General features: G+C 37.8%; 15 protein-coding genes, 3 long non-coding RNA genes, 3 other non-coding genes and 5 pseudogenes across 30 annotated transcripts; 5 read left to right on the forward strand and 21 right to left on the reverse strand.

The window, feature by feature from the left end:
- Positions 1 to 3251: 3251 nt before the first annotated feature.
- Positions 3252 to 3358, reverse strand: LOC147938251 (small nucleolar RNA R71). The gene has a single exon (XR_015567632.1). It is a non-coding gene; the product is annotated as a small nucleolar RNA R71 (small nucleolar RNA).
- An 11052-nt stretch (positions 3359 to 14410) lies between these two features.
- On the forward strand, positions 14411 to 18838 carry LOC147938252 (uncharacterized). Its single transcript, XM_087464233.1, has 2 exons — positions 14411 to 17916; positions 18002 to 18838. The coding sequence occupies exons 1-2, from the start codon at positions 17245 to 17247 to the stop codon at positions 18074 to 18076; spliced, it is 747 nt and encodes a 248-aa protein (XP_087320359.1). The 5' UTR covers positions 14411 to 17244; the 3' UTR covers positions 18077 to 18838.
- A 298-nt stretch (positions 18839 to 19136) lies between these two features.
- On the reverse strand, positions 19137 to 22471 carry LOC147938253 (uncharacterized). The gene is made up of 5 exons (XM_087465546.1): positions 22318 to 22471; positions 21577 to 21929; positions 21152 to 21374; positions 19979 to 20413; positions 19137 to 19873 (listed from the first exon to the last, which is right to left on the reverse strand). Exons 1-5 carry the CDS (start codon positions 22469 to 22471, stop codon positions 19137 to 19139), a joined length of 1902 nt encoding a protein of 633 aa, XP_087321672.1.
- A 1477-nt stretch (positions 22472 to 23948) lies between these two features.
- Positions 23949 to 26691, reverse strand: LOC104710939 (splicing factor U2af small subunit B). 5 transcript variants are annotated; one of them, XR_755153.3, is made up of 6 exons: positions 26087 to 26691; positions 25771 to 25857; positions 25596 to 25677; positions 24922 to 25487; positions 24767 to 24828; positions 23949 to 24170 (listed from the first exon to the last, which is right to left on the reverse strand). XR_755153.3 is itself a non-coding variant. In XM_010427595.3 (5 exons), the coding sequence occupies exons 1-4, from the start codon at positions 26321 to 26323 to the stop codon at positions 24940 to 24942; spliced, it is 954 nt and encodes a 317-aa protein (XP_010425897.1). In that variant the 5' UTR covers positions 26324 to 26691; the 3' UTR covers positions 23949 to 24170; positions 24922 to 24939. The 5 variants fall into 5 exon arrangements, 3 of the variants coding, with proteins under 3 accessions (XP_010425897.1, XP_010425895.1, XP_010425894.1); XR_755152.3 differs by having other exon boundaries at positions 24767 to 25487; XM_010427595.3 differs by lacking the exon at positions 24767 to 24828.
- On the forward strand, positions 24843 to 31788 carry LOC104715248 (MATH domain and coiled-coil domain-containing protein At3g44790-like; annotated as a pseudogene).
- Positions 26481 to 27123, reverse strand: LOC147938254 (uncharacterized). The gene is made up of 2 exons (XM_087467308.1): positions 26806 to 27123; positions 26481 to 26696 (listed from the first exon to the last, which is right to left on the reverse strand). The coding sequence occupies exons 1-2, from the start codon at positions 27121 to 27123 to the stop codon at positions 26481 to 26483; spliced, it is 534 nt and encodes a 177-aa protein (XP_087323434.1).
- On the reverse strand, positions 27127 to 27759 carry LOC147938255 (uncharacterized; the record flags this gene model as incomplete). Its single annotated transcript, XM_087464045.1, has 1 exon — positions 27127 to 27759. A coding segment is annotated over exon 1 (633 nt), but the record flags the coding sequence as incomplete, so codon positions are not given.
- Positions 31789 to 34792: 3004 nt separating the features above from the next.
- LOC147938256 (putative LRR receptor-like serine/threonine-protein kinase At3g47570 pseudogene) lies at positions 34793 to 41552 on the reverse strand (annotated as a pseudogene).
- On the reverse strand, positions 35208 to 35780 carry LOC147938257 (putative LRR receptor-like serine/threonine-protein kinase At3g47570 pseudogene; annotated as a pseudogene).
- LOC147938258 (LRR receptor-like serine/threonine-protein kinase EFR) lies at positions 35786 to 41528 on the reverse strand. Its single transcript, XM_087465547.1, has 4 exons — positions 40901 to 41528; positions 36493 to 36744; positions 36251 to 36379; positions 35786 to 36123 (listed from the first exon to the last, which is right to left on the reverse strand). Exons 1-4 carry the CDS (start codon positions 41526 to 41528, stop codon positions 35786 to 35788), a joined length of 1347 nt encoding a protein of 448 aa, XP_087321673.1.
- A 1977-nt stretch (positions 41553 to 43529) lies between the features above and the next one.
- Positions 43530 to 45685, reverse strand: LOC109133435 (putative F-box/LRR-repeat protein At3g44810). The gene is made up of 4 exons (XM_087464631.1): positions 45548 to 45685; positions 44370 to 45294; positions 44137 to 44283; positions 43530 to 44050 (listed from the first exon to the last, which is right to left on the reverse strand). The coding sequence occupies exons 2-4, from the start codon at positions 45279 to 45281 to the stop codon at positions 43781 to 43783; spliced, it is 1329 nt and encodes a 442-aa protein (XP_087320757.1). The 5' UTR covers positions 45282 to 45294; positions 45548 to 45685; the 3' UTR covers positions 43530 to 43780.
- Positions 45686 to 46265: 580 nt separating this feature from the next.
- LOC109126553 (uncharacterized) lies at positions 46266 to 47641 on the reverse strand. The gene is made up of 3 exons (XR_015565894.1): positions 47407 to 47641; positions 47130 to 47263; positions 46266 to 46570 (listed from the first exon to the last, which is right to left on the reverse strand). It is a non-coding gene; the product is annotated as an uncharacterized LOC109126553 (long non-coding RNA).
- An 11059-nt stretch (positions 47642 to 58700) lies between these two features.
- Positions 58701 to 58807, forward strand: LOC147938259 (small nucleolar RNA R71). The gene has a single exon (XR_015567684.1). It is a non-coding gene; the product is annotated as a small nucleolar RNA R71 (small nucleolar RNA).
- Positions 58808 to 62637: 3830 nt separating this feature from the next.
- On the reverse strand, positions 62638 to 65237 carry LOC147938260 (uncharacterized). The gene is made up of 7 exons (XR_015567355.1): positions 65144 to 65237; positions 64228 to 64899; positions 63893 to 63933; positions 63669 to 63738; positions 63458 to 63533; positions 63112 to 63170; positions 62638 to 62984 (listed from the first exon to the last, which is right to left on the reverse strand). It is a non-coding gene; the product is annotated as an uncharacterized LOC147938260 (long non-coding RNA).
- A 3263-nt stretch (positions 65238 to 68500) lies between these two features.
- Positions 68501 to 72306, reverse strand: LOC109126412 (uncharacterized). Its single transcript, XM_087465549.1, has 8 exons — positions 71832 to 72306; positions 71126 to 71735; positions 70379 to 71046; positions 70219 to 70292; positions 69554 to 70066; positions 68878 to 69469; positions 68720 to 68799; positions 68501 to 68587 (listed from the first exon to the last, which is right to left on the reverse strand). Exons 1-8 carry the CDS (start codon positions 72304 to 72306, stop codon positions 68501 to 68503), a joined length of 3099 nt encoding a protein of 1032 aa, XP_087321675.1.
- A 2332-nt stretch (positions 72307 to 74638) lies between these two features.
- On the reverse strand, positions 74639 to 75862 carry LOC104710940 (uncharacterized). 3 transcript variants are annotated; one of them, XM_019230451.2, is made up of 5 exons: positions 75802 to 75862; positions 75487 to 75607; positions 75210 to 75386; positions 75057 to 75128; positions 74639 to 74991 (listed from the first exon to the last, which is right to left on the reverse strand). In XM_019230451.2, the coding sequence occupies exons 1-5, from the start codon at positions 75816 to 75818 to the stop codon at positions 74815 to 74817; spliced, it is 564 nt and encodes a 187-aa protein (XP_019085996.1). In that variant the 5' UTR covers positions 75819 to 75862; the 3' UTR covers positions 74639 to 74814. The 3 variants fall into 3 exon arrangements, with proteins under 3 accessions (XP_019085996.1, XP_087320915.1, XP_087320914.1); XM_087464789.1 differs by having other exon boundaries at positions 75718 to 75856; XM_087464788.1 differs by lacking the exon at positions 75802 to 75862 and having other exon boundaries at positions 75487 to 75774.
- A 107-nt stretch (positions 75863 to 75969) lies between these two features.
- On the reverse strand, positions 75970 to 77509 carry LOC147938261 (uncharacterized; annotated as a pseudogene). The gene is made up of 6 exons (XR_015566001.1): positions 77217 to 77509; positions 76766 to 77033; positions 76593 to 76689; positions 76369 to 76452; positions 76159 to 76243; positions 75970 to 76078 (listed from the first exon to the last, which is right to left on the reverse strand). The product of XR_015566001.1 is annotated as an uncharacterized LOC147938261 (transcript).
- Positions 77510 to 78819: 1310 nt separating this feature from the next.
- On the reverse strand, positions 78820 to 81019 carry LOC104710941 (putative F-box/LRR-repeat protein At3g44810). Of its 2 annotated transcripts, XM_010427602.2 has the most exons (4): positions 80914 to 81019; positions 79624 to 80540; positions 79389 to 79535; positions 78820 to 79307 (listed from the first exon to the last, which is right to left on the reverse strand). In XM_010427602.2, exons 2-4 carry the CDS (start codon positions 80536 to 80538, stop codon positions 79041 to 79043), a joined length of 1329 nt encoding a protein of 442 aa, XP_010425904.1. In that variant the 5' UTR covers positions 80539 to 80540; positions 80914 to 81019; the 3' UTR covers positions 78820 to 79040. The 2 variants fall into 2 exon arrangements, with proteins under 2 accessions (XP_010425904.1, XP_010425903.1); XM_010427601.2 differs by lacking the exon at positions 80914 to 81019 and having other exon boundaries at positions 79624 to 80700.
- A 4962-nt stretch (positions 81020 to 85981) lies between these two features.
- Positions 85982 to 86455, reverse strand: LOC147938262 (uncharacterized). Its single transcript, XM_087465550.1, has one exon. It carries the CDS (start codon positions 86453 to 86455, stop codon positions 85982 to 85984), a length of 474 nt encoding a protein of 157 aa, XP_087321676.1.
- A 93-nt stretch (positions 86456 to 86548) lies between these two features.
- On the reverse strand, positions 86549 to 87058 carry LOC109126413 (uncharacterized). Its single transcript, XM_087465551.1, has one exon. The coding sequence runs from the start codon at positions 87056 to 87058 to the stop codon at positions 86549 to 86551; it is 510 nt and encodes a 169-aa protein (XP_087321677.1).
- A 912-nt stretch (positions 87059 to 87970) lies between these two features.
- Positions 87971 to 88915, reverse strand: LOC109126414 (glutathione S-transferase T3-like). The gene has a single exon (XM_019229948.2). The coding sequence runs from the start codon at positions 88913 to 88915 to the stop codon at positions 87971 to 87973; it is 945 nt and encodes a 314-aa protein (XP_019085493.2).
- A 1034-nt stretch (positions 88916 to 89949) lies between these two features.
- On the reverse strand, positions 89950 to 90356 carry LOC147938263 (uncharacterized). Its single transcript, XR_015566038.1, has 3 exons — positions 90236 to 90356; positions 90080 to 90130; positions 89950 to 89997 (listed from the first exon to the last, which is right to left on the reverse strand). It is a non-coding gene; the product is annotated as an uncharacterized LOC147938263 (long non-coding RNA).
- Positions 90357 to 97348: 6992 nt separating this feature from the next.
- On the forward strand, positions 97349 to 100730 carry LOC104710943 (putative LRR receptor-like serine/threonine-protein kinase At3g47570; annotated as a pseudogene). The gene is made up of 2 exons (XR_015566933.1): positions 97349 to 100095; positions 100191 to 100730. The product of XR_015566933.1 is annotated as a putative LRR receptor-like serine/threonine-protein kinase At3g47570 (transcript).
- A 355-nt stretch (positions 100731 to 101085) lies between these two features.
- LOC104710944 (BTB/POZ domain-containing protein At3g44820) lies at positions 101086 to 105106 on the reverse strand. Its single transcript, XM_010427604.2, has 4 exons — positions 104335 to 105106; positions 103933 to 104002; positions 102279 to 103529; positions 101086 to 102192 (listed from the first exon to the last, which is right to left on the reverse strand). Exons 1-4 carry the CDS (start codon positions 104382 to 104384, stop codon positions 101611 to 101613), a joined length of 1953 nt encoding a protein of 650 aa, XP_010425906.1. The 5' UTR covers positions 104385 to 105106; the 3' UTR covers positions 101086 to 101610.
- A 985-nt stretch (positions 105107 to 106091) lies between these two features.
- LOC147938264 (uncharacterized) lies at positions 106092 to 106577 on the reverse strand. Its single transcript, XM_087465552.1, has one exon. The coding sequence runs from the start codon at positions 106575 to 106577 to the stop codon at positions 106092 to 106094; it is 486 nt and encodes a 161-aa protein (XP_087321678.1).
- A 7111-nt stretch (positions 106578 to 113688) lies between these two features.
- LOC147938265 (small nucleolar RNA R71) lies at positions 113689 to 113795 on the forward strand. Its single transcript, XR_015567662.1, has one exon. It is a non-coding gene; the product is annotated as a small nucleolar RNA R71 (small nucleolar RNA).
- Positions 113796 to 121896: the final 8101 nt, after the last annotated feature.

Genomic DNA, 121896 nt, shown 5'->3' on the forward strand with positions numbered 1-121896 from the left:
TCAGACACTTGTGGTCAAGAGTGGGTTACAGACTCTGGTTCCTCTGCTCACATCACTGCTGCAACTACTCAGTTATCAACCGCTACACCATATAATGGTTCTAAAACAGTGATGGTAGCTGATGGAGCCCATCTCCCGATTACGCATGTTGGTTCTACAACACTCACCACTTCTACAAGTAGTCTTCCTCTCTTAGATGTTCTTGTTTATCCATCAATGCAGAAGTCATTACTATCAGTGTCAAAGTTATGTGATGACTATCCTTGTGGTGTGTTTTTTGATGCTAATGCTGTGTATGTGATTGACCTACAAACTCAGAAAGTGGTGACAAAAGGACCTCGTCGTAAGAGTCTTTATATGTTGGAGAATAAGGAGTTTGTGGCATTATTTTCAAATCGACAGTGTGATGCTAGTGATATGATCTGGCACCAACGTCTAGGACATGCAAATCTTCAAGTTCTCCAACACCTCAAAAACAGCAAGGCAATATCATCTAATAAGAGCAGCACATCTCTCGTTTGTGGACCTTGCCAGATGGGAAAGAGTTGTCAATTACCGTTTTTTAGTTCTGATTTTAGTGCAAAGGAACCTATTGATCGAATTCATTGTGATCTTTGGGGACCATCTCCAGTTGTATCAGTTCAAGGGTTTAAATACTATGTTGTTTTCATTAATGCATTCTCTCGATATTCATGGTTAATTCCGTTGAAAACGAAGGCTGAGTTTTGTGATGTGTTCATAGTATTTCAAAAACAAGTTGAAAATCAATTTGGTAAGAAGATCAGGATTTTTCAGAGTGACGGAGGTGGAGAATTTATGAGCACAAGATTTTGAAAGCATTTGCAGGATCATGGTATAAAGCATCTTCTGTCCTGTCCATTCACACCACAGCAGAATGGTATTGCAGAAAGGAAGCATCAGCACCTGACAGAGCTCGGTCTCTCCATGTTGTTTCAGAGCAAGGTTCCCTTGCGTTTTTTTGGTTGAGGCTTTCTACTCTGCAAATTTTATCAATAATCTGATTCTTCGTCTGCTCTGAATCAGAAAAGTCCAGTAGAAGTGTTATCTAACAAGCAACCTGATTACTCTTTTCTACGAATCTTTGGTTCAGCTTGTTATCCATGTCTCCGATCCTATGCTCAACACAAACTGGAACCTCGATCCCTCCAGTGTGTTTTTCTTGGTTATCACCCACAATACAAGGGCTACCGATGTCTTTATCCACCTACTGGTCGTGTTTATATCTCAAGACATGTGATCTTTGATGAGGAACACTTCCCTTTCGATCACACCTACAAGCATTTAGCGACTCAGCCCAAAACAGGCTTGTTACATGCATGGCAATGATGTGTCTGCATTTTATAGGGTTTTAACTATAGTTTTTAGGATTGTTTTGAGTCTTTTCCTAGGTCCAAGTGTGCTTTTAGAGTCCTTTTAGTCTTTTGTGAGTCTTTACAGGTCCTAGGTGACTTTGGAAGGAATCTGAGCGTTTTGGGGATGAAAACATGCATCTGGAGCCAATTGGTTGAAGACTGATCGAGCTAGAAGGCAGATGAAATGAGAGCAGAAAAACGTTCCGGATCGACTGATCCTTTCGAGATCGACCATTCCCGTCCCCGACGCAACTTTTCCTTATTTGTTTTAAACCGACTTTTTAGGGATTTATTTTACTATTTAACCACGGGGCTCGACCCCTAGAGACATAACTTTTACTCTACGCCGTTTTTGAGCACTTGTAAGCTTGGGAGAAGATCTCTTATCCTTTTTAACCCTTTGGAGAAGAATTCTGAACCCTATTATCTCTTTTTGCAATTCAAACATGTTTCCTTCATATTTGATTTGTGATTGTCTCTGTTCGATGTTTGAGTAGTCTTACCGTTGGGTTTCGGGTTTCAAAGGGGGCTTTATGATTCATTGATTTAGGTTGTTAGATTTGGGATTGATCTGTTGTGTTCTTCATCTATAGTTGTTCTTACTGCTTAAACTAGATTAGCTACCTAGTTTATGATCTTAGGTTAAATTCATCGAGGCATCAAAAGTGTTGTTGAATTGCTTGAAAAGAACATAGGTGAGTAAGGTGATCCTTAGCCAACGACAGTTGAAGTTGGGGCACCTTGTGAACAAATCAAACTTGAACTTATTGCTTGCTAGGATTGTTTAGATTCAAACGACGGTTTAGGATTCATTCAATTCCTTGCATAGAAAACTAATGCTGCGACAGTAGGTTAGTTTTATATTTGAGATTTGAGTTCAAGAGCGGTTCCTAAAGCTATCCCAATCCATCACCCAATTTCGTGATCATAACCCTTGATTGATTCCCTGCGCCCAATACTTTCTCTTAAATTTACAAACTCTTATTTATTTTCTGTTTTAATTCTGTTACTTGCAAAACAAACTTCCTCTTTACTTTAGCTATACTCGGTCTATATAATTTCATAGTGTATCATTTGGTCTCTGTGGATTCGACCCTGAAGTGCTACGACGACACCACTAGATCGTGGTTGAGTGTGCTTTGGGTTATTGATTTAACTCTAGATCAATTTGGCGCCGTTGCCGGGGACCAAAACGTTGCCTTTGAAATTTTAGATTCACGTTTAGTCTAAGGTTTCTTTATTTTTAGTTACTAACGAGTTCTTGCAACTTTATTTCTTGGTTTAAGGTGTATGCATACAAGGAACAGCAAGAAAACTGATCTGCGCATACTAGGGAACAAGGAATTAGCACAGCTCGAACGCGAGAACCGGAAAGCGAAAGCACAGACCAATTCTATGGCTGACGGAGAGAACACAGGGGTTAATCCACCCAACCCTCAGCTTGGTATCATCCAACAACAGCAGAGACAGAACCAGCAAGAGCATGCTGTGCCAAACCCACCAGCGAGACCAGCCACCTTGAGGGATGAAGATGCCCAGAACAGGCTGTTTGCGAATCGATCAGCGATTCAACCTCCCACTCCTGCTAGGCAAGACTATGAGATTAAGCATAGTCTAATCAATCTGGTTCAGAACCGCGTTTTCCACGGGTTGCCATCGGAGAGCCCTCTTGATCACATTGAAGCTTTCGAAAGACTGACCAGTACGACAAGGTCCAATGGTGTACCATACGACTATCTGATGCTGACTCTGTTCCAGTTTTCCTTGGCGGATAAAGCACTTAGGTGGCTGAACCTTTTAGATGCTGGATCACTCACCACTTGGGCGCAATGTAGAGCAGCCTTCCTGAATCACTTCTACACCAAGTCACGATCAGCCAAACTGCGAAGCAAGATCACTACATTCTCGCAAGGAGGCATGGAGTCGTTCTGTGAAGCATGGGAAAGGTTCAAGGAGTATCTCCGAGACTGTCCCCATCATGGATACACCCAAGAGAATCTAATGAACATCTTCTATTGGGGAATTGAACAGAAGTACCAGATGGCTTTAGATACGTCCAGCAAGGGAGATTTCTCTACCAACACTGCAAACGAAGCCAATGCACTGATAGAAAACCTCGCAGCCAGCAACAGCAATCACGGCACAGACTATGACCGTACGGTTAGGGTAAATTCTATCGATACTGATGCCATTAAAGACCTCACAGCGAAGGTAAATCTCCTACTGAAAAGGGATCACCAAGGTGTTAACTCGTGTGAGGAACAAACTGGGGGTATGCAGACTTCGGAGCTGAGACATACCAAGAATGTGCGGAGGAGGTGAACTATATAGGAGGACAAGGAAACTTCCAAAATCGAGGTTTTAACCAAAATTTTAGGAACCACCCTAATCTGTCCTACAGGAGCAATAATGTCGAGAATCCTCAGGATCAGGTCTACCCACCGCGTCCTCAGCAGAGCAACGTTGCACAGGGCTTCCAGAACAAGGGGACAGGATTTGGAGGGTCGAATTTCCAACAAAAACCTCAAGTCAACAACTTCGCGCAAGGGTATCAACCAGTCGCACCGCAGGCAGCAGTCTCACAGGAGAGCAAACTGGAACAAATGATGCATGCTCTGATGGAGAACCAGAAGAAAAACGCTACTGACGTGACTGGCAAGATGGACAGTATGTACTTTGAGCTAAATGGGAGGATCGAGTCGTTGAATTCTCACATGAGAGTGTTGGAGAATCAGTGGCACAGTCCGCAGCAAGGGTCAAGGCGCCTCCAGGGACACTTCCAGGGAAGAACGAGGCTAATCCGAAGGAATATGTAAATGTCATCACCCTTCGAAGCGGAAAAGAGTTTCCTGAACCGCAACGGAGAGCAGGGAATGACCGATCCAATGTCGGGACCAGCCGATCCAAAATTCGAAATCAAGAAAACAACCCTGACACCGTTCTCAACAACACCCCCGAAGATGCTGCGATACATGATTCAACGATTACCGAAGAAGAGCAACCCAGCAGATCCCAACAACCCTATGCACCCAGGCTACCTTTCCCTACTCGCTGCAAGTCAAAAATTCAGGAGCGAGAATATGAGAAGCTGAAATCAGTGGTAGGAGAGCTTCAGGTTAGACTCCCTTTCATCGAAGCAGTAAGGATGGTTCCATCTCTTAAAAAGTATATGAAAGAAATTCTAACCGACAAGCTCAGTCTGGAGAAAGGAGTGATGTACCTCACACAAGAGTGTAGTTCTATGCTCCAAAATCGAATGCCTGAAAAGTGTGGGGATCCTGGACCATTTACCTTGCCTTGCACGATAGGAGACCTCAAGTTCAGCAAATGCCTCTGCGATCTAGGAGCAAGTGTGAGCCTGATGCCACTCAGCGTTGCGACGCGACTTGGGCTCTACACCTTCAAACCGACCCAAGTCACTCTTGTACTAGCTGATCGTTCCACTCGACGCCCAAAAGGAGTGCTGGAAAACCTACCAGTGCAAATTGGGAACTGCTACATTCCTACTGATTTCATAGTTCTTAAGCTTGACGAGGAATCCCAAGAACCGATCCTACTTGGAAGACCTTTCTTGGCCACGGCTGGTGCGATGATAAACGTCAAGGAAGGGAAGATTGATCTACACATGGATGATCTGATTTTGAGATTCAACTTGGAGAAAGCAGCTAAGAAACCTACGATTGACGGTCAAACCTTCTGGGTTGACACAATAGGCGAAATAGCTGATGAGATCTATGATGAAGTGTGTACAAGTGATCATCTGGCTGTAGCACTCACCAAGACGGCACCAGAGCTGGGATATCTCTCTGAGGAGACTGAGAGCTTGGCCAGAACACTCGATGCTGCAGCAATCCTAAAACATGAGGTTCTATTCATCAATCTGCAACCTGAACTGACTGATCCGGAAATTGGACTGACTGATCCGACTTCTCCTGTGGAAGCATCCGATAAAGACGACGGATTGACCATTCCGAGCGACAGATCAGCTGATCCCGAACTTTGCCCTGGGACAAAATCAAATCAGGAGGATTGGAGTGAACTCAAAGCTCCAAAGTTGGACTTAAAGCCACTCCCAGAAGGGCTAAGGTACGCGTATCTCGGACCTAATTCCACATATCCAGTTATCATTAACTCTAACCTAAACAATGTTGAAACCGCACTCTTGCTCTGCGAGTTAAGAAAATATAGGAAGGCTTTGAGCTATTCCTTAGATGACATTTCAGGTATATCACCGGAGTTGTGCTCACATCGGATTCACCTCGAAGATCCATCTAAATCTTCCATTGAACACCAAAGGAGGCTGAATCCGAACCTCAAGGAAGTGGTGAAGAAAGAGATCCTCAAACTGTTGGGAGCCAACGACAGTTGAAGTTGGGGCACCTTGTGAACAAATCAAACTTGAACTTATTGCTTGCTAGGATTGTTTAGATTCAAACGACGGTGAAGGATTCATTCAATTCCTTACATAGAAAACTAATGCTGCGACAGTAGGTTAGTTTTATATTTGAGATTTGAGTTCAAGAGCGGTTCCTAAAGTTATCCCAATCCATCACCCAATTTCGTGATCATAACCCTTGATTGATTCCCTGCGCCCAATACTTTCTCTTAAATTTACAAACTCTTATTTATTTTCTGTTTTAATTCTGTTACTTGCAAAACAAACTTCCTCTTTACTTTAGCTATACTCGGTCTATATAATTTCATAGTGTATCATTTGGTCTCTGTGGATTCGACCCTGAAGTGCTACGACGACACCACTAGATCGTGGTTGAGTGTGCTTTGGGTTATTGATTTAACTCTAGATCAGGCAACAAGCTGCAGATCCGACATCCATTCCACATTCTCTTCCAACAATTCCCTCTCAAATTGTCGAATTTCCTCAAGAGAGTACTATGAATCCTGGTGAAGCTCAACAACTGCAATCTGAGGTTGTTATTAGTGTTCCTCACACAGAGTCAGAGGTTCTTAGTGAACCACCGGTTGCTCCACTAAGTGATACATAGTCGGAGGTTATTAATGAATCACCGGTTGTTCAACCAAGTGATGCAGTTGCTTCACATCCCATGACTACACGGTCTCGGCATGGGATCCGAAAACCAAATCCTAGATATGCTCTTGTTGCGAGTAAGAAAATTCCTTCGTTGCCTCAAACTGTCGCTGAAGCTCTAGCACATCCAGGTTGGCGTCAAGCAATGTTAGAAGAACTGGAGTCTATCTATCAGAATCATACATGGACTCTAACTCCAGCAACTGCAGAAATGAACATTCTTGGCTGTTGTTGGGTATTTACTATGAAATTAAATACTGATGGATCTCTAAACAAACTAAAAGCAAGACTCGTTGCCAAGGGATTCAATCAGGAGGAAGGTGTGGACTTCAATGAGACTTACAATCCTGTTGTTAGAACATCAACTATCAGAATTGTTCTTGCAGTCGCTACTTCAAAGAACTGGAGTGTCACTCAACTTGATGTTAAGAACACTTTCCTCCTTAAAGATTTACAAGAACAAGTCTTCATGATTCAACCACCAGGTTTTGAGGATACTGCAAAGCCGAATCATGTTTGTTCTTTAAAGAAGGCTTTATACGGATTGAAACAAGCCCCACGTGCCTGGTTTGATAAGTTCAGCAGGTTTCTGATTGAGTATGGATTTTTGTGCAGTAAGGCAGATCCATCTCTCTTTGTCTATCATTACAATGGCAACACCATGGTCCTATTGTTATATGTGGATGATATACTACTAACTGGTTCTAATCCTAATCTTTTCAAGTCATTGCTTGCAGAACTCAACATACGGTTTGCAATGAAGGATTTGGGTAATCTTCACTACTTCTTGGGGATTCAAGCACAGACTTTCCCCAATGGGTTGTTTCTTAATCAAGCTAAATATGCAGAGGAAATCTTACATCACGCCAATATGTCATCATGCAATTCTTTTCATACTCCTCTGCCTATCCCCTTAGACAATGTTTTTAAGGACAAGCGATTGTTCTCTGAGCCGAGTTACTTTTGAAGCTTGGCTGGCAAACTTCAATATCTTATGATCACCCGTCCAGACATACAGTTTGCAGTAAACTTCATTTTTTAGCGTATGCATGCTCTGACAGAATCAGACTTCCACCTTCTGAAACGAATCCTGCGTTATATCAGAGGCACAACAACAATGGGCTTGCATATGGATCGGAACAGTGATCTCTCCTTGGTTGTTGATGGTGGAGACTTATCATTGGTCTCCTATAGTGACAGTGATTATGCTGGTTGCCAGGATACTCGACGTTCTACAACCGGGTTCTATGCACTACTCGGCTCAAACTTGATCTCGTGGTCTGCAAAAAGGCAACCTACTGTGTCACGATCCTCAACAGAGGCAGAGTATCGAGCTCTGACTACAGCGGCTTCCGAGTTAACCTGGATATCGTTTGTTCTCAGAGATTTAGGTGTTGTTCAGTCCAAGCCCGCAGTTCTTCGATGTGATAATCTCTCAGCAGTTCATCTCTCTGCAAATCCAGTGTTTCATAATCGCTCAAAGCATATTGAGGTTGACTATCATTACGTTCGAGAGAGAGTCACTCTTGGTCTCCTGGGAGTCCAACATGTTCCCGCAGCTCTGCAACTTGCGGATATCTTCACAAAATCTCTTCCTCGGCAAGCTTTTCAGCAGCTCCGGTACAAACTGAGTGTTGGAAGACCTCCCACCATCAGTTTGCGGGGGGATGAGAGTCCAGGTCCAATAACAAAGAGTCAAGCCCAATAATAGTTAAAAGTTCAGCCCAGCAAGTCACTTTCCCTCCTCTGCAGCAAAATGACAAAAGTACAAAACAGAGGAGAGTGATGACGAAGGTACAAGGAACACCAGCTGGAGAGAGCTATGCAGTGGTCCTATCGAGCCGTTGTGATGTTCTCTCATCAGTAGAGAGTGAGTAGATGTCATACACTTGTCACAAGATCTTTAAGCTATGGATTAGGTCTAGAATGTTCCCATTGATGTATAAATACTATCTTGATGTAAAGAAAAGACTATCAATAAGAAAAGCAAAAGTTCAATATCACAAATCTCTTATATTGTTTGTTCTCAGTTTTATGTTTACCTGTTTCTCCTCCGTTTCTCTTCTTGGTTCAACAATTCCTCAAGTTAAGAAGAAACGTAAAGGAATCTCAAGATTAGATTGCTTGGAGATGAAGCTACAAAGATTGGGGTTTAGGTTTTTTTTTTAGGGTTTGAATTGTTTAGTGGTGATTTTTAGTTTTCTGGTGTTGTAATTATTGCTATTGAGTATTCTCAAAATTATTTTGCTTGGATATGAAGGTTTAAGTCTGGATATTTGTGTTTTTTTTTTTCTTTCAATTAGGATATATAATCGTTTATTGGTGGATGAGTTATTTAGTTTTGGAGTTGTAATTATTGCTATGAGTTTGCCACTAAGTTTGGTTTTTGCGTTTCCAATTCAGAGTTTGTTTCAAAAATTCATGGAACCATATTTATTACTAGTCCCATCCACGTTGATTATAAGATAGTTTGATCAGTATAATTAGAGACCGCACGAACTTGATCCAGCCCGGTGGTCTCGAGTCTTGACTATATTTTAAGTCTAAATCGGATTATACTTATGAAAAGTGAGATTAGCTATGGTGAAAAAAACAAAGCACGTCTTTGCCTAAGTAAAACTAAAGCCTTTTATTTTTGAAATGGCAAACGAGTACATTAACTTTAAACCCTTTTACTGGTAGTAAGTTTTTGCAGTTCATGCAAATCTTGGTTGTGCCACTAATTTCGAGAATGTTATCTCATGTTTTCCCATCCCTTGTTCTACTTACTGTCGATATGTGGTCTCGACTCTTAGTACCATACTTCAAGCTTTTGACACAATTCTTTATCAGCTTCACAAGTTTCCACAATTATCTTCTTAAACTCCATATAAGCAAACATGAACATTTTACTGAAACCCTCAAACTCAATGGGTGATGAAGCAAAGCGGAAATACCGGCTTGAGATTGACAAGTCTAAGTGTTGAAAAGGAGATCCAATTATTTATTGAGAAGATGAGTTGTTGTTGTTAAGCAAGATTTGCTAAAGACCCGATGATAAGTTGTGTGATGTTGAGGTGGCCGAAGGAAAAGTGAAGAAAATCTATAGTACCATACCATCCTAATAAAGACTCAATTTGGTTCAGATCACACAAATTAAACCAGAACGCAAGAAGATTGGGGATTAACCGGTTGATCCGGGTCAAATCAGCTCATACAGGTGTTAAAAGCAAATGGGCTTAGAAAAGCCCTAACATTGCATGCCCTAAACCGACACCAAAAAGCAAGATTAAAACCACAAAACTTCGCCAGATTTTTGGATAAGGGTTTGTCAAAAAAGTGTTCTATCTCCAAAATCGATATCTTCTTCAAGATTTCTCATCTGTTGAACAACGTACAAGATCGAGATGAAGCAAGTGGGATTGACTCGCAGATGGATAGCTTCGGACGCAGCTTTCAACAAATTCTCGATCGTATTCAACGTTCTCGTTATTGCAACGCTGGTTTTTCTGAGGATGACTTGGAGAGAATCTGAGTTCATCGTATTGAATTTAACACACAATATCACAAGAAACAAACTTTCTTGGAAAACTTTTATTGCTTTAGAAAACTGACTCAAAAACTAAAGCTCTTCAAACTCTCTAATCTCTCATAAGTTGTGTCACAACCTTGACACCTCCTTATATATAGATAGATAAGTTTAACACCAAATCCTAACTCTATTTGGACTAGTTATTTAGATAACTCCTAAACAACCTAGAGCTAATCCTATTCCATAACTTGGTAGGATTAGCCTTATCTCTTAATTAACGTTTCTTGTCTTTCAAGCTTAAGCTAACAATCTCCCCCTTAAGCTTGATCTCTTCTTTAGCTGTGTCTTTAACACCAACAAGTTCTCTCATCTCCAAGAACTTGATCCTTCCCAGAGCTTTTGTGAGTATATCAGCCTTCTGCCTACTCCCAGGTACATGCTCCACCTCCACTAGTCCATTTTCAACACATTCACGGATGAAATGGTAACGACGGTGAATGTGTTTACTTCTACCGTGAAAACAGGGTTTTTAGAAAGAGCAATGGTATACTTGTTATCAATACTTATTAGCACCTTCTCATTCTTCCGTCCTGTTATCTCCCCAAGAAGTTCCTGAAGCCAAATGGCCTGCTTCGCCGCCTCTGTAGCTGCCATGAACTCCGCCTCGCAAGAAGACATCGCCACGGTTTCCTGCTTTTGTGAGCACCAAGTGATCGGACAATGGTTAAAGTAAAAAATGTGACCTGTGGTGCTCTTCCCATCGTCCTCATCAACGTTGTGGCTGCTATCACTGAAGCCAACCAAATCAGTGTCATCAAGCTGAGTACAACTGATCTCACTGTAACCAACTAACTTTGTTTTCTTCGAACGAGTATAGTTCAGGCCAAATGCAAGTGTTCCCCGCAAATATCTAAGTATCTGCTTCAGTGCTGCACCATGAGACACCTTAGGCTCACGCATATATCGAATCAACACTCCTACACAGAACGAGAGGTCTGGTCTCGTGTGTAACAGATATCTGAGACACCCGATATTCCTTCGGTACACTCTCTCTTCAACACTTTCTTCTTCTAGTGACTTAGACATTTTTAAGCCAGACTCCATAGGCGTGAGAACCGAATTGCACTCTCTCAAACATGCTTCCTCTAGTATCTTGAAAGCCTAAATTATGAACAAAAAAAGAGACAATTATATAAACAATTATGAATTGGTATTCAAAATCATAAACACAACTAAAATAAATATGAAACCAAAATTATTTGGTTTGAGCGGACAAACCCAAAATTTCCCACCATCCCACTAATTTATTTAGTTTTCCCGGTTCAAGTAAAATTATTTGGAATAAGGGTAGTGGGTTAAGTTAACCTAGAGTCTTTTCCTTCCTCGACATAGGGCTTGTTCGTTTGGTTGACGCTGGCGGCTGCGGCAGCGGCAGCGGCAGCGGCTGCGTTTATGTTTTTAACCGCTGAATTGAAACAACATTTAAAAATATTAGACGCAAGTCGCAGCGTTTGCCGCAGCGTCATGACGCAGATACCTGCGGCAAGCAAACGAACAACCATACCTGCGTCTGCCGCAGCCGCAGGTACCTGCGGCAGCCAAACGAACAAGCCCATAACCACACCAACACTTAGAAAAAAAAACCTAAACTCCGTCTATGCAGCTATGCCGCCTACACACTCAGATCTCTTCCTCTTCCTCTTCGATCTAGCTCTGATCTCTTCCTCCTTGACTCACCATGCGTTTCCCCGGCCGACACCCTGATCACCATCACGCTTAACCCTCTGATTCTAATCCAACAGGTACTCGTTCTGTCTTTTCGTTTCTCTTCTCCTTCTCGCGATTTACTGAGTTGAGATTAAGATTCATTCTTCGTTTCCACTGCTTCTCCCTTAGGTCATACAGATTGAAAGTGTTAAACCCAAACCACAACCGCCCTTCTTTCTCCGCCTCTGTTTTCTCTCCGTCTCTTAGATTCACAAGCTTTAGACAACCAAAGATTCTCATCGCCATTTGTTTTGTCGTTAAAGAACAGAAACAGATCTGATGCCACAAGACCACCAGAGAGACTTGGCGGAAGAAGCATAGCAAGCAACGGGAGATCGTCGACAAACGAAATCTGGTTGCGGCGGCTGAGAGCTCAGTTGGGTGATTAGGGTTTTTTTTGTTAATTTTTTTCGCATCCGGTTTAACCGAGATTCTGGCCCGGTTCAATTTTGTAACACTTATTCAATTCCCGGTTTGGGTGGGTTGTTAATATCAATATTTTAATTTAAAGAAAAACTGTCACAAAATAACATAAATACTGTATTATAATTTGTATAAATACTGTATAAATATAATAATGTATAAATACTTAAATGCAACTATAGTTGGTAATTAGTCGGCAATTAGTCACTAAATTTGGTGCTATGTTATGACTATTTTGCGTCGTCGTAAACTAGTCGTAGTGTAGTTGCAAAATTTAGTGACTACATTACGACTAAATTTGCGACTATGTAAAATAGTCGTAATGTAGTCGCTATTTGGCGACTAATCTTACGACTATTTATTTTAGCGACTCTCGATTTACGACTACTGATTTTAGTCGCAATTTAGTCGTAACACACCATTTAGCGACTAAATAGTGACTAATAGTGACTAATAGTGATCTTTTCTCGCACTTTATGACAATCTACCTCGATATGTTTGGTTCTTTCATGCAAGACCGAGTTGGTTGCTATGTGTATTGCCGCCTTATTGTCACAATGCATGGTGATTGGTTGCTCAGACTCCACTCCGAGATCTTTGAGGAGACCTTTGAGTCATGTGAGCTCGTTGGTGAGCTTCTTCATTGCCCGATATTCCGACTTGGCACTTGATTGAGATAGAACCTTTTGTTTCTTCGACTTCCAGGTTACTAGGTTTCCTCCAATGAACGTGCAATACCCTGTTGTGGATCTCCTGTCAATTGTATCACCCGCATAGTCCGCGTCACAGTAGCTGACAAGTTCCGTATTGTTGTTCTTTCCCATCCAAATGCTGCGCCCTGGACTACTCTTGAGATAACATAGAATCCTTTCATGTGTTTGCCAATCAAAGTTCATTGGAGCCTTCATGTGTTGACTGACTTGGTTTATTGCATAGCATATGTCCGGCCTCGTGATCGTGAGATAGATAAGCTTGCCCACCAGCCTACGGTAGCGTCCTACATCTGCATAAGGCTCGTGCAACTTGTTACCGGAGCGCCGGGTGTTGGCTTCTCCCCCTTTCGCTTGACATGATATCCTTCCTCAAGGGGCGTCGACACCGGTTGAGCTCCCATCTTACCTGTCTCATGTAAAAGGTCAAGTGTGTATTTCCGTTGAGATAGAAACAACCCCTCCGGAGAGCGAGAGATTTCTATCCCAAGGAAGTATTTAAGTTCCCCCAAATCTTTAATATCAAAAGTAGAGTTGAGGAGAGCCTTAGTGGCACAAATACCATCCTTATCATCACCAGTAATAATGATGTCATTGACATATATAAGGACGACGACCCGGCCACCGGTGGTGCGAAGGGTGACCAGCATGTGATCAGCCTCATAACGCTTGAAACCATTGGTGCGAAGTGTAAAACTGAGCTTGTGGTACCAAGCCCGCGGAGATTTCTTAAGGCCGTAGATCGCCTTATGGACCCGGAGAACTCTACCCGGAGCAACAATGTGTTCTAAACCCGGTGGAGGGTGCATGTAGACTTCCTCTGATGTGATCACGGGTTCGACCCCCTGATCAAGACGCCCGAGACGTCCCGGACGGCTCCGAGACGCATGACCGAGAAGCATCGGACATAGACAGAACGCCTATCTCGAACGCGGCCAAGGCACCGGCGACCCTCCCAGGAGCCTCAACGCGACCAAGGGAGCTCCAACAAGGCGACCAAAGAAGAATCAACTTGGAGGAACAAGACAAAGTTACCTCTTGAGTATTTCAAGGCCGAGCTTCAACCTACGCACAAAGGACCCAAGTTTAGCATCACCACTTTGGCACATTGAGCCGCGACCAGCTTTGGGAAGCTTGAATTGAGTGTCTTCACCATCACGCTAGTGTGAAGACATCCCTAAGCCATTAGAAGGAGCTGTACTCTTTTTCCTACTTTGGGTTTGTCCCAATGGGTTTACCAAAGAGGTTTTAACGAGGCAGCAAACTCTAGTGCATCTCCACTTCGATCCCACTTGGCTCATGACTTGGAAACACTTATTGACATGCTTGGGAGCCAAGGAAGTGAAGATCCTATCCACGTTCAGCCAATGACGTGGCCACCCTATCCCCTTCCCTTCCTTATTTTTGAATTTCTTCTAGATCCCTCTATGACCGTTAGATTGGTCTTTGTTTTACTTTAATTTTGCTTTTTGCTTTTGGCCATGTGTATGGTTTAGATCATGGCCACGTCCCTAGGGTTTTTAGAGTCTCCTTATGTAAGCCTCACTATATAAAGGTATCAACACTCATTGTAAAAATCAGACTTGAAAGAAATAGAAATTTTCACAAAGAGAGATTCTTTGTTCTTGTCTCACCTCTCTCCTTAGCCTAAGTCCGGGACTTGGCTCTTGAGAAACCCTAAGAGATTCACAAACCGGGTTTGTAATCTCTTAGTTGACCGTATCAAGAGGAGAGCCAACCCTCTTGTGTCGTCGCAACAAACCACCTCTATTCCATCGCCCATCTCTTTCGTCCCACCGTCCCAACCTCGAGTTCTCTCTCCGCCAGCTCTCGAGTCTATCATCGATTCCACTTCGCCAGCCTCAAGTTCTTTACCATCAGTCCTCGAGACTTCCCAGTACCATCTCGCGTCGTTTCCACCTCCGTTTCCCACCGAGTCCTGCCATTAGCCGTATCCGTTCAGCCGCGTCCGTACGTTCCGAGAAGGCTTCACGACCGCTTTCACAAACCGTTCGTTGGAACCTCCTCAACTCTCGTTTCTGTCGTTTGAATCCTCTCTGGATTCGAACCCTTGAAGCTTGGCCGAAGAAAGTCCCACCGATTCTGACTTGACCAAAGACACACTCCTCCATCGATCCATAGCCGCGTCCGCGGGTCACATCAGTTGGTATCAGAGCTCTAAAAGCTCCTGACTTCAAAGGTTGTGTCTTTCTAACCCACAAACTCATCTCTTTGGTCAAAGTTTGGATCTTGAGCTTTGTGTTAGCCTTGCTAGCTTTTTATTGTCTCGCTTGTGTAGTTTGTTCTTTTGGTTTAAATTGGTGTTGAGTTGTGTTGTTAGTTTCGTTTTTGTCTTTGTTTTAGGATGTTAGTTTTGTCTTGTGTTCTAGATTGTTAGATTCCATCTCGTTTTTAGTTTCTTGTTCGTTCTTGTAGCTCTTGTGTTCTTGCTGTTCTTGTTTTTATTCTTGAGTGTTCTTAGTTGTTCTTTTTCTTCTTGTTTTGTTCTTGAGTGTTCTTAGTTGCCTTGTCTAGATCTTTTAAAGGCTGTGTTGCTTTTTGTTTTGTTGTTTTAGGGTGCTAGATTCGTTTGTGCTTTGCTTTAGTTGTGTTTTGGTGTTTTTAACCTTGTCGCTTGGTAAATATAAAGGTGAAAGACATTTGGTTTCTACCACTTGCTTTTTCCTCTTTAAATTCTAGCCAAGTCTTTTGAAATTCAAAAGTTGGTCAAATCCGCGTTTGAATCCTTGTGTGGCCTAGGATTAGTTTCTTTTTGTATGGTGAGAGCTTAGCCACCTCTAAAGTGCTATTGGTCAAGACCACAAAAATGTGGACGTGGATAGCTCCCTATGCACCTTGTGGTCCATGGGTGAGTTGTCACCTTGGCTTTTAGTAACTTACTTTTGCTTTTTCTTTTGGCTTTAGTAGATAACTTTGTTTGTCTTGCATAATATTCCTTTCGTTTGCATCATCTTGTTAGTTTGTTCCATTTCGTCATTTGGTTTAATTTGTTGCATTTGTGGCATTGTTCTTCAATTATCTAGGTTGGTAGCTTGTATTTGCATCTTTGTTCATCCTTGTTTGCATCTAGATCGAATTTTGCTAGAGTTTTGTTTAGGATTTGTGTTTTTCCTTTAGTCATAAAGCATTTCTTGTCTTTTTGTGCTTTTTCTTTTCCTTTTTGCTTTCTCTTTTGCTTTTGTTTGGTCTTAGGTTTGAGGTTTCGTGAGCTGTCCTCAATCATTGCTTGGTGAGATAAATATCTCCTTGTGGTCCATTTGAATTTAAAGATACTCACGAATATTCTTTTGTTTTGACGAGGTACACAACTTGCTCGGCCAGCACATCACGTACGGACCAAGACGCGTCAACAACCGAGGATCAACCTTCGGTCGTGTAGCCGCGACAGCAAATCTTCAACCAACCACCATTGGTCGTTCGTCCTACTGCCGTGCCACTGTACCACCGACGACTTCCGACAGCCGTCCATCAAACGCACCTCGTTCCAAAGCCGTTTCCAAAACCGCGAACAATATGCCACACTTGATCGTACACTGATCAAGCATGGAGTTTGATGGAGACGAATCTGATATGGAATCGTGGTGTGATGAAGAACTTGGCCTGGAACCGGAGCAAGAGGCCACCGGCGAAGAATATTGGTCCGAAGAGGACTATGGCGAGGAGTTAGATCAAGGAGAGCTCGAACGTGGATCGCCAGCCTGTTATTGGCCGTACTTATCACGAGCTACCCGCGTTGAAGAACCAAGGGCGAGCCTATATGAAGACTTCGATAGTGATGACTGGGTTGCATACACTAAGAAGCCGAGGCACCGATCCGTAAGAAGAAAGAAGCCTATTCCCAAGCCACCCAGCACAGTAGACGCACTGATCTCACTCCAACACACGCTTCGCGACCTCAACGATAGACTCGACCGGATTGAATCAACGACAATTGGTCAACGGGTCGAGAGAAGCTCGAGTGATCACCGAGGACATAACCAAGACATCCCTACCTGGTCTCCAAGTGCCCCCACGCGAAAACAGACTCCACGGCGCCAGCACTATGAACCACTGCCTACACCGGTTCCGCGATCACGGCACCATTCGGCCTATGTTGAGCAGCCAAGCAGAACGTATGCGCGCTCAACTCAACTCCGAGCATTAGTTCCTATGCCGTCCCCGCGAATAAGCCGTAACTCGGCCCCTGCCGAGAGGTCAAGTACTTATGCGCCCCTAGTGCAGTTCCGCGAGCCGCTAGCACGATACAAGGAACCATTCCAGGAAGTGGTCAGCGCCGCGAGCTTACCAAGTCAAAGGAGTTTTGTGCCGCCAGTTCAGCACCGTGACCTGCCCACGCTGCACAAGGAACCGGTCCAATGAAGAGTTAGCGCCGAGGATAGAACAAGCCCGGAAATGTCAAGAACGGGTCTTAGGCCGTGCACCAAGCTAGCTGAGGACGTCTCCTCGACGAAGCAATCTGAGCATGAGACGGATAATAAGGAGCACGCCTATGGGGCAGGTGGGTTCGTAAAGGCGCCAGCCGAACCTCCTGACCGTGAAACTTACACATTCGGAGGAGCTAGTATTGATCATCACGCAGGCCAAGGCCAAGTCGTTACCGTCACCGACCAAGACCGACTTGACTTTCGGCCACCACCCTCAGAGCAGAACGTGTTGCAAGAGTCTCCTTTTAGAATGCGTAACGAAGCTTTAGGCGAGGTCAAAGAGGAGTCAGGCCGTGTGTGTAACGCCATAACCGACGATTGCTTGATAATGGAGAGTTTCAAGCAAGCTGAGCCACCGAAGATGGCCACTGAAAGGTCTGTCCATCCAGTGATATTATTGACTACTACAAGTAGTACGCTCCAGCTGGGAGTCGCCAAGACCGAGCCATCTCTCTCCACTTTTAGCGCCAAGACCTTTACCGCACAAGGTCATATGGCGATGCATTTGATCAACTTTGGTGCGGACCAAAACTATGTGTGGCATCCTGGAGAGCGTCTACAACCTACCGCGGCCTACGAAGGGATCAAAACACCATTCACCGCTAGCCTTATCAGGGGAGTCCTATCCTTTACCCTTAAGGTTCTACTATTTTCCTTTGATCCCGGTAATAAGCCGCGAATGAACTTGTGATGCTACTGATTTGGGCCTACTTATGTTGAATCAGGTGAAAAGCAAAGTTTTGAGGTCAAAACTTCTAGAAGAGGGAGGGAATGATGTGATCACGGGTTCGACCCCCTGATCAAGACGCCCGAGACGTCCCGGACGGCTTTGAGACGCATGACCGAGAAGCATCGGACATGGACAGAACGCCTATCTCGAACGCGGCCATGGCACCGGCGACCCTCCCAGGAGCCTCAACGCGACCAAGGGAGCTCCAACAAGGCGACCAAAGAAGAATCAACTTGGAGGAACAAGACAAAGTCACCTCTTGAGTATTTCAAGGCCGAGCTTCAACCTACGCACAAAGGACCCAAGTTTAGCATCACCACTTAGGCACATTGAGCCGCGACCAGCTTTGGGAAGCTTGAATTGAGTGTCTTCACCATCACGCTAGTGTGAAGACATCCCTAAGCCATTAGAAGGAGCTGTACTCTTTTTCCTACTTTGGGTTTGTCCCAATGGGTTTACCAAAGAGGTTTTAACGAGGCAGCAAACTCTAGTGCATCTCCACTTCGATCCCACTTGGCTCATGACTTGGAAACACTTATTGACATGCTTGGGAGCCAAGGAAGTGAAGATCCTATCCACGTTCAGCCAATGACGTGGCCACCCTATCCCCTTCCCTTCCTTATTTTTGAATTTCTTCTAGATCCCTCTATGACCGTTAGATTGGTCTTTGTTTTACTTTAATTTTGCTTTTTGCTTTTGGCCATGTGTATGGTTTAGATCATGGCCACGTCCCTAGAGTTTTTAGAGTCTCCTTATGTAAGCCTCACTATATAAAGGCATCAACCCTCATTGTAAAAATCAGACTTGAAAGAAATAGAAATTTTCACAAAGAGAGATTCTTTGTTCTTGTCTCACCTCTCTCCTTAGCCTAAGTCCGGGACTTGGCTCTTGAGAAACCCTAAGAGATTCACAAACCGGGTTTGTAATCTCTTAGTTGACCGTATCAAGAGGAGAGCCAACCCTCTTGTGTCGTCGCAACAAACCACCTCTATTCCATCGCCCATCTCTTTCGTCCCACCGTCCCAACCTCGAGTTCTCTTCCGCCAGCTCTCGAGTCTATCATCGATTCCACTTCGCCAGCCTCGAGTTCTTTACCATCAGTCCTCGAGACTTCCCAGTACCATCTCGCATCATTTCCACCTCCGTTTCCCACCGAGTCCTGCCATTAGCCGTATCCGTTCAGCCGCGTCCGTACGTTCCGAGAAGGCTTCACGACCGCTTTCACAAACCGTTCGTTGGAACCTCCTCAACTCTCGTTTCTGTCGTTTGAATCCTCTCTGGATTCGAACCCTTGAAGCTTGGCCGAAGAAAGTCCCACCGATTCTGACTTGACCGAAGACACACTCCTCCATCGATCCATAGCCGCGTCCGCGGGTCACATCATCCTCGGTCAGCTTCCCCTGAAGGAAGACGTTCTTGACGTCCATTTGACATAGCTCCCAAGAAAGATTAGTGGCCAAGGACAAGACTACACAGACTGTGTGAAGCTTGGCCACTGGAGCAAAGGTGTCCGTATAGTCGAGTCCATAGGTTTGAGTAAAGCCGCGTGCCACCAAGCGAGCTTTGTAACGCTCAACTTCTCCTGTGCTAAGATATTTAATAGTGAAAACCCACTTGGAGCTCACACCCTTCTTGCCTTTAGGGAGATCAGCCTCGTCCCACGTCCGACTCCGTATCATAGCCTTTGTTTCATCGTCCACCGCATCAAGCCATTCCTTATGTTCCTTAGCTTCCTCATAGGTTTGAGGAACAAAGTGCTCATCGAGCTTACCGAGGAAGGCAGCATGATCCGAGGAGATAAGGTCAAGCGAACACACGGCCTGAATCGGGTGAGCAACCGCCTGATTGTTGTAGTATACCCTCTTATCTTTCCATGTAGACGGATGAGACCTAATACGGGTGCTTCACCTGGGTAATAGTTGAGTAGTAGGCTGGTCTAATTGATCAGGAGAGTCTTCCCTATCCCCGCTACTTGTTAAGTCGTCTTGTGGAGCGGTTGTAGGTTCTATAGGAGCTACCGGTGATGTTTGTACTATGGGCGCAGGAACTTGAGCCGAAGGTGAACTTTCAGTCGGTTCTTCATCGGGTTGATTTGGTGAAGATGGTGAGGGGTCGACCCGTGTAGTATCCTGCTCGCCAAGAGAATTCGGCTTGGTGATTCCCAAATGGTCAAGGAGGAACCTTAAGTTGGCTGCACGGTCAGAGTGGGGCTGAGATAAGTCTTTTAAACCGTCCCAATCTTTCTTGTCGTAATAACCTTGTTGTTCAAGGAACTTCACATCTCTTGAGACCAGTGTACGGCCGGTGATTGGATCATAGCATTTGTACCCCTTTTGACTTGTTGAGTAGCCGATGAACATGCTTCTAGTGCTTTTGGCCTCAAGTTTATTCCTTTGCTCTCCCGGTACTAGAACAAAACAAACACACCCAAACACACGTAAGTGATCAAGAGAAGGTTTAATTTTGTTTAGTACCTCATAAGGTGATATGTCATTCAAGACTTTTGTTGGTGTTCGATTGATCAAGTAACACGCCGTCATGACCGCATCTCCCCAAAACCTCTTAGGCACATTCGAATGAAACATCATCGATCGAGCCACCTCCATTAAATGCCGATTTTTCCTTTCGGCCACTCCATTTTGTTGGGGTGTGTATGGGCAACTAGTTTGTTGAAGGATTCCATGCTTAGCTAGGTGCTCTTTAAGTTTGTGGCTTGTATATTCACCTCCATTATCCGATCTTAGTACCTTTATTTTAGCATTGAATTGATTAGTAACATAATTCTGAAAATTCACAAAGGCATCATATACTCTATCTTTAGAGGGTAACAAAGTAAGCCAAGTATATTTGGATTTCTCATCAATAAAAGTCACAAAATACTTGTTATTATCCCTAGATAGGCAAGGAGATGTCCACACATCAGAATGAACTAAATCAAAACAATGTTCATAAATAATACTTGATTTAGGGAAAATATACTTGCAATGTTTACCAAGGATACAAGACTCACAAGTCGAGTTATCAAAAGAGATATTAGGCAACATTAATTCAAATGCACGAGAGTGAGGGTGGCCTAATCTAGCATGCCAAACATCACTTAAACTACTATTGAGACTTGAAATAAAAGAAAACGATTTAGAAGGACTTGAAGTTTTCTCTAGGACATAGAGATCTCCTCTAGCATCTCCTTCTCCGAGGACCTTTCCACTTTCAATATCCTGAAAATGCACACTGTTAGGCCCAAAAATAGCATAACAATTCAAATCTGTAGTCGCTTTCTTCACCGATAATAGATTAGAGGTAAAGGAAGGCATAAAGAAGGCTTTAGAGCTCTTATCAAATAGTTTTAGTTCTCCTATCCCTTTAACCTGTACTGGGTCCCCATTAGCAATAATAACATTACCTAGAGCCGGTTTTATGTTGTGTATGAGACTAGGGTTACTAATCATATGGTGAGAAGCACCCGAGTCAACAACAAGTGATGTACTAGGTTTTGAAGCAAAGAAAGTGGTACCGGAGTCCTTTAGTGCGGCCCGACTTGATGAGGGCCTCTAGGTCTGACTTTCTCACCAGGTCTCCAAGGGAAGCCGCCATGGCCGTGGCTGCTGTGTCTCCTTGGTTCGCTGCTCCGGTGCCTTGGCCGCTTGGTCCTCCTAGTAATAGGTTAACCTTGAACTTCGCCGGCTTGAGATGTGGGTGAAGAATCCAGCATTTGTCCCTCAAATGGCCCCTTTTCATACAATGGTCGCACACCATTGTTTTCCGGTCCTCATGCTTGTACACTCCCTTGTTAGTCGTAGCCAAGTCCTCCTTTCCGCTAAACAAGCCTAGCGACCCTTGCTCCTTTTGAACTTGGGAACATACATCCTCAAGGGTCGGAAGCTTATCACCATGGAGAATGTGCTTGATAAGATCGTTGAACGCTGGATTCAGAGTGAGAAGAAGACCAAAGACCTTATCTTGTTCCTTTCTTTCATTGAGGATGGCCGGATCAATTGTGCTTGGCCGGAGCATCTCTAGTTCGGCCCAAAGAGACCTAAACTTGCCGAAGTGGTTTGTGAACTCCAAGTCTTCTTGGTGAAGACAGTTGATAGCCTTCTTGACTTCAAACACCCTGGTCAAGTTAGTCATGTTCCCATACACGTTCGCGAGTGTCTCCCATAGCTCCTTGGCCGTTTCGCAGTAAGAGTAGGCTTCAAGGATTGGTGCATCAAGCAAACTGGAGAATGGCAAGCACGGTCTGATCCTCTTGGAACCATTTGATTTCTTTCTCGAGTTCAGCCTCCTTGTCTTCTTCCTTTTCTTCTTTACCGTCGTTCTTGGTGGCTTTCTTGGGAAGCTGGTCCGTTTCAACATGGATCCATAGTCCGCGGCCACTCAACGCGGTCTTTGTGGTCCTTTTCCACAACAAATAGTTGGCCCCCTTTAAGACCACCGGAGTAAAAATCGGTTTGGTAGTGTCCATGAGCAATATTTGAGAGAAAAGAGCTAAGAATGTCGAGTAGCGAGTATAGAACAAGAGTATACCAAGAATGGAGAGAAAGATCAAAGAGAATAGAGTATAAGGAAGTGTAAGAGTATGTTTAGAGAATCAAAGATCGAAAAACCGCTCTGATACCATGTTGGGATTTAAGTGAAAGAGAGTGATGAAGAAAAGAGAAATGAGAAATAGAGAGAAGTCGGCAATGGGAATAAGAAAAGATATGATTCCATAAGTGTATATTTTACAACATGTGACTACAAGTTTAAATAGGAGGCCAACTAGGGCGACCTCCTTACCAAAATAGAAACAAATGAAAGAGACATTAAGAGAGAGAGGGAGAAGCGTTCCCAAGCTTGATAGTGACGTCTCCTAAGTCAACTTGCCCACACGTGATTGGTTCTCTCTTCTTCCTAACGGCTCTAATAGAAGCTTCTCGATCACATGATGGGCTTTGATGGACTTCGTTACTTCTCCTCTCCTTGTGTCCCTAAGAGGCTCGGCCTTATCACAAGATTGTACGGACGTCCGTACCGTACGGCCAAGCCTAGAATGGTTCATGGTCAATAAGAAATACCCATTTTGTTATATATATAGTTTTTTAAAATTATTACTTTAAATAATAATTAATATCGATATTTTATGAAACAACTTAAAAACAAAAAATAAAACTCAAAATATCGACAACTCCTCAAAGTTTCCTCAAGTATTTCTCATATTTATATGATGTAAAAAGAAAATGTACAACATTTCCTCAAGAATGCCTCGTATATTCCTCAAGAATTCCTCATATATTCCTCAAGTACTCCTCAAACTTCATGTTACCGTTTAGAGCTTTCGTTACATTGTTCTAACAAATCCACATATGTTCGAGATTTAAGAACAAAGATCTACCACATAAATCTCTCACTATGAAATTAAGAATCAGAGTCTCAGAGATAAAGCCCAACCAAGTCTTCTGATAAAAAATAAATCTTAATTATGTGTTCATATGGATTTTGAATATAACAAATTTTGCGTTCATATATATTTTTGAATGGTGTTGTTTGCGTTTCATTAGTCAGTTTTACAACATCTTCCCTCTTCTCTACATGGTTGATCGGTGGTTCATGATCACATCCCTTCACTCTCTCTCTCTCTCTTTCCTCCTCCCCAAGATGGACCTAGTTTCTTGACAAGTCCACACATATCAGAGATCTCCTAATGGGATTGCTCACCTAAAATCTATCATTAAGAAATTAATGTGCTTATCCACGAATTGGCAGCACACTATTCACAATTATATTACTCCCTCTGTTTTACAAAGAGTATCATGACAGTCTTTGTGAAAAAAAAGAAAATACTCCAGAATGACACTGAAACAAAGGGAGTAGTAATTATCTTATTTGTTAGTTAATTAATGGATAAAATGAAGAGACTGGTTTATGGATTCACAATCCATTGTTTAACAGAACCAAACAAATCGAGTTGAAAACACCTTAACCAAACCGTAAGATCCATTTAGACAAATCACACTAAACGTCCAAATCCAAAAGTATAAAATAATATCCATACAAAGCCAAGAAGAACTAAGTCAGAAAATTCAAAACACAAACGGAAAATAAATCTTCAAGCCACCATGAATCCAAGAGTCTTAGCATCTGCAAATCTTTTCAAACACAAATCTTCAAGCCACCATTAAAACCTGTAAAACAAAGTCCGCAGATTGTTAACAAACCTTTTTGCACCTATCTTTCCTACAAGGCCAAACCTGAACCTGCAAAAATCTTCACAAATCGTAAGCACACAAAAGCAAAACCAGAGATATGGGACAAAAAATAAGAGTTGGAGATAAGATGACCAGAACAGTACAGAGAGATATGGTTGTATTCGCTTTATTCCCAACTTGCACTTGTCATATTGCCCTGACTGTAACAAACAAAATTCTACATGCACTATAGATACGCACCCAAACAACGCAAAGACATACACAATGATACAACACTATGACTATGAGTAACAAACAAGGTTTCGAATTCATACCCAAACTAAGCATGAACAGAATGATTTATTAATTATTAGTGAAGTATGAACGAACCCACAAAAACACAGGGGAAAAAACGGACTACTAAGATAGTTGATCTGATGAAAACAATAAGGAAAACTGAGATTGGTTTCGCAAGAGCAAAACATAAATTTAGGGTGGTTCACATCGTTGCAGGGAAAGCAAGGAAGCATATGCAAGGACTACTACGACTACCAACATGCATGACTTCCACAGAAAAAGTTGTCAGCACTAACCCAATCAATTGAAACTAAGCAAACTATATAATTTTAATCACAGTTTCTGACCCTGCACAAACCTGCACAGCGGAAAATGGGCTGTGAGCTGGATACCTAACTGAATCTACCTCTAAGGATTGTCGAGACATATGGGAAAGAAATTTTGAACTGACCAGATATGATTGGTGGTATCAATAGCCTTCTTGTTGAAAGGACGGCTCCTGATGATAATCGTCCTTCTTCATGTACCCATCGCTGCAATTGTCATTTGCCCTGTTATTTGCACTTTCTTGCTCTCCTTTCTCCCTGTTCCATTGCTCAATCCTGGCACGTCTTTCCTCACTCCCATCCCTAACAGGACTCCTCTGTCTCCTTCCACCAGGACTTCTACTTGTGCTCCTACTCCTCCGTCCTCTTCTGTGGCGAGGACTCTTGCTCCTGTATCTTCTGCTCCTGCTACGGCTCTCACTATCATCATCTTCATCATGCCTTCTACTGCGGCTATGCCTTTCATGAGAGCGATCTTCATGACTACGATGCCTGTAAGGGCTCCTACTTCTGCTACGACTATGCCTGTTTTTGTATCTTCCATATAACTGCCTCCTCAATCCACTGCTAATTGTTTTCAGGTGCATAAAGTTGCAGTATCCACCACGTTTGCAAGTATCTTCCTCGTACTGTCGACAAGTAGCTTCACGGAAGTCGGTGACAGGGGAGAAGTCAACAATGATCGGACGACCTGCGTTTCCAAATATTTCAGTAAAGTAAGACTAACGTACAAGCCTGAAAAAATCAAGTAAACTTGTGAAACACAAGATAGATTAAAAAGAATGAAGCGGTAAACAACCTGCATAGAATCTTCCTTGAAGATTCCGAAGCGCCTTTCCTGCCTGCTCTTCTTCTCGAAACTGCACATACACATTACCAACCTACACAAGAAGATAGAAATATCGATATGATTAAAGTCCAAAAACATAAACAATGATAGAGTTCTTTGCTGGTAACCAAAATAAATGACTTACCAAGTGGTCAGAGATATTGTCACAGATGTTCAGACTCTCAATCTCACCATATTTGTTCAGCTCCTCAAACAGATCCTCATAAAATTCCTGCAAATTCACAAACCACACATACATACATCAAATTCATTCATCCACGTAACAAGATCGCTAATAAAATTCAAAGCATACTTCACAATCTTCAAGAACATATTCCAAAATCCGTAAAATAACAATCAATTTGCACAAAAAATCTCAAAAATTCAAAACCCCATAACATTACATTACATCAATTATTCCCAAAATTCAATCTCCTGGGAAAAAAATAAAAGTTACAAACCTCGAAGTGTTGCTGCATCTTACGCGGTTCAATATGGTTACCATAGACATCAACACCAGGAGTAATCATATCGGGACGCTGATACATGTTCGAAAGGAGAAGCGTAGGGCTGATGCTAGGCTTGGTGTGGAGACGCGAGCATCGATCTCCGTGACGGCAAGCGCCGATTTTGAAGTAGAAAGGACAATTCACTCGATCCTTCTCCGTTCCGAATATAGAAGCTAAGTGCTCCGCCATCTTTCAAATAGCTTTACTTTGTGAAGAACACGAAACCCTTCTTTTTCTTCTTCTTCCTCGAGTCTTTTATAATTAGGTTGCTTTCGCTAAAAGATGTTTCTGGAATACTAGATTTGAGTCATCACTACTTACTTTTCATACCCCTTCCTTTTTAATTTTAACTATTTCCAAACAACCACAAAACTTGTGTTAAATTGGGCCGGGAAGTCGGGAACATAAGTTTTGAAGGCAACGAACAATCACCACCACACCATGTTTGCTTCGTAAACTCATAACCTGCAGAGATGAGGCATTCCAATTGTCTCACTCGGGGATCTCCTTGTCTAGAATGAGAGAACTTAGGGTTAAATGGCCTCCAGAACAAAACTTGTACCTACAAGGTGACGGAGTAAGGTCAATAAGATTCTCCAGAAGGAAAGTCCGGAGTACAGTAGGGAAAGTTTGGACTACAGTAGAGTAGACTGAGAGAGTAGGCAACTTACAACTAGATCATTTTCAACTACCAATATCTTTGATGTATGGAATGACTTGCACTTATGGCAACGAGTTACAACTTGGTCAAGGAACGTTGAACGATCTTTTGCATAAGGCAGGAACTTGAGCAGCAATGGAATTGAGTGAAAAGCAAAAAACTGTAGTGCAAAAGGGAAACCATGGACTGCCAATGATGATTGCTTAAGCTTCTTGAGAAGAGAGATTTTATCCAGCATGTAATCCCCTATTGTTACCATCCGCAGCAGCCGTTTGAAAGAGTTGCGACCCCAAGGATAATTGAGGAAGAACTGAACATTTTTAACCATCTCTACAACTTCTTGCGATGGTTTCAGTGGTTGCGTCCGGCAAAACAATATGCCTTCTACAATAACTATGAGAAAAAGTCGAAACTTACGCCAAACTGGCATACCTGGCTCCGTCTTCAACATATTTACAATGTCCTTAACAGTCGTTGAACCAATTTTATTACCAATGAGTTGATACCAGTACGGAGCATTACCTGAAGCATGCGTAGTAGCTGTAACAATTTCGTTCACTGCTGGCAAAGGAGAACAACAAAGGCCTATAATTTCCTGAAACTCACTCAACGAGAATTTAAGAGGCTGACCTCCAAACACAAACCACATTTGTTCGCTATTATCACTACACAACTGCCGACATAACATCTGGTGAACCAATTGGCCAGATAATGAACATTGACGCACCGGAAAACGGAATAAAGAACCGAGCGGCGATGCCAATAACAATTTTAACTCAGGCAGGTCTTCTAAAACATGCAAAATATCAATACGATATTCAGGTTTAGAGTAAGAGTTGATACGGACTGCATGGCCAGGATAACAATCAACTTGAAAAAGCCTTTGTGGCAGCTGGCCTACGTAGAGAAAAGGGTACAAGGTTTGATACTGATGAGCAATAAAGCATATATGTAAGATAGACATAATGGTTTAAAGGAACATAAACATAAAGATTGATGGACTACAAATATAAGGCGATGAAAACTAAACCCTAGAAGACAGGTTCCGAGGAGAACCCAAGGCCATGACATATAACTAGTAGGATGATACATTACAAACTGAATAATAGAAAACCCTACAACACACATAAACATAAACACTAATAATTTACAGCTATAAGGCGATAAATAATAAACCCTACAATACATTATCCCAACAGAACCCTAACAAAGGAAATAAAACAACTACCATGAGACGTGAGTGGCTTAAACGCCTGAAAACCGCTTAACAATGTACATAATCTTCAGGAGTATGAATTGGCAGGATGAAAAGAAAACATACAAGGCAGCAAGGCAGGCATTAGCAAGGCAAACATACAAGGCTAACAATAGATAATGACGAAACTAAACCCTACAATAAAGTATCCTATGTGAACCCTAAACCCCTCAAACATGTATATGAGCAATGCTTAACATAAGCAGACAATGAAAACTAAACCCTAGAAGACAATTTCCTAGGAGAACCCAAGGGCATGATTAGTAACTAGTAGGATGAGACATCAGTGGTAGAACAACTATAAGGAGAATTGTAATAACCTGTTGATGTGAAATCTAGAGATGGAGTTACAAAAGGATTCATTGACAGAAGTAAATCATTGGAGAGTATAAAGAAACCTGTTATGAAGACAAAGGCGTGAATATTAATTTAACCTACACACAACCTATAATCATGGAAGCAGAGAACATAATATAAGCTGCAGAACATGTGACGGTTGGAAGATGCAGTCGAGAGGAACAACAATTTCAATTAACACATAAGAGAAGGAAGCTTACAATGGAAGGGTCGAAATGACTTTCAATCTGACCGATGATATTGTTTGCAAACTACAATTTACAACTCAACCGACCAAGATTAGAGTTTCGACAAATTTGGAAACACATAGTTGTAGTCGATGGTTGGGTTACCAATGGAAGGCAAATAGCGGTTGCTCTAGAGGCAGAAGGTTTGTCGGAGACGATGAAATTGTGAGGCCTCAGATATGAGACATCATCAAATTATTTTGTGGCTTGGCGAGAAAAAGAAAAATGCGAGAAAAATGGCGAGAAGAAGAAAAAATTATTTTGTGGCTTGGCGAGCAGAAGAAAAATGCGAGAAAAAAAATAATTAAAATATTATTGAATTTGAATTGCATTGCATTTAGGGAGAAGGTTACAAGCGTCTTTTCATGTGACAATAAATGCCTGAATCCGAGAGTACGGGCTAGAGTTCCTAAATTGATAAGATTTTTAAAAAATATATTTTATTCTGTAATTGTTCCAAGTTTTGAAACCCTTCTTCATCTAGTTACTCTTCTTCTTATTAGGATTGACGGTTGATGTTCCTCGAACAATCTGTTACGAAGGATAAATTTAGCCGAACTGGGAAATTATGTAAGAGAATCCAAATCTGGTAGGATTCAGGCTCAAATGAGCTTATTAAGCTAGAAAGAAATATAGAAAATGAAATTGAAAGGAAATAGCTTATCAAAGTTTTAAGTAAAAGTAAAGAAAAGAAGATCTTTAGATTGTCATCAAAAACACAAATAACTTGGATTTAATTTCATAAAAATAAAATAGAGACATCTCTATAGATTGATTCAAAAGAAAAATTTCATATAAATCTCTACTAATAGACTTTTTTGACTTTCATATAGAGACATCTCTCTAGATTGATTCAAAAGACAAATTCATATAAATCTCTCTACTAATAGACTTTTTTGAGACACTGGTAGACTATGAGCCATGGATTATATATGCTATCGAGCTTGCTTTGATAAATTGGGCCGAAGTCCACTTTAAGTCCATTTTCATAATCTATGAGTCAAGAAGACCAAGACAAAAGCGTCCAACCAAAAGTCCTTTCTTTCATAATACATGAGTCAAGAAGACCAAGGGACACAAGCGTGGTTCCATTTGCAAATTTGGGTGCGTGACAGTGCCACTCTATGGTTCCGTTTTCTCGTCTTCAAGTTTGGTTGCGTGGAGTCGTCATCTTCAATGGGGAATGAAGAAGCAGTAGATAAGAAATTCACTTGGGTGATTGAGAATTTCTCATCTCTGGAATCTGCGTGTTTGACCATTCATTCTGATGAATTTGTGATTGCTGGCTGCAAATGGTAAGAAGAAGACAACTTATGTTGTTGTTTTTCTCCTCCAGTATAGGTTTATGAGAACATCCTCCGTTGTTGTCTTATGGTTTTTTTTGTTTGTTAGCAGGCGTCTTATGGCCTATCCTAAGGGATTTCAGAATGCTAGTCATTTGTCTCTATATCTGATGGTTGCTACTCGTAAAACTTTGCCTTGTGAATGGAGAAGACACGTAAAATTTCGCCTAACTGTTGTCAATCAACTCTCCGGTCTACTCTCCCAACAACGAGGTGATAGTTCGTGTTGGGCTTTCCAAGCCCAAGCCAACTCCCCTATTAGTATGATATTGTCCGCTTTGGGCCCAGGTGGTAAAGCCCGCACGGATTTCTTATTGGGCTCCTTCCCAAAATGCCTCATACTAATTGGAGTTGGTCTTGGCTTATATATTAGAAACATATTTTCTAATCTTCAGATGTGGGATATTGTTTGTATCCCAACAAACCTCCCCTCAAACTATGTACCACGATACTTTGGCCTCCCCTTCAGCGAAACCCAAGTACCTAAGCTCTGGTATCCCTTTATTCCTAAAGTATTCTTGAGGCACCCTTCATCATGTCATCTTTTTGAGAGATCCTCCCACACCAAACACAGAGCCCACACCCACTCCCCTAGGTCCACTTTTTGACCTAGACTCTGATACCAATTGTTGGGCTTTCCAAGCCCAAGCCAACTCCCCTATTAGTATGATATTGTCCGCTTTGGGCCCAGGTGGTAAAGCCCGCACGGATTTCTTATTGGGCTCCTTCCCAAAAGGCCTCATACTAATTGGAGTTGGTCTTGGCTTATATATTAGAAACATATTTTCTAATATTCAGATGTGGGACATTGTTTGTATCCCAACAGTTCGTATTTTGTGGGTTCTATATATGTCTGCTTGTGTTTGTTTGTGTTCAGTTAGATCAGTTCTTTCTTCTTGTTGTCTATAGATAAAGAACAATGGTTTGATCAAAATGTTACTCTCTATGGGAATCATAAAATGCTTCTCCTTACCAAACTTTATGCCAAAAAAGTGAATTTCTTGTTAACGACGAAGTCAAGATTACTGCAGAGGTAGATGTTCTTGAAGTTATTGGCGAATTAGACGTTTCAGATGCATCTAAAGAGGTAATTCCACCTCCGAAAAGGATAAAGCTTAACGATCATGGTGCTTCCGTAAAGGAAAGCATTAATGTCTACGGGTTTCAAGTTTTTCCTTCACAGGTAAAAGTTTATTTTCTTACTTTTTAAGAATGTTTGGTTAGATAGGAACAGATTTGAACATTACTTACAGCTCTGAGGTTTCTAACTAATGAGACCATCCAGCCTTTGGATATGAGTATACATATGAGTTTATTATACTTTGTTTCAACTGTAGGCGGAATCTGTGAAACGTATATTGGAAAGACACCCAGATATGACACTAGAGTTCCGAGTAAAGAACCAACATATGAAGACATCATGCATAAATCTCCTACTCCACATAATCGAGACGTTGTGCCAGTCACTGCAAGACTTTTCCATTGATGACTTAAGCCAAGTAAAGAAAGCATTAACATAACTGAAGGATTCGGGGTTTAAGGTGGATTGGTTGGAACGTAAGGTGGAGGAAGTAAAGAAAAAGAAGATGGAAGAGCAGTTTGGTAAGACTCGGATGCAAGAGTTAGAGGAAGAGCTCAAGGTCTTTAAGAAGAAGTGCTCAGAAATAGAAGCTCTACTGGAGAAAGAGAAGGAACAACTGAACAACTTGAAGCTAAAGTGCTCAGAAACAGAAGCTCTGCTGGGAAAAGAGAAGACAAAGGTGTTGGCTGCTGCCAGAACTCCTCGTCTAACGTTGGATGATTTTGTCTGATGACTTGGGTTCTGCTAGGTGTTAATGTTCGTTTGAATCTAGGTTTCAAACTTCCTAACATAGGATGCTAGTATGCTACTTTTGCTAGAGAGACGTATGTTGGAACTGGAAGATCCTATATTTTGTAAAGAGCTAATGTTTTTTTGTAACGATGAATCTGCTTAGACTAAGATTTTGTTAGTTGTTCTCTTTCATGGCTATGTAAACGGATAATTGCCGGCAAAGGTTAAAACTATCTCCACTGTATATCTCTATTTTTTACTCTAATATAGATTAATTCTAAAATATAACATGATTTTTCTCCAATGTGTTACTCTATACTTGACTGTAAAATAGAGGTAGTGTAAAAAAATAGAATTCAAAATAGAGTTACTCTAAATATAGGGTAATCTCATCATTTTCTCTATTTTAAAGTAAAATATATAGTAGGGTTGAAGCAAATTTTACTTTATAATAGATTAATAGAGTTTTGACTCTAAAATAGAGTTGGTTGGAGATGCCCTAAGCTACCAAGTGTATTGCTCAATTTGACTTAAACCGAAGTTGTTTTATAAAACTAGAATTCATCAAGGGAAACAACAATCCCCTCTGCAAAAGAAAACCTTATCGAAGCCGTTTTTAATCTTGTCTTGTAGGGCAATTTTAGGTTTGCGAGTTGATTGACTTGCTTCTTGTATTTTCTCCACAAGCGAAAGCTTCTTCTTCTTTTTCTTTTTTCTTTTTCCAAAAAAAAAAAGGACATAACTACAAGCGTATGGAAACGGCCAATAGAGATTAATTTCGACCCGCGAACACATTGTGTGTAATGTATAACTTATAGTACTAAAACGAGTAGTGTTTAATAATCGGATTCTATTTTAATTCCAAACTAGATTGATGTATTTAAACTAAAATTATATTTTAAGGTATTTGTTTATTAATTTTGTTTATTATATTTAATGTTTAAAATTGTATAAGAGTATTTTGGTGGTTAATTTTAGGATTTAACCCACGAAATGATTTATTTTTACATAATAATTTAATCAAAATAATTAAATATATTTAATATTTTAATATTAATTAATACTTTTTGATAAATACTTTTATAGCACCAAAATAATGGTATTTCAAATTAATGTTAATACTAATCCAAACCCGTGAAGCTATAACCCGTAAAATTGAAGGGTCGACGAAAAACAAAATAAAAGGCATCGAACCTAGAGAAAAGTAAATAAAAAGAGGAGAAGAGTAAACAAAAAGAAGGGCTGAGGCATTTATAAGTTCATTAGTTCTCCCTCATAAAATATAAAAACTTTAAAAAGTCAGATACTGTGGTTTGTTCTCCATCAGTAGAAGAATATAAAAGTCACAACCTTATCATGGGAGGCATAAGGATTGGTTCGGTGATCCCTGCATGGCTTGAAGAAGTCTTAGACATCTCTACATACTTCATCACAATTTCCATATGTGCATCTGCCAAACGAGCATAACAAATAGGTATATTTTCTTATATCGTTGGTGATGCTAACTTGAGAACAGGGCTCAACACTATTTATAGGCGAGAAATTAAGTTGAATATGTCCACCTTTTAATGCAACTAATTAGAGATTTTATATTCGCATAATAAAGATATTGGGAATATGCCAAGTTTTTGTTGTTAAATTAATTTTGAGCCATTAATTTTTTTTTAATATAATTTTGTATATAGAAATTTGGGGAGAATTTTTATTTTAGAATTGAATATGGTAGTTAATTAGGATAACTAAAAAATCGAATGTAGCTGATTTATAGGCTCCTCATAAATTTATATTTTGAAATCGATTGTTCTAAATATTTTGGGAGGATAAAAATAGGAAATTTTATTTGGAATTTAATAGGGAGATAAATTAGGAAATATTTGTTTTTGTTAATGAAAAACGGTTGAATTTATATTTTTGTTTTATAATTTTATTAAAAAATCATTTAATTACAATAGCATAAAATATAAACATTTCTCAACTTCAAGCCTTATTTATTAAAACTGCTGTAAAAATGTTAATATAGATGTTTCAACTTTGAATTCTCGTTGGTCTCTTTTGTTTTCTAACGGTCGTTTTTTATATTTGCATAAATCATTTGGCGCTTCCGGGCATTTATTATTTCTGTCAAAGTGCTCTAAATGACTTGTTGTTTTGGTTGATAACTATTTACAGAGTAATTTTATTATAATATAAGTTGCTCCAATTTCATATTATGACCAACTCATATCACTATACGTTAGTGATCACACATGTTTACTGATCCATTACGTTTGTTATCTATATATATATATATATATATATTGTCAAACAGAGTTCTACAAATTTTGATAGTTTTTTTTTTGTCAACCAAATATATTACTTTTTGTCATTGTAATTTTATAATGGCAAAGATATGTTTTCGTTGTGAGCAAATTATAATTCGTCTTTTGTTATATCAATACATTAAATTTTGTATTTTTCAATGTTTTTAGATGGTTCACTGTGCATACTTATAAGAACCCAATTATGTGAATTTAATCAACTATTTGAACATAAGTGACATTTTCAATATTTGTGTTTAAGCTATTATGATATTTGGTTGTAACTTTGGTGCAAAATTAACATCCAAATGGAGTTGATGTAAATTTTGCAAGTTGGTCAAAGGACAACATGATCTTGTGCATTTGCATATTGATGTTCATCCAAGTGCTAAATATATGTTTAAATTCAAACTTAGTTTGATATTTTTTCGTTTTCTATATATGTTGGTTACTGGTTTATCAATATGTATTTGGTTCGTTTAAAAGATTTTGTCCGTTAGTTTAAGTCAACCGGAGCATAAGAAAGCTAACAATTTCTCAACATTCAAATTTTTGTCTGCAAATAACTCAAATCATTCATTAACAATATTCAGCAAGCATAGTACATAAAGCGAAAAACCACACATTAGAAGAACGATAAATTTTAAGGCCTCCCAATAAGCCTTTAGGTAGATTTCAAATTTTGTAGAGGAAACCATTAACACTTCAACATCTAGCTGTTCTTCCGGCTTTAAAGAATCTCTCTCTGATGGAGATTAACTCCTTAGCAGCTCCACTCATTGTCAAACGGTTCACCGAAGATTCTTCACAACACCTAAGTCCCACCTCCAAAACCAGTGTCAAGCACACATCAATAGGAAAACCGACTCTTAGACCGCTATGAAGAATCAATTCATCTACAATGTCCATGACTCTTTCCGGCAATGCGGATTTGGTGTAGCTGTGTAAGTTGAAGTTTCCCCCAAAGAACTCGTTAGTTGGTCGTTTTCCTGTAAACATTTCTAAAAGGAGAACTCCAAAGCTCTAAGGATGGTTGTCCTCCCATTCCATATTCTGCACCATAACCCATAAAACAAGATTGTATATGAAAAAATAATATATTTATTTTCTATCTAAAACATTATAGTTGTGTGATAGTTTTACCGGGTGCGGCATAGCCGATGGTTCCTCTAACGTCGGTGGAGCTGAGTTGGTTGAGGAAGGATTCTTGGTCGAATTTTAGGAGAAGCTGGGCCAGGCCAAAGTCGCTAACATGGGCCGTTAGATCATCGTCTAGAACGTTACTTGGCTTAAGATCGCAATGGGCTATTTGTTCATGACAATGAAAGTGAAGATAGTTCAAAACAGAAGCCACATCTATGGCAATGTTAAGCCTTTCAAGAAGTGTCAAGGTTCTTGAGGGCCTACGCATCTCTTCGACTTCCTCTTGGTGCAGCCACATATCCAAGCTTCCATTAGGCATGAAATCATAGATGAGAGCTCTGAATTCGTTTCCTTGGAAATCAATACTTGAACAAGCCGTCAATAGTTTTACAAGATTACGATGCCTTATGTCTTTGAGGGATTCACATTTTGCCATAAAGTTTCTCATTGCTCCACGTCTTTGCAAGTTTAGAACTTTTATTGCAACAACATTGTTCTGTGTAGGGAGCAAGGCTTTAAATACGATACCAAAACTTCCTAACCCAATCATATTGCTCAAAGAAAAGCCATCAGTCGCATTTCAGATCTCTCTATAACTGATCTTCTCATGGAAGACATCCATGGCTTTAGTTTCAACTCCTTGACGCCTCCACAGAGATTTATGTTTCCAAATACCGAAACTATAGTAGCATTCTGAAACCTTCCTTCCATTGTCACACTTCCGCTGAAGTTATTGATGGACAGATTTAGATACTCCAACGAGGAAAAATTTGCAAGATATGCATGTATATTCCCAGAGAGATTTTTAACGGAGAAATCAACTATTTTAACACCTTTTAACTCTCTTCTATCTGGAATGGCTCTATCAAAATAATTTCCTTGCAGCCAAATCACTTCAATCGAGAGACAATTACTCAAGGACTGTGGGAGTTGTCCAGATAATTTATTATGCAACAGATAGTTCAACAAGGTACTCAAGTCGTCCAACATCCTTTGGTAGAGAGCCGGTCAAGAAATTACCTGACATGCCTAGATTAATAAGGGAATGAATTTGCATAATTTCCCGAGGTAAAGCTCCATGAAACTTATTAGAATCAATGTACAACATTAGCAGAGAAGTACAGTTACTGAGACTTATAGGTATGGTTCCTTCAAAATTATTGTTGTACAAATACAGTTAGTGAGATTGCCTATAAAAGATGGTATATCTCCTGACACTTTATTTGAACTGAGATATAATCCCTTAAATCTGAAAAGCTTACTTAGAGATTTTGGGAGTGCGCCTGTCAACATATTTTCTTGCAACCCAAGTGTCTGCAGGCTTATAAGATTCCCAATGTCATGAGGAATGCTTCCAGAGATGAAATTTGTTGCTAAGTGCAAAGTGATGAAGTTCGTTGAGAGATTCACTGTTAAGGTAGGTAAATCACCCCCTAGCCTATTATCACCAACATTTAATTTCTCTAGTTTGGTGCAGTTCGTTAGAGCAACCAGAAATCCAAAAGAGTAACTTCCTAAAGAATTGCTATAAAGTAATAGCAATTGCAAATTGTGAAATTTTCCGAAGCTGGGAGGTATACTTCCTGTGAGGTGGAGGCAACGAAGGGTCACTTGACCTCATAAATTTTTAAAAATCTATTTTATATTTATAAGAGTAATTTAAATGACCCCAATGCAGTATAGTTTTCGACCCGTATACAAACTTTATTTAGCTCTACCAGATAAACAAATTTCCACATACATTGAAACAATTAAAAAATCCATAAATCAGTTGGGTAGATTAGAATTTTAAACTCAATTCTAATGTAACAAAATTAACAATCTATATAACTTAACTGAAAAACAAAAATCAGCTAATGATCTAATATTATATTTACTTATAAACAAACCTGCCATAAAATCTTAATTTTCTTCTACCTTTGACGTTAATTCCTTTCCTTTCTTCTACATCTTTTTTTTTTCTAGAGATAAATATTTTCTTTTCTTTTCTTATCTGTAGATTATTGGTAGACAGAATTCTTAATAGTATTTTATAGAATACATATTAGGTAACAACTCGCACTATATGCGGTATAAAATAATTATTTAATGTTTTTACTGTAATTTTTATTTACAAAATCTATAATATTTATCGGTAATTGGAATCTAAAATTCGATTGTGTAGTATATATAAAAATTTTGTATAATAATTAAAATTTAACTCGTGAGAATTATTATAATATCAATTTTGTATTATCATATCATATGAACAAAGAGTTCTAAAAATTCATTTTAAAGATTTTATGAAAATGTAACTAAAGGATATAATTAAGTTAAAAAAGAATAGAAGAATTTAATTTTGGGTGTTAATTATAGAGAAATACCCTAAAATGGCACACATTTGGGTTTTTGTTCCAAAACTAGCACACATGCTAGAATGTTCCAAAACTAGCATTTCTTAATATTGAATAATTAATAGAGAGAAATATTATTATTTCTGGTATATAATTATTATTATTTCTGGGCTTTTACTTCGCCTTCGTCCTCAACAATTTTAGAGTCATAGCTCCGACCAAGCTTGCGATGAAGATTCTGATCTGAGATCTTCATTTCTGATCTCATATCTTTTCAATTAAGTGCCAAAATAATCGACTAAAGCTTCAATTACTTGCCAAATCGATCGACAACTGAAGCTTCTCCAGCTCCAATAGATCCACGTTGAGATCTCATCTTCCGACCTCATCGTCAAACTTCCTCTTTTTTCCTCTGCCACCGCCACCGTTGTTTCAGCCCTGCGAATTCCCACCGCCATGACCGCGAAAATGGACTCAGCGAAGGTGAGCTTCATTGCTATAGTGGGACTGTACGGACCACTAAACCGTCTAATCTATGATTCTGGGATTCATAATTTATGTGTATTAAGCTCTCTGTTTTGTTGGATTGTTATATATATATATGTGTATTAAGCTCTCTGTTTTGTTGGAATTGTTATGGTTTAATGTTTCAGAATTGAGTGGGATAAATTTAATTATGTTTTCAATCTTTGTGACCCTTACGATGGAGCATCGAGGAACTGATTATTGGAAGTGATGCTCTGTTCCATTGCAAAACACAATCACGATTATTGAAAGTGACGCTTCATGAAGGCTTTCATGAAATTCATATTGGCTTTCCTGAAATTCATATTGGTAAATAATTCATATTCGTGAAGGCTTTCCTGAAAATCCTCGTGATTCTTGTGAACATCTAGGTGCAAGTATGGGTGTGTACACTAGTCGAAGCTTTTATGCTATTACATGAAAGCTCAGAGTCGAAGGGACCAGTGACATGTGTTCTTCTTGTACTAGTTGATTCTTCCTTGAAGAAGTTTCAGTCTTAGAACTGTCTCATCCATTTAAGCTAGACAAGACAGATTTGGAATGGTTATGTGAGAATGGTAACTGCTAGTGTTACTGTTAGAGGTCTGCTTTCTTAATATTTTGGAATTTCATTAATATATTAATGAATTTAGGAAGGGATCCGTAACTATTAGGAAGACCTTTAGATGATTTAGGAAGGGATCCATAAATATTAGGAAGAGATCCGTAAATATTAGGAAGACCTTCCTAAACGGATTTTATGAAGTATTTTAGTTTGATGTCTGTGATGTCTTTGAAATGTTTCTTAACAAGATAGAATTATCTTATGTCATGTGTTGGAAAAGTGTGTGATATCTTTGATGTGTTTCATTGTAATGTGTTTTTTTTTGTTTACATATTGATTTCAGCAAAAAAGAAAGAAATAGTGTAAGAAAGTTGAGTATGTTGTTCCAAAGAAGCAACATAGAGTTGATGATGAACAAGATGTTCTGGCAGAGCACCAAACATGTTTAAACCAACCTGAATTTAAGCAAGAACTCTCTAAAGATGTAATCTTTTTATTAACTATTATTTTATGAAGACCATCCTGAATTTCAATAAGACATTCCTAGATATTATTGAACTCTTCATAAATTCTAAACTTATGTGTTTCTAAAAATATTTTTTTGTATATTTTGGATCAATGTGTCAAAAATTAGTAGATTACTCCATTAGTGAGGGTAATGATTTCATTTTTGTGCATATTCTAATGTTTGGAAATCTAAACTTTCTTATGAAAGTCGTCATGAAGTTCAAAGAAATTCTTCATAAAGTTCAAGGAAATTCTTCATGAATTTCATAGAATCATTTCTGAATTTCATAGAATCATTCCTGAATTTCACACAATCATTCCCGAGTTTCATAAAGTTTAGTCACAGTTAAAGCAAAGTCCTAACATAAACATGTGAAAATGTTTTACATCATACAAGTACCAGAAAATCTAAAAAGGTTTATCAAACATCATATATGTCTAAACAACATACAGAGTAAAACTGAATAAAACAACACACTCTCATCTACAGATATCCAAAATATACATGCATCTTGTGTCATCTGCAACATGACATAGCTTAGAGAAATCTTTAACCCCATTTCCTGCGACAAAAATTGAAATCAATGAATAAATTTCAGGAAAGTTTTCATGAATTCTCAACAATGCTTCCTTAATTTTCAAATGTGACTGAGAAACACATCAATACATTAGCAACAAACAATAAACATGTAACAATCAAAATTACTACATCCTAAACCATCACAACTTTCCCTACTAACACAAAAAAAGAAGTGAAAAGGACTCTCCCTATTACATTCAATAGAATTCTACTTTGTTGAAAGAGGAAATTGAAGTGAAGCTAGTGATTAGTGTCTACAAGGGAGTACAATGTACACAACCTTGAACATGAAATTTCATATATGTATCCTATGAAATCATGTAATCACTACTACTAATGCTTTGGTTCTATTAGCAAGAAAAAAAAAACTCACCACTCTAACTTTCTTCAAAGCTACAGCCTTGTACACATTACTATATGTTCCTTGTCCAATCTATTTCATAATTAATATCAAAACTTTACATCATTTAATTAACCCAAAAAAGAAAAACTTTATAATTTAAAGAACTGAGCTTTTAAGGTACTTTCTCGAGCTTTTGATATGAGGTAGCACGACGAGGAGTTAAGTTTTTGATTTAATCGCCATAAGCAGCAATAAGCCACGAAGGCCATCCTTCTGAGTCGAACGGAGACTAATACCCAGACGGTGAGATGAGCCGACAGAGATTGGGATCTGCGAATCTTGGGCTATCTCGTCTTTCTGAACCAGAGCTCGAAGATCTCTCCGACTCTTAGATTCATGCTTTTCACTGACTTAGACTTGATGACTTACATATTTGATTGGGTTTGCCGGTGGAACGTCGTCTGCGATCGAATTTGGAATCGGCAGAGAGAGAGAAGTGAGAGAGAACAAGATTGTTGCAATCTCACGATTTTGATATTTTTATAATTTTATTAATATATTTGAATAATATATAAATTTGTGCTAGTTTTGGAACTTTTGAATATGTGTGCTAGTTTTGGAACAAAAACCTAAATTTGTGCTATTTTTGAGAATCTCCCTTAATTATATTTTTGGAAAACTGATATAAATATTATTAAAAACTAATAACACTATATATATATATATGACATCAATCCTGTGAAAAAATTACGTCCCATAATTAACACTATTAGGTCCTAGGCTACCCGAGAAATGGCTATCAAAGATGTTTAAATACTTAAGTGAGGACAAATTATACCTGAGAAATTGTTTTCTCCGAAAGAAAGTTCCACAATTTGAGTCAATCTAGCCATATCTTCCGGAATTTCTCCTTCCATAGTGTTATTTTCAATATATAGACTTGTGAGGGATGTCAAGTTTCCTAGAGATGCTGGGGTCTTCCCATTCAAGTTGTTTTCAGCAAGATATAAAACAACAAGCTTCGTCAATGACCCTAGTTCTGAAGGAACACTCCCTCCTAGAGGATTTGAATATAAATCAAGGTACAACAGTCTAGAGCAGTTAGCCAGATTGGCTGGAATCCCTCCTCTGAGAAAATTAACTCTCATATCCAAGTAATGAAGTCTAAACAAATTCCCAACACTGTGAGGAATAGTTCCACCAAAAGAGTTATGTAAGAGATTAAGCGATGTGAGAAACGAAAGATTACCAATAGATGGTGATATCACTCCACCTAGTTGCAATCCTCCGAGGTCCAGACCAATCACTCTTTTGTGTTTGTGGCCACATGTAACCCCCTTCCAGTTGCAGAGAGGGAAAGAGTGATTCCATGAGGACAAGATTTTTCTTTTGCCTACTTGAGACCTGAAGTCGAGCAACGCTTGCTTATCAGTTTCATCCGTAAAAACATATGCATCAAGTAACATGAGAGCACTGAAGAAACCAAGTAAAAGAAAAAAATCTCATATTTTGCAGGATAGTGAGTATAAGGGAGGAACCAAATTGTGGTTAGTAAGTGATATGCTCAAATTTACCCTAGAGCTACTCTCTCAAATTAAGAGGTCAATGCAGTACTTAGGGGTCGAATTCCACAAGGACTCAAGACTACACAATAAATTATAGAGTTTTATAATTAAGCTAAACAGATTAAATTGAATTAAAATAAAAGCAATGCAAAATATTAAATAAAAGCTGTTGTAAATTCAGAAGATCAAAAAGCTAGGCCTAGGGAATTTCTCAGGAAATTATGAAATATTAAATCAATCAATTAATTAGGATTCAATCAATTAAGAACAGATCTAGAACTCTAAACAGTTTTGTAAATTAAATCAGTTCTCACTGCAAATAATATCTAAATTTAAAACCAGAAAATTCAAATCTCTTTGTAAAATTCTAGGTTAAATCAGCAATAAAATCAGGTTTAGATTGTTCACAAAATTATTAAATCAAATCTCTTTGCAAGAAATAATTTTGCTCATCAAAAGGTTTTATCAGGAAAATCAATTATATTCTCATATCAATTTATTTTCCTAAAGTATTAATTCTAGATGGCCAATCAATGATTAATATGAAGAACAACCTAAGATGGAGATCTAGATAGATAATGAATCCTAAATAACAGATCTAATAATTCATAAAATCCCTGTGAAAAACCCTAAACCTAACAAGCAAACTACTCAGACATATTCAATGAAGAACAAGACATGATTCTGAATAATAAGCAATAGAGATTAAAAGAGTAAGAAAGGAGTTTAAGAATTCTTCTCTCAAAGCAGTTCAGATCTCTCTCTCCAATAGCTCTCAAAAATCTCTCAGGGTTGCAGGAAAATAAAACTTGCTAGAATAAAACTTAAGGGTTTGGAAAACCTAAAAACTATATATATATATATATATGTTCTAAAACACGCCAGGGACTAGTCTTGCAAATATGGAAAACTTCGGGCAATTTTGTAAAACTTCCAAATTTGGCTCTCTCGTCGGTTTGGACTGGGTGTCGACCGATGCTAAGGCAGTGTCGATCGACACCATCTCCTCTGATCGATTCCAAGTTGATTTCTTGCAGATTATTGCTCCAAACTGATCCAAATTGCTCCACTTTGCTCCTTTCATGCTAAAAACCTATAAAGACTCAAAAACAATCTAGAAACAAATGAAAAGACACTAAAAGACTCCTTATATCATGGTTAAAAACCACAAAACCATGATATATCAGTAAGTAATGCAACTCATAGAGGAAAAACATAGAAAAAGATGCAAATGATATTGTATTCTTAAAATGAAGTCAAGTCAAGTAGTCTACTATCTCAAAAGCAACACTATTTCACTAGAGTCTATAAGAAAAGCCAATCGACGACAAGTTTAGTGTTTTATCACCTCCAAATAGTTTATTTGCATTAACGTTGTAAAATTTCAAAGAGTAATCAGAGTTTCTTTTGACGTCTGTTTACCTCTGACTATTTGGGAAAGTAACTAATGCCTGAACTGGAGAAAAATCACTCAGATTAGAAAGAAGGTTATACTTGGAAAATTTGTTCTTGGATGTTGCAGTAACTATCATACCAAGCTCTAAGATATGTCAATCAGATAAACTAATATAAATAGAACAGAGAATCAAATCTGAATATATAATGATCCTCGTATATGAGAAAGCTGTTTAGGGAAAACAAAAGTAATTAGGAAACTAAAACGAATACCTATATGGTATATACAATGTTAGATATATCACTTTGACGAGACCTGTTTTGCAAAAACAGCAAATTATAAAATCCAGCTACCTACAAGATTTCCAAGAACAAATTTTCAGCTTGTGTACTTATCTATTCAATGTTTGAGATATGAGAGTATGCATTTATCTGGCAATATTCATTTGATTTCCAGGTAAATATATATATATAACCATCTTTAGAATGAGATGGCAAAGTGAGGTATTGCAAAAGCTGAATAATATCAAGGTCTCGGAGATACCATACCGGCATCATAAATACATATTATTCATGCAAATGACATAGATGAGTACGAAAGAAGCCAGCACCAAAAACAAAAATCAAGAACATCAGAGTTGTTAAATGTTATGTCGGAAAATATAATATTCTTAAAAAGAAAGACACTCATTCAAGTTCAAGAAGCCATAGTTTAATGACCAAAATGATGAATGACGATGATAAATTGATAATGATGATCAAATGATCTTCATCATCAGGAGACTGGATGAATCTGTGGGCAGCTTCATTAAATCCTCTATGAGTTGGACCTTTTTGGAGTCAGCCACTGTCTTTAAAATGTAGACTTCCACCACTTGGAGGTGCTCCATCTTCAGTAATAATTGGCTGACGTGCTTCAGCTCGTTTTCAGTGCCTCCATAACATGAGATGCGCAACATTGTTACTTTGTTGTTTGTGGGAATGCAAATCCCATCGAACTCATGTGCATATGTGCAACGATACAGATCCTAAGGTATTAACATGAGAGACTAGTTTAAATTAATTTCATGCCACATGCAGTCATATATATATAAAGTAGGATTTTGCTTCTTACCGAGAGGTACAAATTATTTAGGTTTGGAGAATGCTGGAGCAGAAGTGGCAGTAGCTCTTTCCAAACTCGCTCACTGTTACCTAAAAACACTAACCCAAGGAGGTTCTTGAACACGGGTAGTCCACCTTTGCAGCATCTCAAAATCACCTGAACACACACTCACACACACACAAAGAATGTTATCCTGATTTCTAACAGAAAGGTGATGAGAATGAGACCAAAATGAAACTGACCTCAGCAGCAGAACCTGTCAATTGAAGGAACTTGACGTTGCCTACCGAATTCATGAGATCCGTCACATTCGGTTCAAATGACACCTCACGATCGACATGTTCAACAAAATGATGATCCAGCGTAGCTATGACAAGTGAATCCAAATTACAACGAAGGTACCTACGCCGAGCATAATCAGAGTAGATGAGGTTGACAAGGTTTGGTGCATCAAGTGATACAAAGCTAAACCAATCAACTTCTTCATCGAATCTAGACATGATAGAGAGTCTCTTGATGGTTTTGCAGGAAATGACTTGTGGCATCCCTGGAAAATACTTGTGTTCTATGGTTAAGTCCTCAAGTGCAGGGAAACCAGCAAGAAGCAAATCAGAGAACTGTCTTCTATCAAACCAAACTGAATCAAGGAAGAGGATCTTAAGCACTGGCAGAAACGTATCAGGAGGTATACTGTCGATGCTAAGTTCTGTTCCCAATGTTAGCTTCACCATTGTTTTGTTGATGAATAGCTTGGATGGCAAAAAACTCCGCATATCATCGGTTAAGAGTAGATGAAGCTCAACGGCACCTTGTTCCAGGGCTTTATTTATCCAGCGATCAACATGATCCTCGCCATGTTTATCTCCACATTTAAGTGAGAACTTGTTGATAGGGACAACGCCTAGCAAATCCAATGTTCTATCCACAAAATACCTGAAACTCTCTTGAATGTTGTCCATGTCCTGTTCACCCTCTTCCAGGTGGACAAAGTCGGAGTCGTCAAAGTCGAGATTATCCCGGACAGCAAACAAAGTCCTCCACCTCTTGGCGAGAACTGAGGTTGACGCAGCTTCTTTCGTTGAGAAAAAGGACAAGATATGGGCCAAGAGTTCATTTGGAAGACTATTCAATGAAGCCATAGAGACAGAACCCATCCCCTAGTGGTACCTAAAACATGACATTTGGGCTCTATCACTAATTAACACATAGCAAGAACCAACAACATTCCACAAGTCTGTAAGTACAACACACTTTGAAGATTCCGACAACCAAGATAAAGTTCAAATAGAGAGAAAGGGTTTTAAGACGAAGTATATAAAGCTTTAACAATTCAAGGTTCTCGCTAAGAGACAAAAGACATGAAAATTATTTACAAAATTAAAAAGGTACTCAAGTAAAAGTAATAGACAAGAAGACTTACACGGAAAACAACTTCTTCTCAATTTCCCATTTCTCAAGGGACAGTTTGAGTGTGTTTTCTTTTGTGGTGTTGACTGGTCTTTAAGTTGTTTATGAGGTGGAGGATGGATAATGGAGCTTATGGGGGGGTGTATTGAATTTGATATTTTAGGGGATTTGCTGGGATTTTAATATTTCAGGATTTTGAAAGATTTGAGTGTAATTTTGGGTGATTTTGATATTTTGGCAGAATTTTGAGATTTGGGTTCTAGGATTTGGTGAGATTTGATTATTAAATTTTAGGTGATTTTTAGAATATAAAAAGGAAAGAAAAAAATCACATTTGGGTGATCAGAAATACATGGTGATCGAAGACTCGGAATGCAATACGTACGTAGACATTGTACGTAGACATTGTACATGGTGATCAGAAATTACATTTTACCTAAACTTCACTCATATTTTGGTTAATTTAAAACTTCACATATTGCTTTCATGTTCTAACCACTGGTTATATTGACCTTTAGCTTTCACAGCATGTGAATCTCCCATTATAGTGTGTAAGCTAACTAGCCATACCATACAAAAAAAAAAAAAAAACAATTCATGAGTAATGACATATCCCACATATCTCAAACAAGTATTATTTATAAACTAGCTGGCCATCAATTCGTTTCCAACTTAAGAAATTTCTTTCGTTGGTATATATAACTAACTAGCACCATGATACAAAACATGGAAATAATGCTACTTAAACAATCTTTGACCTTGCGATCTTCAATACAAGCATCATCTAGTTATAATCGCTCTGATAGAAACAAGTTGCTAGAGGTACCCAAAAAAAAAACAATCCCAAATTTTATGCAGAAGTAGTAAAGAACCTGTAAACACGCTTACAAAAATACATGTAGAACACAGAAAACAATAAAGAAAGAGAGGAGCTAAAAATCTTGTGGAGTACTCTGTCCAAATCTTGCAGCGGCTCAATTACGCAGGGGGCTCAAAGTATACTCTCGCAGAGCTTCCATATACTCTGCGTAATTGCCTTACATGGATAGAAACAAGTCCAAAAGACAGAGACAGAGAGAGAAAAGCATTCAGCTGAAGGTAGAAGAAACAACAAATAGAGATCTCTAGGTAGAAGAAAACTCAATGAATGGAGATCTCCAGATTGTTCAAGGTTTTGTTTCAATCATCAACATAATTACTCAGTACTTCTAATCAAGGTTTTGTTTTGGGAAGTATGTGTTCGGGAAGGTGATGTGTGGATTTGTTGAAAAAACACAATTTCTAGTTCTAAGAACTTGATGCAACAAAATATTTGTTTTCTGCAGGAAATGATCAACATCAGAAACAATCTATACTTGTAAATACTAGCTTAATAAATAAACAAAAAAAAAGATGTCTAAGGACATTACACGATCAGTAATTTCTATAGCTCCTTCCCATCCTTTTAACACGCTAATGAACATCAACAAAGTATACTTCTAAATGATAGCTAAATCAATGAACATATAATTTATCCAAGTACATTGTTACCAATCCTAAATCAATGTAGAACTCCAGAATGAACTAAACATAGATCAAGAGAGAGATATATGTACCGTGAGGTTGGGTTAGTAATTGGCTGGGGAAACTTTGAAAAGCATTGAGCTTCTTTTCAACAGACTCAGTCTCAGTTACTAAGCTATCGAAATTCCAGTTAGGTTCAGGATCAATATTAATCCCATCAACGTTTCTTGGACAAGGAGGAAGCATTCAACGTTTTTTTGTGCGAACCCAAGAAAAATTAAGGAAAATTCAAACAAAATCTCAGTAAAAATCACAAAAACTTTGAGAATAATGAGAAATTCGAAGAACCCATTAAAGAAGAGAGCTTACCAGCCAGCGAATTGAGATCTGATAGGATTGATTCCTGCAGAAGATGAACTCGATTACACAAATTGTTTTTAGGATTTTTCAAGAGTAAAGAGTAAAGAGTAAAGAGAGAAGAGAGAAGAGGGAAGAGAGAAGAGAGAAGAGAGTTGCACAAGTCGAAGAAAGTCTTTTTTTTCTTTTGTTTGGGTAGATGGAAGAAGATTTTTTAAACAAATATTATGAAATTTCAAAGGTGTGATTTTGTAAGACATATTTTAGAACTAAAAATGTTTTAAAAGTCTCCTAGAATCCCATTCAATAGGTTTTTTAGAAAAATTTATGATTTTTTGAATAACAGTAGATTTGAAGTGAGATTTATAAATGATTGATTGAATAACAACAGATTGTAAATGATTTTTATAAATTTCACATTCAATAACAATGGATTTCAGATGATTTTAAAAAATCACCAATTAAATAACAGGGGATTTAAGAATAACCCAAAATCTTCTAAAATATTAAATTCAATACACCCCCTATGAGTAACTGGATAGGTTAGCTTCACTAAACTAACCATCTATTGGTTATTGCTAGCTAAGAATCTGTGTAATTCCGCCATATGGGTAAATATTTTTTTTTCTGTTTTAGGTAATTTTTTAGTATTTTAATTTATATATAACTAGCAATCGACCCGCGCTACGCGCGGTAGTTAGATGAAGGTGTATTCTAAATTTTGTTGTGTATATTTTTTTTGGTTTTTGTAAATTCATCTTTACGTTTGTTTTTGTATTTAATTTTGGTTGCTTATGTTGTTTTGTTGGATATTTTAATAAAAATATGTTTTGGAGTATAGTATAATTTAGTTTGCTGTTTTTAAAAGAAAAATTGAGATCATTTTGTGTGTTTATAATGCTTTTAAAAAAAGTTATTATTAGAAGTTAACATTGTTTAGTTGAAGTTGTTGTTTTGTTATAGCTGTTAGTTGTCATTAATTTATTATTATTTTCTATTTTGTGGTTGGATTGTTATTTAATATTTTCATATGTATTTTGTAAACTGTTGGAGTAATTTTTTTGTCAATGTTTTAGTGTTTGGAGTGAAAAATATTGTGGATTTTATTAAGAAAAATAAATAAGTTATTTATTGTGGATTTTATTGTCAATTTCTTTTCTAGGCTATTTTTGTTTGTTTCATTCAGACCCAATTTCTCTGTAAGGCTTATAATTTGTGGGTTAATTGGACCATTATTTGTATGTTATTGAGTTGAAATTGATTTGTTCTTTTTCAAAATCCGATGTCCTCGTGAACGGATAGGAGAAGAGCAATTTTTCGATCTAGAGATCTGTTTGAGGATTGAACTTATGTCTTTGATGCTCATAATCGTTTTTTTCAGTCATTCCTATCGTAATTGTTTTCCTTTGATTTTTTTTTGGGGTTTGCGTATTTGGTTGATTCCTTGCTCGCTTCGCATCTATTGGGGATATTTGGTTATCCCTTGTTGATTTTGTTAAAGGTGAATGTCAATTGGGTTGCAAATTTGTTTATATGAAAATATGTTGGCTTCTTTAGGTTTCCTAATTAAGTTGTGAGTTGTTTTGTGTTATTTGTTGTAATTTTTTTCCCGTTTGTCCTGTGAGTGATTTTTTTTTATTCGATGTGAGTTGTGTTTTGGGGAAAATTAATTTTCTTGTTTATCTTGCTGTAATTTTATAAAGTCCGGGTTGTTTTTTTGTTTCTTCGGTTGTCTTTTTCATATAATTTTGTGTTACGGTTATCAGATTGTGACATTCATATATCTGAATCTTTTTAGTTTATTAAATGTGTGTTCATCTCTTTGCGTCTTTATCTTTGGTGATGGATTTGTGAAGTGCCGCCAAATAATTATTTTAACTGATTTCTAGTTGTGTTTCCTTGATTCTTTGAAAGTGCTGTTTGGGTTGCCTTGTTTTGATATTTGAAATTTTAAATTATAATCAGTTTAATAGAAATCTTTAACTATATTATTACCACTAATGAAAAATTATAGTATTTTTTTTTATTTTAACATTTAATTTATTTTACATAATTATTTTTACTTAAACTTTCGATTAATTATAATTAACAAAAAATATGCACTAATAAATTTAAAATAAAAAATTGAATTCATAGGATTTAAAAATAGTGATGGGTCTAGAGAATTTGAATGAAATAGTGTTGGGCCTACAGATTTTAGATGAAATTTAGTTGATCAGTTTGTCATTTGTATGATTGTTTAAAGGGCTTATTAAAATTTGTAAGGCGGTTGTTTTGTGTTATTTGTTGTAATTTTTTTTTCCGTTTGTCCTGTGAGTGATTTTTTTGATTCGATGTGAGTTGTGTTTTGGGGAAAATTAATTTTCTTGTTTATCTTGCTGTAATTTTATAAAGTCCGGGTTGTTTTTTTGTTTCTTCAGTTGTCTTTTTCATATAATTTTGTGTTACGGTTATATGATTGTGACGTTCATATATCTGAATCTTTTTAGTTTATTAAATGTGTGTTCATCTCTTTGCGTCTTTGTCTTTGGTGATGGATTTGTGAAGTGCTGCCAAATAAATATTTTAACTGATTTGTAGTTGTGTTTCCTTGATTCCTTGAAAGTGTTGCTTGGGTTGCCTTGTTTTGATATTTGAAGTTTTAAATTATGATCAGTTTAATAGAAATCTTTAACTATATTATTACCACTAATGAAAAATAATAGTATTGTTTTCTTATTTTAACATTTAATTCATTTTACATAATTATTTTTTATTTAAACATTTGATTAATTATAATTAACAAAAAATATGCACTAAATGAATATTTTAAATTTATTTTAAAATAAAAAATTGAATTCATAGGATTTAAGAATAGTGATGGGTCTAGAGAATTTGAATGAAATAGTGTTGGGCCTATAGATTTTAGATAAAATTTAGTTGATCAGTTTGTCATTTGTATGATTGTTTAAAGGGCTTATTAAAATCTGTAAGATCCATAAAATTTAAGAAGATGTGGCTGATGTGGCAGCTGAGGTGGCTGAACCAGGAATGAGAAAAGCTAACTTTATATATATAGATTAGATTGTATTAATCATAAGATTATATTTTACACTTGTAAAATATAGTTCAAATAACAGACTGCTAAAGATTGGTTCCTCGCCCAGACAGAGGCCGCAGGGTCTGTAGAGGATCACACTCTTCAGGGTGTAGCTCCTACTGGAGGATTCGGAGCCCCAAGGTTATCCAGGTTTCCTTTGAGTTTTCGCTGTTTTGTGGATGGTTCGTGGAAAGCGACGAATCAGTATGCTGGTAGAGGATGGTTCTGTATCTCGCCCACGGGGGATGAAACTACCATGGGAGCTTCAAATCTTCGTCGCAGTCTCTCCCCGCTTCATGCGGAGGTCGAAGCTCTTCTTTGGGCAATGCGTTGTATGATTGGAGCTGATAACCAATCCGTTGTTTTTCTTACTGATTGCTCTGACCTGGTGAAGATGGTGTCTTCGCCTTCCGAGTGGCCAGCTTTCACACCTTATCTGGAGGACATCCAGGCGGACAGAGAGGAGTTTACTTCGTTTTCTTTAGTCTATGTCCCTCGTACTCAGAATGGTAAAGCGGATAATTTGGCTCGACGTGTTCGAACGGTTCCGCATCTACTTACCTTTGTAAACAATTTTCCTTCGCATTGGCTCGTTTGAGCTAATCTTGTAAGTTGTTGTCAAAAAAAAAATAATAATAATAATAACAGACTGCTAGATAAAAAGTCTATAATGGCTTGCTTTTTTTTTTTTGGTTGTTGCTGTTGCTGATAGAAGCCTTTACATTTAACAATAGGTAGAGACATAAGCCTACACTCAACATTTCAAATACGTAGCATAACCCATTGTTTGCTGTTGCTGATAGAAGCCTTTAATTTTTCTTTGGCTGATACGGAAGAAATGTTGAGTGTAGTTTAATTTTGTCGATCTCATTGTCGACGGGTCAGGGAACCGGGTTAGCTGAGCCAAAAATTGGACCACTGGAGTCTGGAGAAATCAAGAGGTGGGTTAACATGCCAAAACCTGTTAGAGTGTTTCTTGTGAAAGAAGCAACATCATTCCAAGGGGGAAGAAAACTTCAATCTGATTCATACAAGGACTAGGGAGAGAGAATTTTCAGGTTGCTTCAACTTGGAAAATACAGTTATCTAGCTTCACCGTATCATTTGTCATTTCGAGATACTCCGCTGGAGAGTGTATGGAAACTAAGTTTTTTTTTTTTTGGGTGAAATCTACTTGAGTCCCACAGAATCTAGCAAACTGCCAGGAAATTTATTGTCCGTGCTTCTTATCCGAAAGTTCATTATATCCATGCTAGTATATCACATTCTGCCATTCTGGGCCTGGCACCATCAAAACTGCAAATACAAACCCTTGTAGTTCTTTTTATACAGTTCTTAGAATTTACTCTTAAACAGTTTCTTATTCTTCTCTTTTTCTCTTCTCTTTTTCTATATAATTTTCTATGTTTGATTTAAAAATCTAACACAAACACTCTATTTATATAGTTATGATTCTAACACTGTAAATTTTACATTTCCCTGCATTTCTTCATGGTTTCCATCTTTGCATTTATTTTCTTTGTAGTTTTTTTTTTTTTTTTCATTTCTTGAGTTTTCTTTATCTTGAACAGAAATCAAATATATTCCAACGGAGTAACATATATTTCAGTTAACATAACATTACTCGTCCGTACATCTTAATATAATTAGAGTAAGAACCACTAGCTGAATCTAGCATTGTACCTATAATGACAATTGACAATCTCTCCGGTTTTTCTCAAGAGATTAACAACAAATTTTATGAAAATCTCTCTAATGATCAAGCACATACTTATCAGAGACGACAGAGCGATACCAAATTCATGAAGAAAGCAAAACATCAAATAATAACAATAACTTAAAAAACTATATAAGTAACCTTGGTGGTATCACTTTAATTTGCCAATGTTTTACAAAACCTGAAAAATTAAAAGCCCGCCAGAAGGAACTTTATAATATCAACCATTATCAGTGGTTCCTAAAGAGTGATTGCAAGAGAAATTGTATCAATTTCTGTAGAGTTAGAGATGCTATAGCCCATGGGGATACATCGAACCCTTTTAAAGTTATCACTTACTATCGGTTTTTAATTTATTTCGACGTAGTAAACGGTTAACTTCACAAATATTTCTCAAAATTGATTTTATGTTTTTTTCTTTTATTTACAATATCTTTCGACTGCAAATAACACAATCATTCATTAGCAATACATGTTTACACTTCAAAGTCTAAAGTTAACATGTAAAGGCATTTTACTCCCTCTTAATCATGTATGCATTCTTCTCCGAGAAGTCTTTGCTTTCTCTTCCTCACACCAATAACAATCTCTTCCCAAGTTGATCTCTCCCCAAACTCAACGGCTACACATCACTTGAATAAAAAACTCTGTTTTCTGCCTTTTTTAAAGAACCACCTCCAACGCTCTTTTCCTGCAATGTCCGATCCCTTTCCGTATCTCAAAAAGGTAAGAGATCAAAGAGATTATCAAGACTTTCAAGAAACAATATATCAAATTTGCAATCAAGAAGAAACGTAATTATATCATTGTTCAATATACGATCCTTTACAATTATGGATTCTACAAAGAAAAATATATTGCCTCACAATTCACAACCACATGGAACACTGCAATAATTTACACTTAAATATATTATAAAGGTTAACATTACTATACTAATCTCCTATTGGTTATCACTTATCAGTTAGTAAGAAATTGCGCGAAGCTGCTTTGCGAGAAATTTTGTATTTTGATTTTTTTGAAAGGTAATTATTAGTATTTATATTAATATAATATTGGAATATAGTAATAATAAAGATTACAATTTACACTTGTAAAATATTAAAATAATTACACTTGTATTGACGTGAGCTATGAAATGTATTCTCTCTGGAAGCCTGAATTGCTAGAGCTTCGAGACAGATTGTGCGGAGCTAGTCACGATGGTGCAGATCCCTGAAGATTGATTGGCGTTCTCTAATCAGCGGAATGATTTCAGTTTGCTCAAGGCCTCTTTTCCATTCTTTTCTTTGTCTAGGATTCAACGCACGTCTCATTTGAATATAGATTGCATTCCTAGAACCTAGAGATCACTTATTTCTAGGCTGAAGGTTCTGCTGGTTGTTACCATCCAAGTTGGCTCCGTTCGCACCAGCCCCGATATTGCATCGACCGATGCCGTCGTTGCGTCGATCGACGCCATCTGCATCCTCATCAACGACGACAGGTTCTTCCTGAATGACCTGCCCTTCAACATCAAGTTTTTGGCCTAGTTCGTTGCGCACATGGCCCTCTTGATCTCTTAAAACTCCAGCCACATCTGGTCTCAATATGATTGGGCTGACCATCTTTGTTGATTTGGCTGCTTTGGTGTTCTCACGCTCTAGTTGTCCTAACTCTTGGTTTGAAGCTTAACAACTGGACCAGTAGAATTTATCCTGGTGCTAGGCTTAGGCATGAACCTGAAACACACAAGAGAAAAGAAACAAAAGCGTGTGAGTAAAACAGAAAAAGAAAAATTTAGACAAAATCAAAGATTTTAATCTAATGGTGAATCAAAAGAATCCCCGGCAACAGCGCCAAAATTTGATATGCTCAAATTTAACCCTGAGCTACTCTCTCAAATTAATAGATCAATTGTAGTACTTAGGGATCGAATCCACAAGAACTCTAGATTCACACCAATAGATTTAATAATCTTTTAATTATGCTAAACAGAAATTGTAATTAAAATAGCAATGCAGAACAGAAAATAAAAGAGTTGTAAAATTCAGAAGGATTAAACGCTAGGCCTAGGAAAATTCTCAGGATCATGGAAAATCAGATCAATTAATTAAACAAGCAGGATTCAACAATTAAGCACCGTTCTTGAACTCTAAACACAATTGTAAAATAAATCAGTTCTCACTGCAAATATTATCTAAGTTTAAAACCAGAAAATCCAAATCTCTTTGCAAAATTCAAGTTAAAAACCATCAATAAAATCAGGTTTAGATAAGTTCACAAAATCGCTAATTCAAATCTCTTTGCAAAAAGTAATTTTGCTCACCAAAGGTTTTATCAGGAAAATCAATTATATTCTCATATCAATCAATAATCCTAAGATCTAAATCCAGATGACTAATCAAAGATCTAGCATTAAAAACAACCTATGGTGAAGAACAAGAAAGATAATGAATCCTAAATTAACAGATCTAATAATCCATGAAATCCCTAATGAGAAACCCTAAACCTAACAAGCAGATCTACTCAGACATAATTGTAAGAACACAAATCATGAATAAAATAGATAGCATTAAGAGATTAAAGGGAGAAGAAAATGAGTTCTGAATCTTCTCTGAAGGAGTCTTGATTCTTCTCTCCAAAAGCTCTCTAAAAATCTCTCACAGGGTTTTGCTCTCAAAAGTTGCAGGGAAAAATAAAACTTAGGTCTAAACAATGACCTAAAAATCCTATTTATATTCCTAAAACACGGCCAGGGACTAATGATGCAAATAGGGAAAACTTTGGGGCAGCTTTGTAAATCTTCAAAACTTGTGAGGAAAACTTCTGATTTTGACTTTGGCCTAGCATCGATCGATGCATATACTGTGTCGATCGATGCACTCTCTAAATTTCGTCTCCCAACTTCGTAGCTCAGCTTCAATGCTTGATTAAGCTCCAAATCCTCCAATTTAGCTCCATTATGCTCCAATCCATGCTAAATCCTATAAATACTCAAAAATACTCTAAAACACCAAAAAGACTCTATAAATAAGACTTATATTATGGCTAAAAACACCTAAAAACCATGATATATCAACTCCCCCAGACTTAGCCTTTGCTTGCCCTCAAGCAAAACATAAACTTCATCTGTGAAAAAGGTTTGAAAACGCAGGAACTCATTTTCTTTTTAAAGTAATGCCATGATCATCCAAACCTTAATCCACATGCTTAGCAGATAAATCCAAATCGAACCACCATGTACTTCTCCGTTGACTTTCATAGCATCCCAAATTCAAACCAAATTCCACTACTTCCTCCATTAAACTTTCATCGGTGAGTCTCATCAATTTGATCAATATCAAGAACCTTCTAGACTCATTCCTGTACAATACCATAACAAGCAAGACATATCTTTTACCACATGTGGTACTCTTTCTCTCCCCCAGACTTATTCTATTTATTCTTCCTTAGAGCTTTGCTTTTTTATATTATCTTTTTCTTCAAAGGTGTAAGCGAATACCGGGATCATTGGTAATTTACCTACCCCTCGCTTCCTAGCTTTGTGTGATCATTTGACTCAAGAGTAGAATAATGGGATCACAGGTAATTTACCTAACCCTCTAAACTGATCAAAATCATCTCATCTTTTATTCTCATTTTTTTTACAAAGCTCTCAGGAAAAATATTTTAAACTTAAATAAGGGAGAAGAGTACCAAATTTTTTTCTGAAGTCTTACTTGTCACTTTGTCAGGTATGAACACGGAGTCAAGCTCTATGAACATCAATCTCCTTGATGAGGTAAAAAGAAAAGTACAGAAATTACCTCAAGCTTTTATGGATTCTGTTGGAAATTTAGATGTTTCTGGTTCACTGGTCAGTCATTGGATTTTTCATTAGTCGGATTTGTGGATTCAATCTGCAGCATTAATCAACCAAGGCAGTACACTAAAAAGAAAAGTCATAGTTCCCAACAAAATTTTGACTCAATAAAACCTTTTTTTTTTTTTTAATCAAAAACGTAGTTAGTAACTGCCTCCCCCAGACTTAAACAACACTGTCCCCAGTGCTATCAAGTAAGAGATTGGCGAATAAAATAAAAATAAATAAAAATCAAAAGAAAAATGAAAAAGATAAACTTACCAGTGGGTTGCCTCCCACTAAGCGCTTGTTTTCAGTCATTAGCTTGACTGTGTCGGATCTCAGGCATCCAGTGGATCGGAACATGGCAGTGAATGCTTCCGAGAGAATGTCCTCTTCATCCAAGGTGGTGTGTAGGCCTTATGTGCATGAGATCTGCCAAGGATGTGAGGAACAGGACCAGGGCGAGACTTAGGGACGGCTTTGCTTCTTTTATTTCCTGCAAAATCATCAACAGAAGAAACAAGCACTCCACGATAATCTCGTGGCTTGGTTAACTGCACAACAGTTTTTGTACCTTTGAAATTCTTATTGATGATAAGAGAAGGTTTGGGAGAAGGAGATGCATACCTTGGCCTTACATGTGGGTTCTGGATTGTGGAATGGTGAGATTTCAGCTTTACAACTGGTTTAGGACTTGCAGCTAAGGAATCAACTCGAGAATCTTCAGTTTTGGACAAGTCCGAACTGTCTCTGGAAGGAGTGTCGATCGATGCAACAGCTGCATCGATCGATGCTTGGTCTGCAACTCGTGTTTCTTCAACGTTTTTGCAGCTTTCCTCAGCAATCCGTGTTTCCATTACAAAAACGTCATCTTCCAGCGACTTGTCATGCATCAGAACCTCATCATGGTCTCTAGTACTGATTAGATGATCCCCACTCCAATCTTCAAGCTCAACAGCTTGCTTACTCACTTTCTCAACAGTGTCCAACTCTTTGACATACCCAGCAGTAATGTCTTCATGAAGCTCTATGATCAAATCATCATCAGAAGCAATCTCCATAGAAAATGTCTGACCATCAATGGTGGGAACCCTTCTCAGCTTGTCCATCTCAAAGTTCATGACCAAATCATCCACATTCAGAGATATGTGTCCCTTCTTCACATTAATGATGGCACCAGCTGTAGCCAAGAATGAGCGTCCTAAGATGAGAGGATCACTAGGCTCTTTGTCATATTCCAGCACCACAAAGTCAGTAGGAATCATGCAATCTCCAATCTTGATTGGAATATCCTCTAAGACACCTTCAAGAATCCTTCTGGACCGATCAGCTAAGATAAGAGATATCTTAGTCGGCTTGAAATCTGTCATCCCAAGTCTTACAGCAACAGAATGGGGCATCAAGTTAATACTAGAACCAAGATCACAAAGAGAGTGACGAAACCTTCCTGTGGAGATAGAGCAATCTAACACAAAACTTCCAGGATCTAGTAACTTCTCTGCAATCCTACTCTGAATCACTGCACTTACTTCTTTAGAGAAAACCACCTCCTGCTTCTTATCCTTCTTGCTCTGTGGAGGCTGCTTCAACAGAATTGAGCTGACATCCTTTGTAAGCAGTGCTCCTTCCTCAGGACTCAAACCATTGGTGAGCATTCTCTTCACATATCTCTTAATACCAAGAGAAAACTTGACAGTATCAATCAAAGGCATCTCAATCATTACCTTCTCCATCATAGCTTTGCATCTAGCTTCTTCAATCTCTTGTTTGGATCTCCTAGGCTTGGGAAAAGGAACTTTAGGCTTGTAGGCTTGTTGTGAATCGGATGGTTGAACTGGAACAGAAACCGTAGCTGTCTGTGGGGGTGTCGATCGATGCTAACATTGCGTTGATCGATGCTTGGTAATGATTGCATCGATCGATGCTCTTGTGTAGTGTCGATCGATGCTGGACTGACTGACGTATCTTCATCTTCTTCCTTCACCAAAATCGCACTACAAGCATGGTGGGGGTTCTCAGTTCTTCTAGAAAGAAGTTCCTCTTGTCTTTTAACAGACCCAGCAGTCTAAATCACTTGATTCTCCAGTTTCTTGACATGAGTGTTTAGAGCTTCAAATTTCCCAGTCAGCTCAGTGTAAACAGAATCAATCTTTCCATTGAAGTCCACTGTTAACTTCTGTTGACCTTGAAGAATCTGTTCAACCATTGATTCCATCCTGCTCTCTGAATTAGGTGGAGGGAGGGTTTGGTAAGAAGAAGATCCATAGTTCCTTGTGAATTTGTTGTTTGGATTTCTTGAGAATGAATTCTTCTGACCAAATCTCTGATTTTGATACCCAGCTCCATACACATAGTTGACATCTTCTTCTGTAATTTCTGGCTTTGGCTCAAAAGTCTCAACATCTTCAGCAAAATGGACAGACTTCTTTCCCACAAGAAGATTGTGCACTGTATCCAGCTTAGCATTCACTGTAGCAAACTTATTTGAACCATTGCCCTCATGTGCTCTTTTCTGCTCTAGATCTGCATTCTTAGTACTGTTGCTGGATGCTAGCCTTTCTATCAACTTTTCAGCGTCATCTGGATATCTTGTCTTGAAGTTCTCATCACTAGCAGCATCCAAAGCCATCTGATACCTCCAGTCAATCCTGCTGAAGAAAATACTAATCAATTGCACCTCTGAAAACCCATGATGCGGACAGTCTCTCTGGTATGCTTTGAATCTTACCCAAGCAGCTTTGTAAGATTCAGCTGGTCCTTGTCTAAAGGTGGAGAGCTTAATCCTCAGTTCATCAGACATGGCATCATCATAGAATTAGTTCAAGAATGCCACCTTGATGTCATGCCAGGTTGTCAGAGATCCTGGTTTCAGCTGCCTTAGCCAATGAGAAGCTTCCCCAGCAAGAGAGTAGGGGAAAAGCTTGCAGTAGAGGTAGTCTTCAGTGACTCCATTAGCCTTGATGCTTGTGACTATGTCCTCGAAGTGCTCAATGTGGTCTAGAGGCTTCTCATGTGGCAAGTTCTGGAATGGTCTTTGTCCAACAATAGCAAAGTAGGCAGGCTTCAGCTCAAAATCATTCCTTTGGAATGGAGGAAGGACAATTGCGGAACGGTTCTCATAGAACAAGTCTGGTCTGTTGAAGTCCGCAAGAGTCTTGACAAGCTCTCCATTGTTGTCCCGTCTAGGCTGAAGGTTCTGCTGGTTGTTTCCATCCAAGTTGGCTCCGTTCGCACCAGCCCCGACATTGCATCGACCGATGCCGTCGTTGCGTCGATCGACGCCATCTGCATTCTCATCAACGACGACAAGTTCTTCCTGAATGACCTGCCCTTCAGCATCAAGTTTATGGCCTAGTTCGTTGCGCACATGGCCCTCTTGATCTCTCAAAACTCCAGCTGCATCTGGTCTCAATATGATTGGGTTGACCATCTTTGTTGATTTGGCTGCTTTGATGTTCTCACACTCTAGTTGTCCTAACTCTTGGTTTGTAAGCTTAACAACTGGACCAGTAGGATTTTTCCTGGTGCTAGGCTTAGGCATGAACCAGAAACACACAAGAGAAAAGAAACAAAAGCGTGTGAGTAAAACAGAAAAAGAAAAATTTAGACAAAATCAAAGATTTTAATCTAATGGTGAATCAAAAGAATCCCCAGTAACGGCGCCAAAATTTGATATGCTCAAATTTAACCCTGAGCTACTCTCTCAAATTAAGAGATCAATTGTAGTACTTAGGGATCGAATCCACAAGAACTCTAGATTCACACCAATAGATTTAATAATCTTTTAATTATGCTAAACAGAAATTGTAATTAAAATAGCAATGCAGAACAGAAAATAAAAGAGTTGTAAAATTCAGAAGGATTAAACGCTAGGCCTAGGGAAATTCTCAGGAAATCATGGAAAATCAGATCAATTAATTAAACAAGCAGGATTCAACAATTAAGCACCGTTCTTGAACTCTAAACACAATTGTAAAATAAATCAGTTTTCATTGCAAATATTATCTAAGTTTAAAACCAGAAAATCCAAATCTCTTTGCAAAATTCAAGTTAAAAACCAACAATAAAATCAGGTTTAGATAAGTTTACAAAATCGCTAATTCAAATCTCTTTGCAAAAAGTAATTTTGCTCACCAAAGGTTTTATCAGGAAAATCAATTATATTCTCATATCAATCAATAATCCTAAGATCTCCAACCATTACTCAAACTAACGACGTCTAGGCTTTTCCTGAGAGATTTTACCAATTGAGCTTTTGACACTTGGTAACATTTGTAGTATCTTACAAATGTTAATTGTATCTATGTGGTTATAAAAATTCAATTAGTTTCTTCTAAGTGTAAATTATAATACTTATGAATAATACAATCAAATTATATATAAATTATAACACTGGTAATTTTTATTTTCTTAAAAAACAAAAACAAACCGCGTCATGGCATTGCATGAATTCTTACAAAGCGAGCTGATTAGTTTAATAAAGGCTATAAAGCTAACATTTATAGTATCTTACAAGTTTTTTTCCGTCAATACAATCTAACTAGGTGCGGACCCGCACATACGTGCTTTATTGATTTCAAAAATTATGTTTACTGTAAGGTTTGTAATATATTATATACACATAGTGTTACATTTATAAATATAATTATTTGTTAAATCATTTACAGTTCAAACTTATATTAGTTTGGTTTCATTCAGTGTGTGTTTTTTGAAATAATAAAAGTTTCAGCATAAAATTAAGATTCACAAAATAACATACCTGGATCTAACGTTTACCGAATTAGTGATTAATCAGAATTGTATAAAACTTGTAAATTATAAAACAGATAAAAACCATAAAAAAGATTAAAACTTCTCAAAACGAATGACCTAAATTCTTAAGCAGGTCAAACCCGTCCCGGTAGCCATACTCCATCAGGGGTATAATATTTTTTATCTATAATAACATGTCCCTCGAAATCTTTAAGAAATAATATATATATATATATGTTTTATTTTCTCATATGTTAATTTTGAAATTATGGAATTTTTAATATACTTTAGTCTTATATATCATAAATTTTCTATATGGAAAACTGAAAATTAGGATTGGCATAAATTTTAATATTTTTAGTTTAAAATAAATTTAAGATGCCGTCAAATTTTTTTTAAAAGATTTTCCAATATCTTTTATTCAAAATTAATTTTAATTTTTTTTGGTCAAAAACTTTTACACAGTAAGAAATAATATTATTTATATTTTTGAAAATATGATTTAAATATATATTTTTTACATCTCATGTGATAATTTTTTATTATATTATAATACATAGGTTTTGAAATAATTTCAAAAACATGTAGGAGATAATATTTATTAATATTTGAATAATATTTACCAATTTTAGAATTTATAGGAACAAAATATTGTGTTTTGTAGATAGATTGAATAGCAATGGCAGTTTTATGTAATATTATAGAATATTAAGGGCAAATAATAAATTGGACACAAAACTTTCTGGCGACGACACATAAGGTTTTTGTCAAGAATGCTTCTCTTTTAGTATATAGAGGATTATATATACCTTAAAAAAATTACCTTTTTTATTAAATACAAATGTTTTTGTGTGATGTCTTTCTTTACCCAAATCCTTACCAAGTGATAACCAATAGCTGATTAGTTAAGTGAAGCCAGCTTTTATTATATCTAACAAGTGTAAATTGGTTTGTATTAATATCTTACATAATATTATGTAAATTATAAAAAAAGAAAAAATATTTACACATAATTGAAATTTTGTAAATTATAATATACACTCATATGTAAATTAAATTTCTATGCTAAATGTATTAAAAAAAGAGCTTTTGATTACTTGATGAGTGTGTTAGTATATTTTTATTTATGTTTTCTTTTATTTTTATATTTTTATTCATTTAGAGTTAGTTTGACAAATGAAAAATTATTATGTATGAGACTACAACATATCAAAATTATATTTAAAACAAAATTAGTTTTCCAAAAATTTTGTTTATTTTTTTATACTATTTATGTTTTATTAATTTATTTTAATAATTTTCATACTAACAAAAACTAATTTTATATGATGAAAGTTCAGCTCTGATTCAATTAATTTTAGACAAACTGCACTTATATTATGATGAAATAGATAGTTAAATTGTATTGGAAAATGTAATGTTGGTAATGTATTTATTTAAACATCTGTGTATTTACGTGGATCCTTATCTAATTATTTAAAAGAGGATTACTAACAAATTTTAATTAGGTAGTGTATTAAATTTAAAATCAACAAATTTTGTATTCTAAATGGAAAATTTTTCAAATATTTTTTAAAGATTTTTCTCTAAAAGATAAATGGACTTACCACATAGATGCACAAAATTGAACAAAATTGAAAAAATGGGTTGAATAAAATTGGATTGAATAATATTCAACTCATTCATCTCCAAAATAGTGGTTGAACAAGTTGAAGATTTTTGCTGTAGGATTAGTTTATTTTTTCAACTTTTTGGGTTGAACGGGCTGAATAGTTTTTTTCAATCTCTTCAACCTTTACAATGCAAATGGTGAAAATTGGTTGAATAATTTTTTTCAACCTGTTCAATCTCTTCAACCGTGCAACCATATTTGCAGGGAAAGAGTTGCAAAAATAGCCAAAATTTGCAAACTTAATCTTATAAAATATGGAAAAAAATGAACCTTTAATCTTATAATTATAAGCCCACAAGCAAAATTTTCATGGACACAGGCATGATTGGATCAAAAACTATAACTTCATTTTTAGTCTGTCTCTACATGTCGCTCTCTCATACATCCTCTGATACTTCCCGTCTTTACACGTGCACAAGGCTGTTGGAAGATAACTCCATATCATCGAAAACTAAACAGTTTAAGGTTTGTGGTGCTAGTGGCAGAGTCTATGCGCAGCTCATGATGAGGTTGGTTATTCAATATGCCAGTCAAATAAAGTGACCTTGCATAATGAATTAATGATCAAATGAATTAAACGTGGAAGACACGTCAACATGTAAGAAAAAGTTTAATCAGCACTCAGCAAATTCAAGAATTTTAAAGAAGTTAAATGTAGTGTAGGAGGATACCCTGAGGCTACAGTTAACCGCAGTTAGGTCCTGCCTCCTGGGTCAGTTTCAATCCTTGCCTGAAAATAGAAAATACACAACATTTTGAGATGGCAATATTCTAGCTACCATTACTGCATACACGTCCACATGGCCATTTGGGAAAGTGACTAGTCACTAATGCGTGAACTGGAACAAAACAACACTAAGATTGGAATATCAGAAAAAAAGTTAGACCAAACGGAGCATGGTTCTTGTACTTCCAGATTAGAAAGGTTGTGTTTGTCACTAGATTCTTAGGGTTGGGATCCTTTAACAAAACTAAATTCAAAATCCGTGATGAAGTGATAATATATAGAATACTTACAATCAGGATCCCGGAAACCATCTAACAGATTCTCCGTTTCTGGAAGAGCAAGAGGTAGGTCTCTCACACCTTTAACCTGCAAGAGATTTAGATAAGAACAACAAGACATATATTGAATTGACTTGCATTGAATCCAAATCTAGCAGTAAACAGTAAGCAAAAAAAGAAGTTATATATCAACCGATAGTTTCCTGCAAAGGCAGTAACTGACCTATATCGAGAAGTCGACTAAGAATACCCTGCGGGTAAGTGTCCTCGCCATCCAGATTTCACACACCAATCTATACATTGCAATCATAACAAATGGTTAGTGACTAACTATGTGCAGTGTAAATTGTGATCCTCATTGTTTAAAGTAGCCTAAACAGATAGAGATCCTTGTCATCTGTCAATCAGATTAGCCAATATAAATAGAAGGGAAGAATATAATGAAACCTGAATATATAAGGATCCTCGTATAAGAAACCACTACGTACCTTCCAAACAAACAAAAGAAATTAATAAAACAATTAAGAAACTGAAATGAGTACCGAAATGGTATGCTTGAATGTAGAAAACGACTAGATGTACGTTATGGGTAATATACAATTTTACATATCACTTTGACCAGCTCTGTTTTGCAAAAATAACAAACTTTAAAATCCAGCTCCCAACAATATTAAGGTCACGGAGATACCTCAATCATAAAACTGTTAAGACTGAGTCAATGTTTTGGCAAAACCCTAATCATGAACAAACACACATTCATGCAAATGGAAAGACAGATTTACCAGTTGCTTCCTTTCGCTGTGAAAGTCAAGAGACTTTGGCAGCAGTGTGGTAACATAGAAGAGGACGAAGAAGCCAGAACCAAAACAAAATCAGGAACATCAGAGTTGTTAAATGTTCAAGAAGGAACAACAATTGCTCAAGATGCCATAGGTTAAGGACCACAATATATACCTAAACATGAACTTAAGAATTATGACCATAAATAATAAATCATCAAAAACTTAATTAAGACCTTATGAATTGGTTTTCGAAGAAAAAGAACAATAGATGGAAGATGATGATGAAGAAGACGATGATAAAACAACTTGCATCTTAAGCTTGGATGAAGCTTGGGAAGCTTCAACATATCCTCTTTTACTGGGCACCTTTTTGGCGTCAACCATTGTCTTTTGAATAGTAGACTTGCATCTCTTGAATACACTCCATCAAACTGATCGTCGTAAGTCATGTTATCATGGTCATCGTCATCATCATCATCCATCTAAGGATCTTGAAACTGACCTCAACAGCAGAAGAAGTCAATTGAAGGATCTTGATGTTGCCTATTCCGTTGATGAGATCTGTCACATTCGGGTCAAAAGGCTCATGAAAATCGTCGTATTCTAAGACCAACAAGATTTGGACCAGAAGTTCAAAGAAGCAATAGAGACAGAACCCATCCCTAGTGGTACCTGAAACATGACAAGTACAACACACTTTGAAGAACCAACAATATAACACTAATTAACACATAGCAAGAACCAACAATATACTTTGAACAAAATGGAACATTCCGAAAACCTAGACAAAACTCAAAAATTGCCACCACAAAGCCTCAGATGATTAGATGATAAAATCCCTAAAGGGACAGACAATACTTTATGAACAACAGCTTCTTCTCAATTATAAACAAAATCAAGGGCAGACAAGACTTACACGAACAACAGCCTCTTCTTAATTTCCCATTTTTCAAGGTTCAGTTTGAGATTTTTTTTTTTTTTTTTTTGGCTCTTGATATGTCTTTAGGTTTTCTTGTTTATAAGGTGGAGGATGGAGCTTATTAGTAACTGGATAGATTAGCTTCACTAAACTAGCCAGTTATTGGCTATTACAAAGTAAGACTTCACAAAAAGCCGCCACGTGGCAAGTTAGTATTTTTTTACTATAAAAGGTAATTTTAGTGTTTTAACTTATATATATATATATTTTTTGAATTTAATGTTTATATTCGAAGAAAAAAAAACACTTCTTAGAAAAATCCATAACCATTTAAATAAAAACATACTTAATACATAACACATGATACCCACAACAATTGTTCAAGAAGCCATAATTTAAGGACCAACATAAATCATTAAAACATAAGATATAAACATGAGATGGATGATGATGATGATGATGATGATGCTGACATGCTGACAATGATGATGATGATCAAACAACTTGCATCGAGAGTGGATGAGGCTCTTGGAAGCTTCAACAAATCTTCTGTGAGTTGCACCCTTTTGGATTCAACCATTGTCGTTCGAGAGTGGACTTGCAGGACTTGAAGCCGCTCCATTTTCAGTAGGAAGTGGCTGACATGCTTCAACTCGTTTTCAGTTCCTTGATAACACATGATACCCAAGAAGTTTACCTTGGTAGTCTGTGGAATGCGAATCCCATCAAACTCTTGTTCATAACGTGGAACGGTTCAGACCATGGAGAGAGAGAGAGAGAGAGAGAGAGAGAGAGAGAGAGAGAGAGAGAGAGAGAGAGAGAGAGAGAGAGAGAGAGAGAGAGAGAGAGAGAGAGAGAGAGAGAGAGAGAGAGAGAGAGAGAGACAATGCTTGTAACTCCGAATGAAACGGTGAAGGGCTTCGTGTAACACACCATTCTCCCAAAAGTAAGTCGTGTCCTCACCATTGCAATACCACCAACCCAAATCCATAAAACGATCCGAATCCTTCCAGGATTCATCGACTTGACAACGGAAAGAGGGTTCCGGGAATTCCAATAAATCCGGAGGAACCTGGACACCTGCGGAAAATGACTTGGCCTCTTCCCACAACAATTATCATTAGTAGCCTAATTAATAACATCGATTGGCTCTGCCTCCGTTCCCTCAACAACTTTTTAATTCTTGTCCTTCCAAATTGACCATAAAGTTCAAGGTAGACGGAAACAAATATCCGAAACTCCCGATTGTGAAGACTCCCGCCATAATATAAAATCGAAATTCGAATACACTGAGTCATAAAACCTGAGAAATCTCCCAGATCCTACGTAAATGAGGACACTCGAAAAGAGCATGATTTATAGTTTCCACCACAGAATCACATCTCTTACAAAGGGTATCACACCGCACACCCCGATGAGCAAGCCGTTCCATCACTGGAAGAGAACCGAAAGCTATATGCCAGAAGAAATGTTGAATCTTCGGAGGAACTTCAAGTTTCCAGGCTTGTGCCCTAAGGTCGGCACACGTCGATTCATACTCAACTTCCTTAATCAAATCTCGTGCAAGCCGATAGCCTGATTTAACTGAATATTTCCCTGTTTTTGTGAAATGCCAAATTAATCTATCCGGTTTAAAGGATTTACTAACCGTCAAACTAAGAATAATCGGGATTTCCTCCGGATCCATGAACTCCTCGAGAATAGGCAAATGGCATTCCCTAGTAATTGGGTTAATTAAATGGTTAACCATTAAATTAGGGTGTAACACTTTCCCACGACCAGTAGCTGGCCTCGGTGGGTTATCCGGTATCCAAGGATCTCTCCATACATAAGTATTACAACCAGAGCCTATCACCACCCTTTCCCCTTGTTCCACCAAACTTTTTGTTGAGTAGATACTTCGCCAAGCAAACGAGGGAGAGTATGTTTTTTGGCCATTAGGGGATGTTTATTCCTAAAATATCGACCTTGCATTACCCTAGCCATTAAGGACGATGGGTAGTTAATTAACCGCCAATACTGCTTAGCTAGCATCACATTATTAAACTTCTCCAGAGCACGAAAGCCCAAACCTCCTTCACATTTACCCTTACACATTTTATCCCAAGCTACCCAGTGCAAGCCCTGTGCCTTATCATTAGACTTCCACCAGAATCGTGCAATAGCACTTGTTAGTTTTGACGTCAGCTCCTGTGGCAATTTATAACATTACATAACATGAGTTGGGAGGGCCAGTGATTTAATCATAACTTCTTTGCCACCTTTCGATAAATATTTTGCAGACCAACCATTCACACGATCATCAAGACGGTCGTTAACATAGCTGAAAACCTTAGTTCTCGAGCCATGTAGATTCTCAGGAATACCCAAATAAGAACCCATACCGCCTTCTGTAGAAATGCCAATAACATATTTTAACTGAGTTCTTATGTCAGACAAGACACTCTTACCAAACATGATGGAAGACTTTGCTAGATTAACCTCTTGCCCCGAAGCTTTTCTATAATTTTCTATTATCTCCATAATTGGCTTGCATTCCGTCGCCTCAGCTTTACAAAAGAATTGACTATCATCCGCACACAGCAAATGCGAAATAGTTTGGGACAGTCCCGAGCTAGAGTGATACCTGTAATCTTATTCTCCCCTTCAGCCTTTTTAATATTAGCGATCAACACCTCTGTGCAAAGTATAAACAAATACGGGGATAGAGGGTCTCCCTGGCGCAAACCCCTCTTTGGTAAAATAGATCCACGAGCCTGACCATTAAGAAGGACTCTATATGAGACGGAAGATACACACCACATAATCCAAGAAATCCATTTTCTATCAAAACCTAACTAAACCATTACCGCTTCCAGAAATCCCATTCAACACGATCATATGCTTTACTCATATCTGTTTTGAAAAACAAATTGAGTTTATAAGTATGAATTTTTGATTATTTAATTTTTATTTTCAGTTGAGTTAATTACCTACCAAATATGTATTCAGCAGTATATTATGCAGGGGCTGAGGGGCGGATCTAGTAATTGATAACTTGATTTTTTGTTCTGTTTACTGCTTGATTTTGATACGCTCAGGGGTTTTATTAGTTGACTAGTGTCATGGCCTAATTAAAAATAGTGAATTTAAAGCAAGGTTAACAGCTATCACTGTGAAGATGACTCTGTTGCCATTCCTCATTGGTGGAAGGCATGGTTTCTTCTTATCTGTTCTACCTGCTTAAAATCATCTCTTAACATGGATAGTATTTTTTAAGAACAAAAGACACGAATAGAAAACATTGCATTGTAGTAAGCTGTCTGGTAAATTAAGGAAAAAAAAAACAGAAATGATTCAAGCTTGTTTGATTGACTAAACAACATAAGGGTTCTTGATAGTTGGAATTGAGATTTTAGAAAGGGAGAACTGCAACTCAAGCTTTAAAGCACTCATCTGCACCTTGAATAAGTGAAAAGAAAAAAAAACTTATTAGAAAATTTTCATTAAGTACTATATATATGGATAGAGGATACTTATAAGAACTAAGTAGTAAAATTAAGCCGTTTTCTATCTGAGTGATGTAGGATATACCTCATATGTTGTGTTTATCCTTTCACCATTTTCATCAACGATAAGAATCTTCAAGCCCTTTCTACTCTTGACTCTTGACACTGCAACATACAATTGACCATGTGTAAATACTGGTCTCGGCAAGTATATCCCAACATGGGAGAGACTTTATCCCTGACTCTTATTAATTGTCATCAGAAAGCAAGGAGCTATTGGGAACTGTCTTCGCTGAAGCCGGAAAGGCAATCTAGAATCTGTAGGCATTAAGAGCATTCTTGGAAGATAGACTTTGTTGCCGATGTTATTTCCAGTGAGAACTTTTCCTTCAATGACATGTTTTCCAAGTTGAGTTATTTGCAGCCTGGTTCCATTACATAACCCGTATTGCTGGTCGATGTTTCGTAGCAACATAACAGGAACGCCCTTCTTCAATTTCATAAGATGGTTTGGCAATCCAGAACACTTAATTGAATTAAGGTATTCTGTTGAGAGACCATCATCTCTCTTGCTGGAAGTATCTGAACTGCAGATCTTATCTGAACTATAATATTGATGTGATTCCCCTGGAAGAAGATCCATCATGTAATTGTTTACCTCATCAACAACATCATTTGTAGGACATAGTATCGCATGTTCCTTGAAATAATCTCCATCATCAAGATTGTGAAGCAAAGACGGATATGTGCTAAGTGCGATAGAATTAATTGGATCCAAAGAGTCTTTCAGAAGCATATCTTCAGGTATATCAATCACCGCTCCAAGTTTTAGTATCTACTCAGAAAACTCTTTGATGAGATCCACTTCTAATGGATCTGACTCCACAGTAAGTCTCATGTTTTTTGTTAATGTAAGAACTTGGCAAGAGTTCCACAAAGACGAAGAAGATAATGAAGCTTGAACAATCTGTTCTCGACTGCCCTTAGGTACCACTGGTAAAATCTGATGAAAATCACCTCCAAAGACAACAGCTTTACCTCCAAAAGGTTTTCCAGGGTTCAGAATATCTCTTAAAGATTGATCTAAAGCTTCAAAACAATGTTTATGCATCATTGGTGTCTCATCCCAGATGATCAACTTAGCTTCTTCAATCAAAGCAGCAATATCGCTATCAGCAGAAAAGGTGCAAGTGGAAGTCTCGTGTACCTGTATCGGTATTGAAAATCGAGAATGAGCTGTTCGACCACCTTCTAATAACAATGCAGCCATTGCACTAGATGCAACATTTAGGACTATCTCTCCTTTTGAACGAATGTATGTAGATAGGGTTTTCCATAGAAACGTTTTTCCTGTGCCTCCAAATCCGTAGACAAAGAAAAGACATCCTCCTTTTGAATCCACTGCACCAACTATACGATCAAATATATTCTTCTAATCAAGGTTCAACAAAGGTAGCAAACAAAGAAACTCCTTTTGACATGCATGCATGTCGTAACATAGTTCATCACTTATGAGTCTGTTGATTGTAGCTGGGATATTATTATTATCCGGAAATGGTAGTTCAGTGAAATTTCTTAGAGAACTTCCATTAGAGAGTAAAAGTCTTTCAGTCTCAAACAAATTTGATTCTTGATTTGCTCATCGGACATAAGATAATCTGCAAGTAAAAATATATAATATCAAATCCAGTTAAGCTTGTATAAAGTTGTGTATTATTATGCTTTAAAACTCATGAATATGTACCTGGTGTCCTATGGATTTTTCGCTGCATATATAAGATATCTTCAGAGAGTAAATGGCACGTTTCTAACCAAACATGGTATGGTCTTGACAAAATTTCTGAAAGAAGAAGCCTAACAAATAGTCTTCGCATATAGTGTGCTGATCCCCACTGACTTGCTTCAGTTATTGCACCAATATACTCTGAGTCATCATCAAGAAGATTCAGAGCAAAACATGCTTCCTTGTAGGAAGGATACATGATTCCATCAACAGTGCATAAATCATCATAATTTGTAGCTCCCTTTGCTTTGTTTAGAACCATCCTCATGTAGAACAATTTACCCGCAGCTGGAGTAAAATGATGTATTCTCCCGAATGAAACTTTTCTTTTTCTGATTGTCCATTCTTTGTTTCTCTTTTTCCACACAAACCAAGAAGGAAACTGAGCGTAAGTGAGTTCTTTTGCGAATGCTAATTCCTCATCTTCCGAGCTGTTAATTTTCATCCACTCTAACAATTGCGAGGTTTGATTTCCTTCTTTAGCTAGGACATCATCAACATCTTCATCCTCGTCATAACATACAGTATGCTCTCCTTCTAGATGAATATTCAGTCTTTGAATATGAACGCTACTATAATGTATTTCAAATCCAAAAATCCTCCAAGCAGCTTCACACGGTGCAATGTACCTATAAAGAAATTAGATAAATGTAAGAAAAACCTTCAAAAAACAAAAGACGTAGTATAAACTCTTTAAAAATACTTCACCTGAAATCATAGAAACGCTTAATTTCATCTATAACTGGTTCTACTACCGGGTCTGAAGATCCATCACTTTCTACTTGATTGTGCAACTCAGCATCATTTCTTTTTGGATTGTCCTTTGTTGTAGCTAAGACACGATCATTTCCCTTGTTGATGTATTTGAATAAATACTTTATTGCTTTTGTTTGGTTGCACCATTCAACATTGATGTGGCCTTGATACTTCAAGAGTAGATATGGGTTGTAAGGAACGACATATCGGTTGTCTAGCAAAGTTCCATTTTTCTCAACTGATCGACCATCATCTCTTCGCTTGTAAACTGGGAATCCATCTTTGTTGATGCAAGTGCTGCTGTTGAACTCTTTAGGAAACTTTTTCGTGCACTTTCCTTTATCCATGCATGGTGAATGTGGATTTTCAACCCCACATGGTCCATGTATCATAAATTCTTTGACAACATTGTAGAGTGTTGGATTTGTTGCTTCGTCTGGAATTTCAGCATAAATAACATTGTCAATGGCATCAGTTGTTGTCAGTTTTGATCCCTTCTGCAAAAATAGTAGAATATGGGCATTTGGCAGTCCTCTTTTCTGAAATTCTATAGTGTACAAAACTGCAAAAAGGATAGAAGGCAAAAAAATTCAATATGATATATCTAAACTTAAAGGCAATTATTCTAAAAAAAACAAAAAGTGTTAGATATTTTTACCTGCTGTTGCAGGACCAAAAACACTATTTCTTTTTATCTCAACAATCAAATTGTATAGCTTAATCTTGAAGATTCTAGACTTAATATCAGCTCTGTCTGTTGATTGGTGACCTCGAGCTTGTAGGTATCTTGTGATATCTGGCCATTTTGGATTGCAAGTGAAAGTAATAAATAGATATGGATATCTAAAGTGCTGACAAACTGCCATTGCATCCATATATCTTTCCTGCGTACATCGTGCGCTACCAATAAAAGCAGATGGTAGCACCATACGCCTACCAACCTTTGAGGTGTTCATGTTTCCTTTATTAGCAGCCGCCTCGACGTTTACGTATTTATCAACATGTAAAGCCTTTTGGTTGAGCTTCAAATATCCTATTCTTTCCGCCTCTATCATCGTCAATCCATCTACCAGAAACTGCTGAAATAACTTGCGGGAGCTCATTAAAGTTGTGGGATGGTTTGGACGTTCCATGATCTTGTATGCAAAAAATTCCCTCATACTAACCCTGGTACGTGGATTTGTGGATCATGTTGTAGTCCTCTTGAGTTCTAGATCAATATGGTAACCATCTTCTCCAAAAGGAAACAAAAGTGGATATTGTAATGGAAGATATCCAGCGTGAAGTTCAATGATTCTTTTTAATTTCCCTTCCATTATTTCCAAAACAATGTCTTTTGGCTCCATTTCTAGATCGAAATCCCCAACATATAAGGCAGCAACTTCTAATGTAGTAGGAAGATTGTATGTTTTACCACTTTGAGCACCTGCAAATCACCTTGAAATCAACTTTAGCTGAACATTTGACGAAGCTGTGTCTTGAAAACGATCTTTTGTTGTTCTCAGAATCTTCGAGTATGGATTAAACTTATTTAGCATGTTTTTGATATCTTCCACAATATCATCTCGTAGGATTTTTGATTTTGGTAATTTGCATGTTCTCTTTTCACTGCAAAAAATATATATGTGATTAATTTTTTGATTCTGAATGCGTCTATCTTGTTGAAAAGAGAAAGGTGATAATAAGAAAACCTGAATGCGTCAATCCTGTTCTGGTTCTCGTTCTCAGTGTCTTGTATATAGAGTTGATTGTATTTAGGAGATTTTCCTGGAGGAGGAAGTAAACTTCCAATCCGATGACAATTTTGACCATGAAGTCGGTAAACATTTGGTCCGCGTCCTTTGTTCACTGATGTGTCAATTGGTCCACCCATGGATGTGAATGCAAACATTGAATTATAGGGTATAATGTTCTCCATGAAATTTTTGCTTTTTTCATCACCTTTGAACATGAGATCTTTAAGTTTCTGGGGAGGTTCTGGTGATAGTGGCAGATCAATCTTTCCGTGCATACAACATAGTGAAAACTTTGGATTAGATTTTTTGCTTCTTTTGTCTATTCGCCCGTTGTACCACATTAAAGCTCCACAATGCTCACAACTGTAGGTTGCATCTCCATTGTCATCATATACTATTCCAGAGAGTATAACTTAAATAACTATTGTAGCATATTCATAAGTGATAGCTTCATAATAAAATAATGAGGTTTGAGCTTACCTTCTGGGTTATATAGTGAGTTAAGTGAGCGTGATGATGATGCATGGTCTGAAAAGAAGAAATAAAACAGAGTTTATTATTTACTGTCGATCTTTTATAATTTAGGATGTTGATGGATACTATGTACCTTTAGATGGAGCTACTTTGGGATTATCATTTCTGGATTCAAAATGAGGTGCCATATATGCTTCTTCAACGTTTTCATCCAAGTTATTACGTGAAGCAGAAGCTGAAAAGAATGTATGATAATTATGATCCTCATTGTAAAGAAAATTTTTACATGATTCTGCTTGTGAACAATATACTTACATGATTCTCCATTCTTTCTTTTAGCTTTTGTCTCTTTTATAATACGCATCTGTTTCATTCTTGGAGATTCATGTTCTATTAAAAGCATTAGAAATAAGTGTGTAATCATCATAATATTAGGTTCCAATAACATATAATCTTAGCAGTTGAGAATACCATTTGTTATATCGCTCAAGATATTAGGAGAAACTCTGTTTGGCTGTATTGGTGATGTTGACTTGCCTTCAGAATTAGGAATGTTTTCTGTAGATAGAAGATAGGAAAAAAGTTAAATGGAACGATTCTTTCAGAAAATAGATAGAATAATAGGTTTCACGATTTTGTACTACTTTGATCTTCTCTTGGTTTCTTTTTCTTCTGTGAACGAATTGCTATCCTCTCCAACCGTCTTTTCTTTGCTGTTGATACATTCATCTTTCTCTGTCCTTGATGATGGAAAGAGCTTTAATTTGAATCAGTTTCAGGTTGATGTGAACATCAGAGAATTGATAAATGGAACATAAGTGAGACAGTATTGGAAAACTATGAAGAAGGAAATGGTGGAGAAAGAGTAATAACTGTCGATTACTTTGTATTTATGTGGTTCATTAGAATAGATCAATATAGAGAGAAGAAGGGAACTAACTAACTGTCGATTACTTTGTATCTTAATGAAATATTAGTTTTATTGTATTCACGTCATAAAACTATAATAAGTTCACGTCATATAAGTTCTCTGTCCATCCTCTCTCTCTCTCTCTCTCTTAATGTATCAACAGGATATATTTATCTTAATGAAATATTAGTTTTATTGTATTCACGTCATAAAAAACATGTAAAAATTTTAAAAGAATTGTTGCATATATTATTTTTATATTATTTTCTTCCACCACTCATAATTTGGTTAAGCTTCAGTATATTGTATCATATAGTTTCTATTCATAGTTTATATAAATCCATATTAGTACATAAAGATATTCACTTGCATTAATATGTGAAAGTTGACATGGTTAAAACCCTAAAAAGAAAAGCGCAAATTGAAAAGTGAGAATCCTCCTAAATTTTAAGATTAAAAGTGATAATCCTAAGTCCCCTAACAAAGAAAAATAAGAAATACATAACAACTTTTTCCTACAATCACTTTTTTTCCTTCTTAATCTGACTCTTGGACATTAGCTTAGGCTTCGTTGTTGATTGTTGCACATCTTTAGATGCTGGGAAGGATCTTTTTCTTGTTGGAGTTGGGGTTGCTGTGTTAAAAACATTGTCGGCACCGTTGTCTATATTTATGATGGCAGAAGATATGTTTTCACACTGCAAGACAAAAAACTTAAGTAACAGTACAAAAATATGAATGAGTTATAAATTTAGTTTATAACCTGAATTGAGGTCCCAATTGAAGTTCCAGTTGAAGTTCCAGATACAGTGATTCTTTCTTGGTCATTAGCATTCTAAAAGCAACAATCAAAGCAAACAATAAGAAAAAAAATTAACTTATGCATTAAATTAAATAACATATAATTTTTACTTACCAAAGTAGAATCAGATTCAGAGAAACTCTGAATAATGTCTAGAACATCAATAAGACTTATAACTTTGTATGAAGAAGATTGATTATGTTTTTCATCATCTTTAAGCATGATCTTGAAAACATAACAACGGCCGTCTAAGTCAAGCAGTTCTTGAGGTGTTTCGCCCTCACGATTAAACTAAAGTATTGAAAAAGGATTATCAAATCGTTTGTCATATATTACAAAGGAAAGTTATGATGATAAATATGGTAATTAGATAAAGAGGAAATAAGAGTACCTGCACTTGTTGCTCAAGCAATTCATATGCAAATTTTTTAATGAGTGGAATGACCACATCATCGAATAAAATTAACGAAGTGCTACCAGTGATGTCTGTTGCTTTGATGTGCAACTTAAACCTGCAAGAGTAGAGATCGTTCATAGATATACAAAGTCAACACCAAAATAGATTAACATGTCAACAAAAACATGAATAACCAGGGTTGCGTCGTGGTTATCTGTTTAGCACATTTAACACAAGAATAGTTGTCTTCTTCTAGTTCTTCAGTTTTAGGGTTAAAGTATTGAGTCACTTTAGTAAAGCAAATCGTACACCCATTGTAAAACCATGAAGTTTTTGGTGCCAGGGAAATTGATGCTAGTATGTTGCAGCTCTTAGCCTAGGTTTTAACAAAGAATATGTTTAGTTGATAAAAATAACAATGTTAAATCATGCCATAGGTATGTATAATTGTATTCTTACCTGGTAACTTTCCATGAGTTTGATGATAGTTTTCCTTTCAGATAAGAGAAACGACTGTTTGGAAATCTTAATTGAGCTTGAAGATTTTATTTCAATAATAGATGTTCTTGGTTCCTCTGTGCACAGCCTAAAAAAATACGGGAGTTTAATAGATGAAAATATAGGGCAATGAAATTCGGGAGAACAAATGTTATTGAATGTACTTACGCTTCTTGAAACTGGATAATCTCTGGTAGAGGAGAACTGATATAAATTTTTGTTGTAAATTTTGAACTTTGAACTGTGCCTTTACCTGGAAAAACAAAGGTAAACGTTTGAGATCTCTCAGCATCCATTTGTCAAATATACGTCAAACAAAATTAATGACACTGTTTTCGAATAAGTGAGAGAAACTGGTAAATTGGATAATAAGGTTACCTTTATATAACAAAGTCTTCATTAAGCTTCCAAGGAAAATAACAGGACCAGATGGTTGGGAGTTAACATTAAAGTGGACATCTTCTGCAACTTTACCCCATAAGGCAACATCAAATAATGAATCCATGAGAAGAAAAAGTGAAAGACCTTAAAGATCTGATAAAAAAAAAAATGTAAAATACAGATTTTAAAGATGAACTAACGGTGGATAGAAAAAAAATTACCCAAGATCCTTGAGCTGAAGATTAAGCAATTTTGTGGGACCTTCGGTAGTTGTGAGATTCTTAACTTCATTCATCAGAACAATCTCGCCAATAATGTCTACAAATTAGAAAAATTAGATAGAGAAAAAAATGTAGAAAAATAGTTGTAAGAAACAATGGTGGAGATAACGTACCGATGAATATAGTATCATCGTTTCTTCTTGATATTATCACAGAAAAAGGACATAAGTTGAAAGAGGCTTGCAGATTATCAATTTCCTCGCTCGGTTTAACACATGTGTAGAATAGAAAATTGATCTTGTAATGATGGTCACAAGTTCGAAAATTTCCAAGATTGGGGCATAATTCAAAGTTCATAAGAACACAGCAATCCCCTTCTTTTAAATCCTTCTGAAATTTTGAGACTAATTTTCCTTTTACAGAAGCTTGTATCCTACTTCCCTATTTCAAAATAAAACAAAAGAACTTGTCAGATAAGAGTTTTTTTGAAAAATTAGTACCGATTAACTTAGAAAAATAGAACAATATGTTAGTTTTGCTTGTTTCACTGGCCTAACAACTACAACATTAAGCATAGTAATATGAGATATTGAAAATTGCATAAGTGAACTTTATTGAACATACCTTTTCGTCCACAAGGAGAAGATCGATTCCTGAAAATTTATTAAGTTTATCTTTTTTTGGGAATCCCCAAAGACGGACAAATTTGAACATTGATTTTACATGGATCTGATGCTAGTGTTAACTGGGAAATAGGCGTGATATCAAGCGGCATATCTGGAGAATGAAGTATCGATTATGAATCTGCAATTCCAAATCAAAATGTAAGATCCATAATTCTGAAAACTAAGAAAAGATTGTGAAATTTTCAATCGGATGGGTATTATTAAGAGAAACAGTGATGAAGAAAATAAAATTGAATTGAGATCTTGGATTTGAAACAGCGATGAAAAACCTAAATCATAAGAAATTTGATTGAATACAAACAGAAGAAGAAAGCGATGAAAAACCTAAATCATAAGAAATTCAATTGAATACAAACAGAAGAAGAAAGCTATTAAAACCCAAAATCATAAGAATTCGATTGATTGAAAAACAAAAGAAAGCTATTAAAACCCTAAATTCAAAATAGAGGTTTTGATTTTTGTACCCGATTAAAGGAAGGAGAAACAAGGATGAGAAAGAAATTCAATTGAATACAAACAGAAGAAGAAAGCTATTAAAACCCAAAATCATAAGAATTTGATTGATTGAAAAACAGAAGAAAGCTATTAAAACCCATAATTCAAAATAGAGGTTTTGATTTTTGTATCCGATTAAAGGAAAGAGAAACAGGGATGAGAAAAGGAAGAGATTGAGAGGTTTTTGAATGAAATCAGCTTGGTGTTCCGTAACTGATCGAATTAAGGTGAAGTGGAGATCGTGGGAGAAGAGGGTAGCAGTTTTTAGCTTTTGCTTTTTCTTTTTCTCTCTGTCGCGAAAATAAATTAAGTGTTTTTTTTTGTGTATTAATTTGAGATTTGTTAAGCAAAAATTGTGAAAGATGATAATTTAGGACTTAAGACAGGTGTCAGATGGAGAGAGCTGCAGTTAATTGAGAATTTACTTGTAACTTATAGAATAAGGATACTTTGCTTAACTGTTTACTTCTCGATTTTGATAAGTAATAAAATTGATTTTATACATCATCCAAAACTAATTATAAATAAATTAGAGTATTCAAAAATAAAGCACAAATCAAAATATACTAAATCGCTCATCAAATAATCAAAAGTTCATTCTTATAAACTCAAATTTATTGTATACTCATTTTTAATATCAATTTTGTATATACAAGTGTATATTTCACTACAAAAGTAAATATCACGACGGTTTAGAAACTGATGTATTATGGGGATGACAAAAAGTTTATTTGCGTTATTTAAATTACCGATGTTTTAATTAAAGTCAAAAAAAAAATTGTGTCATTTTTCCTTGTTTGAAACCAATGCTATATATATGATTTATTTGTACAATTATTTTGTTTCTTTTTAAAATTAAACAAATTATGACAGCTAAAAATACAAAATGACAATGCACTACTTAACATAAAATTAAAAGGAAAATTATTTAATAAGAGGCCAAACATAATGTCTTAAATAAAAATACAAAATCTTAGGAACATGGAGGAGAGAGGGTACGTATGGTTTACGCATATGCTACCTATGTTTCCATGGAAGTCCTCCTATGTCATGAAATAAATTAAGAATAATATTCTTTAAAAGAAAGATACTTATAAAAGGAACAACAATTGTTCAAGAAGGCATAGTTTAAGGACCAGCATAAATTAATTATTAAAACATAAGAAATATAGAACAACATATGGATGCTAAGGATGATGAGGCTGATGATGATGATGCTGATGATGATGATGATCAAACAAATTTCATCGTGTGATGATGATGATGATCAAACAAATTTCATCGTGAGAGTGGAAGAGGCTCTCGGAAGCTTCAACAAATCCTCTGTGAGTTGCACCCTTTTGGAGTCAACCATTGTCGTTGGGAAGTGGACTTGCAGCACTTGAAGACGCTCCATTTTCAGTAGGAAGTGGCTGACATGCTTCAACTCGCTTTCAGTTCCTTGATAACACATGATACCCAAGAAGTTTACCTTGTTAGTCTGTGGAATGCGGATCCCATCAAACTCATGTCCATACGTGCAAGGGTACAAAGCCTGAAGTATTAACATAAGAGACCACTTTAATTTAGTTTCATGCTACAATCATATATATAAAGTAATATTTTTGCTTCTTACCGAGAGGATCAGACATGTTAGGTTTGGAGAATTCTCTAGCATAAGTGGCAGTAGCTCTTTCCAAACTCTTTCTTTGTTACCAAAAAACACCAAATTAAGGAGGTTCTTGAACACAGGTAGCCCACCTTTGCAGCATTCCGAAATCACCTGAAACACACACACACACACACACAGTATGTTATTTTTGTTTTATAAGTTCTAACCTAATGATAATGTGACCATGCATGCAACTGACCTCAGTAGCAGAAAATGTCAATTGAAGCATCTTGACGTTGCGTACCCCATTCATGAGAACCGTCACATTCGGTTCAAATGGCTCATCACAATCTTCAGGTTCTAGGAAATGAAGATCTAGTGTAGCTTTGACAAGTGAATCCAAATTACAACGGCGATACTTACGCCGAGCATAATCAGCATAGAAGAGGGCGACAAGATTTGGTGCATTAAGTGAAATGAAGTCGAACAGTTGAACATCTTCAGCGCATTTAGAGATGATAGAAAGTCTCTTAAGGGTTTTGCTGGAAATGATTTCTGGTGTTCCAAAAAAATACTTGTGGTGTATGGTTAAATCCTCAAGTGCAGGGCAACCAGCAAGAAGCACATCAGACAACTCGTTTCCCATAAACCAAACTGAACGAAGATAGAGAATCTTAAGCACTGGAAGAAACGTATCAGAAGGAACACAGTCGATGCTAAATTCTTTTCCCAATATTAGCTTCACCAATGTTTTGCTGACGAATAAATTGGATGGAAAACAAATCCGCATATCACCTGTTAAGCATAGATGCAGCTCAGAGACACCGCATTTCACAGCATTATTTATCCAGCCGTCGACATGATCCTCGCCAGGTTCATCTCCACATTTAAGTGAGAACTTGTTGATAGGTTGAGCACCTTGCAAAGCCAATGTTCTATCCACAAAAGACTTGAAACTATCTCTGATTTCGTCCATATCTTCTTCACCTACTTCTTCCGGGTTCAAAAAGTCGGAGTCGTCAAAGTCGAGATTCTGCCGGACAGCAAACAAAGTCCTCCACCTCTTGGCGAGAACAGAAGTTGAAGCGGCCTGTTTGGTTGGAAGGATTGACAAGATTTGGACAAGAAGTTCATCTGGAAGACAATTCAATGAAGCCATTGAGACAGAACCCATCCCTAGTTGTACATGAAACATGAAAATTGAGCTCTATCACTGATTAACACATTCCAGCAACCACCAATATGCTAGAAGCATGTAAAGGACAACACACTTTAGAGAAAATGGAACATTCCGACAACCTATACAAAACTCAAAATTGACACCACAAAACGGAAGATAAGGAGATGGTTCCCACACAGACAAATAGATACAGTTTCCATATTGAAAAAATTACATTAGAGAGAGACTTTAAGACTCATTAAACAAAGCTACTAGGCCAAAGCTTTCAGGTTCAATTTAAACACCAAAAACCCTAAAATTTCAAGCTTTCTCTCCAAGAGACATGAAAATAAATTCATCAAATTGAAAACGAACTCAAGGGATACTTACACGAACAACAGTTTCTTCTCAATTTCCCATTTCTCAAGGTTTAGTTTTGAGATTTTTTGTCTCTTTTTTTTTTCTGTGGTCTTGATTGGTCTTTAGGATGTTTATAAGGTGGATGATAATGGAGCTTATCAGTAATTGGATAGGTTATCACTTAACTCATCATCTTATTGGCTATAACTATGTAAGAATTTTTGTAAAGATGCCATGTAGGAAAATTTGTATTTTCTTCTGATTTAGGTAACTTTAGTTATTTAATTATATATATATATATATAATTAGTTTATATTAATTATAAAGATTGTAAAGTGTAAATGGCAAGATATATAGTTTAAATAATATATAGAGAAAAATCTTCAGTGGTGCTTTCTGTGTTGCTGTTATATATAATAAACCTTTAAATTTGATATTAGGTAGATTAATCATTGGCATAACTTCAGTGTATCCTATGTTTGATTTTGTGGATCCTGTTGTCACGGGTCAGAGAACAGGGCTAGCTGGGTAGAAGATGGGATGCAGGAAATATCAAGAGAATAGCCCCAAACCTATTTTGTGTGTTTTGTGTTTCTTGTGAAAGAAGCAACAGCATTCCCAGAGTGGAAGAGACTTCAAATCTAATTCATATAAGGACTAAGAGACTTTGGAGCTAATAAATATAAGTGCAGAGGGTTCACAATAGATTATCACAACATAAGAAGCTACTGATGGGAAATATATGGTTGTCTTCACCGTATTCAATTGTCATTTCGAGGTAGTAGTCGGAAGCAGGGCAGAGAGTATGAAAGGAAACTAAGTGTGTTGAGGTGAACTTTACTTGAGCGTCACAGCAGAATCTCGTAGCTGTAAGGAAAGTATACGTGTCCAAAATAATTCCTTATTAGTGTTTTACGAATCTTCATAATCCATATGCTAGCATCTCCCATTTCCGACACCAGCAAAAAATGCAAATATACACAAACATAACCCTATCAATGGTATTAGTAGTTCTTCTAAAACTCTCTCTCGGAATCTACTAATACACATATATATTTAAACATGTAAGTAACATCATACATAAATACAATACTTACATACCCATAAGAAATGTAATACACACAACACTACTTTACTTGAGTGTCAGCAAGTAGACTAATGGGCACAAGAGACCACCAACAAGACTTATCTTTCTATCGTTTATTTAAAAAGGTCAAGCCTACCTACCTAAATTCACCACTAGTTCCTGTGAGCATATACTTACTCTCCTTAGTAGTTTACACAAATTATATGGCTCAACCATTAAAGACATACTTAGCAAAGAGAATAACCGCAATACCAACCCATGAACAAAACAAAGCATCAGATAATCACCTTATGAAGGTGAAACTTTATCATTTATGTTCTTAATATCACCATAGAAAGAACCACTAGTTGAACCCAGCATTTTTCCTACTTCTCAGAGAGATTCACAACAAATTCTATGGTCTAATGATCAAATACATACTTATCAAACACGTCAGAGGAGATACCAAACTCAGGAAAAAAGCAAAGCATCAAAGAATAATCAAATGTTATATTGTTAGTTTGTAATTGATTTTGGTTTTATTATGTTCTATAATCAGATAAAATTAAAGTGTCTGTAGTTAAGCGAAGAGGTGTGTATACAGATGTGTTGTTACAAGTTGTCGGTTGTGACAAGTTACGAACGGTTAGGACCGTACGACTTATATATTACTGTGGTGTGTAGTAAAACAAGAAGTAACAAGTTTCATATAAATAAAAACTTTAGTTTTCGTTTTTGTCTTCTACAAAGAGAAGAGACTAAAGGTCTCTTACTCTGTTTCTTTTCTTCTTTCTCTCAATATTCTAACATATATACCTTATGAAAGGTGGAACTTCAGGTCAGCAACAACCATAGTGATATATATCCAAAGAGAGTTTGAAGACAGTATCCAAAGCTAAAGGTCAAACCGTTAAGGTTCCATTTAAACCCTAAAAGCTCGAGCTTTCTCACCACATGACAGAAAAATCATTTATGAAATAGATAACAAACAAGACTTACATATGATAAAGCTGTATATCTTTTCTTCATGTCTCGTACGTATCCTTTATTCTGAATTTTATCCTCTTTTAATTTTTTTTCTTTCTGAAATTGTATCTTTCAACAAAAATGATTTTTAGTTTCTACCAAAAAAAAAAGATTTTTAGTTGCGTTTCAATTTAAATTTGATGTTAGAGAATTTTTGGGTTACTTTGATAATCCCTAATAGGGAATCTTCGTCCTAAGATTTTTGGAAATTTTTGGAAGTGTAAAGAAGCACAAAACAAAGGGAAAGGAAATATATTTATTTGAATGCATATTGGAAGCGTTAAGATATTGGAAGCGTTAAGATATTTTGGTTAAAATATACTTGATATTTTATGATATTTTATAATTTGATGTTAAAATGATGTGGAAGCGTTTAAAAAAAAAAGAAATTGGACCATGTGAATCGTTTATATATTTTCACTTAGCTAGAAAACCACAATTAATTAGTTTAAAAGTTATAAAGAAGTAGAGTGACCTTAGTGCAGTGAATCTTTTTTTCAACAGTTTAATGCCTACAACAAAAGTGTTGAATAAAAAAGAAAATTGATGTAGATTCATCTGAGCTGAATAAATTCAACCCGTTGAATGCAAATGAAGTGCGGTTTCCAGTGATATGTGTCAGCTGGTGATTGGAGGGAGGGGTGAGAGAAAGTTTTTTTTTTTTTGACCGACATAATTTTTTTTATCTGTTGTTTTTCTATTGGCTATCCAGATTTTTGTGTTTTTTAATTTCCTCTCAATTATTTATACTCAATTATTTGGTTGTAATCAATTTTTTTAAAAAAAGAAATTTATATCAAAATCCATAATTTTTAAAAATCTATATATAGAGACTATTTTCGTTTCATTTGGACATAAAAAAAAACTTTATTTCTCACTATAACTTTCTCCTATATCTTCCTATCAACTCTTAGACCATCTCCAAAGTATATCTCTATTTTTTTCTCTAAAATAGAGTAACTCTAAAATAGAGCACTGTTTTTCTCCAATGTATTACTCTATTTTAGAGTTGAAAATAGAGTTAGTGTAAAAAAATAGAGGTGAGAATAGAGTAACTCTATATATAGAGCAATTCTATCATTTTCTCTATTTTAGAGTAAAATATAGAGTAGAGTTGGAGCAAATGTTGTTCTATAAGGGCATCTCCAACCCCACTCTATTTTAGAGCCAAAACTCTATTATAGAGCAACATTTGCTCCAACCCTACTCTATAATTTACTCTAAAATAGAGAAAATGATGAGATTGCTCTATATTTAGAGTAACTCTATTCTCAACTCTATTTTTTTACACTACCTCTATTTTAGAGTCAAGTATAGAGTAACACATTGGAGAAAAACCATGCTCTATTTTAGAGTTACTCTATAATAGAGTAAAAAATAGAGATATACACTGGAGATGGTCTAAGGGCATCTCCAACCCCACTCTATTTTAGAGTCAAATCTCTATTATAGAGCAACATTTGCTCCAACCCTACTCTATATTTTACTCTAAAATAGAGAAAATAATAGGATTGCTCTATATATAGAGCAACTCTATTCTCACCTCTATTTTTTTACACTAACTCTATTATAGAGGTGAAAATAGAGTAATACATTGGAGGAAAACAGTGCTCTATTTTTGAGTTACTCTATTTTAGAGAAAAAAAATAAATAAATACAATGGAGATGGTCTAATAGAGTTTTGACTCTAAAATAGAGTGGGGTTGGAGATGCCATTAATACTTTTTTAAAACTTTTCTTTTGTTGTTAAATGGATCCAATAATAATCTGTTTAACACTCAAAATTCTTCTAATCATCCGTTCAACTATCCAAATCCCAACAATTATCAGTTTCAAAACCAATCTGCAAATCAACCCCAAAATGTACCAAATTCTGGGTTTTCACCGAATTTTTTCATGCCATCAGCTGTTCCAAACTATCCTCCATATTTTGGATCAGATTGTACTAATTAAGTTATGTACTTTTTAATAGTTTTATTGTGTGTTTGTATTTTCCGAATTTGAAGTTTGTGTAATTTTATTTGTTTTAGTAATAATAATTTTTATTTTTGTTATATTAAAATATTAGCTAAAAATATAAAATTCAATTTAAAAAATAATAATATAACTTTTATTAATTTTAAATTACTATAAATGTGTTGTTATCAAATTAAGTAAAAATAAAAATATAAAATGAAAATAGTGAGGTAAGGTGTTGAATTCTATTAAATAAAACTATTGGAGAAGTTAAAATTGAGTTGGGTGTTGAATGATTAGGTGGAAGAAATAGAAAATGATGTTGAATGTTAAAAGTTGAGGTGGAGGGTGTTGAAAAAAAAACCATTGTACATAGCCTAATGCACAAGGCACCATCACACCAGAAATCAAGTCTCGCTCCCTACGAACATAGAGATTTGGCTAATAGGCCAGTCTGTTGTGGTCCAATGGTTGACAAAAAGAAAAAAAAAAGTTATAAAGAAATGTGAATCTTTGTCTTTCTTCTCTAAGAATATTATTAGAATATTATAAATTATGTTGTGTTTGTGGAGTTGATGAATCTCATGAGAAGAGAATGAAAATAATGTTTTAAATCTTTGATCTAATTTTTTAGCGTTATGATTTTTATCTATGCATGGTTGAGTTAACTACCAAATATATCTTTAGTATTATCAGTTTCTTAGACCATGGGCAGTGGAGTAACCCATATGGGTTACTCCCAAATAAATTAATCATATAATTATTATTAATATAATCATATCAACCCACTAAGTACTTATCAAAATTTATCCTTCCACTAGAGTAACCTTCATAGGTTCCTCAATCATTCAAATATTTTTTTTTATAACTATTGTTTATTAATTTGCAAATTTAAATAAATTAAAATGAGAAATAAGTTATATTAATTACTAATATTATATTTAAAAGGAAAACAAACATATTTTACAGAATTCGGGAATATTAAACATATTTTACAAAATCGGGGAAAATACACAAATATAAATTGTAATAGAAGAAATGAAATTCGTTCTACTGTTGCATCCCACCAAATTTTTGCCAGATATGCTCAATCAAGTCTTTTTTAAGACGGTCATGCATTATTGGATCCCGAACGTCATTTCGAATGGCCATCATATTATTGAAAATCGTTGTCCTATCTCTAGAAAATGATAAATCCACTTGAGAAGTTCCGCTTCCTTCTCCCTGATAAAACTCTGATGGATCGTAGAAATTGTATTCATGTCGTTCGTCTTCCACTATCATGTTATGCAATATGATACATGCTCTCATTATCTTGCCTATTTTTCCTTTATCCCAAAAAAGTGCAGGATTCTTGACGATTGCAAATCGAGCCTGCAATACTCCAAATGCACGCTCTACATCTTTTCGGCATGCTTCTTGATATTGAGCAAAGAGTTGGTTTTTTTTACCCTGTGGAAGTGTAATTGATTGGATGAAAGTTGCCCATTTGGGATAGATACCGTCAGTGAGGTAGTATGCCATTTTGTATTCCGTCCATTGACAACGTAGTTAACTCTCGGAGCTTGACCCTCTAGTATATCATCAAACACTGGTGATCGATCCAAAACATTGATATCATTTAATGTACCTGGTAGTCCGAAAAGCGTGCCAAATCCATAAATCTTGCAATGCCACAGCCTCTAGTACGATTGTTGGTTTTCCAGATCCACGTGAATACTGTCCTTTCCATGCTGTTGGACAATTCTTCCACTCCCAGTGCATACAGTCTATGCTCCCTATCATTCCGGGGAAACCACGATATTCTCCAATATTCAATAATCGTTGGAGGTCTTCCGCTGTAGGCCTTCTGAGGTACTCATCTCCAAAAAGATTTACAACTCCGCCAACAAATTCTTCAAGGCATTTTTGCGCAATGGTGTCATCGAGTCGTAGATATTCATCCATTTCATCTGCCGCATTTCCGTATGCCATCATACGAATAGCTGCCGTACATTTCTGAAGTGCAGAAAGACCGAGCCTTCCAGTTGCATCTCGTTTTTGTTTGAAGTATGGGATTCCATTTTCAATACTATTAACAATACGCAAGAATAACGGTTTGTTCATTCTGAATCGACGACGATCCATAACTGAATGTGGCCTCCTTCCCGGTCTTTGTCAATGTGCCTTCTTCTTAAAACTGGAGCTGGTGGCTCTTCTGTATGGGTGTACTGGTACTGAATCTCCTCTACTATACTGTCAACTTCCTCCTCCACAATTTCATCAGTTTCTTGATCAGAACTCCAATGTGACATTTTGTTGACAATATTGGGAATATACTTTTCAAAAGGTATTTTGGTTTGGGGTTAAGTCTTTTTTGGGTCTTGGATTTTAGATTGGTTTAGTGTAACCCAATGATGTGTTTGGTTGCAAAGAACGATTGTTGGTGTAGTAGAAAGAAAAAAAATTTGGTGATTAGACTTTGTGACATATATGAAGAACAAGAAAGAAAGAGAAACAAAGTTGCTTGCTACTGATTAGAAGAAAGAACGATTGTTGCTGATTACACTTTGTGACATATATGAAGAACAAGAAAGAAAGAGAAAATAAAATTTTCAAGTTTGCTTGAGGGAAAGATAGGATGAGAATGAGAGGATTAGTACAACAATACTAGATTCGATATATATAGATAGAGTAAGAAAGACATCCTACAACTTGACAATGAAAACAACATTCACGGGTTACTAAATTACAAAGGGCATACTACTAAATTACAAGACATACTTCACGTACTGGCTACACCACATTCACGGGTTAGAAAACCTTCACGGGTTACACAACAAAACACAACAAGCTTGACTAACAGGTCCACCTTCACTAGAGTACAAATAGCTTCACATGTCGCCTGGACCCGAACAACCTGAAACATAACAAAGGCTCCAATCAGAAACTGATCATATGAAAGTCGAACCAAACATATGCCAAATAAAAGAAATCAGAACTAAAACATAACAAAAATCAGAACTAAAACATAACAAAAATCAGAACCAAACATGTCACCTAAGTGTGTGTCAACATTTGATCAGTTAGCTTGTCTCTTAGTGTGACTTGAGCTGGTGTAAGGTCATCCTTGTTAAGGAGACTCTCAAGCAATCTCATTCTGCCTTGCCTATCTTTAGCCTCTTGTTCTTTATCCTTCATGGCTATAATCTTATCTAGCTTAGCCGCAGAAACATCCTCAACATCATTACTCACTACAGGTTTCTTACCTTTCTTCTTCGAAGCTTTAACACCCGGAGGCCTCTGTTTATCACCATCATATGTTGAACTGGGTGAGTATGCTCCGTCTAAATCAAGCTTAGTCCTTTTAGTGCTTGAGTCCTCAGTGTTCCATTTCTGATCATGCTTGAGTTCCCTCCAACAATGCCCTAGAGTAAATGGCTTTTTCTGGTCATTCTTGAAAAGCTGATGAGCCACAGATATCACATCATCTTCAGATTCTCCACTCTTCTTTCTTGCACTAGCTTGTGTGTAACACCCAACAAACTTGTTCACGTCGCGGTTTATCTTGTTCCACCTAGCCTTACATTGCGACGGCTCTCTAGTATTTGTACTCGATGCAGGTGCATTTGCTTGGAAATAGTCGGCAACTCTTTTCCAGAAGCAATCAAGCTTCTGCAAAGTACTAACAACTGGGTCTTTACTGGTATTTAACCAGGCACTTATGAGATTAATATCCTCCTGGGCACTCCACCTTGTCCAAAGTCCTCTACCACCTTCTTCTTCATTCTCATCGACACTAAGGTCAATACATTCTTCGGTGACAGATGGGGTGCTAAAATGGACAGGCTGAGAAGAGAATTGGGGGATATATTCGACAGGCTGAGAAGGGTGTGGTGTGGAATTAGGAAAAAGAGGATTTTCATGAGTAGTAGAGCCTTGTTGAGAATTCAAGAGATCAAGATAAGTAGGCAGAGGAAAATTGAAACGGTTACTAGAACCCATTGTTGGTGTAGTAGCGAATGGCTTATTCAAGTTGAGGATTAAGGTGAGGGTTATGGTAAGGTCAGGGTTTATATTGAGATAAATGTTTGTTAGACCGAGAAAGATACACTCGATGTTTGTAATGAGTGTTTACCAAAGAGATATACACTTTTCAGTATATCTCTAGGAGTAGACACCTCAAAAAGTTTGATTTAATCCTATTCTACTTGGGTTTAAAACTTATACGTATGGGATATTTTACTAGAGATATACAATTTTTTTGATCCAATATAGCTTAATCACAAAACAGACATGTGTATATATAACACTATATTTATACTTTTCAGAAAGCATTTCAGCTTTTAGGTCCATCATATCTTATCATATCTAATAAGATATGATGTCAGTGTTTCAAAAGTATTTCAATAAAGATTGCTTAAAGTCAAGACAATATTCAAATACAATCATGGAGACAAGTTCATTTTCTTTTTAATAGAAACCAAACCAAATTTCAACCAAAAATGCTTCACTCAAAACACAACTAGATTATCCTATGGGACAACAAAAAAAAAAAAAGGAGAATGTACCTGACTAAGGGAAGAAGACCAATAAGGAAGGTACCTCTTAGTAAGACCAAAGCTCAGAAAAGGGGAAGGAGACGATGCTCCAAATTCACAGAGACGACCTGCAACCAAAACCATCAACGGCATCAATGAATAAATAAACAGTCAAGAATTGAACTAAAAGACACGATAAAGAATTTTAGCTACTGTTTACTGGTTTTCCCCTGAGACTTACTCTGTGTTGTAGCTACTGGTTCTAACGGCTCTTTATCCTGAAGATAACAAGAATGGTTAAATTAAATGTAGTTGACCTTAAACAAAACTGATGGATACATCTTATGTGCAGAGATAGATACAGACTTAGAACCTACCTGCCATGTCAACCATGTCGTCCTTGAACCAAAAATTCCAGAGACGTAATTAATATATATAAGTTTACTCAAAATGCAAACTGATTAACGAGTAACTGAAAAAAAAAAAAAAGAGAACTCACCTGCTCAACTGTTTGGCAATGCGCAAATAAGACCACCTTCTCCTGTACTGCATCAAAACAAAATGCATAAGATCCAGTAAAATTTCTTTAAAAAAAAGAGAGAAGATTACATCAAAGAGTTCTATATACCTCTGAACCAGCAGCGAGCAAAAGGATTGAACGCAAGAGCCAACTGTCGTCCTGCAACATAAAAAAAGATGCATAATTAAGATCCACTAAAGTTTCATTCTCTCTCAGTCATTTAAAAGAAAAGGAGCGGTGATTGCAATGCGCAAACAAGATCACCTGGTCTAACAGTTTGGGAATGCGCAAACAAGATCACCTTCTCATGTGGTTGGCTTGATGAGATGACAAATTTTGGTTATGGAAACTTGTCCATTCTTCAAAACCATCTCGGAGGTTAGCAACAAGACGCAACGTGGTTAAACAAATAATTAAACACTAAACTGTAATTGTAAACAAAACAACAAGAAAAATTTAAAAGCAAACTCACGCTTTGGACGAGAGAAGATCCCGTGAAACCCACAACAAAGAACACTGGAGAGATCCTAAAACACAAGAGACATAAAAGTAAGTTAGACCAGAGTCTATCGGTTAATTGCTAACAATAATAAGCAACAACGATGGTGTGAAGTGAGGAATAGAGACCAAATTATATATACATAATGCGAAGATGTACAAAACTCTGTTAAAGATTAATTAAGAGCTCAGATTAATCTTGTTAAAATCCAAGAACGCTACAGAAGAACCAGCAAAGTAAAGACATAAGCTAACCATCTCTATCTTACTAAATCACACACAACAAGAACCAACTCGAATTCAAAACCACCACTCGCTATGTTGAAGCTCTAACCATGATTGAAACATAAAATTTCAATGATAAATAAATCTGATCAGATCCGGAAATTTCGAGATGTGAAAGATACCTTTAACCTTGTTAAACAAAGGGCAAGCCTCGTACTGATACAGAAAAACTTCATTAGCTTGAACTTCCTAACCAAGAGACGATGCGGCGGCGGCATAGAAGAACACAATCCCAGCGAATCCGCCGGCAAAAGAAGGAGTTGAAATCTCCGGAAGACCGCCGAATCTTCGGGTGATATGTTCGGAGGACGAGATCGTTGTAATCGCCATGGATTGAGCGAGCCGTGCATGGATTGCGACGGACGAAGATCTCTCACCGTTTCGTCGAGAGAGAGGAAAGAGAAAGATTGGGGAAAAGAAGAAAATGAGAGAAAAAAATAAAAAAATATGTTATATATTTTAACAAAATTCAATTAGAAATTGACACGTACCGCGTCTTCATTGTGCCTTCCGATACTCCGTATAGCAACGGTTCCTGCATTTTGTGGGCCATTTCTTTTAATTTTTCTTTTCTTTTGGGCTTAGAAATGGTTTGAGTAACCCAAAAAAACTCCACTGGCCATGCTCTTAGTCGTCTATACTGCCTTCGCAGGAGACTAGTGTGATTGATAACTTGATTTTTTGCTTAACTACTTAATGCTCGTTTTGGATAAGTAATAAAATTGGGTTTATAAATAATAATTTTACATCATGTCAAACTAATCATAAAAATAAATTATAATTTTTTAAAAAATACAAAATAAATAAAAATAGACTAGTACACTCATCAAGCAATCAATATCTCATAACATTTATGGGTTAATTGGGTTATTTTTCTTTCCAAAAAAAGGAAAATGTTTTATTTCGTTTTCATTGCCCAAAATCTATACTTTTTTGGGGTTAATAAAACGAATCAAACTCTAGATTTAGGTTGCATGGAAACTCCATACTTTTCCTGTTTTATGAGAACGTTTGGCTACAATATACTCCCTCCGTTTCAAAATATAAGATGTTTTAGAGAAGTTTTGTGTTTCATAATATAGGATGTTTTTAAGTTTCTATGCAACTTTTATATTACTTTAGTATTTTATATTATGTAGTATTGTTTCTGATTGGTTGAACTTACAAAGACTAAAGCTCAAAACGGCAACGTTTTTGTGACAGGCTCACAAGCAATTAAGCCTAGAACAAGCTCAAGCCCATTTCACTCAAAGTCCACCTCTCGTCAACGACAACCTGCAACAAATATAGGATTAGCAGAGAATGCAGAACGTATGAGAGCGACATTACACAACAAGTTTGAGCTTCTGGGATCTTGTATTACAGCTGGCCAAGAATAGAAGGATCTAGACTTTAGGGTTAAAACATTGTCTCCCTATAAAAGCATCTTGCAGTTGTAATATTAAACTTAAGGTTGAAGAAATAAGAAAACAAAGTTATTTCTATTTCTCTCTATCTTCTTCATGGTATCAGAGCCATGGATGGATTCATGGATCTCTATTCCACTCCTTCTCTGCACATTTCAAATTGTGTCACTTTAAAGCTCACTGAGCAAAATCACATCATCTTGAAATCCCAGTTTGAATCTTTTCTCAAAACTCAAGCACTCTTCGGTTTTGTTAACGGTGCTCACAAACCACCAACTGAGACGATACCTATTCGCAACAACAAAGACGGCAAGATTGAAGATGTTCCTAACCCGGACTTTGAGAGTTGGTCCAGATCTGACCAAGTGGTCAAGGCGTGGCTGCTTGGTTCAATGACTGAAAATGTTCTTCGTCTGGTTGTTGGCTCTGCAACAGCTCAGGAGGTATGGGATACTTTGACTTCTCACTTCAACCGTACCTCTTCATCTAGGTTATTTGAACTGCAACGTCGTCTGCAAAACTCTGAAAAGTTAGACAAGAATATGTCTGATTATCTAGGGAGCATTAAAGATATTTGCGATCAGTTAGCCTCTATTGGTGACCCTGTTAGCGAAAAGATGAAGATTTTTGCTGCTTTAAGAGGTCTGAGTCGTGACTATGAGCCGATAATAACTGTTATTGAAGACTCAATGGATGGAAGTCCTCAACCAACATATGAAAATGTGATTTCACGTTTAACTGGTTATGAAGATCGACTTCAAAGCTATTCAAACTCTTCTGACATCTCTCCACATCTTGCTTTTCACACAATGAGGTCATCAAGTTTCTCAGGCAGAGGACGTGGGAACAGAGGCAGAGGTCGTGGAAGCTACTCAACCAGAGGGCGAGGCTTCCACCAACAGTTTTCTGGCTCTCCTCAGTTCTCAGGCTCTCATCAAGGTTTCACCAAAACAGAGTTACCAGTCTGTCAAATATGCAGCAAAAGAGGACATAATGCTCTAGACTGTTGGTATCGATTTAATGAAGAGTATCAGAAACAGGAAGTTGCTGCTGCAGCGTTCTCTGCACTTCGTGTCTCTGACGTCACTGAAGACGATGGGTGGTATCCAGATTAAGGAGCAACCGCTCATATTACAAACAATGCTCAACGTCTGCAGAAAGCTCAGCCTTACACTGGGAATGATACAGTCAAGGCAGGTGATGGGAATTTTCTTCCAATCACACACATAGGTTCAGCAAATCTCCATTCTACTTCAGGTAATCTTCCTTTAAAAGATGTCTTGGTTTGTCTTGCAATAGTGAAATCTTTGTTGTCAGTTTCAAAGCTGACTAAGGATTATCCATGCGCAATCATGTTTGATTCTGATGATGTTCTTATTAAAGACAAGCAAACAAGCAAGGTTCTGACAAAGGGAAAGGAAAATGATGGACTTTACAAACTGGAGGATCGAAAGTATAAGATGTTCTACTCGACCAGACAAATCAAAACCTCTGATGAAGTTTGGCATCACAGACTGGGAGATCCTAATGCTCAAGTCCTCCAATTTCTTTCTGCAAATAAGGCGATTCAAGTTAATAAAAGTACCAGCAACATGTGTGAATCATGTCGGCTAGGGAAGAGTTCGAAGTTGCCATTTGTTTCTTCTGATTTTCATGCTTTTAGACCTTAAGAAAGAGTTCATTGTGATCTCTGGGGTCCTTCACCTGTTTCTTCCATACATGGATTCAGGTTTTATGTAGTCTTTATTGACAACTTTTCAAGATATTGCTGGTTCTATCCTCTTAAGAGAAAGTCAGATATTTGTTCTATATTCTTCCAGTATCAGCTCTTTGTTGAGAATCTTCTACAAAACAAAATTGGGATTTTTAGTCTGATGGTGGAGGTGAATTCACAAGTAAAAGATTCTTAACTCATTTACAAGAGTCTGGCATTCAACATTACATTTCCTGTCCGCATACACCTCAACAAAATGGGCTGGCGGAGAGAAAACACCGACAACTTACAGATATGGGTCTCACTCTTATGTTTCAGAGCAAGACACCTCAAAGTTATTGGGTAGAGGCGTTTTTCACTGCAAACTTTCTCTGCAACCTCTTACCAACAACTTCTCTTGATGATAATCACAGTCCCTTTGAGGTTTTACAAGGCAAAGCTCTAGAATATTCAGCTTTACGCACTTTTGGATGTGCCTGCTACCCAACTCTTCGTCTATATGCTCAAAATAAGTTTGATCCAAGGTCTCTCAAGTCTATTTTCCTTGGTTATACAGAAAAATACAAGGGCTATTGCTGCTATCATCCTCCGACTGGTCGTGTATACTTGAGTAGGCATGTCCTCTTTGATGAAAACTCATTTCCATTTGCAGACACATACACCTCTCTGCAACAATTTGTTCCTACACCGCTGTACACAGCATAGCTTAAAAGTTCCTCTGGTGAACCCACTTCTTCTGTGGTTTCTGATCAACTCTCTTCGAGTGAAATCATAATGCCTGTAGAACCTGCAACTTCTATCGAAGCTCAAGAACCTGCAACTCCTATCGAAGCTCCAGAATCTGCAACTCCTATCAAAGCTCAAGAACCTGCAACTCCTATTGAAGCTGAAAACTCTGTCGACACTGCACCTGTCTTATCACCTCCTGCAATGTCGGTTGTTCATGTTGATTCTCCTACTCCTGACGACGGTTCACCTCATGGTTCAGCTGAAAGTGATGAAGAATGTACTGAGTGTACAACAAGCTTAGACCTTGTTCCTATAGGCAACATCGTTCTCTCATCACCACCTCAGCTGACCACATATGGTGCTACCGATCAACCTGAAACATCAACAGCAGAACTTCAACTTGCTTCCACACACCCTATGATCACACGACTCAAATCAGGCATTAGTAAGCCAAATCAGAGATATGCCTTTTTGTCTCATAAAGTGTCTCACCCTATGCCTCAGACTGTTACTGAAGCCTTGAAGGATGAACGATGGACTGCTGCTATGTGCGACGAAATGGACAACTGTAAAGAAACAAGAACATGGTCTCTTGTTCCTCCCACACCCGATATGCACATTCTCGGTTCTAAGTAGATTTTTCGGGTTAAACTTCATGCTGATGGATCCTTAGACAAATACAAAGCTAGATTAGTAGCTCAAGGCTACAAACAAGAAGAAGGCATCGACTACCTTGAAACGTACAGTCCTGTCGTTCACACTCCCAGTGTTCGCGCAGTTCTGCATATTGCCACTCTGCTCAACTGGGAACTTAAGCAAATGGATGTTAGAAATGCATTTCTTCATGGGGATCTTACAGAAACTGTTTACATGAAGCAACCTGCAGGCTTTGTGGATGCAGAGGACCCTGATCATATCTGCTTGCTGCATAAATCTCTCTATGGGCTTAAACAAGCTCCAAGAGCCTGGTTTGATAAGTTTAGCAGTTTTTTGCTTGACTTTGGCTTCTTTTGTAGCATTCCAGATCCCTCTCTCTTTATTTGTGCTAAAGATGGTGATGTGATCTTCCTGCTTCTATATGTTGATGACATGGTGATAACAGGAAACTCCTCTACTCTCCTAAACAAGCTTCTTGATGAACTCAACAAGCAGTTCAGAATAAAAGATTTGGGTCAGTTACACTACTTTCTGGGAATTCAAGCCCAGTTCCATCATGGCGGTTTGTTTCTCTCTCAGCAAAAGTATGCTGAAGATCTTCTAGTTGTTGTAGCCATGGCAACCTGTTCTGCAGTTGCCACACCACTTCCACAACAACTTAGTAAAGCTCCAAATCAACATAAACTCTTTGAGAACCCTAAATATTTTTTAAGTCTTGCTGGCAAGCTGCATTATCTAACTCTCACAAGGCCAGATATTCAATTATCTGTCAACTATGTGTATCAGAAAATGCATGCTCCTACGGTTTCTGATTTTCAGTTACTTAAACGCATACTTCGTTATATCAAAGGCACCACTACCATGGGTATCTCGTTCAACAATACCACCAATTGTAAACTCCGGTGTTCAGTGATAGTGATTACAGTGGTATGCAACACTACTAGTCGGTCTACTGGTGGTTTCTGCACATTTCTTGGTGAAAACATTATCTCTTGGTCCTCTCGCAAGCAACCTACAGTGTCTAAAAGCTCTACTGAAGCAGAGTATCGTGCTATGTTCGAAGCCACTTCAGAGATCACTTGGCTCGTTAAGTTGCTTCGCAGCCTTGGTGTTCCCCAGTTTGAAAAGCCAGAGTTGTACTGCGACAACCTCTCTGCCGTATACCTAACTGCAAATCCAAGTTTTCATGCTCGAACTAAACATTTTGTCAATCACTATCACTATGTTCGTGAACAAGTGGCCTTTGGCAACCTCATCGTCAATCACATCTCTGCAGACTATCAGATTACAGATGTCTTCACCAAATCGCTTCCGCAAGGTCCCTTTGAAGCTCTGTGACTCAAACTTGGTGTTGTTGTTCCACCTACTCCAAGTTTGCGGGGGAGTATAAAGACTAAAGCTCAAAACGGCAACGTTTTTGTGACAGGCTCACAAGCAATTAAGCCCAGAACAAGCTCAAGCCCATTTCACTCAAAGTCCACCTCTCGTCAACGGCAACCTGCAACAAACAGAGGATTAGCAGAGAATGCAGAACGTACGAGAGTGACATTACACAACAAGTTTGAGCTTCTGGGATCGTGTATTACAGCTGGCCAAGAATATAAGGATCTAGACTTTAGGGTTAAAACATTGTCTCCCTATAAAAGCATCTTGCAGTTGTAATATTAAACTTAAGGTTGAAGAAATAAGAAAACAAAGTTATTTCTATTTCTCTCTATCTTCTTCAGAACTTGTTAAAAGTAAAAACTTCTTAATATACGTTTTTAGTTAAAACATCCTATATTTTGAAACGGAGGGAGTATATATTACCCAAAAGTTTGTTCTTCAGTCGGTTTGAGGAACAAATATTGGAAATAATTAACGGTTGAAACAGACGTCAAAAGATACATTAATTACTCTTTGGAATTTTACAATTTTTACAAACTGTTTAGTCGGAAGTGATATAACACGAAACTTGTCGTCAATTGGCCGTATTCTTAATGGTTTTGCTTTTGAGAAAGTGAACAACTTGACTTGACTTGAGTTTTGAGAAAACAATTATTTGCATATTTTTGGATTTTTTACTCTATAAGTTTCATTAATACTATTACCACCACCATTTACATGTTTTTGTTCCTCCCTTGTACTTATACTTCCCTGCAAATTATGAGATTGTTTGTTTTACTTGCTTTTTTCAGTGCTCTCATGCTACTTGATGAAGCATATCGTTTTACGGATGAAACTGATATGATGGCGTTGCTGGAGTTCAAGTATCAAGTTTCTGAAGAAACAAGAGTTGTCTTGTCCTCTTGGAATAACTCAAATTCTCTCTGCAAATGGAATGGGGTTACATGTGGCCGCAAACACAAGAGAGTAACTGCTTTGGACCTTGGAGGACTGCAATTGGGCGGCGTGATATCACCATCTATTGGTAATCTCTCGTTTCTCATATCACTTAATCTCTCCGACAACTCTTTCAGTGGTATCATCCCTCAAGAAGTTGGAAACTTGTTTAGACTTAAACACTTGGATATGAGCTTTAATTTTTTGGGAGGAGGGATTCAAGTTAGTCTGTCTAACTGCTCTAGACTGCAAGGGCTTGATTTATGTTCAAATCATCTTGGAGAAGGTGTTCCTTCAGAACTAGGGTCATTGACAAAGCTTGTATTTTTATATCTTGGTCGAAACAAGCTGGAAGGGAAGCTCCCTGCATCTCTTGGAAACTTGACATCCCTGAGAAGTCTTACGATTGCACGTAACATTATGAAAGGAGAAATTTCAGAAGATGTAGCTAGATTGACTCACATGGTGGAACTTAATTTAGGAGTGAACGATTTCGTAGGTGTTTTTCCTCCCGCCATCTACAATTTTTCCTCACTTAAGTATTTATACATCTCTGGTAACCATTTCTCGGGTTCCTTGAGGCCTGATTTTGGTAAGCTGCTACCAAACCTACAAGAGTTAAATATGGGAGGTAATAGTCTCACGGGAGTCATTCCAGCAACACTTTCCAATATCTCGACCCTTCAAAAGTTGGGAATCGATGATAACAATCTAGTTGGCAGTATTCCTCCGAGCTTTGGAAAATTACGGAATTTGCAACTGCTATTAATTCAAAGTAATTCGTTAGGAAGTTACTCTGTTGGAGATCTTGAATTTATGGTTTCTCTAACTAACTGCACAAAACTAGAGACCTTAGAGATTGGTCACAATAGGCTCGGGGGTGAATTACCTACCGCCACTGCGAATCTCTCCACGAACCTTTACCATCTAGACCTTGGAATAAATTTCATCTATGGAAGCATTCCTTATGACATTGGGAATCTCATAAGCTTACGAAGCCTTGGCTTGCAAGAAAATATGTTGACAGGTGCGTTTCCAACTTCTCTTAGTAAGCTTTTCAACTTGGAGGGATTAAATCTCATGTTAAATAAATTTTCTGGAGAATTGCCATCTTTTCTAGGCAACCTCACTCGGTTAGACATTCTATATTTGCACAACAATAGTTTTGAAGGAACTATTCCTCTGACTCTCAGTAACTGTACTTGTCTGCGGGAGTTATACATTAGTTCTAATAAGTTGGTTGGGACTATACCTCGGGAAATTATGCAAATCCAGTCCGTTGTTAATCTAGACATGTCAGGTAATTTCTTGACCGGCTTTCTACCACTAGATGTTGGACAACTTGAATATCTTGTTCAACTATCAGTTGGACATAATAAATTATCTGGACAAATCCCACATGCCTTGGGAAATTGTCTCTCGATGGAAATACTTTTGATGCAAGGAAACTATTATGATGGGGCCATTCCAGATATAACAAGGTTAAAAGCTGTTAACAGAGTTGATTTCTCGAACAATAATCTCTCTGGGAGTATACCTGCATATCTTGCTAATTTTTCCTCTTTAGAGTATCTCAATTTATCGGTCAACAACTTGGAGGGAAGTGTGCCAACAGAAGGAATATTTCAGAATGCTACAACAGTTTCAGTATTTGGGAACAAAAATCTTTGTGGAGGCATCAAGGAAATAACACTTAATCCATGCTTTACGGGAGGTCCACTTATGGGATCAAAGCATTCCTCTCACTTAAAGAAGGTTGCGGTTGAAGTAAGCATAGGCATGGGTTTGCTTTTGCTGTTTTTCATAGCTTTACTTTCTCTACGTTGGTTTAGAAAAAGAAAGAAGAACCAGCAGATTAATAATCCATCTACTTCCACACTGGATGTCTTTCATGAGCATATAAGTTATGGAGAGATCCGAAATGCGACTGATGGATTCTCTTCGAGCAATATGGTTGGGTCAGGAGGAAGTTTTGGTACTGTATATAAAGCCTTGCTCCCTGCAAAGAACAAGATTGTTGCAGTGAAAGTTCTAAACATGCAGAGACGTGGAGCAATGAGAAGCTTTATGTCAGAATGTGAATCCCTCAAGGACATAAAGCATCGTAATCTTGTGAAATTATTGACGGCTTGTTCAAGTATTGATTTCCAAGGAAACGAATTTAGAGCTCTCATTTATGAGTTCATGCCTAATGGAAGCTTGGATAACTGGCTGCACACAGAAGAAGTCGAAGAGATCATTCATAGGCCTTCAAGAACATTGACATTTCTTGAAAGGCTCAACATTGCCATAGACCTGGCTTCTGTTTTGGACTATCTTCATTTCCATTGTCATGAACCTATAGCTCATTGCGATCTTAATTAAGCCAAGCAATGTCCTTCTAAACGATGATCTTACAGCTCATGTTAGCGACTTTGGTCTATCCCAGCTTCTCCTAAAATTCGACCAAGAGTCCTTCCTCAACCAACTCAGCTCGACCGACGTCAGAGGAACCGTCGGCTATGTTGCACCGGGTAAAACTGTCACACATCTGATATCTTGTACTTAGAAATCGCATATATATTATGTTTTCATATACAATCTTTTTTTTTTATGGATTATGGTGCAGAGTATGGAATGGGAGGACAGCCATCAACACATGGTGATGTTTATAGCTTTGGGGTTCTCCTTTTGGAAATGTTCACTGGAAAACGACCAACCAGTGAATCCTTTGAAGGAAACTTTACTCTCTACAGTTATACGAAGTTGGCGTTGGCGGAAAGAGTACTGGACATTGCAGACAAATCAATTCTTCACAGCGGTCTAAGAGTCGGTTTTCCTATTGTTGCGTGCTTGACATTGGTTTTGGAGGTGGGACTAAGGTGCTGTGAAGAATCTCCAGCGAACCGGTTGGCAACTAATGAAGCCGCAAAGGAGTTAATATCCATCAGAGAGAGGTTCTTTAAAGCCAGAAGAACAGCTAGACGTTGAAGTGTTACTCGTTTTCCTTCACAAACTTTCAAACCTAGCTACCTAAAGGCTTATTCTGAGGCCTCGAATGAATAATCGTTTTCATAATGTGTGGTTTTCCTCTTTATATATATGTACCATAGTGCTTGTCTGCTTGCGGAGTGTTTTTAATGAAAGACTGTGTTATTTGCATACAAAAGATGAATGATATGTTGTAAGAATAGTAACTAATAAAGAGAAGAAGAAGAAAAACAAATTGTCCTTCTACGGAGAAAAGAATTTTATAAATAATGAAGCAGCATCTCGAAGATACAAAAGCAACAATATTGTGGTTGTTTAATCTTTTTGCAGGGAATTTAACGTATATCGGTTAAACTGTCAAAAAAAAATTGCTTTCGCACTTTCAAACGTTTTGGTTCCACATACCCGCAGCCCGCTTATGATTCTAGGCAACCTAGAGACTGTACGGAGCTAAGAGCGTCCACGACAATCATTTTGTAATCTTGATCCTTCAGGATTAACTGTAATACAATCAACGTTACAATGCATGTGTAGAGTAAAAGAAGATTCTATATTTTATTGATAAAACAATAACCTTGCCACATAATGAAGAAAGATATACAAATAGATAGTTACAAGCTGTAACGTACAACACATCTACATATATTCAAACACAAATCATATCAAAACAGACAAGAATTATACCCCTTTTGATCTATACCTCCTAACTCTAGTTATTTACTTTGATCGATGTGTATCGGTATCCAAAAAACCACCAAGATCAGTCACGCCTTTTTCACAAATCTATCAAACTTTGATGGTAATAAAGAGTCTTCAATGCTTTTACCTTGTGAGAAAAACCGCGACAAACACTCTAAACCGAAGAGGGATAAAGATTCTTCTTCAAATGGCCAGCTTCTGTTCTTGGGCCTTTTTCCCCGAAAAGAGAGAAACTTTCTGCTGGTTTCTCCGGGAGAAGAGAGACATCCTCGAGGGAATGCCTCAAGAAAGGAAAAAGGAACTTTCTCTATGTTGGCCTCTAAGAGAGGAGTGGATAATAAATGTTGTTTGGAGGGAGATTACCCGAAAAATGAGAAGCTTTTACGGTGTTTGGAATGGCGGGAGGAACGAGGGAGTGCTTGGTCAGCGGCAGCAGATCTAGGAGTGCTGGACACCGAGCTATGGACTGTATCATTCTTAGCATCCGAAGCTCGTGGAAGAAGAAACTTACAGCCAAGCTTGACAAGACGAGGCGAGCTCATTGAGCTAGAGGACTTGCTCACTCTCTTCTTCATCTCCTGCTTGATACTCTGAAACTCATCTTCCAATTCTCCAACCCGTGACCTCATTTTCTGCATATCAACTTTTAAAACGTGGTTTTGGCGCACAATGGTCACCCAACCATCTCGCTGAACTATCTCCTGTCCTGTTCTTCCACCAGGGATCGTCACTGCAGGAGCTGTTTCTGTGTTTGTGACATTTAGACCGCCTGCAAGAGCGGTTCTGAGATGCATTTGTTCGAAGAAGAGAACTTGAAGAACAACTCTGAGCGGTAACCTATCGTTATGGGAAGCATGAGCGCAAGCGTCAATGGAGAGTCTTTGGTAGTCCATGATGTTGCAGAGTTGTTCTTTATCTCTATCTGAAAGCCATGGATGCTCCTGACAAGTTCACATTCATATTCAATATTGGATCTTTTTTTTTGAAAAAAACATGAAAAGAACAGATGTTTTGATTATGATCCAACCTTAAAATAGATATCAAATGCTCTGTATAGACCATCATACAAGGGTCTTGAAGATTCTGGAAGTGCTGCTGCAAGAGACCGCATCTTATCCGGTTTCAGATTCACATCAGAAGCAACCTCTGCCATGTAGTTATCTACCAGCTTCGCCACTTTCATTAAAGGCACTGAAGAAGGAGACGTCACTGGATCCAAAGATGGAGGAGAGAACTCAGGTAACTGTGAAGATGACAATGACGATAGAAAATGGCATATTATTCGTTCCACACAATCTACATTGTACAGTGTCTCAGAATCAGAATAGTTAAGAATCAAAAGATTCTCAAGCGTTGCAAGCTCCAACTGCATCCCTATTCTTTTCTCCAACTTCTTTACACAATTCCCATCAACTCCTAAAATGAAAGCAACACGAAGGAGACCTAACAAGAACTTGCAGAATGATCTTCCTCTCTTGTCAGGTAGTAGGCTTAGAATGGTTTCAAGCAAAGCAATCTGATCAACAGGAGATATAGAGGATGGTGAAGAAGCCGTTGCCAAACTAAAACTCACAACTCTTCTTCTACTTTTGCTGCTGTCACCACTTGTTCCGCTCTGCCACCGTCCCAAACCCGGTAAGTACTTTCTCGCATAATACATCATAGCACCAGCTAAACTTTCTGCACGTATACCTTTTGTTTCCATAGTCTTGATGAGCCTTTTAAACAAATCTACACTAAGATAAGAAATATCTTCGTACCACCAATCCGAACCTGCGCTTCTCATTCGCGCTCCCGTGTTTATTCCGTTCCATAAAATGCTTCCACCTGGACTCTGCAATGTACCATACATCATCATAGGCCATCCAAACAAACTAGGGTCAGTACACACCATAGTGGACACAGCGTTCATGAGTTTTGGTATTGTCTGAAGCTTGTCTGCACTCTTCAACACCGGGTTGCAGCTTTGTAAGGCCAAGATACAGTCTTTCCAACTGTGAAGCACGTGTTTGTGCAGAAATGTTTCGACTTGGGAAATCAAGTTATCTTCCCCGTACTCATTTGTCATTTCGAGGTACTCAGCTGCACAATGTGTGGAGACTATGTTTTTCGAGGTGATATCTACTCGTGTCCCATAACAGAATTTAGCAACTATCAGGAAATTGTCTGCGCCACCAGGGAACTCTTCAAGCACTGTAGTCCAGAGTGATTCCTTATCAGTGATTTTAGAATCTTCATACATCCGTGCTAGCTTTCCACATTTTGAAACCAATGGAAACTGCAAATACACACATACATAACTCTTGTAGTTCTTTCAAAACAGTTGCTACTAATACTCATAGATACACACTCACAAGCAGACAGATTCATATAACATAGATACATATATTTCAATAAACATAACCATACATGTCGTTACATGCTTACAGAGCCATAACTAGTAGCTGAATCTATGTAATTGTTACCACAAGTAGACTAATGCGAACAAGTAAGCACCAACTACACTTATTTTTTATTAAGGCTACACAGCAGCAGAGCATTTATGTTCCTAATCTTAATACTAAATACCACCTAGCTAATCCTGCTTAACGGTAAAACACAAACTTACAGTAGAAGACAAATGCGATACCAAACTCATGAAGCAAGCAAAAGCATCAAAGAATAATCAAAACTAAATTTACCTTATGAAGATGGAACTTCACATCATCAACAACAACAGTGATATCACTTGACAGTCCTGTTTTGCAAAACCTGCATATTTAAAATCCAGCTCTCTTTATGATTTCCAAGTACAAATTTCATCTTATGTACTATCTATTCAATCCAATGTTTGAGATATGAGCATGGATCCAAAATTGTTTATTAACAAGCCAAATTGTGTAAAGTTAGTCTATCTCTCTGAGCATCTTTAAAATGATATGGCAAGTGAAGAATTGTAAGAAAAAGCTGCAAACTTTAAGGTCTCTGAGCAACCGACATCATAAATTTGAACAATTGAATGAAGTTTAGACCGAACCCATGAACTTAATTTGCATACACAAGCACACATACATGCAATTTAAGAGGGAGAAAGAGGTATGTACCAGTCATTTCCTTCTCTGTGAAACTCAGAGACTTTAGCAACAGGTGACATCTCACAAGAGAGAAGCAAACCAAATTCCAACCCAGAAAGATGATCAAAAAATTGAAAATTTCACATCTCACAAGGAAATATCAAAAAACAAAATCCTACCAAACCCAGATAATAATTATAAAATTGAATAAGAAACAAAAAAAAAAAAAAAAGAAGAGAAAACCACTAAACCACCATTAAAACTTTCAAACAAAAAGCAAATTTTAAGAAGAAGAAGAAGAAAAAGAAACAATTTTTATTGATCATTTTATAACCAAAAGTCACATAAGAGAGAAGACGTCAAGAAAGGGGTCAGTTTCGTGGGCAATGGTGTGGTGTGGTGTGTGTTGTAGACCTTTACAGCTAAATTCAACCAAAGACAGAAGAAAACACAATTTTAAAAATATAAATACTTTCTTTTCTTTTTTTCACTAAAATTGAAAACAAACAATTTCTTTAGTTTTGGTAGGTAATAAGAAAGAAAAAAAGAATGAGATTATTTTAGAGTGAATTCAGGGAAAAAGTTTTATAGATCCCAGAAAGAAAAGGATTTATTTCCTCTTTACGTTATGTAATGATATTTTGAGATGAAGTTAGAAAATACTAAAAAGTAATAAATCTGAAGGAAGAAGCGAGGGAATTAAGGAGACAAACAGACAAAAAGTAACTGTGTGTATGTGTCAAAGTGTTTCAGACCATTTTTTATAAGGACTACTAAGAGAGAGTCAAAATAAATAGACTCTACAGAGAGGTGGTAGAGTCAGAGGCTTCCGTTAGGTTCGGAGAAATTCAGGTTTGAACATGTAGAAAAAAAATAGAATTTTCGTACAGTGATTCATTTACTAGATTTACTGATCTTGTTAACTATTTATTCTTGGTAGAGATTAACTAATTATTCCGGGTAGAGATTTTGCTTATGGTTTTACACCTATAACCCCTAAATATTTTGTGTTAATGTAAATCTTTCTCTTTCAATTCAAAAATCTCAACTCTCTTTTTTTTTTTTGAATGAATGTAAAATTATATTCAAATAAAAAAAGAGTCTTTTTTACAATAGATGCATCCTTAAACCAAAAGGTTTGTCAAAAGAGTTTAAGAAAGTAGCTAAAAAAAGTGGTAAAAAAGAACTAGGTACGAGTAGCCAACCAAAGCTGCAAACCATCCCCCCACTTTGATGTTTGCGTCTGCAACGAAAGAAGCTTGTTACGAACCAGCCGATCAAGGAACTGGATTAGTTGATATGAGGAGCATGGTGTGTCCCCATGCGGACGCTTGTTACGTTCCAGCCAGATAGAATGAACCGAGGCCTGAAAAACAAGATGCAGGAGGAAACAGAGGGTACCCTTGATTGTTCCACAGGATAGCAAAGTCAAAATTTGAGTGAAGCTGGTTGAGACATGGCTAGGCAGAAGTTTCCGAGACAAAGCCTGCCACACCCGAGATGTGAATGGACAAGTGAAGAAAATGTGAGACAACGTCTCCATTGGTGCGCGACAAAAAACACAGGAGGGATCAACCCCTCTGTTCCATGAAACCATACGGTCCCCTGTTGCAAGTCTGTTCCGAGCTGCTAGCCAAAGCAAAAAAGAATGCTTAGGTACTGAGAAAGGAAACCAAACGCCCCTGTACCAGTTTACCTCTAATCCAGGCCGACGTAACTGCAACCAAGTCTCAGAAGTTGAAAAATGAGGCACATACTGATTAACTGAATTTTGCCAGAGAGCAGTGTCAGTAGGACTGGTGTGAACACCGTGAGGACATTGAGAAGAAAAGGCCATCGCTCAGCTCTATTTCCAGTTCAATCTGGTTGAGCAGAGCTGAGCGATGACGGCAATTGGTGTGTGACTGTAAAACAGTCAAGACCGAGGAAGCAGACGGAATACCAAGAGCAATAAAGCCGCTATCTCCAACAAGATCATAGAGGCACCCCATGGGAGACCAGTGATCATGCCAAAACGAGGTAGAAGCACCATCCCCCACCACCATCTGATGGAAAACTTTCGCATGTGGTCTATATTTGAGGAGCTTCAGCCACATCCAAGACCCTTTTGCAGGGGATTCTTTTACATACCAAAAAGAAGCTGATCGGAGTAACTCCCTCTGTATCCAATTCACCCAAAGTGAGTTAGTGGCCGAGACAATACGCCAGATCAACTTAAAGCAGCTAACCTTATTCACCTCTACAAGGGATTTCAGCCCAAGTCCACCTTCCATTTTAGGCAAGCACACATCCTTCCAGGCCAATTTATTTTTGGATGCATCGAGGTCAGGACCTGACTAAAGAAACGCTGCACAGATTCGCTCAATCTCCTGAACACAAGCACTCGGTAACCGAAAGGCAGAAATCCAAAATTTTGTGAGGCTTGCAATAACCGAGCTCAGAAGCTGCAGTCTCCCAGCAAAGGAGAGAAAACGGTGCTTCCATGAACCAATGTGAGAACGTATTCGTTCTATAAGAGGGAGGCAATCATGAATCGTCATTCTCTTCGTAAGGAGACGCAGACCCAAGTAACGAACTGGGAGGGTGCCAGCAGCAAAAGGAAACTGAGTGAGTAACGCCTCCCGTGAACGACTAGAAACTCCGGCAAGGAATAGTGTCGACTTCTCCAAGTTAATACACAAACTAGAGTATGCAGCAAAGTCCTTAAACATGTGGAGTATACCTTCCATAGAAGAGGCCCGACCATCCGAGAACACCATAATATCATCAGCAAAGCAGAGGTGAGTAAGTTGCAGACCTTTACAACGAGGATGGTAACCAAAGTGTCGTGCAGCAGCTGCCCTATCCAGCATAACCGATAAAACATTCATACATATCACAAAGAGGTATGGAGAGAGAGAGAGCAACCTTGGCGGAGACCCTTTGCACTTCTGAAAAACCCTGCAAGTTCTCCATTGACTTGAACAGAAAAGAGGCCATGGAGATGCACAATTGAATCCAATGCACAAACTTAGTTGGGAGGTTTAACGCCGTGAGGACATTGAGAAGAAAAGGCCACTGCACCGAATCAAATGCCTTTGAAATGTCAATTTTCATTGCACATTTAGGCGAGATGCCCTCTTTGTGATAATCCTTCACAATTTCCGTTGCAAGTAAGATATTCTCCATCAAAAGCCTATCCTTTATAAATGCAGACTGGTTTGGTGCAATAAAATTAGGAAGGATTGCTTTTAGACGGTTTGCCAATAGCTTTGAAATGATCTTATAAAGAACATTGCAACAAGAAATTGGGCGATAGTCCTTCATTTCCTTTGATGTCGTTGTTTTGGGAATGAGAGCAAGAATTGTAGTGTTCACACCTTTAGGCAGAAAACCAAACTGAAAAAAAGACTGAACAGCCTTTGTAAGATCAGGACCAAGTACAGACCAAGCACTCTTGAAGAACTCCACCTGGAGATTTATTTGATGGCATCGAAAAAGAACTTGTTTCACCTCCACCCCCGAAACCTCCAAGAGAAGTGCGTCCTGCTGTGACAGGGAACACCAAACCGGTAACAGGTCCTGCAATGTTTCTGTAGAAAGTCCTGTGAAGGCAGGTGGCTGATGAGTGAGCAAATGCGAAAAGAACCGCACCCCCTCAGCTTTAATATCATCCATAGTCGTGAGACAGCGACCACTAGGATCAATAACCTCATTGATAAAGTTCAGAGATTGCCTCTCCTTGATGGCATTATAGAAAGCCCAATTATTTTTATCACCCACATGCAACCAATGCAATTTGGATCTTTGTTTCAAGAATGTCTCCTCCAAACCAGCAACGTGCTCCCAGCGAGCATTAGCAGAGGCCTCCTCTGCAAGGTTATGAAGCGTTGGATGTGCATGAACAGCTAACTTCTTAGCACAAAGATCCTCATAAGCAGCAGTAGCCCTACGGGAAATGTCAGACAGCTTGTTACAACTTAACTCTCTCAATAGCGGCTTTAACTGCTTCAGCTTCCTACTCAAACGAAAGAGAGCAGAAGTTGAAGGATACAGTGCTTGAGTTTCTCGCCAGAAATCTGCAACAGTGGGTAAAAACTCTGGCTGAGCGTCTATAAGATTTGTAAATTTGAAAGGCCCCTTTTTTCGCTACAACCCCGCATCTAAATAAATCTTTCCCCTCAAATGATCAGAACAGCCTCCAGCCTCCATCAAAAAGTATGAATTAGGGAAGAAACTATCCCAAGCCACACTGTGAAGAATTCTGTCCAGCTTCTTGCAGATAGGCCCATTCTCCTGATTATTACACCAAGTGAACAGAGGACCTATTGCCCGTAAATCCACTAAAGAACAGTATATCTGAGTGTCATGGAAATCACGCATCCCCAAAGTGACCATTGGCGTAACCAAAGAGTTTGAGTGTTCGTCAATATCAAGCGTTTCATTGAAATCACCCATCAAAATCCATGGTTTACCACGAAGAGAAGCTAAATCGTGTTGTTGCTGAATGTCACGCCAACGCTCTTTGCGTTCCTCTACTGTATTACATGCATAAATAAAAGAACACCAAAACTCCTCAGTTCCTCCTCCAAGCTTTACAGAACACGTTATCAACTGTCCACTCTTGAATACAACCTGAAGTGTTGTTTGACGGCTCCCAAGAACCCAGACTCTGCCAAGCCTACTGAATTCATAATTTGACACCAAATTCCAGTCACCAAATGTTCTCCCCAACACCCGACTAACATTTGTCTCCTGAACTTTGGTTTCTAACAAACAACCAAAATGAAAATTGTTTATTCGGACCCAATCTCGAATTATATCCAGCTTACTTGTCTTATTCAAACCTCGAATATTCCAGAAGAAACCAGACATTAAGGTTTGTTAGGAGGTGCCTTCTTGTTGATAGTGCTAGAGCCATTGCCCGTAGCTTGTTGAGAAGAATCAGAGAGGAATTTATGAGCATTCTTGGAATTGCGAGGCTGTTGTACACAAAGAGCAACCTGGTCCTTTGAATTCAATGGCTTTCGGACAGTCGCTAGAACCGTCTCTTTCCCAGTCTCTGTAACAGTAGGGATGTCAAATTTTTCAACCTCCACACGATCAGTACTGGCACAAACTCCCCCTCTTCAGAGTCCCGTAAGGCATCAAAACGTGTTGGAGAAGCAATACGAACTTGACCAAACACCAGTTGCTTCTGCAAATTTTTTGAATTCTTTCCTCCCGAATGTGTAACTGCAGTCCAATCCCCTTCATTGGAGGTTCCCCCTGTTCCCTCATAGACAACAGGAGGATTCACAGCAGCAGTCTCCGCCACCGGTAAATTAGAAAGGGTCGTAGTTGCCGACGCAGGTGTAGGCACTGTTGCAGCAGGTGAAACTACCTGAGCAGAGGGAAGAGCTGGCATGCCCGTTGACTGCGAGCTAAAGAGGACATTTGATTTGACTAACATCACTAAACAACCATCATCAGAGTGCCCCCACCGTTTGCAGAAGCTACAGCGATGAGGCAACCAAGGGTATTCATACTGCACACAAACTTCTTCCCCACGAACTGTAAAGAAGTACGTTTTTGGAAGCTCTTGCATTAGATTAACCTCTATAAAGATTTTTGCCTCCCCAAAATTAGTCACCAATTCCGTATCCGGATGCAAACGCTTAGGTTCACCCACTGGACTCGCAAGAAAGCTGAGACCTGCCCACGTGAACATAGAGTGCGGGACATGTTTAAATCTCAACTCTCTTTATTGGATTCATTGTACTAACGGGTTGTATATGAAATATGATATCACATTCACACAACAAACATATTACCCAAATTTGGCTACATATCTTATATATTTACCCAAATTTGACTCTAAAATCACTAAAAAGACTATATAGATAAGACTTATATCATGGCTAAAACACCTAAAAACCATGATATATCAATTCCCCCATACTTAGCTTTTGCATGCCCTTAAGCAAATCAAGAACTTCATCTGTGGAAAAGGTTTGAAAACGCGGAAAGTCCTTTTCTTTTTAAAGTAATGCCATGATCATCCACACCATAATCCATATGCTTAGCAGACAAATCCAAATCGAACCACCATGTACTTCTCCGTTGGCATTTGTAACATCCCAAATTCCAGAACATCCTCCATTAAGCCTTCATCGATGGGTTTCATCAATTTGATCAATGTCAAGAACCTTCTAGACTCATTCCCGTACAATACCATAACAAGCAAGACAATATCTTTAACACATGTGGTACTCTTTCTCTGCCCCAGGCTTATTCTATTTATTATTCCTTTGAGCTTTGCTTCATTTTTTTTTTCTTATTATTTTTTTTTCTTTTTATCAAAGTTGTAGGCGAATAATAGGGTCATCGGTAATTTACCTACCCCTCGCTTCCAAGCTTTCTGTGATCATTTGACTCAAGAGTAGAATAATGGGGTCACATGTAATTTACCTATCCCTCTAAACTGATCAAAATCATCTCATATTTTATTCTTTTTTTTTAAACAAAGCTCTCAAGAAAAATATATAAAACTTAAATAAGGGAGGGGAGTACCAATTTTTTCTTTTCTGAAATCTTACTTGTCAGGTATGAACAAGGAGTCAAGCCCTATGAACATCATTCTCCTTGATGAGGTAAAAAGAAAAGCGCAGAAATTACCTCAGGCTCTTGTGGATTCTGTTGGAAATTTGAATGTCTCTGGTTCACTGGTCAGCCTTTAGATTTTTCATTAGTCGGATTCTGGATTCAATCTGCAGTATTAATCAACCAAGGCAGTACTCTAAAACGAAAAATCAAAGTTCCCAACAAAAATTTTGACTCAATAAATTTTTTTTTTTTTCGACTGACTCTCAAAAACATAAACGTAGTTAGTAACTGCCTCCCCCAGACTTAAACAACACTGTCCCCAGTGTTATCAAGTAAGAGATTGGCGAATAAAATAAAAATAAATCAAAATCAAAAGAAAAATGAAAATGAAAAACCTACCAGTGGGTTGCCTCCCACTAAGCGCTTGTTTTCAGTCATTAGCTTGACTGTGTCGGATCTCAGGCATCCGGTGGATCAGAACGTGGCATTGAATGCTTTTGAGAGAATGTCCTCTTCATCCAAGGTGGTGTATAAGCTTTAGCTGCATGAGGTTTGCAAAGGATGTGAGGAGCAGGACCAGTGTGGGATTTAGGGACGGGTTTGCTTCTTTTTTTTTCCTGCAAAATCATCAACAGAAGAAAGAAGCGCTCTATGATAATCTCGTGGCTTGGTTAACTGCACAACAGTTTTTGTACCTTTCAAATTCTTATTGATGAATGGAGAGGGTTTGGGTGAAGAAGATGCATACCTTTGACTTACCTGTGGGTTCTTGACTGTGGAATGGTGAGATTTCAGCTTTACAACTGGTCTAGGAATTGCAGCTAAGGAATCAACTCGAGAATCTTCGGTTTTAGACAAGTCCAAACTGGCTCTGGAAGGTGTGTCGATCGATGCTACATCTGCATCGATCGATGCTGAGCCTGCAACTCGTGTTTCTTCAATGATTCTGCAACCTTTCTCAGCAATCCGTGTTTCCATCACAAAAACATCATCTACCAGCGACTTTTCATGGATCAGAACCACATCATGGTATCTAGTACTGATTAGATGATCTCCACTCCAATCTTCAAGCTTAGCAGCTTGCTTGCTCACTTTCTCAGCAGTATCCAACTCTTTGACATACCCAGCAGTAATATCTTCATGAGGCTCTATGAGTGGATCATCATCAGAAGCAATCTCCACAGAAAATGTCAGACCATCAATAGTGAGAGCTCTTCTCAGCTTGTCCATCTCAAAGTTCATGACCAAATCATCCACATTCAGAGATATGTGCCCCTTCTTAACATCAATGATGGCACCAGCTGTAGCCAAGAATGAGCGTCCTAAGATGAGAGGATCACTAGGCTCTTTGTCATATTCCAGCACCACAAAGTCAGTGGGAATCATGCATTCTCCAATCTTACTCGGAACATCTTCTAAGACACCTTCAAGAATCCTTCTGGATCGATCAGCTAAGATAAGAGAGATCCTAGTTGGCTCGAAATTTGTCATCCCAAGTCTCACAGCAACAAAATGTGGCATTAAATTGATACTAGAGCCAAGATCGCAAACAGAGTGACGAAACCTTCCTGTGGAGATAGAGCAATCTAACACATTAACTTCTCTGCAACCCTACTCGGAATCATTGCACTCACTTTCTTAGAGACAACCACTTTCTCTTTCCTCTCTTTCTTCCTTTGAGCAGGCTGGTTCAAAAGAATTGCACTGACATCCTTGGTTAGCAAAGCTCCTTCCTCAGGGCTCAAACCATTAGTGACCATCCTCTTCACATATCTCTTAATCCCAGGAGAAAACTTGACAGCATGAATCAAAGGCATCTCTATCATCACCTTATCCATCATATCCTTGCATCTAGCTTCCTCAAGCTCCTGCTTAGACCTCCTAGGCTTAGGAAAAGGAACCTTAATTAGGCTTATATGCTTTTTCTTAATCGGATGGTGGAACTGGAACAGAAACCGAAGCTGTCTGTGGGTCGTGTCGATCGATGCTGGCATTGTGTCGATCGACGCTTGATTGAGTTTGCATCGATCGATGCTCTTCTGTAGTGTCGATCGATACTGGATCAACTAACGTATCTTTGTCTCCTTCCTTCACCAAAATTGCATTACAAGCATGCTTGGGATTCGACTATGTTCTTCTAGAAAGAAGTTCCTCTTGTCTTTTAACAGACCCAACAGTCTGAATCACTTGATTCTCCAGCTTTTTGACATGAGTGTTTAATGCATTAAACTTCCCGTTCAGCTCGGTGTAGACATTGTCAATCTTCCCATTGATTGTTACTGTCAACTGTTCTTGACCCTGAAGAATCTGCTCAAGCATAGCCTCCATTCGACTCTCAGAAGTCTGTGGAGGTGGAGATTGATAAGAAGAGTTCCCATAGGTTCTTGTAAAACCGCTGTTTTGTTGCTCCTTCTGGTAATCCGGCTTAGGAGTATAGCATGAAGAGTTCCCACTGTAAGGCCTATTGCTTTGTTGATTTCCAAACTTCTGACCCTGACATCTTCTGTAATCTCTGGCTTTGGCTCAAAAATCTCAACATCTTTAACAAAATGGACTGACTTCTTTCCAACAAGAAGATTGTGCACTGAATCGAGTTTGGCATTAACTGAAGCTAGCTGATTTGAATCATAACCCTCATGTGCTCTTTTCCGCTCTAAGTCTGCGTTCTTGGTACTGTTGCTTGATGCTAGCCTTTCTATCAACTTTTCAGCATCATCTGGGTACCTTGTCTTGAAGTTCCCATCACTAGCAGCATCCAAAGCCAACTGATACCTCCAGTCAATCCCGCTAAAGAAGATACTGATCAACTGCACCTCTGAGAAACCATGATGTGGACAGTCCCTCTGGTATGCTTTGAATCTTACCCAAGCAGCTTTGTAAGATTCAGCAGGACCTTGTCTAAAAGTGGAGAGCTTAATCCTCAGCTCATCAGACATCGCATCATCGTATAAATAGTTCAAGAATGCCACCTTGATGTCATGCTAGGTTGTCAGAGATCCTGGTTTGAGTTGTCTTAGCCAATGAGAAGCTTCCCCAGCAAGAGAGTAGGGGAAAAGCTTGCAATAGAGATAGTCCTCTGTGACTCCATTAGCTTTAATACTTGTGACTATATCCTCAATAAGCTCAATATGGTCTAGAGGCTTCTCATGTGGAAGGTTCTGGAATGGCCTTTGTCCAACAAGAGCAAAGTAGGCAGGCTTCAACTCAAAATCATTTCTTGGGAATGGAGGAGGGACAATTGCGGAGCGGTTCTCATAGAATAAGTTTGGTTTGTTGAAGTCCGCAAGATTCTTGACAAGCTCTCCATTGTTGTCCCGTCGCCTCTGAACATTCTCAGCATCGGCTCTGGCATTGCATCGATCGACACCAACGTTTCGTCGGTCGATGCCTTCTTGGTTGCATCGATTGATGCCATCATTGCGTCGGTCAACGCCACCTGCATTCTCATTCACCACGACGAGTTCTTCCTGAATAACCCGTCCATCAGCATCAAGTTTTGGCGTCGTTGTAGTATAGTGGTAAGTATTCCCGCTTGTCACATGGGTGACCCGGGTTCGATCCCCGGCAACGGCGCCAAAATTTGATATGCTCAAATTACCCTAGAGTTACTCTCTCAAATTAAGAGATCAATTGTAGTACTTAGAGATCGAATCCACAAGAACTCTTGATTTACAAAATAGATTTAATAATCTTTTAATTATGCTAAACAGAAATTGTAATTTAAATAGCAATGCAAAACAGAAAATAAAAGAGTTGTAAAATTCAGAAGGATTAAACGCTAGGCCTAGGGAAATTCTCAGAAAATCATGGAAAATCAGATCAATTAATTAAGCAAGCATGATTCAATAATTAAGCAGCGTTCTTGAACTCTAAACACAATTATAAAATAAATCAGTTCTCACTGCAAATATTATCTAAATTTAAAACCAGAAGATCCAAATCTCTTTGTAAAATTCTAGGTTAAAAATCAGCAATAAAATCAAGTTTAGATAAGTTCACAAAATCACTAATTCAAATATCTTTGCAAAAAGTAATTTTGCTCACCAAAGGTTTTTGTCAGGAAAATCAATTATATTCTCATATCAATCAATAATCCTAAGATCTAAATCAAGATGACTAATCAAAGATCTAGCATTAAAAACAACCTATGGTGAAGAACAAGAAAGATAATGAATCCAAAATAAATAGATCTATTAATCCATGAAATCCCTAATGAGAAACCCTAAACCTAACAATCAGATCTACTCAGACATAATCAATGAAACACAAAACATCTTCTGAATAAATTGCATTAAGAAAGAGATTAAAGTATAAGTAAAGGAGTTTTGAATCTTCTCTAAAGGAGTCTTGATTCTTCTCTCCAAAAGCTCTCTAAAAATCTCTCAGGGTTTTGCTCTCAAAAATTGCAGGGAAAAAATAAAGCTTAGGTCTAAACAATGATCCAAAAATCGTATTTATATTTTTAAAAACATCCAGGGACTAATGATGCAAATATGGAAAACTTTGGGGCAGCTTTGTAAATCTTTATAACTTGTAGGAAAACTTCCAATTTCTTCTTTTGGCTCTGCATCGATCGAAACCATATCTTGCATCGACCGATGCTGATCTCTGAATTCGTCTCCCAACTCTACAGCTCAGCCTTAATGCTTGATTATGCTCCAAATCCTCCTATTTAGCTCCATTAAGCTCCCATCCATGCTAAATCCTATAAAGACTCAAAAAGACTCTAAAAACACTAAAAAGACTATATAGATAAGACTTATATCATGGCTAAAACACCTAAAAACCATGATATATCAGTGGCGTGACGTGCTGATGTGGAGAAAGATTGTGGAACGCGGTGACAAAGATGCGTGAGAAGAAAGAAAGAAGATATCAAGATATACTCGAAGATATTGAGAGTATATTTGATTAGAAGAGATAAGGAAGAATATTTTCTTAGGGATAAGGAATATTTTCTTTTAGGTACGATACACAAAGATCTAGGTTAGAGATTGTTTGTGTGGGTATAAGTAGACGAGGGTTAACTGCAAAAAGAGCTAGCACTCGTGGGGATAAAGTTGTGAGTTTTGTAACCTTCAAGCATTCTTAAAAAGGCTTAGAAGGGGAGTGTGTTTTGAACTCTTTAGATCTACACAGGATGTTGTGTTAGATAGATAGGAGAGTGAGCTTAGTTTCAAGTCTTGTAAGAAATGAGAGTTTTTATAAGATTGAATAAAAGCGTTTGCTAGGCGCGGTTGCAGGCGGGTTATTTGAATTGTGTGTTCTCTATACCTTTACAATTGGTATTAGAGCAGACACGTGATAAAAAGTTCTGGTATCCTTTTTCAACTGGTGAGATCTTGCGACAAGGGTATGGAGAAATCACTAGATTTTGTTGCGGTTCAAACACCATTGAAACTCAATCCTGAGTGCTTTGGTTTTTGGAAAGTTTCAGTCAAGCAGGCCATCTCAAGCATCGACATGGAAGCTTGGTTTGCGGTGGAAGATGGTTGGTAACATCCTACGGAGAAGAAAGAGGAAGGAGAACTAGTTCCTAAACACAGGAAGAAATGGACAGCAGAAGAAAAAGCGGAGTCCAGACATAACTCACAGGCACTGTCAGTTATCTTCAAGTCTCTGCCTAGGGACATCTTCAACCAAGTTCAAGGATGTGTAGCAGCCAAGGAATCATGGGATATTCTGGTCGTCACTTTTGAGGGTACATGTAGGGTCAAACGCACAAGGCTGGACAATCTTGCATCAGATTTCGAAAACTTGCACATGTCTGAAACCGAGTCAGTGGCTGATTACAGCAGCCGGTTGAGTGGTATTGTGCAAGAAGCTGTAGTCTTGGGTAAACGGTATAAGGACAAGAAGCTGGTGAAAAAAATCATCAGAAGTCTGCCTGACAAGTTTCAACCACACAGGTCTGCTATAGATGTGTCACTGAATTCTGATGAGGTCAAGTACAATCAGGTGGTTGGGATGATGCAGGCGTTTGAGATACAGCTAAAGAAGAAAGAAAAGATGAATGAGAAGTCTTTTGCCCTCAAAGCTATAGAGGAACATAAGCTTGCGGAATCTCAGGAGGTTGCTGATGAGGAAAAGTGGGCTTGTTGGTTAAGAAGTACTTTCGCAAGATGGAAAGAGGTCAGCGGAAGGGAACCACATCGCTCATGAAATCTGATACTGATAAGGAGATCAGGAAGAGTGACAAGCAGGAGCGATAATGTGCTGAGTGTGAGGGATATGGACACTACAAGTCTGAGTGTCCAAACAACAAACGTAATAGTTCTCTGCAGTGCTATGGGTATAAGGGTTATGGCCATACTAAGTTTGATTGTCTTTCACGTGAGAACAAGCAGAAATCTTACATTACTTGGAGTGAAAGTGACTCAGATGAAGAAGACAGCAAAGGTGAGATTCTGAACAGGTTTGTGGCACTGCTGGGTGTCATTGAGGAAGACGAAGAAGACGAGGTGTTGGTGAAAAATAAAGGTATAGATGAGAAGGTTGAATCTGACTCAGATGGAGAGGAGGCTAATTTGTCGATAGAAGATCAGATAGAGCTTCTTATCAGACAATGTTGAAAAAGACCCAAGACAACACCCAGTTGACTTCCGAAAGGGATACTCTACAGCTGAATATTGCAATGCTCACTAAAGAACTAAGTGAAGAGAAGGCTAAGACTCTGCGTCTTGAGAAGCAGTTAGAGGAACATTTGAAGAGCATCAGGATGCTGAGTAAGGGAACTAAAGATTTGGATACATTGCTTAGTACTGGAAGATCAAGCAACTTGAAGTGGGGTCTGGGTTATCAAGGAACAAACACTGACACGACTACCCAATTTGTCAAAGGGATGGAGTCTGAGCCTAAGCTGAAAGAGAAGAAATTCCCTACAACCATCAGTCCGTATGGTCAGCATTCTGTGAAACAGAATCCGAAAATCCAAAGGATGAGGATGCAGACTAGGTTGCCTACAAGACAACCATATGCCCCAAATGGTTTTCAGCAGACGGCTGAGAGACCTGTCCAGCTTAGCAGAAGAAGAGGATGTTGGTATTGTGGACATCTAACTCATTATAAAGCCCAGTACTTCCAATTTCAGAATCGTGTGTGAAGCCTGATGCAACATGGTGTGTTTTATCCAGCTGTAAGAAGAAACACTCAGAGATATGTCATGAAAGATGATCTCTACTGTCAGGTGGCATACACAGCCGAAAGAGCAGAGGTTGATCAGGCCAAGTGGTACTTTGACAGTGGATGCTCCAGGCATATGATTGGTGCCCTAGACAATCTTTCTCATATAGAAGATGTTGCTGAGGGAGAGTTACTTTTAGTGATGGAGGAAAAGGAACAATCCGAGGAAAGGGTACAACTAGTGGTGAATCTCAACCACATCTAAAGGATGTTTTCTTGGTCGATGGGTTGAAGGCAAATCTAATAAGTATTAGTCAGCTGTGTGATGAAGGTCTGGATGTCACATTTACCAAGAAGGGGTGCAAGGCCAACAAGGATCTGTTAGGCTTAGAGGAAGGAGATCTGGTAATAACTGTTACATGTGGAAATCATCAATGCAGTGCTTCAACACGACCACTGAGTTGGACACAGAGCTGTGGCATCAGAAACTTGGTCACTTGAATATTCGCACAATGCTGAGATTGGCTAATCAAGAAGTTGTGCGTGGAATTCCTAAGCTGAAGGGTAACCCACATTTCATATGTGGTCCTTGCAACAAGGGCAAGCAAGTCAAGGCATCTCATGGGCCAGTGGCAGACATTCGAACTAGCCATGCACTTCAACTGGTTCATATGGATCTGATGGGTCCTATACAAGTTCAAAACATATATGGGCGACAGTTCATTTTTGTCATGGTTGACGACTACACTCGCTAGACCTAGGTGCGATTTCTGCGTGAAAAATTGGACACTCTCAAATGTTTCCGCATACTTGCCTTGCAGATTAAGAGTGAAAAGTGATATATCCAAACTATTCATAGTGATCATGGAGGTGAAATTCATAATGACAAGTTTGATCAATTCAGCGGTCATCAGGGCATTATTCATCAGTACTCTACTCCAAGAACACCATAGCATAATGAAGTTGTAGAGCGGAAGAACAGAACGCTGCAGGAAATGGCATGAGCTATGCTGCATGGAAATCAGGTTCCTCATCAGTTCCTCTACAGGTGCCTGTTACATCATCAACCGAGTGTATGTCCAACCAAGGACCAACAAGACTCCCTATGAGCTGTGGAAAGAGAAGTCTCCAACAGTAAGCTATTTTCATGTGTTTGGTTGTCTCTGCTACATTCTGAATGACAAGGATCAGTTGGGTAAATTTCACTCCAAGAGTGATGAAGGGATCTTCCTTGGTTATTCTGGACATAGCACTGCATTCCGTGTCTACAACAAACACACACGATCGGTTCAAGAAACTGTAAATGTTGTTTTTGATGATACCTTGTTTCAACGGGTTGCTATGGTGCATGTTATCTCAGACAAGGACCTGGTAACTGATGATGAGAAGCACGAGCAAGGACCTGAAAGCCATGGTGACTCTGTCAGCCCTGTGTTATCATCGGATGCTCTTCCTCCATCTTCTCAGGTTCATCGGAATCACTCCTCTGGTGATGTTATCGGTGCGATTCAGGGGGGTAGAGTTACCAGAGGAAAACATATTGATTTTGCTCAACTGGCTGGAAAGAAACAGAAGGTTGTTGTTCCTGACACTGTTTCTCAGGACTCTGATTTTGTTCAATTTGCCTGCTTTGTTTCAACTATGGAGCCAAAGAATCACAAAGAGGCACTTCCTGATGAGTTATGGGTTGTTGTAATGCAAGATGAGCTGGAACAGTTTGAGCGAAGTAATGTGTGGGAGCTCACTAAACGTCCTGCTAATGTCAATGTAGTGGGAACAAAGTGGATTTTCAAGAATAAGAGTGATACCAGTGGGTGCATTATGAGAAACAAAGCAAGGTTGGTGGCCCAAGGTTACTGTCAAGTTGAAGGAGATGATTTTGATGAGAATTTTGCTCCAATAGCAAGGTTAGAATCAATCAGATTCATGTTTGGTATGCCGTGTGCTTTCAAGTTCACATTACATCAGATGGATGTTAAAAGTGTCTTTCTGAATGGAATACTACAAGAAGAGGTCTTTGTTGAGCAACCAAAAGGCTTTGAGAACCCACAACATCCTGAGCATGTGTACCGGCTGAAGAAAGCGTTGTATGGTCTCAAGCAGGCTCCGAGAGCATAGTATGAGAGGTTGACTACATTCCTTCTGGATCAAGGCTACAGTCGCAGGAGTGTAGACAAAACACTGTTTGTTCTTAACAGTAACAACGCGCTGATGTTTGTTCAGATCTATGTCGATGACATCATCTTTGGTTCTACTTGTCAACCTTTGGTAAAACAGTTTATGGAAAGCATGTCACAAGAATTTGAGATGAGTATAGTGGGAGAGCTAAAATATTTTCTGGGGTTGCAAGCGGAACAATCTGCTGATGGGATTTTCGTGTCTCAAAGCACCTATGCCAAAGAGTTCGTACAACGGTTTGGATTAGGGAAGAGTAAAGAAGAAAAGGTTCCTATGGGTGTCAATGACAAGCTTTCAAAAGATGAAGGAGGCGAGGATGTGGATGAGCGACTATACAGAGGTATGATTGGAAGCCTGCTATATCTGGCAGCGAGTCATCCAGACATATGTTTTTAGTGGGATATACGCACAGTACCAAGCCAAGCCTAATATGTCACACTTACTAGCGGTTAAGAAGATCATCAAGTACATCAAAGGGACAATGAACTTTGGTATTTTCTACACCAAGGATACCAACACCAGTCTAAGTGGATACTGCAATGCTGATTGGACAAGATCTGTGGATGATCGTCGAAGTACAAGTGGGGGATGCTTCTTCATGGGCAACAACCTGATATCGTGGCACAGCAAGAAGCAGAACAGTGTCTCCCTATCAACCGCTGAGGCTGAATACATTGCTTTGGGCAGCTGTTGTACACAGCTTCTGTGGATGCGTCAAATGTCCTCCGACTATGGTATGGACTCTCATACTTTGTTGATTCATTGTGATAATTTGAGTGCAATAAACATCTCTAAGAATCCTGTTCAGCATTCTAGAACCAAACACATAGATATTAGACACCACTTTGTTCGTGAACTAGTTGAGGCGAAACTGATCGAGATTGACCATGTGAGCACTGATTTTCAGTTGGCTGATTTGTTTACTAAACCTTTGGACTTTAACAGATTCACAAATCTAAGAAAATCAATTGGTGTATGTGAACTCTAACCTATTTCTGAGTTGTGTTGATCTAAGACAGGAACATGAGTTAGGACAGATCATGGAAATCCTGGAATATATAGAAGATCAACATTCTGAAAAAAAAATAGCTGTGGGAAATAGCTGCCTGTCATGCCGGTCTGTCCATCCTGTTAAACGTTGTCATGATTTAAGGAGGTCAAAGAGCTGTGAAGAGACATGCACATTTATTCTCAGGATCAATGACATGTTGAATGATAAGCCTAGAATTAGTGACTGACAAAATCAAGTGATGTCACTGAAGCTCAAGCTGATGAAGCAGCCATCAAGAGGCTGAGTTGAATAATAAAAATGGAAAAGAAAAAAAAATGTTGTGCTCGTCAGCTGCCTTAACATGTTGGGATGGACTGAAGACTGAAGGCATGCTAGTGTGAAAGACTACCCACATGCAACAGTGCTCTGATCTTCGACAATTCAAGAGATTGTGATAGTTCCTAGTGAAGGTTCTGAACAAGTGGTTGACACGACACAGGTATGGCTAGTGTTCTAATTTAAAAAAAAAAAAAAAAAAATTTTTTTTGCTCATGTGTGTTTAATTCTCGATCTTAGTCCCTTAGGCTTTATCATTAGTGGCTGTGTGTATCAGTGTTTGATTCATGAATCTGATAAATTGGGTCATAAAAGGGAAAGAATGTGATTTATTAGTGCACCGTCATTAATTGTGACTAAATAAATTGACAAGAGAATGTAGTCGTAAAAGGTAATAGATG

This window comes from Camelina sativa, chromosome 9, assembly GCF_030686135.1.
Source record: "Camelina sativa cultivar CO46 ecotype springtype chromosome 9, ASM3068613v1".
Classification (NCBI taxonomy): domain Eukaryota; kingdom Viridiplantae; phylum Streptophyta; class Magnoliopsida; order Brassicales; family Brassicaceae; genus Camelina; species Camelina sativa.

Coding starts and splice junctions, on each gene's coding strand:
- LOC147938252 (XM_087464233.1), top strand. CDS start 17,245: ATGTCAAGAACGGGTCTTAGGCCGTGCACCAAGCTAGCTGAGGACGTC. Junction 17,917..18,001: donor TCCTATCCTTTACCCTTAAG/GTTCTACTATTT, acceptor ATGTTGAATCAG/GTGAAAAGCAAAGTTTTGAG.
- LOC147938253 (XM_087465546.1), bottom strand. CDS start 22,471: ATGGACACTACCAAACCGATTTTTACTCCGGTGGTCTTAAAGGGGGCC. Junction 21,930..22,317: donor GAAAGCCACCAAGAACGACG/GTAAAGAAGAAA, acceptor CTCTGAATCCAG/CGTTCAACGATCTTATCAAG. Junction 20,414..21,151: donor TGTCCTAGAGAAAACTTCAA/GTCCTTCTAAAT, acceptor GTTTTGTTCTAG/TACCGGGAGAGCAAAGGAAT.
- LOC104710939 (XM_010427595.3), bottom strand. CDS start 26,323: ATGGCGGAGCACTTAGCTTCTATATTCGGAACGGAGAAGGATCGAGTG. Junction 25,858..26,086: donor AGATGCAGCAACACTTCGAG/GTTTGTAACTTT, acceptor GTGAATTTGCAG/GAATTTTATGAGGATCTGTT. Junction 25,488..25,595: donor TCAAGGAAGATTCTATGCAG/GTTGTTTACCGC, acceptor TTGGAAACGCAG/GTCGTCCGATCATTGTTGAC.
- LOC147938254 (XM_087467308.1), bottom strand. CDS start 27,123: ATGGTTAAAAATGTTCAGTTCTTCCTCAATTATCCTTGGGGTCGCAAC. Junction 26,697..26,805: donor TAGTTGAAAATGATCTAGTT/GTAAGTTGCCTA, acceptor GTCACCTTGTAG/GTACAAGTTTTGTTCTGGAG.
- LOC147938258 (XM_087465547.1), bottom strand. CDS start 41,528: ATGTTACTTGATGCATATGTTTTTACGGATGAAACTGATAAGCAAGCG. Junction 36,745..40,900: donor CGGAGAAAACAATTTCTCAG/GTATAATTTGTC, acceptor GCAATTCTTTAG/GAAGTTACTCTTTTGGATTT. Junction 36,380..36,492: donor CGCACTCCCAAAATCTCTAA/GTAAGCTTTTCA, acceptor ATAATTTTGAAG/GAACCATACCTATAAGTCTC.
- LOC109133435 (XM_087464631.1), bottom strand. CDS start 45,281: ATGGGTTCTGTCTCTATGGCTTCATTGAATAGTCTTCCAAATGAACTC. Junction 44,284..44,369: donor TGACAGGTTCTGCTGCTGAG/GTCAGTTTCATT, acceptor GTGTGTGTTCAG/GTGATTTTGAGATGCTGCAA. Junction 44,051..44,136: donor TAAATAATTTGTACCTCTCG/GTAAGAAGCAAA, acceptor TTAATACCTTAG/GATCTGTATCGTTGCACATA.
- LOC109126412 (XM_087465549.1), bottom strand. CDS start 72,306: ATGGAACGTCCAAACCATCCCACAACTTTAATGAGCTCCCGCAAGTTA. Junction 70,067..70,218: donor ACTTTTACTCTCTAATGGAA/GTTCTCTAAGAA, acceptor AACCTTGATTAG/AAGAATATATTTGATCGTAT. Junction 69,470..69,553: donor CTTTGTGGAACTCTTGCCAA/GTTCTTACATTA, acceptor TTTTCTGAGTAG/ATACTAAAACTTGGAGCGGT.
- LOC104710940 (XM_087464788.1), bottom strand. CDS start 75,630: ATGAACGATCTCTACTCTTGCAGGTTTAAGTTGCACATCAAAGCAACA. Junction 75,129..75,209: donor CTGAATCTGATTCTACTTTG/GTAAGTAAAAAT, acceptor TGTTGCTTTTAG/AATGCTAATGACCAAGAAAG. Junction 74,992..75,056: donor CAATTGGGACCTCAATTCAG/GTTATAAACTAA, acceptor TTTGTCTTGCAG/TGTGAAAACATATCTTCTGC.
- LOC104710941 (XM_010427601.2), bottom strand. CDS start 80,559: ATGTTTCATGTACAACTAGGGATGGGTTCTGTCTCAATGGCTTCATTG. Junction 79,536..79,623: donor TGACATTTTCTGCTACTGAG/GTCAGTTGCATG, acceptor TGTGTGTTTCAG/GTGATTTCGGAATGCTGCAA. Junction 79,308..79,388: donor TAACATGTCTGATCCTCTCG/GTAAGAAGCAAA, acceptor TTAATACTTCAG/GCTTTGTACCCTTGCACGTA.
- LOC147938262 (XM_087465550.1), bottom strand. CDS start 86,455: ATGGCATACTACCTCACTGACGGTATCTATCCCAAATGGGCAACTTTC.
- LOC109126413 (XM_087465551.1), bottom strand. CDS start 87,058: ATGGATCGTCGTCGATTCAGAATGAACAAACCGTTATTCTTGCGTATT.
- LOC109126414 (XM_019229948.2), bottom strand. CDS start 88,915: ATGGGTTCTAGTAACCGTTTCAATTTTCCTCTGCCTACTTATCTTGAT.
- LOC104710944 (XM_010427604.2), bottom strand. CDS start 104,384: ATGTCACCTGTTGCTAAAGTCTCTGAGTTTCACAGAGAAGGAAATGAC. Junction 103,530..103,932: donor TGAAGTTCCATCTTCATAAG/GTAAATTTAGTT, acceptor GTGTATTTGCAG/TTTCCATTGGTTTCAAAATG. Junction 102,193..102,278: donor CATTTGATATCTATTTTAAG/GTTGGATCATAA, acceptor TGAACTTGTCAG/GAGCATCCATGGCTTTCAGA.
- LOC147938264 (XM_087465552.1), bottom strand. CDS start 106,577: ATGGAAGGTGGACTTGGGCTGAAATCCCTTGTAGAGGTGAATAAGGTT.